The following is a 143,552-nucleotide window of genomic DNA, read 5'->3' as shown; positions in this document are numbered from 1 at the left end:
TTTCTGCACCTTCCTTGCCTTTTTCTGCAGCTCACTTTCTTCTTTCTGCACCTCTCTTGCCTCTTTCTGCACCTCTCTTGCCTCTTTCCTCTTTCTACACCTCTTGCTTCTTTCAGCACCCCTCTTGCCTCTTTTCTGCTTCTCTATTGCCTCTTTCTGTACCTCTCCTGCCTCTTTCTGCTCCTCGCTTGCTTTCTGCACATTTCTTCCTCTTTCCCAACCTCTCGTGTTTCTTTATGCTTGTTTCTTGCCCCTTTCTGTACCCTCCGTAACTCTTTCTGCGCCTCTCTAGCCTCTTTCTGTACACCTCAACTTTCTGTACCACTCTTGCCTCTTTCTGCACCTTCCTTGCCTTTTTCTGCAGCTCACTTTCTTCTTTCTGCACATCTCTTGCCTCTTTCTGCACTTCTCTTGCCTCTTTCTGCACCTCTCTTGCCTCTTTCTGTACCTCGCTCTTATTTCTGCACCTCTCTTTCTTGTTTCTGCACTGCTCACTTCTTTCTGCACATTTCTTCCTCTATGCACCTCTCTTGCCTCTTTCTGTACCCTCCTGCCTCTTTATGCATCCCTCCTGCCTCTCTACAGCTTCTCTCTTGCCTCTTTTTGCACCTCTTGCCCCTTTCTGCTCCTTTCTTGCCTCTTTCTGTATCTCTCGCCTCTTTCTGCACTTCTCTTGTTTGCTGCACCTCTCGCTTCTTTTTCACCTCTTTTGCCTTTCTGCACATCTTTTGCTTCTTATTGCACCCCTCATGCCTCTTTCTGCACCTCTCTTGCCTCTTTCTGCAGCTCAGTCTCTTATTTCTGCACCTCTCTTGCCTCTTTCTGTACCTCCCTTGATACTTTCTGCACCTCTCTTGCCTTTTTCTGCACCTCTCTTGCCTCTTTCTGAACTTCTCTTGCCTTTTCTGCACCTCTCGCCACTTTCTGTACCTCTGTTGCCTTTCTGAACTTTTCTTGCTTCTTTCTGCACCTCTTTTGCATTTCTGCACCTCTCTTGCCTCTTTCTGCAGCTCAATCTCTTCTTTCTGCACATCTCTTGCCTCTTTCAGCAGCTCACTCTTTTTTCTGCACCTCTTTCTTCTTTATGCACCTCTCGTGCCTCTTTCTGCACCTCTCTTGCCTCTTTCTGCACCTCTTGCCTCTTTCTGCTCCTTTCTTGCCTTTTTCTGCACTTCTTTAGCCTCTTTCTGTACCGCTCTTGCCTCTTTCTATACCTCTCTTGCCTCTTTCTATATCTCTCTTGCCTCTTTCTGCACCTCACTCTTCTTTCTGCACCTCTCTTGCTTCTTTTTGTACCTCTCTTGCCTCTTTATGCACCTCTCTTGCCTCTTTTTGAACTTCTATAGCCTTTTCTGTACCTCTCTTGCCTCTTACTGCACCTCTCCTGACTTTCTGCACCTCTCCTGCCTCTTTCTGTACCTCTCCTGCCTCTTTCTGTACTTCTCTTGCTTCTTTCTGCACCTCTTTTGCTTTGCCTTTCTGCACCTCTCTTGCCTCTTTCTGCAGCTCAATCTCTTCTTTCTGCACCCCTCTTGCCTCTTTCTGTATCTCCCTTGATACTTTCTGCACCTCTCTTGCCTTTTTCTGCACCTCTCTTGCCTCTTTCTGAACTTCTCTTGCCTTTTCTGCACCTTTCTTGCCACTTTCTGTACCTCTGTTGCCTTTCTGAACTTTTCTTGCTTCTTTCTGCACCTCTTTTCCATTTCTGCACCTCTGTTGCCTCTTTCTGCAGCTCAATCTCTTCTTTCTGCACATCTCTTGCCTCTTTCAGCAGCTTACTCTTCTTTCTGCACCTCTCGTGCCTCCTTCTGCACCACTCTTGCCTCTTTATGCACCTCTCTTGCCTCTTTCTGCTCCTCTCTTGCCTCTTTCTGTACCTCTCTTGCCTTTTTCTGTACCTCTTGCCTCTTTCTGCACCTCATTCTTCTTTCAGCACCTCTGTTGCTTCTTTCTGTACCTCTCTTGCCTCTTTATGCACCCATCTTGCCCTTCTGCACCCCACATGCCTTTCTGCAAGCCTCTTGCTTCTTTCTGCACCCCTCTTTCCTCTTTCTGCACCCCTCTTTTCCTCTTTCTGCACCTCTCTTGCCTCTTTCCGTACCTCTCTTGCCTCTTTCTGCTCTTTTGTTGTCTCTTTCTGCACCTCTCTTGCCTCTTTATGCACCTCTCTTGCCTCTTTCTGCACCTCTATTGTCTCTTTCTGCACCTTGAGCTCTTCTTTCTGCATCTCTCATGCTTCTTTTTGTACCTTTCTAGCTTATTTCTGCACTGCTCGCTTCTTTCTGCACATTTCTTCCTTTCTGCACCTCTCTTGCCTCTTTCTGCACCTCTCTTGCCTCTTTCTGCACCTCTCTTATATCTTTCTGCACCTCTCTGGCCTCTTTCTACACATCTCTTGCATCTTTCTGCTTCTCGCGTGCCTTTTTCTGCAACCTTCTTTACCGCTTTTGCTTCTTACTGCACCTCTTGCCTCTTTCTGCACCGCTTTCCTCTTTCTGCACCGCTCTGACCTCTATCTCTACCTCTCTTGCCTCTTTCTGCATATCTCTTGACTCTTTCTGTACCTCTTTCCTCTCTCTCTACTTCTATTGTTTCTTTCTGCACCCCTCTTGCCTGTATCTGCACCTCCCTTAATACTTTCTGCAGCTCTCTTGCCTCTTTCTGAACTTCTCTTGCCTTTTCTGTACCTCTCTTGCCCATTACTGCACCTCTCTTGACTTTCTGCACCTCTCTTACCTCTTTCTGTACCTCTCTTGCCTCTTTCTATACTTCTCTTGCTTCTTTCTGCATCTCTTCTGGCCTATTTCTGTACCTCTCTTGCCTCTGTCAGCCCCTCTCTTGCCTTTCTGCACCTCTCTTGCCTCTTTCTACACGTATCTTGCCTTTCTACACTGCTCTTGCTTCTTTCTGCACCTCTTTTGCCTCTTTTCACACCTCTTACTTTTTTCTGTACCTCTCTTACCTCTTTCTGCATGCCTCTTGCCTCTTTCTGCACATCTCTTGCCTCTTTCTGCATGCCCCTTGCCTTTTTCTGCATAACTCTTGCCTCGTTCTGCACCACTCTTGCCTCGTTCTGCACCACTCTTACCACACCTTTCTTGCTACTTTGTGTACCTCTCTTGCACCTTTCTACACCTATTGCCTCTTTCTGCATTTCTCTTGCCGATTCCTTCACCGCTTGCCTCTATCTGTACCTCTTGCCTCTTTCTGCACCTGTTTTGCCTCTTTCTGTACCTCTCTTGCCTCCTTCTGTACCTCTCGCCTCTTTCTGTTCCTTTCTTGCTTGTCTGCACCTTTCTTGCCTTTTTCTGTACCTCTCTTGCCTCTTTCTGCACCTCTCTTGCCGCTTTCCACACCTCTCTTGCCTCTTACCGCACCTCTCTCTTCTTTCTGCACCTCTCACTTATTTCTGCACATTTCTTCCTCTTTCTGTGCCTCTCTTGCCTCTTCCTGCACCTTTGTTGCCTCTTTCTGCACCTCTCTTGCCTCTTTCCTCACCTCTCGTCTCTTTCTGCACCTCCATTGCCTCTTTCTATACGTCTCTTGCCTCTTTCTTCACCTTTCTTTGTCTTTCTGCACATCTCTTGCTGCTTTCTGCACTTCTCTGGCTTCTTTCTGCACCTCTCTTTCCTCTTTCTGTACCTCTTGCCCCTTCCTGTAAATCTTTCTGCACCTCCCTTGCCTCTTTCTGCACCTCTCTTGCCTCTATTTGCCCCTCTCTTTCTTCTTTCTGAACCTCTCATGCCTCTTTCTGCACCTAATGCTTCTTTCTGCACCTCTCTTGCCTCTTTCTATACCTCTCTTGCCTCTTTCTGCACCTCTCTTGCTTCTTTTTGCACCTATCTTGCCTCTTTATGCACCCCTCTTGCCTCTTTATGCACCCTCTTGCCTCTTTATGCACCCCTCTTGCCTCTTTATGCACCCCTCTTGCCTCTTTATGCACCTCCGTTCCTCCTTCTGCACCACTTCTGCCTCTTTCTGCACGTCTCTTGCCTCTTTCTGCACTTCCCTTGCCTCTTTCTGCACCACTCTTGCCTTTTTCTGCACAACTCTTGCCTCGTTCTGCACCACTCTTGCCTCATTCTGCACCACTCTTACCGCACCTTTATTGCTACTTTGTATACCTCTCTTGCCCCTTTCTGCACCTTCCTTGCCTCTTTCTGCAGCTCACTCTTCTTTCTGCACCTCTTGCCTCTTTCGGCACCTCTCTTGCCTCTTTCTGCACATATCTTGCCTTTCTACACTTCTCTTGCTTCTTTCTGCACCTCTTCTGCCTCTTTTCACACCTCTTACTTTTTTCTGTCCCTCTCTTACCTCTTTCTGCATGCCTCTTGCCTCTTTCTGCACATCTCTTGCCTCTTTCTGCATGACCCTTGCCTTTTTCTGCACAACTCTTGCCTCGTTCTGCACCACTCTTGCCTCGTTCTGCACCACTCTTACCGCACCTTTCTTGCTACTTTGTGTACCTCTCTTGCACCTTTCTGCACCTACCTTGCCTCTTTCTGCAGCTCACTTGCCTCTTTCTACACAAATTGCCTCTTTCTGCATTTCTCTTGCCGATTCCTTTACCTCTTGCCTCTATCTGTACCTCTTGCCTCTTTCTGCACCTGTTTTGCCTCTTTCTGTACCTTTCTTGCCTCCTTCTGTACCTCTCTTGCCTCTTTCTGCTCCTTTCTTGCTTGTCTGCACCTTTCTTGCCTTTTTCTGTACCTCTCTTGCCGCTTTCTACACCTCTCTTGCCTCTTACCGCACCTCTCTCTTCTTTCTGCACCCCTTGCTTCTTTCTGCACCTCTCACTTATTTCTGCACATTTCTTCCTCTTTCTGTGCCTCTCTTGCCTCTTTCTGCACCTTTGTTGCCTCTTTCTGCACATCTCTTGCCTCTTTACGCACCTCTCGTCTCTTTCTGCACCTCCATTGCCTCTTTCTGTACGTCTCTTGCCTCTTTCTTCACCTTTCTTCCTCTTTCTGCACTTCTCTTGCTGCTTTCTGCACTTCTCTGGCTTCTTTCTGTACCTCTCTTTCCTCTTGCTGTACCTCTTGCCCCTTCCTGTAACTCTTTCTGCACCTCTCTTGCCTCTTTCTGTACCTCTCTTGCCTCTTTCTGTAGCTCGCAACTTTCTGCACCACTCTTGCCACTTTCTGCACCTTCCTTGCCTTTTTCTGCAGCTCACTCTCTTCTTTCTGCACCTCTGCTGCATCTTACTGAACCTCTGCTGCCTCTTTCTGCACCTCTCTTGCCTCTATTTGCCCCTCTCTTGCCTCTTTCTGAACCTCTCATGCCTCTTTCTGCACCTAATGCTTCTTTCTGCACCTCTCTTACCTCTTTCTATACCTCTCTTGCCTCTTTCTGCACCTCTCTTGCTCTTTTTGCACCTATCTTGCATCTTTATGCACCCCTCTTGCCTCTTTATGCACCCTCTTGCCTCTTTATGCACCCCTCTTGCCTCTTTATGCACCCCTCCTGCCTCTTTCTGCACCTCCGTTCCTCCTTCTGCACATTCCTTGCCTCTTTCTGCAGCTCACTCTTCTTTCTGCACCTCTTGCCTCTTTCTGTACCTCTCTTGCCTCTTTCTACACCTCTCTTGCCTCTTTCTACACCTATTGCCTCTTTCTGCATTTCTCTTGCAGACTCCTTCACCTCTTGCCTCGTTCTGTACCTCTTGCCTCTTTCTGCACCTGTTTTGCCTCTTTCTGTACCTCCCTTGCCTCCTTCTGTACCTCTTGCCTCTTTCTGCTCCTTTCTTGCTTTTCTGCACCTTTCTTGCCTTTTTCTGTACCTCTCTTGCCTCTTTCTGCACCTCTCTTGCCACTTTCCACACCTCTTGCCTCTTTCTGTGCCTCTCTTGCCTCTTTCTGCACCTTTTTTGCCTCTTTCTGCATCTCTTTTGCCTCTTTCTGCACCTCTCATCTTTTTTTGCACCTCTCGTCTCTTTCTGCACCTCTATTGCCTCTTTCTGTATGTATCGTGCCTCGTTCTTTACCTTTCTTCCTCTTTCTGCACATCTCTTGCTGCTTTCTGCACTTCTCTGGCTTCTTTCTGTACCTCTCTTTCCTCTTTCTGTACCTCTTGCCCCTTCCTGTACCTCCCGTAACTCTTTCTGCACCTCCCTTGCCTCTTGCTGTACCTCTATTGCCTCTTTCTGTACCTCTCAACTTTCTGCACCACTCTTGCCACTTTCTGCACCTTCCTTGCCCTTTTCTGCAGCTCACTCTCTTCTTTCCGCAACTCTGCTGCATCTTACTGAACCTCTGCTGCCTCTTTCTGCACCTCTCTTGCCTCTATTTGCCCCTCTCTTGCCTCTTTCTGAACCTCTCATGCCTCTTTCTGCACCTAATGCTTCTTTCTGCACCTCTCTTGCCTCTTTCTGCAGCTCACTCTTTTTTTTGCACCTCTTACCTCTTTTTGCACGTCTCTTGCCCCTTTGTTATGTTTTGTTATGTTATTAAAGCATTTGTAAAGCGCACTTTCACTGATTAGTTTCTTGGCGCTGCGATCAACAGTAACATAAACGGGGAGGAGGGGTAGCGAGTTTATTGAAATGCTTGTTTGAAGAGCCAGGTCTTCAAAGCTTTCCGGAAAGATAGGAGGTCTGAGGAGTTCCGGATCTCAAGAGGGAAGGTATTCCACAGGCCGGGGGCGAGTGTTGCAAACCTGCGTCCTCCAGAACGCTTGAGTTTAAACACAGGTATCTGGAGGAGGCCCTGGTGGAGTGAGCGGAGGTTGCGAGATGGTACATACCTGCTGATCAGTTGGTCGATAAATTTGGGGCTTTTACAGTGCAAAGATTTAAAGATCATGCATCCTGTTTTAAAGGCACAGCGTTGGCTGATAGGGAGCCAGTGCAATTCCCTAAGTAGGGGAGTGGCAGCCTGCCACCGTGGTTGATTCAAAATCAACCTCGCGGCATGGTTCTGTACCATCTGGAGGCGTTTAGATAGGTATTTGGGAAGACCTAAATAAATGGAATTTGCGTAATCCAAATGGGACAGAACCGTGGCGATCACAACCTGGGTGATTGCCTCCGGCGTGAGGAGATGCCGAACCTTTCGGATTTTTCTTACCTGAAAGAAGCATTTGGAAACCACCTGGCCCACTTGTACTTTTAATGATAAATCACAATCCACGGTTATCCCAAGTGTTTTGGCCGATGGTGAAGGTGAGGGAATTTGACCCAGGTCCGATGGCCAGTAGTGGGGGCCCCAGTACTTGGCACTGTGCCCAGTGAGAACCAGCTCGGTTTTTCCTGGGTTCAATTTCAACTGATTTTGGTCCATCCAGGATTTAATAAACCTCATGGTGGACTGGAAATGAAGGATGGAGTTTTATGTATTATCGATAGTGAAAAGTAGCTGTAAATCGTCAGCATAGTTGAAAACCCTTACCTGTTTGTCTCTGAGAGTTTGGATTAGAGGGAGTATATACAGATTGAATAGATGGGGTGACAGGGAGGAGCCCTGTGGTACTCCACATGAGATGGGCTGTTTGGCACCGACTAGGTTTCCAAGGTGCACTAATTGGGTGCGGTTCTCCAAGAAAGACCTCAACCAGCGGGCTGCCGAGTCCCGTATGCCGGCCTGTTCGACACGATCGACCAAGATGTTGTGGTCGACCGTGTCGAATGCAGCCGACAGGTCCAGAAGCACCAACGCCTGGGGAGAGCGTCTGTCGGCGCAGTCCCGCAGCGTATCCAAGACTGTGGTTACTACTGCCTCTGTTGAGTGTGCCGGCCGGAAACCAGCCTGATGGGGGTCAAAGCAGGAGGACTCTTCAAGGAAATTAGAGAGACATTTAGCCACGTGGGCCTCCATGACTCTTACCAAATAAGGCAATAAGGAAATGGGCCGGTAGTTGGCCTTACAAGCTGGGTCCTCCCCAGGTTTTTTCAGGAGCGGTAAGACCGTAGCACCTCTCGCCTTTTTCTGCTCCTCACTTGCTTTCTGCACACTTCCTCCTCTTTCCCAACCTCTCTTGCTTCTTTCTGCTTGTTTCTTGCCCCTTTCTGTACCTCCCGTAACTCTTTCTGCACCTCTCTAGCCTCTTTCTGTACACCTCAACTTTCTGTACCACTCTTGCCTCTTTCTGCACCTTCCTTGCCTTTTTCTGCAGCTCACTTTCTTCTTTCTGCACCTCTCTTGCCTCTTTCTGCACCTCTCTTGCCTCTTTCCTCTTTCTACACCTCTTGCTTCTTTCAGCACCCCTCTTGCCTCTTTTCTGCTTCTCTATTGCCTCTTTCTGTACCTCTCCTGCCTCTTTCTGCTCCTCACTTGCATTCTGCACATTTCTTCCTCTTTCCCAACCTCTCGTGTTTCTTTATGCTTGTTTCTTGCCCCTTTCTGTACCCTCCGTAACTCTTTCTGCACCTCTCAAGCCTCTTTCTGTACACCTCAACTTTCTGTACCACTCTTGCCTCTTTCTGCACCTTCCTTGCCTTTTTTTGCATCTCACTTTCTTCTTTCTGCACATCTCTTGCCTCTTTCTGCACTTCTCTTGCCTCTTTCTGCACCTCTCTTGCCTCTTTCTGTACCTCGCTCTTATTTCTGCGCCTCTCTTTCTTGTTTCTGCACTGCTCACTTCTTTCTGCACATTTCTTCCTCTATGCACCTCTCTTGCATCTTTCTGTACAGTCCTGCCTCTTTATGCACCCCTCTTGCCTCTCTACAGCTTCTCTCTTGCCTCTTTTTGCACCTCTTGCCCCTTTCTGCTCCTTTCTTGCCTCTTTCTGTATCTCTCGCCTCTTTCTGCACTTCTCTTGTTTGCTGCACCTCTCGCTTCTTTTTTACCTCTTTTGCCTTTCTGCACATCTTTTGCTTCTTAATGCACCCCTCATGCCTCTTTCTGCACCTCTCTTGCCTCTTTCTGCAGCTCAATCTCTTATTTCTGCACCTCTCTTGCCTCTTTCTGTACCTCCCTTGATACTTTCTGCACCTCTCTTGCCTTTTTCTGCACCTCTCTTGCCTCTTTCTGAACTTCTCTTGCCTTTTCTGCACCTCTCGCCACTTTCTGTACCTCTGTTGCCTTTCTGAACTTTTCTTGCTTCTTTCTGCACCTCTTTTGCATTTCTGCACCTCTCTTGCCTCTTTCTGCAGCTCAATCTCTTCCTTCTTTCTGCACATCTCTTGCCTCTTTCAGCAGCTCACTCTTTTTTCTGCACCTCTTTCTTCTTTATGCACCTCTCGTGCCTCTTTCTGCACCTCTCTTGCCTCTTTCTACACCTATTGCCTCTTTCTGCATTTCTCTTGCCGACTCCTTCACCTCTTGCCTCTTTCTGTACTTCTTGCCTCTTTCTGCACCTCTTTTGCCTCTTTCTGTACTTCTCTTGCCTCCTTCCGTACTTCTCTTGCCTCTTTCTGCTCCTTTCTTGCTTGTCTGCACCTTTCTTGCCTATTTCTGCACCTCTCTTGCCTCTTTCTGCACCTCTCATGCCGCTTTTTCCGCACTTCTCTTGCCTCTTACCGCACCTCACTCTCTTCTTTCTGCACCCCTTGCTTCTTTCTGCACCTCTCACTTATTTCTGCACATTTCTTCCTCTTTCTATGCCTCTCTTTCCTCTTTCAGTACAAAAGGGGGTGGTGATGGACGGAGCATCAGAACCAATCAAACACTCACACCCAGTCAAAAGATCTGGGTTTGATCCATCACCGTTCTTTAGCCCACTCTGCCACCCCAGTTCAGACATGGCTATATGCAAATCAGTCTGACCCTGTGCCTCATGGGAACAGTCCAGCCCGAACTGCCAAGCCATGCCTTCCCTGGACCGGAAACAAGCTTCCGAGGACCGGTTTCTGGCATTCCAGCCGTCTTCAGCCCGGCTTGCTTGAATCCAGTGGCAAAGTGAGCAAGGGACTCACGTCTGAGCATACCCTGCCACACTTATGGCGGCCAAAAGCAGTACAAATGGGGGTGGGGATGGACGGGGCATCAGAACCAATCAAACACTCACACCCAGTCAAAAGATCTGGGTTTGATCCATCACCGTTCTTTAGCCCACTCTGCCACCCCAGTTCAGACATGGCTATATGCAAATATTCCTCTTTCTGCACCTTTTTTTGCCTCTTTCTGCACCTCTCTTGCCTCTTTCTGCACCTCTCGTCTCTTTCTGAACCTCTCTTGCCTCTTTTTGCAGCTCTTCTTTCTGCACCCTTTGTGCCTCTTTCTGCACCTCCCTTGACAATTTCTGCACCCATCTTGCCTTTTTCTGCACCTCTCTTGCCTCTTTCTGAACTTCTCTTGCCTTTTCTGCACCTCTCTTGCCTCTTACTGCACCTCTCATGACATTCTGCATCTCTCTTGCCTCTTTCTGTACCTCTCTTGCCTTTCTGCACTTTCCTGCTTCTTTCTGCACCTCCTTTGCCTTTCTATACCTCTCTTGCCTCGTTCTGCAGCTCAATCTCCTTTCTGCACCTCTCTTGTTTCTTTCTGCACCTCTCTTGCCTCTTTATGCATCCCCTCTTGCATCTTTCTGCACACCTCTTCTTTCTGCACCCCCCGCCTTATTCTACACCCCTCTTGCCTTATTCTGCACCCCTCTTGCCTTATTCTGCACCCCTCTTGCCTTATTCTGCACCCCTCTTGCCTCTTTCTGCACCCCTCCTGACTCTTTCTGCACCTCTTGCATCTTTCTGTAATTCTCTTGCCTCTTTCTGCTCCTTTCTTGCCTTTCTGCACATCGCTTGCCTCTTACTGAACCTCTCTTGCCTCCTTCTGTACCTCACTCTTCTTTCTGCACCTCTCTTGCTTCTGTTTTCACCTCTCTTGCCTTTTTATGCACCCTGCTTCCCGCCTTCTGCATCTTCTTGTCTTTCTGCACATCTTTTGCCTCTTTATGCACCCCTCATGCCTCTTTCTGCACCTCTCTTGCCTCTTTATGCAGCTCAATCTCTTCTTTCTACACCGCTGCCTCTTTCTGCACCTCCCTTGACAGTTTCTGCACCCCTCTTGCCTTTTTCTGCACCTCTCTTGCCTCTTTCTGAACTTCTCTTGCCTTTTCTGCACCTCTGTTGCCTCTTTCTGTACCTCTCTTGCCTTTCTGCACCTTTCCTGCTTTTTTCTGCACCTCTTTTGCCTTTCTGTACATCTCTTGGCTCGTTCTGCAGCTCAATCTCCCTTCTACACCTCTCTTGCCTCTTTCTGCAGCTAAGTGTCTTTTCTGCACATCTCTTGCCTCTTTCAGCAGCTTACTCTTCTTTCTGCACCTCTCGTGCCTCCTTCTGCACCACTCTTGCCTCTTTATGCACCTCTCTTGCCTCTTTCTGCTCCTCTCTTGCCTCTTTCTGCACCTCTCTTGCCTTTTTCTGTACCTCTTGCCTCTTTCTGAACCTCATTCTTCTTTCAGCACCTCTGTTACTTCTTTCTGTACCTCTCTTGCCTCTTTATGCACCCATCTTGCCCTTCTGCACCCCTCATGCCTTTCTGCAATCCTCTTGCTTCTTTCTGCACCCCTCTTTCCTCTTTCTGTACCCCTCTTGCCTCTTTCTGCACCTGTTTTGCCTCTTTATGTACCTCTCTTGCCTCCTTCTGTACCTCTCTTGTCTCTTTCTGCTCCTTTCTTGCTTGTCTGCACCTTTCTTGCCTTTTTCTGTACCTCTCTTGCCTCTTTCTGCACCTCTCTTGCCACTTTCTACACCTCTCTTGCCTCTTACCGCACCTCTCTCTTCTTTCTGCACCCCTTGCTTCTTTCTACACCTCTCACTTATTTCTGCACATTTCTTCCTCTTTCTGTGCCTCTCTTGCCTCTTTCTGCACCTTTGTTGCCTCTTTCTGCACCTCTCTTGCCTCTTTACGCACCTCTCGTCTCTTTCTGCACCTCCATTGCCTCTTTCTGTACGTCTCTTGCCTCTTTCTTCACCTTTCTTCCTCTTTCTGCACTTCTCTTGCTGCTTTCTGCACTTCTCTGGCTTCTTTCTGCACCTCTCTTTCCTCTTGCTGTACCTCTTGCCCCTTCCTGTAACTCTTTCTGCACATCTCTTGCCTCTTTCTGTACCTCTCTTGCCTCTTTCTGTAGCTCGCAACTTTCTGCACCACTCTTGCCACTTTCTGCACCTTCCTTGCCTTTTTCTGCAGCTCACTCTCTTCTTTCTGCACCTCTGCTGCATCTTACTGAACCTCTGCTGCCTCTTTCTGTACCTCTCTTGCCTCTATTTCCCCCTCTCTTGCCTCTTTCTGAACCTCTCATGCCTCTTTCTGCATCTAATGCTTCTTTCTGCACCTCTCTTACCTCTTTCTATACCTCTCTTGCCTCTTTCTGCACCTCTCTTGCTTCTTTTTGCACCTATCTTGCATCTTTATGCACCCCTCTTGCCTCTTTATGCACCCTCTTGCCTCTTTATGCACCCCTCTTGCCTCTTTATGCACCCCTCTTGCCTCTTTATGCACCTCCGTTCCTCCTTCTGCACCACTTCTGCCTCTTTCTGCACGTCTCTTGCCTCTTTCTGCACTTCCCTTGCCTCTTTCTGCACCACTCTTACTGCACCTTTCTTGCTACTTTGTATACCTCTCTTGCCCCATTCTGCACCTTCCTTGCCTCTTTCTGCAGCTCACTCTTCTTTCTGCACCTTTTGCCTCTTTCTGCACCTCTCTTGTCTCTTTCTACACCTCTCTTGCCTCTTTCTACACCTATTGCCTCTTTCTGCATTTCTCTTGCCGACTCCTTCACCTCTTGCCTCTTTCTGTACCTCTTGCCTCTTTCTGCACCTGTTGTGCCTCTTTCTGTACCTCCCTTGCCTCCTTCTGTACCCCTTGCCTCTTTCTGCTCCTTTCTTGCTTTACTGCACCTTTCTTGCCTTTTTCTGTACCTCTCTTGCCTCTTTCTGCACCTCTCTTGCCACTTTCCACACCTCTTGCCTCTTACCGCACCTCTCTCTTCTTTCTGCACCCCTTGCTTCTTTCTGCACCTCTCACTTATTTCTGCACATTTCTTCCTCTTTCTGTGCCTCTCTTACCTCTTTCTGCACCTTTTTTGCCTCTTTCTGCACCTCTTTTGCCTCTTTCTGCACCTCTCGTCTCTTTTTGCACCTCTCGTCTCTTTCTGCACCTCTATTGCCTCTTTCTGTATGTATCGCGCCTCTTTCTTTACCTTTCTTCCTCTTTCTGCACATCTCTTGCTGCTTTCTGCACTTCTCTGGCTTCTTTCTGTACCTCTCTTTCCTCTTTCTGTACCTCTTGCCCCTTCCTGTACCTCCCGTAACTCTTTCTGCACCCCCCTTGCCTCTTGCTGTACCTCTCTTGCCTCTTTCTGTACCTCTCAACTTTCTGCACCACTCTTGCCACTTTCTGCACCTTCCTTGCCCTTTTCTGCAGCTCACTCTCTTCTTTCCGCAACTCTGCTGCATCTTACTGAACCTCTGCTGCCTCTTTCTGCACCTCTCTTGCCTCTATTTGCCCCCTCTTGCCTCTTTCTGAACCTCTCATGCCTCTTTCTGCACCTAATGCTTCTTTCTGCACCTCTCTTGCCTCTTTCTACAGCTCACTCTTCTTTTTGCACCTCTTACCTCTTTTTGCACGTCTCTTGCCCCTTTGTTATGTTATGTTATGTTATTAAAGCATTTGTAAAGCGCACTTTCACTGATTAGTTTCTTGGCGCTGCGATCAACAGTAACATAAACGGGGAGGAGGGGTAGCGAGTTTATTGAAATGCTTGTTTGAAGAGCCAGGTCTTCAAAGCTTTCCGGAAAGATAGGAGGTCTGAGGAGTTCCGTATCTCAAGAGGGAAGGTATTCCACAGGCCGGGGGCGAGTGTTGCAAACCTGCGGCCTCCAGAACGCTTGAGTTTAAACACAGGTATCTGGAGAAGGCCCTGGTGGAGTGAGCGGAGGTTGCGAGATGGTACATACCTGCTGATCAGTTGGTCGATAAATTTGGGGCTTTTACAGTGCAAAGATTTAAAGATCATGCATCCTGTTTTAAAGGCACAGCGTTGGCTGATAGGGAGCCAGTGCAATTCCCTAAGTAGGGGAGTGGCTGCCTGCCACCGTGGTTAATTCAAAATCAACCTCGCTGCATGGTTCTGTACCATCTGGAGGCGTTTAGATAGGTAGTTGGGAAGACCTAAATAAATGGAATTTGCGTAATCCAGATGGGACAGAACCGTGGTGATCACAACCTGGGTGATTGCCTCCGGCGTGAGGAGATGCCGAACCTTTCGGATTTTTCTTAACTGAAAGAAGCATTTGGAAACCACCTGGCCCACTTGTACTTTTAATGATAAATCACAATCCACGGTTATCCCAAGTGTTTTGGCCGATGGTGAAGGTGAGGGAATTTGACCCAGGTCCGATGGCCAGTAGTGGGGGCCACAGTACTTGGCACTGTGCCCAGTGAGAACCAGCTCGGTTTTTCCTGGGTTCAATTTCAACTGATTTTGGTCCATCCAGGATTTAATAAACCTCATGGTGGACTGGAAATGAAGGATGGAGTTTTCAGTATTATCGATAGTGAAAAGTAGCTGTAAATCGTCAGCATAGTTGAAAACCCTTACCTGTTTGTCTCTGAGAGTTTGGATTAGAGGGAGTATATACAGATTGAATAGATGGGGTGACAGGGAGGAGCCCTGTGGTACTCCACATGAGATGGGCTGTTTGGCACCGACTAGGTTTCCAAGGTGCACTAATTGGGTGCGGTTCTCCAAGAAAGACCTCAACCAGCGGGCTGCCGAGTCCCGTATGCCGGCCTGTTCGACACGATCGACCAAGATGTTGTGGTCGACCGTGTCGAATGCAGCCGACAGGTCCAGAAGCACCAACGCCTGGGGAGAGCGTCTGTCGGCGCAGTCCCGCAGCGTATCCAAGACTGTGGTTACTACTGCCTCTGTTGAGTGTGCCGGCCGGAAACCAGCCTGATGGGGGTCAAAGCAGGAGGACTCTTCAAGGAAATTAGAGAGACATTTAGCCACGTGGGCCTCCATGACTTTTGTCAAATAAGGCAATAAGGAAATGGGCCGGTAGTTGGCCTTACAAGCTGGGTCCGCCCCATGTTTTTTCAGGAGCGGTAAGACCGTAGCACCTCTCGCCTTTTTCTGCTCCTCACTTGCTTTCTGCACACTTCCTCCTCTTTCCCAACCTCTCTTGCTTCTTTCTGCTTGTTTCTTGCCCCTTTCTGTACCTCCCGTAACTCTTTCTGCACCTCTCTAGCCTCTTTCTGTACACCTCAGCTTTCTGTACCACTCTTGCCTCTTTCTGCACCTTCCTTGCCTTTTTCTGCAGCTCGCTTTCTTCTTTCTGCACCTCTCTTGCCTCTTTCTGCACCTCTCTTGCCTCTTTCCTCTTTCTACACCTCTTGCTTCTTTCAGCACCCCTCTTTCCTCTTTTCTGCTTCTCTATTGCCTCTTTCTGTACCTCTCCTGCCTCTTTCTGCTCCTCACTTGCTTTCTGCACATTTCTTCCTCTTTCCCAACCGCTTGTGTTTCTTTATGCTTGTTTCTTGCCCCTTTCTATACCCTCCGTAACTCTTTCTGCACCTCTCTAGCCTCTTTCTGTACACCTCAACTTTCTGTACCACTCTTGCCTCTTTCTGCACCTTCCTTGCCTTTTTCTGCAGCTCACTTTCTTCTTTCTGCACATCTCTTGCCTCTTTCTGCACTTCTCTTGCCTCTTTCTGCACCTCTCTTGCCTCTTTCTGAACTTCTCTTGCCTTTTCTGCACCTCTCTTGCCTCTTACTGCACCTCTCATGATATTCTGCATCTCTCTTGCCTCTTTCTGTACCTCTCTTGCCTTTCTGCACTTTCCTGCTTCTTTCTGCACCTCCTGTGCCTTTCTATACCTCTCTTGCCTCGTTCTGCAGCTCAATCTCCTTTCTGCACCTCTCTTGTTTCTTTCTGCACCTCTCTTGCCTCTTTATGCATCCCCTCTTGCATCTTTCTGCACACCTCTTCTTTCTGCACCCCCCGCCTTATTCTACACCCCTCTTGCCTTATTCTGCACCCCTCTTGCCTTATTCTGCACCCCTCTTGCCTTATTCTGCACCCCTCTTGCCTCTTTCTGCACCCCTCCTGACTCTTTCTGCACCTCTTGCATCTTTCTGTAATTCTCTTGCCTCTTTCTGCTCCTTTCTTGCCTTTCTGCACATCGCTTGCCTCTTACTGAACCTCTCTTGCCTCCTTCTGTACCTCACTCTTCTTTCTGCACCTCTCTTGCTTCTGTTTTCACCTCTCTTGCCTTTTTATGCACCCTGCTTCCCGCCTTCTGCATCTTCTTGTCTTTCTGCACATCTTTTGCCTCTTTATGCACCCCTCATGCCTCTTTCTGCACCTCTCTTGCCTCTTTATGCAGCTCAATCTCTTCTTTCTACACCGCTTTTGCCTCTTTCTGCACCTCCCTTGACAGTTTCTGCACCCCTCTTGCCTTTTTCTGCACCTCTCTTGCCTCTTTCTGAACTTCTCTTGCCTTTTCTGCACCTCTGTTGCCTCTTTCTGTACCTCTCTTGCCTTTCTGCACCTTTCCTGCTTTTTTCTGCACCTCTTTTGCCTTTCTGTACATCTCTTGGCTCGTTCTGCAGCTCAATCTCCCTTCTACACCTCCCTTGCCTCTTTCTGCAGCTAAGTGTCTTTTCTGCACATCTCTTGCCTCTTTCAGCAGCTTACTCTTCTTTCTGCACCTCTCGTGCCTCCTTCTGCACCACTCCTGCCTCTTTATGCACCTCTCTTGCCTCTTTCTGCTCCTCTCTTGCCTCTTTCTGCACCTCTCTTGCCTTTTTCTGTACCTCTTGCCTCTTTCTGCACCTCATTCTTCTTTCAGCACCTCTGTTACTTCTTTCTGTACCTCTCTTGCCTCTTTATGCACCCATCTTGCCCTTCTGCACCCCTCATGCCTTTCTGCAATCCTCTTGCTTCTTTCTGCACCCCTCTTTCCTCTTTCTGTACCCCTCTTGCCTCTTTCTGCACCTGTTTTGCCTCTTTATGTACCTCTCTTGCCTCCTTCTGTACCTCTCTTGTCTCTTTCTGCTCCTTTCTTGCTTGTCTGCACCTTTCTTGCCTTTTTCTGTACCTCTCTTGCCTCTTTCTGCACCTCTCTTGCCACTTTCTACACCTCTCTTGCCTCTTACCGCACCTCTCTCTTCTTTCTGCACCCCTTGCTTCTTTCTGCACCTGTCACTTATTTCTGCACATTTCTTCCTCTTTCTGTGCCTCTCTTGCCTCTTTCTGCACCTTTGTTGCCTCTTTCTGCACCTCTCTTGCCTCTTTACGCACCTCTCATCTCTTTCTGCACCTCCATTGCCTCTTTCTGTACGTCTCTTGCCTCTTTCTTCACCTTTCTTCCTCTTTCTGCACTTCTCTTGCTGCTTTCTGCACTTCTCTGGCTTCTTTCTGCACCTCTCTTTCCTCTTGCTGTACCTCTTGCCCCTTCCTGTAACTCTTTCTGCACATCTCTTGCCTCTTTCTGTACCTCTCTTGCCTCTTTCTGTAGCTCGCAACTTTCTGCACCACTCTTGCCACTTTCTGCACCTTCCTTGCCTTTTTCTGCAGCTCACTCTCTTCTTTCTGCACCTCTGCTGCATCTTACTGAACCTCTGCTGCCTCTTTCTGTACCTCTCTTGCCTCTATTTTCCCCTCTCTTGCCTCTTTCTGAACCTCTCATGCCTCTTTCTGCATCTAATGCTTCTTTCTGCACCTCTCTTACCTCTTTCTATACCTCTCTTGCCTCTTTCTGCACCTCTCTTGCTTCTTTTTGCACCTATCTTGCATCTTTATGCACCCCTCTTGCCTCTTTATGCACCCTCTTGCCTCTTTATGCACCCCTCTTGCCTCTTTATGCACCCCTCTTGCCTCTTTATGCACCTCCGTTCCTCCTTCTGCACCACTTCTGCCTCTTTCTGCACGTCTCTTGCCTCTTTCTGCACTTCCCTTGCCTCTTTCTGCACCACTCTTACTGCACCTTTCTTGCTACTTTGTATACCTCTCTTGCCCCTTTCTGCACCTTCCCTGCCTCTTTCTGCAGCTCACTCTTCTTTCTGCACCTTTTGCCTCTTTCTGCACCTCTCTTGTCTCTTTCTACACCTCTCTTGCCTCTTTCTACACCTATTGCCTCTTTCTGCATTTCTCTTGCCGACTCCTTCACCTCTTGCCTCTTTCTGTACCTCTTGCCTCTTTCTGCACCTGTTGTGCCTCTTTCTGTACCTCCCTTGCCTCCTTCTGTACCCCTTGCCTCTTTCTGCTCCTTTCTTGCTTTTCTGCACCTTTCTTGCCTTTTTCTGTACCTCTCTTGCCTCTTTCTGCACCTCTCTTGCCACTTTCCACACCTCTTGCCTCTTACCGCACCTCTCTCTTCTTTCTGCACCCCTTGCTTCTTTCTGCACCTCTCACTTATTTCTGCACATTTCTTCCTCTTTCTGTGCCTCTCTTACCTCTTTCTGCACCTTTTTTGCCTCTTTCTGCACCTCTTTTGCCTCTTTCTGCACCTCTCGTCTCTTTTTGCACCTCTCGTCTCTTTCTGCACCTCTATTGCCTCTTTCTGTATGTATCGTGCCTCTTTCTTTACCTTTCTTCCTCTTTCTGCACATCTCTTGCTGCTTTCTGCACTTCTCTGGCTTCTTTCTGTACCTCTCTTTCCTCTTTCTGTACCTCTTGCCCCTTCCTGTACCTCCCGTAACTCTTTCTGCACCCCCCTTGCCTCTTGCTGTACCTCTCTTGCCTCTTTCTGTACCTCTCAACTTTCTGCACCACTCTTGCCACTTTCTGCACCTTCCTTGCCTTTTTCTGCAGCTCACTCTCTTCTTTCCGCAACTCTGCTGCATCTTACTGAACCTCTGCTGCCTCTTTCTGCACCTCTCTTGCCTCTATTTGCCCCTCTCTTGCCTCTTTCTGAACCTCTCATGCCTCTTTCTGCACCTAATGCTTCTTTCTGCACCTCTCTTGCCTCTTTCTACAGCTCACTCTTCTTTTTGCACCTCTTACCTCTTTTTGCACGTCTCTTGCCCCTTTGTTATGTTATGTTATGTTATTAAAGCATTTGTAAAGCGCACTTTCACTGATTAGTTTCTTGGCGCTGCGATCAACAGTAACATAAACGGGGAGGAGGGGTAGCGAGTTTATTGAAATGCTTGTTTGAAGAGCCAGGTCTTCAAAGCTTTCCGGAAAGATAGGAGGTCTGAGGAGTTCCGTATCTCAAGAGGGAAGGTATTCCACAGGCCGGGGGCGAGTGTTGCAAACCTGCGGCCTCCAGAACGCTTGAGTTTAAACACAGGTATCTGGAGAAGGCCCTGGTGGAGTGAGCGGAGGTTGCGAGATGGTACATACCTGCTGATCAGTTGGTCGATAAATTTGGGGCTTTTACAGTGCAAAGATTTAAAGATCATGCATCCTGTTTTAAAGGCACAGCGTTGGCTGATAGGGAGCCAGTGCAATTCCCTAAGTAGGGGAGTGGCTGCCTGCCACCGTGGTTGATTCAAAATCAACCTCGCTGCATGGTTCTGTACCATCTGGAGGCGTTTAGATAGGTAGTTGGGAAGACCTAAATAAATGGAATTCGCGTAATCCAGATGGGACAGAACCGTGGTGATCACAACCTGGGTGATTGCCTCCGGCGTGAGGAGATGCCGAACCTTTCGGATTTTTCTTAACTGAAAGAAGCATTTGGAAACCACCTGGCCCACTTGTACTTTTAATGATAAATCACAATCCACGGTTATCCCAAGTGTTTTGGCCGATGGTGAAGGTGAGGGAATTTGACCCAGGTCCGATGGCCAGTAGTGGGGGCCACAGTACTTGGCACTGTGCCCAGTGAGAACCAGCTCGGTTTTTCCTGGGTTCAATTTCAACTGATTTTGGTCCATCCAGGATTTAATAAACCTCATGGTGGACTGGAAATGAAGGATGGAGTTTTCAGTATTATCGATAGTGAAAAGTAGCTGTAAATCGTCAGCATAGTTGAAAACCCTTACCTGTTTGTCTCTGAGAGTTTGGATTAGAGGGAGTATATACAGATTGAATAGATGGGGTGACAGGGAGGAGCCCTGTGGTACTCCACATGAGATGGGCTGTTTTGGCACCGACTAGGTTTCCAAGGTGCACTAATTGGGTGCGGTTCTCCAAGAAAGACCTCAACCAGCGGGCTGCCGAGTCCCGTATGCCGGCCTGTTCGACACGATCGACCAAGATGTTGTGGTCGACCGTGTCGAATGCAGCCGACAGGTCCAGAAGCACCAACGCCTGGGGAGAGCGTCTGTCGGCGCAGTCCCGCAGCGTATCCAAGACTGTGGTTACTACTGCCTCTATTGAGTGTGCCGGCCGGAAACCAGCCTGATGGGGGTCAAAGCAGGAGGACTCTTCAAGGAAATTAGAGAGACATTTAGCCACGTGGGCCTCCATGACTTTTGTCAAATAAGGCAATAAGGAAATGGGCCGGTAGTTGGCCTTACAAGCTGGGTCCGCCCCATGTTTTTTCAGGAGCGGTAAGACCGTAGCACCTCTCGCCTTTTTCTGCTCCTCACTTGCTTTCTGCACACTTCCTCCTCTTTCCCAACCTCTCTTGCTTCTTTCTGCTTGTTTCTTGCCCCTTTCTGTACCTCCCGTAACTCTTTCTGCACCTCTCTAGCCTCTTTCTGTACACCTCAACTTTCTGTACCACTCTTGCCTCTTTCTGCACCTTCCTTGCCTTTTTCTGCAGCTCACTTTCTTCTTTCTGCACATCTCTTTCTGCACCTTCCTTGCCTTTTTCTGCAGCTCACTTTCTTCTTTCTGCTTCTCTATTGCCTCTTTCTGTACCTCTCCTGCCTCTTTCTGCTCCTCACTTGCTTTCTGCACATTTCTTCCTCTTTCCAACCGCTTGTGTTTCTTTATGCTTGTTTCTTGCCCCTTTCTATACCCTCCGTAACTCTTTCTGCACCTCTCTAGCCTCTTTCTGTACACCTCAACTTTCTGTACCACTCTTGCCTCTTTCTGCACCTTCCTTGCCTTTTTCTGCAGCTCACTTTCTTCTTTCTGCACATCTCTTGCCTCTTTCTGCACTTCTCTTGCCTCTTTCTGCACCTCTCTTGCCTCTTTCTGTACCTCGCACTTATTTCTGCACCTCTCTTTCTTGTTTCTGCACTGCTCACTTCTTTCTGCACATTTCTTCCTCTATGCACCTCTCTTGCCTCTTTCTGTACAGTCCTGCATCTTTATGTACCCCTCTTGCCTCTCTACAGCTTCTCTCTTGCCTCTTTTTGCACCTCTTGCCCCTTTCTGCTCCTTTCTTGCCTCTTTCTGTATCTCTCACCTCTTTCTGCACTTCTCTTGTTTGCTGCACTTCTCGCTTCTTTTTCACCTCTTTTGCCTTTCTGCACATCTTTTGCTTCTTATTGCACCCCTCATGCCTCTTTCTGCACCTCTCTTGCCTCTTTCTGCAGCTCAGTCTCTTATTTCTGCACCTCTCTTGCCTCTTTCTGTACCTCCCTTGATACTTTCTGCACCTCTCTTGCCTTTTTCTGCACCTCTCTTGCCTCTTTCTGAACTTCTCTTGCCTTTTCTGCACCTCTCGCCACTTTCTGTACCTCTGTTGCCTTTCTGAACCTTTCTTGCTTCTTTCTGCACCTCTTTTGCATTTCTGCACCTCTCTTGCCTCTTTCTGCAGCTCAATCTCTTCTTTCTGCACATCTCTTGCCTCTTTCAGCAGCTCACTCTTTTTTCTGCACCTATTTCTTCTTTATGCACCTCTCGTGCCTCTTTCTGCACCTCTCTTGCCTCTTTCTGCACCTCTTGCCTCTTTCTGCTCCTTTCTTGCCTCTTTCTGTACTTCTTTAGCCTCTTTCTGTATCTCTCTTGCCTCTTTCTATACCTCTATTGCCTCTTTCTATATCTCGCTTGCCTCTTTCTGCACCTCACTCTTCTTTCTGCACCTCTCTTGCTTCTTTTTGTACCTCTCTTGCCTCTTTATGCACCTCTCTTGCCTCTTTCTGAACTTCTCTAGCCTTTTCTGTACCTCTCTTGCCTCTTACTGCACCTCTCCTGACTTTCTGCACCTCGCCTGCCTCTTTCTGTACCTCTCCTGCCTCTTTCTGTACTTCTCTTGCTTCTTTCTGCACCTCTATTGCTTTGCCTTTCTGCACCTCTCTTGCCTCTTTCTGCAGCTCAATCTCTTCTTTCTGCACCCCTCTTGCCTCTTTCTGTATCTCCCTTGATACTTTCTGCACCTCTCTTGCCTTTTCTGTACCTCTATTGCCTCTTTCTGAACTTCTCTTGCCTTTTCTGCAACTCTCTTGCCACTTTCTGTACCTCTGTTGCCTTTCTGAACTTTTCTTGCTTCTTTCTGCACCTCTTTTCCATTTCTGCACCTCTCTTGCCTCTTTCTGCAGCTCAATCTCTTCTTTCTGCACATCTTTTGCCTCTTTCAGCAGCTTACTCTTTTTTCTGCACCTCTTTCTTCTTTATGCACCTCTCGTGCCTCTTTCTGCACCTCACTCTTGCCTCTTTCTGCACCTCTTGCCTCTATCTGCTCCTTTCTTGCCTCTTTCTGCACTTCTTTAGCCTCTTTCTGTACCTCTCTTGCCTCTTTCTATACCTCTCTTGCCTCTTTCTATATCTCGCTTGCCTCTTTCTGCACCTCACTCTTCTTTCTGCACCTCTCTTGCTTCTTTTTTTACCTCTCTTGCCTCTTTATGCACCTCTCTTGCCTCTTTCTGAACTCCTCTAGCCTTTTCTGTACCTCTCTTGCCTCTTACTGCACCTCTCCTGACTTTCTGCACCTCTCCTGCCTCTTTCTATACCTCTCCTGCCTCTTTCTGTACTTCTCTTGCTTCTTTCTGCACCTCTTTTGCTTTGACTTTCTGCACCTCTCTTGCCTCTTTCTGCAGCTCAATCTCTTCTTTCTGCACCCCTCTTGCCTCTTTCTATACCCCTTAACACTTTCTGTACATCTCTTGCCTTGTTCTGTACCTCTCCTGCCTCTTTCTGAACTTCTCTTGCCTTTTCTGCACCTCTCTTGCTTCTTACTGCACCTCTGACATTCTGCACCTCTCTTGTCTCTTTCAGTACCTCGTTTGCCTTTCTGCACTTTTCTTGCTTCTTTCTGCACCTCTTTTGCATTTCTGCACCTCTTGCTTCTTTCTGCTCCTCTCTTGCCTCTTTCTGAACTTCTTTAGCGTCTTTACCTCTCTTGCCTCTTTCTATATCTCTCTTGCCTCTTTCTGCACCCTCTTGCCTCTTTCTGCACCTCTCTTGCCTCTGTATGCACCCCACTTGCTTCTTTCTGCACCTCCGTGCCGCTTTCTACACCACTCTTGCCTCTTTCTACAGCTCTCTTGCCTCTTTCTGCACCTCTCTTGCCTCTTTCTGCTCTTTTGTTGCCTCTTTCTGCACCTTTCTGCACTTCTCTTGCCTCTTTTTGCACCTCTATTGCCTCTTTCTGCACCTTGCTCTCTTCTTTCTGCATCTCTCTTCCTTCTTTTTTGCACATTTCTAGCTTTTCTGCACTGCTCGCTTCTTTCTGCATATTTCTTCTTCTTTCTGTGCCTCTTTCTGCACCCCTCTTGCCTCTTTCTGCACCCCTCTTGTCTCTATCTGCACGCCTTGCCTCTCTGCTTCCCTCTTGCCTCTTTCTGCACGTCTCTTGCATTTTGCTGCTCCGCACTTGCCTCTTTCTTCACCTTTCTTCTTCTTTCTTTACCTCGTTTGCCTCTTACTGCACCTCTTGCTTCTTTCGACACCTCTTTCCTCTTTCTGCACCGCTCTTGCCTCTAGCTCCACCTCTCTTGCCTCTTTCTCCACCTCTCTTGCCTCTTTCTCTACTTCTATTGGTTCTTGCTGCACCTCTCTTGCCTCTTTCTGTACCTCTTGCCTGTTTATGGACCTCCCTTAACACTTTCTGTACCTATCTTGCCTTGTTCTGTACCTCTCTTGCTTCTTTCTGAACTTCTCTTGCTTTTTTGTACCTCTCTTGCCTCTTACTGCACCTCTCTTGACTTTCGGCATCTCTCTTGCCTCTTTCTGTACCTCACCTGCCAAATTCTGCACTTCGCTTGCTTCTTTTTGCACCTCTATTGCCTCTTTCTGCACCTTGCTCTCTTCTTTCTGCATCTCTCTTCCTTCTTTTTTGCACATTTCTAGCTTTTCTGCACTGCTCGCTTCTTTCTGCATATTTCTTCTTCTTTCTGTGCCTCTTTCTGCACCCCTCTTGCCTCTTTCTGCACCCCTCTTGTCTCTATCTGCACGCCTTGCCTCTCTGCTTCCCTCTTGCCTCTTTCTGCACGTCTCTTGCATTTTGCTGCTCCGCACTTGCCTCTTTCTTCACCTTTCTTCTTCTTTCTTTACCTCGTTTGCCTCTTACTGCACCTCTTGCTTCTTTCGACACCTCTTTCCTCTTTCTGCACCGCTCTTGCCTCTAGCTCCACCTCTCTTGCCTCTTTCTCCACCTCTCTTGCCTCTTTCTCTACTTCTATTGGTTCTTGCTGCACCTCTCTTGCCTCTTTCTGTACCTCTTGCCTGTTTATGGACCTCCCTTAACACTTTCTGTACCTATCTTGCCTTGTTCTGTACCTCTCTTGCTTCTTTCTGAACTTCTCTTGCTTTTTTGTACCTCTCTTGCCTCTTACTGCACCTCTCTTGACTTTCGGCATCTCTCTTGCCTCTTTCTGTACCTCACCTGCCAAATTCTGCACTTCGCTTGCTTCTTTCTGCACCTCTTTTGATTTGCCTTTCTGCACCTCTCTTGCCTCTTTCTGCAGCTCAATCTCTTCTTTCTGCACCCCTCCTGCCTCTTTCTGTACCCCCTTAACACTTTCTGTACCTCTCCTGCCTTGTTCTGCACCTCTCTTGCCTCTTTCTGAACTTCTCTTGCCTCTTTCTGCACCTCTCTTGCCTCCTTCTACTCCTTTCTGCACTTCTTTAGCCTCTTTCTGTACCTCTCTTACCTCTTTCTATACCTCTCTTGTCTCTTTCTGCACCTCACTCTTCTTTTTGCACCTATCTTGCCTCTTTATGCACCCCTTTTGCCTCTTTATGCACCCTCTTGCCTCTTTATGCAACCCTCTTGCCTCTTAATGCACCCCTCTTGCCTCTTTATGCACCTCCGTTCCTACTTCTGCACCTCTCCTGCCTCTTTTTGCACCTCTCTTGCCTGTTTCTGCTCTTTTGTTGCCTCTTTCTGCACCTCTCGTGCCTCTTTCTGCACCACTCTTGCCTTTTTCTGAACATCTGTTTCCTCTTTCTGCACATCTGTTTCCTCTTTCTGCACCTTGCTCTTCTTTCTACATCTCTCTTGCTTCTTTTTGCACCTTTCTAGCTTCTTTCTGCACTGCTCGCTTCTCTCTGCACATTTCTTTTTCTTTCTGCGCCTCTCTTCCCTCTTTCTGCACCTCTCTTGCCTCTTTCTGTACCTCTCTGGCTTCTTTCTGCACCTCTTTAAGTACCTCACTTTTTTCTGCACCTCTTTCTGCAGGTCTCTTCCCTCTTTCTGCACCTCTGGTGCCTAAATCTGCATCATACTTGCCTTTCTACACCTCTCTTGCCTCTTTTTGTACCTGTCTTGCCTCTTTCTGCACCTCTCTTGCCTCTTTCTGAACCTTCCTTGCCTTTCTGCAGCTCACGCTCTTCTTTCTGCACCTCTCTGGCCTCTTTCTGCACCTCTCTTGCCTCTTTCTGTTCTTTTGTTGTCTCTTTCTGCACCTCTCTAGCCTCTTTATGCACCTCTCTTGCCTCTTTATGCACTTCTCTTGGCTCTTTCTGCACCTCTATTGTCTCTTTCTGCACCTTGAGCTCTTCTTTCTGCATCTCTCATGCTTCTTTTTGTACCTTTCTAGCTTATTTCTGCACTGCTCGCTTCTTTCTGTACATTTCTTCCTTTCTGCACCTCTCTTGCCTCTTTCTGCACCTCTCTTATATCTTTCTGCACCTCTCTGGCCTCTTTCTACACATCTCTTGCATCTTTCTGCTTCTCGCGTGCCTTTTTCTGCAACCTTCTTTACCTCTTTTGCTTCTTACTGCACATCTTGTCTCTTTCTGCACCTCTTTCCTCTTTCTGCACCGCTCTGACCTCTATCTCTACCTCTCTTGCCTCTTTCTGCATATCTCTTGACTCTTTCTGTACCTCGTTCCTCTCTCTCTACTTCTATTGTTTCTTTCTGCACCCCTCTTGCCTGTATCTGCACCTTCCTTAATACTTTCTGCAGCTCTCTTGCCTCTTTATGAACTTCTCTTGCCTTTTCTGTACCTCTCTTGCCCATTACTGCACCTCTCTTGACTTTCTGCACCTCTCTTACCTCTTTCTGTACCTCTCTTGCCTCTTTCTACACATATCTTGCCCTTCTACACTTCTCTTGCTTCTTTCTGCACCTCCTTTGCCTCTTTTCACACCTCTTACTTTTTTCTGTACCTCTCTTACCTCTTTCTGCATGCCTCCTGCCTCTTTCTGCACATCTCTTGCCTCTTTCTGCATGCCCCTTGCCTTTTTCTGCACAACTCTTGCCTCGTTCTGCACCACTCTTGCCTCGTTCTGCACTACTCTTACCGCACCTTTCTTGCTACTTTGTGTACCTCTCTTGCACCTTTCTGCGCCTTCCTTGCCTCTTTCTGGAGCTCACTTGCCTCTTTCTACACCTATTGCCTCTTTCTGCATTTCTCTTGCCGATTCCTTCACCTCTTGCCTCTATCTGTACCTCTTGCCTCTTTCTGCACCTGTTTTGCCTCTTTCTGTACCTCCCATGCCTCCTTCTGTACCTCTCGCCTCTTTCTGTTCCTTTCTTGCTTGTGTGCACCTTTCTTGCCTTTTTCTGTACCTCTCTTGCCTCTTTCTGCACCTCTCTTGCCGCATTCCACACCTCTCTTGCCTCTTACCGCACCTCTCTCTTCTTTCTGCACCTCTCACTTATTTCTGCACATTTCTTCCTCTATCTGTGCCTCTCTTGCCTCTTTCTGCACCTTTCTTGCCTCTTTATGCACCATCTTGCCTCTTTCCTCACCTCTCGTCTCTTTCTGCACCTCCATTGCCTCTTTCTGTACGTCTCTTGCCTCTTTCTTCACCTTTCTTCCTCTTTCTGCACATCTCTTGCTGCTTTCTGCACTTCTCTGGCTTCTTTCTGCACCTCTCTTTCCTCTTTCTGTACCTCTTGCCCCTTCCTGTAAATCTTTCTGCACCTCCCTTGCCTCTTTCTGTACCTCTCTTGCCTCTTTCTGTACCTCGCAACTTTCTGCACCACTCTTGCCACTTTCTGCACCTTCCTTGCCTTTTTCTGCAGCTCACTCTCTTCTTTCTGCACCTCGGCTGCATCTTACTGAACCTCTGCTACCTCTTTCTGCACCTCTCTTGCCTCTATTTGCCTCTCTCTTGCCTCTTTCTGAACCTCTCATGCCTCTTTCTGCACCTAATGCTTCTTTCTGTACCTCTATTGCCTCTTTCTATACCTCTCTTGCCTCTTTCTGCACCTCTCTTGCTTCTTTTTGCACCCCTCTTGCCTCTTTATGCACCCTCTTGCCTCTTTATGCACCCCTCTTGCCTCTTTATGTACCCCTCTTGCCCCTTTCTGTCCCTCCGTTTCTCCTTCTGCACCACTCCTGCCTCTTTCTGCACATCTCTTGCCTCTTTCTGCACGTCCCTTGCCTCTTTCTGCACAACTCTTGCCTTTTTCTGCACAACTCTTGCCTCGTTCTGCACCACTCTTGCCTCGTTCTGCAACACTCTTACCGCACCTTTCTTGCTACTTTGTATACCTCTCTTTCCCCTTTCTGCACCTTCCTTGCCTCTTTCTGCAGCTCACTCTTCTTTCTGCACCTCTTGCCTCTTTCTGCACCTCTCTTGCCTCTTTCTACACATATCTTGCCTTTCTACACTTCTCTTGCTTCTTTCTGCACCTCTTCTGCCTCTTTCCACACCTCTTACTTTTTTCTGTCCCTCTCTTACCTCTTTCTGCATGCCTCTTGCCTCTTTCTGCACATCTCTTGCCTCTTTCTGCATGCCCCTTGCCTTTTTCTGCACAACTCTTGCCTCGTTCTGCATCACTCTTGCCTCGTTCTACACCACTATTACTGCACCTTTCTTGCTACTTTGTGTACCTCTCTTGCACCTTTCTGCACCTTCCCTGCCTCTTTCTGCAGCTCACTTGCCTCTTTCTACACCTATTGCCTCTTTCTGCATTTCTCTTGCCGATTCCTTCACCTCTTGCCTCTATCTGTACCTCTTGCCTCTTTCTGCACCTGTTTTGCCTCTTTCTGTACCTCTCTTGCCTCCTTCTGTACCTCTCTTGCCTCCTTCTGTACCTCTCTTGCCTCTTTCTGCTCCTTTCCTGCTTGTCTGCACCTTTCTTGCCTTTTTCAGTACCTCTCTTGCCTCTTTCTGCACCTCTCTTGCCGCTTTCTATACCTCTCTTGCCTCTTACCACACCTCTCTCTTCTTTCTGCACCCCTTGCTTCTTTCTGTACCTCTCACTTATTTCTGCACATTTCTTCCTCTTTCTGTGCCTCTCTTGCCTCTTTCTGCACCTTTGTTGCCTCTTTCTGCACCTCTCTTGCCTCGTTACGCACCTCTTGTCTCTTTCTGTACCTCCATTGCCTCTTTCTGTACGTCTCTTGCCTCTTTCTTCACCTTTCTTCCTCTTTCTGCACTTCTCTTGCTGCTTTCTGCACTTCTCTGGCTTCTTTCTGCACCTCTCTTTCCTCTTGCTGTACCTCTTGCCCCTTCCTGTAACTCTTTCTGCACCTCTCTTGCCTCTTTCTGTACCTCTCTTGCCTCTTTCTGTAGCTCAATCTCTTCTTTCTGCACATCTCTTGCCTCTTTCAGCAGCTTACTCTTTTTTCTGCCCCTCTTTCTTCTTTATGCACCTCTCGTGCCTCTTTCTGTACTTCTCTTGCCTCTTTCTGCACCTCTTGCCTCTTTCTGCTCCTTTCTTGCCTCTTTCTGCACTTCTTTAGCCTCTTTCTCTACCTCTCTTGCCTCTTTCTATACCTCTCTTGCCTCTTTCTATATCTCGCTTGCCTCTTTCTGCACCTCACTCTTCTTTATGCACCTCTCTTGCTTCTTTCTGAACTTCTCTAGCCTTTTCTGTACCTCTCTTGTCTCTTACTGCACCTCTCCTGACTTTCTGCACCTCTCCTGCCTCTTTCTGTACCTCTCCTGCCTCTTTCTGTACTTCTCTTGCTTCTTTCTGCACCTCTTTTGCTTTGACTTTCTGCACCTCTCTTGCCTCTTTCTGCAGCTCAATCTCTTCTTTCTGCACCCCTCTTGCCTCTTTCTATACCCCCTTAACACTTTCTGTACATCTCTTGCCTTGTTCTGTACCTCTCCTGCCTCTTTCTGAACTTCTCTTGCCTTTTCTGCACCTCTCTTGCTTCTTACTGCACCTCTGACATTCTGCAACTCTCTTGTCTCTTTCAGTACCTCGTTTGCCTTTCTGCACTTTTCTTGCTTCTTTCTGCACCTCTTTTGCATTTCTGCACCTCTTGCTTCTTTCTGCTCCTTTCTTGCCTCTTTCTGCACTTCATTAGCGTCTTTATCTCTCTTGCCTCTTTCTATATCCCTCTTGCCTCTTTCTGCACCCTCTTGCCTCTTTCTGCACCTCTCTTGCCTCTTTATGCACCCCACTTGCTTCTTTCTGCACCTCCGTGCTGCTTTCTACACCACTCTTGCCTCTTTCTACAGCTCTCTTGCCTCTTTCTGCACCTCTCTTGCCTCTTTCTGCTCTTTTGTTGCCTCTTTCTGCACCTTTTTGCACTTCTCTTGCCTCTTTCTGCACCTCTATTGCCTCTTTCTGCACCTTGCTCTCTTCTTTCTGCATCTCTCTTCCTTCTTTTTGCACATTTCTAGCTTTTCTGCACTGCTCGCTTCTTTCTGCATATTTCTTCCTCTTTCTGTGCCTCTTTCTGCAACTCTCTTGCCTCTTTCTGCACCCCTCTTGTCTCTTTCTGTACCCCTTGCCTCTCTGCTTCCCTCTTGCCTCTTTCTGCACCTCTCTTGCGTTTTGCTGCTCCGCACTTGCCTCTTTCTTCACCTTTCTTCTTCTTTCTTTACCTCTTTTGCCTCTTACTGCACCTCTTGCTTCTTTCGACACCTCTTTCCTCTTTCTGCACCGCTCTTGCCTCTATCTCCACCTCTCTTGCCTCTTTCTCCACCTCTCTTGCCTCTTTCTCTACTTCTATTGGTTCCTGCTGCACCTCTCTTGCCTCTTTCTGTACCTCTTGCCTGTTTCTGGACCTCCCTTAACACTTTCTGTACCTCTCTTGCCTTGTTCTGCACCTCTCTTGCTTCTTTCTGAACTTCTCTTGCTTTTTTGTACCTCTCTTGCCTCTTACTGCACCTCTCTTGACTTTCTGCACCTCTCTTGCCTCTTTCTGAACCTCTCCTGCCAAATTCTGCACTTCGCTTGCTTCTTTCTGCACCTCTTTTGATTTGCCTTTCTGCACCTCTCTTGCCTCTTTCTGCAGCTCAATCTCTCTTCTTTCTGCACCCCTCCTGCCTCTTTCTGTACCCCCTTAACACTTTCTGTACCTCTCCTGCCTTGTTCTGCACCTCTCTTGCCTCTTTCTGAACTTCTCTTGCCTCTTTCTGCACCTCTCTTGCCTCTTTCTGCTCCTTTCTGCACTTCTTTAGCCTCTTTCTGTACCTCTCTTGCCTCTTTCTATACCTCTCTTGTCTCTTTCTGCACCTCACTCTTCTTTTTGCACCTAGCTTGCCTCTTTATGCACCCCTCTTGCCTCTTTATGCACCCTCTTGCCTCTTTATGCAACCCTCTTGCCTCTTAATGCACCCCTCTTGCCTCTTTATGCACCTCCGTTCCTCCTTCTGCACCTCTCCTGCCTCTTTTTGCACCTCTCTTGCCTGTTTCTGCTCTTTTGTTGCCTCTTTCTGCACCTCTCTTGCCTCTTTCTGCACCACTCTTGCCTTTTTCTGCACATCTGTTTCCTCTTTCTGCACATCTGTTTCCTCTTTCTGCACCTTGCTCTTCTTTCTACAACTCTCTTGCTTCTTTTTGCACCTTTCTAGCTTCTTTCTGCACTGCTCGCTTCTCTCTGCACATTTCTTTTTCTTTGTGCGCTTCTCTTCCCTTCCTGCACCTCTCTTGCGTCTTTCTGTACCCCTCTTGCTTCTTTCTGCACCTCTTTAAGTACCTCAATTTTTTCTCCACCTCTTTCTGCAGGTCTCTTCCCTCTTTCTACACATCTGGTGCCTACTTCTGCATCATTCTTGCCTTTTCTACACCTCTCTTGCCTCTTTCTGTACCTGTCTTGCCTCTTTCTGCACCTCTCTTGCCTCTTTCTGTACCTCCCTTGCCTTTCTGCAGCTCACTCTCTTCTTTCTGCACCTCTCTGGCCTCTTTCTGCACCTCTCTTGCCTCTTTCTGCTCTTTTGTGGTCTCTTTCTGCACCTCTCTTGCCTCTTTATGCACCTCTCTTGCCTCTTTCTGCACTTCTCTTGGCTCTTTCTGTACCTCTATTGTCTCTTTCTGCACCTTGAGCTCTTCTTTCTGCATCTCTCATGCTTCTTTTTTTACCTTTCTAGCTTATTTCTGCACTGCTCGCTTCATTCTGCACATTTCTTCCTTTCTGCACCTCTCTTGCCTCTTTCTGCACCTCTCTTGCCTCTTTCTGCACCTCTCTTATATCTTTCTGCACCTCTCTTGCTTCTTTCTGAACTTCTCTTGCCTTTTTTGTACCTCTCTTGCCTCTTACTGCACCTCTCTTGACTTTCTGCACCTCTCTTGCCTCTTTCTGTACCTCTCCTGCCAAATTCTGCACTTCGCTTGCTTCTTTCTGCACCTCTTTTTATTTGCCTTTCTGCACCCCTCCTGCCTCTTTCTGTACCCCTTAACACTTTCTGTACCTCTCCTGCCTTGTTGTGCACCTCTCTTGCCTCTTTCTGAACTTCTCTTGCCTCTTTCTGCACCTCTCTTGCATCTTTCTGCTCCTTTCTGCACTTCTTTAGCCTCTTTCTGTACCTCTCTTGCCTCTTTCTATACCTCTCTTGTCTCTTTCTGCACCTCACTCTTCTTTTTGCACCTATCTTGCCTCTTTATGCACCCCTCTTGCCTCTTTATGCACCCTCTTGCCTCTTTATGCAACCCTCTTGCCTCTTTATGCACCTCCGTTCCTCCTTCTGCACCTCTCCTGCCTCTTTTTGCACCTCTCTAACCTGTTTCTGCTCTTTTGTTGCCTCTTTCTGCACCTCTCTTGCCTCTTTCTGCACCACTCTTGCCTTTTTCTGCACATCTGTTTCCTCTTTCTGCACATCTGTTCCTCTTTCTGCACCTTGCTCTTCTTTCTACAACTCTCTTGCTTCTTTTTGTACCTTTCTAGCTTATTTCTGCACTGCTCGCTTCTTATTTCTTCCTTTCTGCACCTCTCCTGCCTCTTTCTGCACCTCTCTTGCCTCTTTCTGCACCTCTCTTATATCTTTCTGCACCTCTCTGGTCTCTTTCTACACATCTCTTGCATCTTTCTGCTTCTCTCGTGCCTTTTTCTGCAACCTTCTTTACCTCTTTTGCTTCTTACTGCACATCTTGCCTCTTTCTGCACCTCTTTCCTCTTTCTGCACCGCTCTGACCTCTATCTCTACCTCTCTTGCCTCTTTCTGCATATCTCTTGACTCTTTCTGTACCTCTTTCCTCTCTCTCTACTTCTATTGTTTCTTTCTGCACCCCTCTTGCCTGTATCTGCACCTCCCTTAATACTTTCTGCAGCTCTCTTGCCTCTTTCTGAACTTCTCTTGCCTTTTCTGTACCTCTCTTGCCCATTACTGCACCTCTCTTGACTTTCTGCACCTCTCTTACCTCTTTCTGTACCTCTCTTGCCTCTTTCTATACTTCTCTTGCTTCTTTCTGCACCTCGTCTGGCCTATTTGTGTACCTCTCTTGCCTCTGTCAGCCCCTCTCTTGCCTTTCTGCACCTCTCTTGCCTCTTTCTACACATATCTTGCCCTTCTACACTTCTCTTGCTACTTTCTGCACCTCTTTTGCCTCTTTTCACACCTCTTACTTTTTTCTGTACCCCTCTTACCTCTTTCTGCATGCCTCTTGCCTCTTTTTGCACATCTCTTGCCTCTTTCTGCATGCCCCTTGCCTTTTTCTGCACAACTCTTGCCTCGTTCTGCACCACTCTTGCCTCGTTCTGCACCACTCTTACCGCACCTTTCTTGCTACTTTGTGTACCTCTCTTGTACCTTTCTGCACCTTCCTTGCCTCTTTCTAGAGCTCACTTGCCTCTTTCTACAGCTATTGCCTCTTTCTGCATTTCTCTTGCTGATTCCTTCATCTCTTGCCTCTATCTGTACCTCTTGCCTCTTTCTGCACCTGTTTTGCCTCTTTCTGTACCTCTCTTGCCTCCTTCTGTACCTCTCTTGCCTCCTTCTGTACCTCTCTTGCCTCTTTCTGCTCCTTTCTTGCTTGTCTGCACCTTTCTTGCCTTTTTCTGTACCTCTCTTGCCTCTTTCTGCACCTCTCTTGCCGCTTTCTACACCTCTCTTGCCTCTTACCGCACCTCTCTCTTCTTTCTGCACCCCTTGCTTCTTTCTGCACCTCTCACTTATTTCTGCACATTTCTTCCTCTTTCTGTGCCTCTCTTGCCTCTTTCTGCACCTTTGTTGCCTCTTTCTGCACCTCTCTTGCCTCTTTACGCACCTCTCGTCTCTTTCTGCACCTCCATTGCCTCTTTCTGTACGTGTCTTGCCTCTTTCTTCACCTTTCTTCCTCTTTCTGCACTTCTCTTGCTGCTTTCTGCACTTCTCTGGCTTCTTTCTGCACCTCTCTTTCCTCTTGCTGTACCTCTTGCCCCTTCCTGTAACTCTTTCTGCACCTCTCTTGCCTCTTTCTGTACCTCTCTTGCCTCTTTCTGTAGCTCGCAACTTTCTGCACCACTCTTGCCACTTTCTGCACCGTCCTTGCCTTTTTCTGCAGCTCACTCTCTTGTTTCTGCACCTCTGCTGCATCTTACTGAACCTCTGCTGCCTCTTTCTGCACCTCTCTTGCCTCTATTTGCCCTTCTCTTGCCTCTTTCTGAACCTCTCATGCCTATTTCTGCACCTAATGCTTCTTTCTGCACCTCTCTTACCTCTTTCTATACCTCTCTTGCCTCTTTCTGCACCTCTCTTGCTTCTTTTTGCACCTATCTTGCATCTTTATGCACCCCTCTTGCCTCTTTATGCACCCTCTTGCCTCTTTATGCACCCCTCTTGCCTCTTTATGCACCCCTCCTGCCTCTTTCTGCACCTCCGTTCCTCTTTCTGCACCACTCCTGCCTCTTTCTGCACGTCTCTTGCCTCTTTCTGCATCTCCATTGCCTCTTTCTGCACCACTCTTGCCTTTTTCTGCACAACTCTTGCCTCGTTCTGCACCACTCTTGCCTCGTTCTGCACCACTCTTACCGTACCTTTCTTGCTACTTTGTATACCTCTCTTGCCCCTTTCTGCACCTTCCTTGCCTCTTTCTGCAGCTCACTCTTCTTTCTGCACCTCTTGCCTCTTTCTGCACCTCTCTTGCCTCTTTCTACACCTCTCTTGCCTCTTTCTACACCTATTGCTTCTTTCTGCATTTCTCTTGCCGACTCCTTCACCTCTTGCCTCTTTCTGTACCTCTTGCCTCTTTCTGCACCTGTTTTGCCTCTTTCTGTACCTCCCTTGCCTCCTTCTGTACCCCTTGCCTCTTTCTGCTCCTTTCTTGCTTTTCTGCACCTTTCTTGCCTTTTTCTGTACCTCTCTTGCCTCTTTCTGCACCTCTCTTGAAACTTTCCACACCTCTTGCCTCTTACCGCACCTCTCTCTTATTTCTGCACCCCTTCCTTCTTTCTGCACCTCTCACTTATTTCTGCACATTTCTTCCTCTTTCTGTGCCTCTCTTGCCTCTTTCTGCACCTTTTTTTGCCTCTTTCTGCACCTCTTTTGCCTCTTTCTGCACCTCTCGTCTCTTTTTGCACCTCTCGTCTCTCTCTGCACCTCTATTGCCTCTTGCTGTATGTATCGTGCCTCTTTCTTTACCTTTCTTCCTCTTTCTGCACATCTCTTGCTGCTTTCTGCACTTCTCTGGCTTCTTTCTGTACCTCTCTTTCCTCTTTCTGTACCTCTTGCCCCTTCCTGTACCTCCCGTAACTCTTTCTGCACCTCCCTTGCCTCTTGCTGTACCTCTCTTGCCTCTTTCTGTACCTCTCAACTTTCTGCACCACTCTTGCCACTTTCTGCACCTTCCTTGCTCTTTTCTGCAGATCACTCTCTTCTTTCTGCAACTCTGCTGCATCTTACTGAACCTCTGCTGCCTCTTTCTGCACCTCTCTTGCCTCTATTTGCCCCTCTCTTGCCTCTTTCTGAACCTCTCATGCCTCTTTCTGCACCTAATGCTTCTTTCTGCACCTCTCTTGCCTCTTTCTGCAGCTCACTCTTCGTTTTGCACCTCTTACCTTTTTTTGCACGTTTCTTGCCCCTTTGTTATGTTATGTTATGTTATTAAAGCATTTGTAAAGTGCACTTTCACTGATTAGTTTCTTGGCGCTGCGATCAACAGTAACATAAACGGGGAGGAGGGGTAGCGAGTTTATTGAAATGCTTGTTTGAAGAGCCAGGTCTTCAAAGCTTTCTGGAAAGATAGGAGGTCTGAGGAGTTCCGGATCTCAAGAGGGAAGGTATTCCACAGGCCGGGGGCGAGTGTTGCAAACCTGCGGCCTCCAGAACGCTTGAGTTTAAACACAGGTATCTGGAGGAGGCCCTGGTGGAGTGAGCGGAGGTTGCGATATGGTACATACCTGCTGATCAGTTGGTCGATAAATTTGGGGCTTTTACAGTGCAAAGATTTAAAGATCATGCATCCTGTTTTAAAGGCACAGCGTTGGCTGATAGGGAGCCAGTGCAATTCCCTAAGTAGGGGAGTGGCTGCCTGCCACCGTGGTTGATTCAAAATCAACCTCGCGGCATGGTTCTGTACCATCTGGAGGCGTTTAGATAGGTAGTTGGGAAGACCTAAATAAATGGAATTCGCGTAATCCAGATGGGACAGAACCGTGGCGATCACAACCTGGGTGATTGCCTCCGGTGTGAGGTGACGCCGAACCTTTCGGATTTTTCTTAACTGAAAGAAGCATTTGGAAACCACCTGGCCCACTTGTACTTTTAATGATAAATCACAATCCACGGTGATCCCAAGTGTTTTGGCCGATGGTGAAGGTGAGGGAATTTGACCCAGGTCCGATGGCCAGTAGTGGGGGCCCCAGCACTTGGCACTGTCCCCAGTGAGAACCAGCTCGGTTTTTCCTGGGTACAATTTCAACTGATTTTGGTCCATCCAGGATTTAATAAACCTCATGGTGGACTGGAAATGAAGGATGGAGTTTTCAGTATTATCGATAGTGAAAAGTAGCTGTAAATCGTCAGCATAGTTGAAAACCCTTACCTGTTTGTCTCTGAGAGTTTGGATTAGAGGGAGTATATACAGATTGAATAGATGGGGTGACATGGAGGAGCCCTGTGGTACTCCACATGAGATGGGCTGTTTGGCACCGACTAGGGCCCAGATGTAGGTAAATCTGATTTACCGATTCGGTATTCTAGATTCGGTAAATCAGATGTAGGTAAAAAAAACGGTAATTTTTACCGAATCTGTATGAATCGGTAATTACCGAATCGGTATTTACCGATTCGGTAATTGACATTGATTCCTATGGACCTACAGGCCCATTGGAATCAATGTCAATTACCGAATCGGTAAATACCGATTCGGTAAAATTACTGATTTTGCAAGGGAAACAGAGTGTCACTTTGACACCCTGTTGTACCCCTGATTTTGGCTTGTGTGCCATATGACACACATACATGCCCTTAGGGCATGTATGTGTGCCACATGGCACAGGTGTACATGCACAGATGTGCATGTACACTGGAATTCGTTATTTACCATGCAATTGTATTACATGGTAAATAACTAATCGGTAATGGCCTGTGGCACTGTTTGCAGGGCCACCTACATCTGGATTTACCGATTTGGTATTTTACAGAATCTGTAAATTTACCGAATTGGTAAATATACCGATTCTGTAAAATAAAATGCCCCCTACATCTCCATTTGCAAATACTGGTCGGTAACGGCCGAAATCGGTCGTTACCGACTGGTATTTGCCGACCTACATCTGGCCCTAGGTTTCCAAGGTGCACTACTTGGGTGCGGTTCTCCAAGAAAGACCTCAACCAGCAGGCTGCCGAGTCCGGTATGCCGGCCTGTTCGACACGATCGACCAAGATGTTGTGGTCGACCGTGTCGAATGCAGCCGACAGGTCCAGAAGCACCAACGCCTGGGGAGAGCGTCTGTCGGCGCAGTCCCGCAGCGTATCCAAGACTGTGGTTACTACTGCCTCTGTTGAGTGTGCCGGCCGGAAACCAGCCTGATGGGGGTCAAAGCAGGAGGACTCTTCAAGGAAATTAGAGAGACATTTAGCCACGTGGGCCTCCATGACTTTTGCCAAATAAGGCAATAAGGAAATGGGCCAGTAGTTGGCCTTACAAGCTGGGTCCGCCCCAGGTTTTTTCAGGAGCGGTAAGACCGTAGCACCTCTCGCCTTTTTCTACTCCTCACTTGCTTTCTCTACACTTCTTCCTCTTTCCCAACCTCTCTTGCTTCTTTTTGCTTGTTTCTTGCCCCTTTATGTACCTCCCGTAACTCTTTCTGCACCTCTTTAGCCTCTTTCTGTACACCTCAACTTTCTGTACCACTCTTGCCTCTTTCTGCACCTTCCTTGCCTTTTTCTGCAGCTCACTTTCTTCTTTCTGCACCTCTCTTGCCTCTTTCTGCACCTCTCTTGCCCCTTTCCTCTTTCTACACCTCTTGCTTCTTTCAGCACCCCTCTTGCCTCTTTTCTGCTTCTCTATTGCCTCTTTCTGTACCTCTCCTGCCTCTTTCTGCTCCTCACTTGCTTTCTGCACATTTCTTCCTCTTTCCCAACCTCTCGTGTTTCTTTATGCTTGTTTCTTGCCCCTTTCTGTACCCTCCGTAACTCTTTCTGCACCTCTCTAGCCTCTTTCTGTACACCTCAACTTTCTGTACCACTCTTGCCTCTTTCTGCACCTTCCTTGCCTTTTTCTGCAGCTCACTTTCTTCTTTCTGCACATCTCTTGCCTCTTTCTGCACTTCTCTTGCCTCTTTCTGCACCTCTCTTGCCTCTTTCTGTACCTCGCTCTTATTTCTGCACCTCTCTTTCTTGTTTCTGCACTGCTCACTTCTTTCTGCACATTTCTTCCTCTATGCACCTCTCTTGCCTCTTTTTGTACCCTCCTGCCTCTTTATGCATCCCTCCTGCCTCTCTACAGCTTCTCTCTTGCCTCTTTTTGCACCTCTTGCCCCTTTCTGCTCCTTTCTTGCCTCTTTCTGTATCTCTCGCCTCTTTCTGCACTTCTCTTGTTTGCTGCACCTCTCGCTTCTTTTTCACCTCTTTTGCCTTTCTGCACATCTTTTGCTTCTTATTGCACCCCTCATGCCTCTTTCTGCACCTCTCTTGCCTCTTTCTGCAGCTCAGTCTCTTATTTCTGCACCTCTCTTGCCTCTTTCTGTACCTCCCTTGATACTTTCTGCACCTCTCTTGCCTTTTTCTGCACCTCTCTTGCCTCTTTCAGAACTTCTCTTGCCTTTTCTGCACCTCTCGCCACTTTCTGTACCTCTGTTGCCTTTCTGAACTTTTCTTGCTTCTTTCTGCACCTCTTTTGCATTTCTGCACCTCTCTTGCCTCTTTCTGCAGCTCAATCTCTTCTTTCTGCACATCTCTTGCCTCTTTCAGCAGCTCACTCTTTTTTCTGCACCTCTTTCTTCTTTCTGCACCTCTCTTGCCTCTTTCTGCACCTCTTGCCTCTTTCTGCTCCTTTCTTGCCTTTTTCTGCACTTCTTTAGCCTCTTTCTGTACCTCTCTTGCCTCTTTCTATACCTCTCTTGCCTCTTTCTATATCTCGCTTGCCTCTTTCTGCACCTCACTCTTCTTTCTGCACCTCTCTTGCTTCTTTTTGTACCTCTCTTGCCTCTTTATGCACCTCTCTTGCCTCTTTTTGAACTTCTATAGCCTTTTCTGTACCTCTCTTGCCTCTTACTGCACCTCTCCTGACTTTCTGCACCTCTCCTGCCTCTTTCTGTACCTCTCCTGCCTCTTTCTGTACTTCTCTTGCTTCTTTCTGCACCTCTTTTGCTTTGCCTTTCTGCACCTCTCTTGCCTCTTTCTGCAGCTCAATCTCTTCTTTCTGCACCCCTCTTGCCTCTTTCTGTATCTCCCTTGATACTTTCTGTACCTCTCTTGCCTTTTTCTGCACCTCTCTTGCCTCTTTCTGAACTTCTCTTGCTTTTTCTGCACCTCTCTTGCCACTCTCTGTACCTCTGTTGCCTTTCTGAACTTTTCTTGCCTCTTTCTGCACCTCTTTTCCATTTCTGCACCTCTCTTGCCTCTTTCTGCAGCTCAATCTCTTCTTTCTGCACATCCCTTGCCTCTTTCAGCAGCTCACTCTTTTTTCTGCACCTCTTTCTTCTTTATGCACCTCTCGTGCCTCTTTCTGCACCTCTCTTGCCTCTTTCTGTACCTCTTGCCTCTTTCTGCTCCTTTCTTGCCTCTTTCTGCACTTCTTTAGCCTCTTTCTGTACCTCTCTTGCCTCTTTCTATACCTCTCTTGCCTCTTTCTATATCTCGCTTGCTTCTTTCTGCACCTCACTCTTCTTTCTGCACCTCTCTTGCTTCTTTTTGTACCTCTCTTGCCTCTTTATGCACCTCTCTTGCCTTTTTCTGAACTCCTATAGCCTTTTCTGTACCTCTCTTGCCTCTTACTGCACCTCTCCTGCCTCTTTCTGTACCTCTCCTGCCTCTTACTGTATTTCTCTTGCTTCTTTCTGCACATCTTTTGCTTTGACTTTCTGCACCTCTCTTGCCTCTTTCTGCAGCTCAATCTCTTCTTTCTGCACCCCTCTTGCCTCTTTCTATACCCCCTTAACACTTTCTGTACATCTCTTGCCTTGTTCTGTACCTCTCCTGCCTCTTTCTGAACTTCTCTTGCCTTTTCTGCACTTTTCTTGCTTCTTTCTGCACCTCTTGCTTCTTTCTGCTCCTTTCTTGCCTCTTTCTGCACTTCTTTAGCGTCTTTACCTCTCTTGCCTCTTTCTATATCCCTCTTGCCTCTTTCTGTACCCTCTTGCCTCTTTCTGCACCTCTCTTGCCTCTTTATGCACCCCACTTGCTTCTTTCTGCACCTCCGTGCCGCTTTCTACACCACTCTTGCCTCTTTCTACAGCTCTCTTGCCTCTTTCTGCACCTCTCTTGCCTCTTTCTGCTCTTTTGTTGCCTCTTTCTGCACCTTTCTGCACTTTTCTTGCCTCTTTCTGCACCTCTATTGCCTCTTTCTGCACCCCTCTTGTCTCTTTCTGCACCCCTTGCCTCTCTGCTTCCCTCTTGCCTCTTTCTGCACCTCTCTTGCGTTTTGCTGCTCCGCACTTGCCTCTTTCTTCACCTTTCTTCTTCTTTCTTTCCTCTTTTGCCTCTTACTGCACCTCTTGCTTCTTTCGACACCTCTTTCCTCTTTCTGCACCGCTCTTGCCTCTATCTCCACCTCTCTTGCCTCTTTCTCCACCTCTCTTGCCTCTTTCTCTACTTCTATTGGTTCTTGCTGCACCTCTCTTGCCTCTTTCTGTACCTCTTGCCTGTTTCTGGACCTCCCTTAACACTTTCTGCACCTCTCTTGCCTTGTTCTGCACCTCTCTTGCTTCTTTCTGAACTTCTCTTGCCTTTTTTATACCTCTCTTGCCTCTTACTGCACCTCTCTTGACTTTCTGCACCTCTCTTGCCTCTTTCTGTACCTCTCCTGCCAAATTCTGCACTTCGCTTGCTTCTTTCTGCACCTCTTTTGATTTGCCTTTCTGCACCTCTCTTGCCTCTTTGTGCAGCTCAATCTCTTCTTTCTGCACCCCTCCTGCCTCTTTCTGTATCCCCTTAACACTTTCTGTACCTCTCCTGCCTTGTTGTGCACCTCTCTTGCCTCTTTCTGAACTTCTCTTGCCTCTTTCTGCACCTCTCTTGCCTCTTTCTGCTCCTCTCATGCCTCTTTCTATACCTCTCTTGTCTCTTTCTGCACCTCACTCTTCTTTTTGCACCTATCTTGCCTCTTTATGCACCCCTCTTGCCTCTTTATGCACCCTCTTGCCTCTTAATGCACCCCTCTTGCCTCTTTATGCACCTCCGTTCCTCCTTCTGCACCACTCCTGCCTCTTTCTGTACCTCTCTTGCCTGTTTCTGCTCTTTTGTTGCCTCTTTCTGCACCTCTTGCCTCTTTCTGCACCACTCTTGCCTTTTTCTGCACATCTGTTTCCTCTTTCTGCACATCGGTTTCCTCTTTCTGCACCTTGCTCTTCTTTCTACATCTCTTTTGCTTCTTTTTGCACCTTTCTAGCTTTTCTGCACTGCTCGCTTCTCTGCACATTTCTTTTTCTTTCTGCGCCTCTCTTCCCTCTTTCTGCACCTCTCTTGCCTCTTTCTGTACCTCTCTTGCTTCTTTCTGCACCTCTTTAAGTACCTCACTTTTTTCTGCACCTCTTTCTGCAGGTCTCTTCCCTCTTTCTGCACCTCTGGTGCCTACTTCTGCATCATTCTTGCCTTTCTACACCTCTCTTGCCTCTTTCTGTACCTGTCTTGCCTCTTTCTGCACCTCTCTTGCCTCTTTCTGCACCTTCCTTGCCTTTCTGCAGCTCACTTGTCTCTTTCTGCACCCCTTGCCTCTCTGCTTCCCTCTTGCCTCTTTCTGCACCTCTCTTGCCTCTTTTTGCACCTCACTTGCCTCTATCTGCCCCTCTCTTGCCTTTCTGCACCTCTCTTGCCTCTTTCTGCACTTCTCTTGCTTCTTTCTGCACCTCTTTTGCCTCTTTTTGCAGCTCTCTTTTCTGCACCTCTCTTGCCTCTTTCCTCACCTCTTACCTCTTTCTGCACGTATCTTGCCTCTTTCTGTACTTTTTGCCTCTTTCTGTAGCTCACTCTTCTTTCTGCACCTCTCTCACTTCTTCCTGCACCTCTTACCTCTTCCTGCACGTCTCTAATCCTCTTTCTGCATGTCTCCAATCCTCTTTTTGCATGTCTCTTGCTTCTTTCTGCACCTTTTGCCTCTTTCTGCAGCTCACTCTTCTTTCTGCACCTCTCTTACTTCTTCCTGCACGTCTCATCTCTTTCTGCACATCTCTTACCTCTTTTTGCACGTCTCTGGCCTCTTTCTGTACCACTCTTGCCTCTTTCTGCACCACTCTTGCCTCTTTCTGCACCACTCTTGCCTTTCTGCACCTTACATTTCTTTACCTCTCTAGCCTCTTTCGGCACCTTCCTTGCCTCTTTCTGCAGCTCACTCTTCTTTCTGCACCTCTCTTGCCTCTTTCTGTACCTCTTGCCTCTTTCTGCACCTGTTGCTTCTTTTGGCACCTCTCCTGTCGGTTTTTGTACCTCACTCTTCTTTCTGCAACTCCCTTGCCTCTTTCTGCACCTCCCTGGCCTATTGTGCACCTCTCTTGCCCCTTTCTGCACATCTCTTGCCTCTTTCTATATATCTCTTGCCTCTTTCTGCACCTGTTGCCTCTTTCGGCACCTCTTCTGCCTCTTTCTGTACCTCTACGCCTCTTTCTGTACCTCTCCTGCCTCTTTCTGTACCTCGCTCTTCTTTCTGGACCTGTCTGGCCTATTTTTGTACCTCTCGACTCTTTCTGCACCCCTCTTGCCTCTTTCTGTACCTTTCTTGCCTCTTTCTGCAGCTCACTCTTCTTTCTGCAGCTCACTCTTCTTTCTGCAACTCTCGCCTCTTTCTGCACCACTCTGGCCTATTGTCGTAACTCTCTTGTCTCTATCTTCCCCTCTCCTGCCTTTCTGCACCTCTTTTGCCTCTTTCTGCACATCTCTAGCCTCTTTCTGCACTTCTCTTGCTTCTTTCTGCACTTCTCTTGCTTCTTTCTGCACCTCTTTTCACACCTCTTACTGCACCTCTCTTGCTTCTTTTTGAACCACTTTTGCCTTTCTGCAGCTCGCTCTTTTCTTTCTGCATTTCTCTTACCTTTCTGCACGTCCCTTGCCTCTTTCTGTACTACTCTTGCCTTTTTCTGCACCTCTTGCCTCGTTCTGCACCACTCTTACCTCGTTCTGCACCACTCTTGTCACTTTGTGCACCTCTCTTGTCCCTTCTGCACCTCGCTTGCCTCCTTCTGCCGCTCACTCTTCTTTCTGCACCTCTCTTGCCTGTCTACACCTATTGCCTCTTTCTGCGCATTTCTCTTGCCGATTCCTGCACCTCTCTTGCCTCTTTCTGTACCTCTTGCCCCTTTCTGCACAACCTTTGCCTCTTTCTGTACCTCTCTTGCCTCTTTCTGTACCTCTCTTGCCTCCTTCTGCACCTCTCTTGCCGCTTTCTGCTCCTTTCTTGCCTTTTTCTGCACCTCTCTTGCCTTTCTGCACCTGTTGCCTCTTTCCGCACCTCTTGCCTATTTCCGCACCTCACTCTTCTTTCTGCACCTCTCGCTTCTTTCTGCACATTTCTTCCTCTTTCTGCACCTCTCTTGCCTCTTTCTGCATCTTTCTTGCCTCTTTCTGCACCTCTCTTGCCTCTTTCTGCACATGCCTTGCCTCTTTCTGTAGCTCACTCTTCTTTGTGCACCTCTCTTGCCTCTTTCTGCACCTCTCGCCTTTTTCTGCCCCTCTCTTGCCTTGCTTCTTTCTGCACTTCTCTTGCTTCTTTCTGCACTTCCCTTGCTTCGTTCAGTGCCTTTCTTTCTCTCTCTGCACGTCTTACCTCTCTAGATGTAGTTAGAAATTAGCATTTAAAAAACCTTAGAAATTCACTGAAAAAAACCTCAGGTTTCAGGGACGTTATAGTTCGAAATTAGTATTTAAAAAAACCTTAGATATTCACTGAAAAAAACACAGGTTTCAGGGACGTTATAGTTAGGCTGACATTTCTCTCGTACAAAACCAGAGAAATTCAGCCATTATAGTTACCTGAGCTAACTATAACTCATGCCCCTATACTGCACTACTGATGATGTCACATATTACATCACTCATGACATGGTCAGTGACATCACAAATCACATCAGGATATTAGTTACACAAGCATTTGGGCAACTGACTCTTGACTATTTCCATCAGAACCCCAGATCTGCTGTTCTCTGATACTAAGTCCTAAATGAGAGCGCTGTTGTAATCCAGGTTAACAAGTGATAAAAGAATCATGCAGAGCCAGTTGTAAGTTTCTACACTGGCTACAGGCACAAGCCCATCAATAACTGTTCCACACCAAACACGTATGTACACACAATTGTATGTATTATATTGGTATATATGTGTGTATATATTTCCAGCCCATTATTTATAATGCTGCTTCATATGTATTGCCACCTTTTTTGCAAATATGAAATATTAAGAGAAGAGCTATCATTACAATATTTATAGAATGGCACCACTGACTTTAAGGCTGGAGTATATATTTCTCACATGGGGCGCCATTGACATGGGACAAAAACTCTTAACTTGCATCACCACTGCCCCAACTTTAGATCACAGACACAGCGAGATGTAAAAACAAACGTTTCTTGCAAATTTGAGAAAAAAACAAAACTTGGAAATGTATCTGCAGGATCTGCTGATGTGCACTTAATCCACAAACCCCTCCGTTTTTTCTTTCTGCAAAAGTTCATTGTTGCTGCCTTGTTTTCCGATTAGCACCGGTACCAAAACGTATGCTTCCGACATGCCTCGACACGAACTGGCAGAAGAGAGTGCATCAAACACACCCAGTGCACCCAGTAAATATGAAGGTAAGCACTACAGAGATTCTCATAAAGTGTTAGGCACACCATAGAGCACTCACCCTATAAGTTACAGCAGAATTCAATTAAAAAAAATCAAAGATAACAGCTGGCAGGTGTGAGATGAGAGACATCACCAACGCCTCATCCTGCTTGCAGAGCATTTCACTTCACCATAAGGACTTGGTGGCCGAGTACCCCATTATCACTGCATAAGGATGAGTTGAATCAAGGCTTTTACAACCTCAGATCTTTTAACTTGATTGTTTAACTCCATCTCAGATGCTTTATCCATGCACTCCTCACTGGCAAACTCCCATCAAGGTAAGCGGACATTACCAGCACTCATGTTTATAGCACACAGATTTTCATATTTTCTTTTGGCAATTTATTATTTTCTCTTCTTGCACACGCTTCTTCTTTTAACAAGTCTCCACAGTAGTAATCCAGGTTACCAAGTGATACAAGAATCAGGCAGAGGCACGTGTAGGTTTCTACAATTTACTTCGTGTATCAGGTACCAGGCCAGGTGATGGTCTCCTAGTAGATTGGCCCTTGTAAATTTAGTAGATTGAAGTGGGTAAAGGTCCATTACAACAATATTTTTTTTTGTTGGTTACAGGCAAAAGCACACCAGGGGCTAGATGCAACTTGCTCAGCCTGTAGGTATACTCTGCTAGGACTGACAGTTACTGCTGGAACGTAAGACTGACATCACACTGTCCGCGTAGTAGCCCCTTAATGCAGGAAATTAGGAGCAGGGTTGGTAGCTGGAATAAAAATGCCACTCCTTTGTCCCCAGACCACATCCCTACTTATTCAGTTACCAGAGTAAGCAGTCATGATAAAATCTGTACACTTGATTTTTATTTTCATGTAGAAAAAAATGACAGTACAGAGAAGCAAACATCTTACATACAGTACAATACAGTATTAAAATATTACAGGATCCTCGGTAGGCTCTTGTGCTACATTTTAACATGTTCGACAAAGCAACAGTAATACTGAGAAATGGAGGGACAGGGATATGAAACACCCAGTGTCTGTCTTGCACTCACAAGGTGAAGTGATTCGCCACTTACAGTCTGCCTTAGTGAATTTTTGTTGCCAATTATCATGGTTGTTTGTGGGATGAAAATGCCTCCCTACATAGGCTGAGTTCACCCTGTACAACAGCCTTTGTGCTTGGAGTTTGATCTACCTCTCATTCTAACTAGAAGGGTAAGGGCTGCTTTGATTCTAGACAGCCTGGTGAAAGTATGGAGTAGACAAGTGCACAATGATCCAGGATGGATTAACTGTGTTTATGTACAGTTGTGTCTCTATGCACCATGGGCTTCAGAGTGGCGAAGCTGAACAGACTTTAAACAAAACTGTGGTTGTCTGGACGCAACACTGGGTAACATGAATATGAAAAAAAATTTGAGGAGCTAATACTAGATGGCAACAGCATGTGCAAAATATTTCAACTTTGTACACCCAAAACTACATGACAGCAGTATGCATAGCGTTTCATTCTGTAACAGACAAGAGAGGCAAATAGAGGGGTTTACAAGAGAAAAAGAGCACATCTTCATGGAACTATGGAGTGTTGTAGCTGGTGGGCAGGTACATAGCACAGGCTGCATAAATGACTTCAGCCAAGAAAGACCGAAGTAAGGAAACTGATGTGACTAACAGTTTAATTTCCTCAGACATGCATTGTAAGAGCTCGAGGGTCCTGAGTCGCAATGCTGGTACACACAACCTGCATATGACCAACAATGAAGGATAAAAGGCCAGGAAACTTTCAGTTTGGGCTTTTATGTTTTTACTGATTTTCTTACTCTTAAAAATGGCCACTTAAAGCAACAATTTCAGACTTTGCCGTAACATACAGCAACTCAATAATTGTATGCATGTACCTCAATAATGTGGAACTCCAACTTCCAGAGTGTATCTCCTTAAAAATAAAAACCCTAAAAACTCATATTCCAGATGCAAGAATTACAATGGTCACAGATCATGGACATCACTGTCCTATGGACCGTGGCACTATTCTACCAGCTAACACCCACCCCACCCTTGTTACCTCGATGTGTGCTTGTACAGCTCTCGGTTCATGATAAACCAGACTCTGAAATTAAGATTACTATGAGAAAAGTCATGCTGGTAAGCATGCAGGGGCACTGGTGATTGCTGTACATAGGACAAGCAACAAGGTCTTCATTTGGTCGAGTTGTAGAATGCTTGTGCCAAAAAATGCCATTGATAGAAAAGATCTAAAGCGATCTAGAACAGTTTATTTTGTTAAAGTAGACCATAGTTGTCATTTCCTTTCAACTATTTGCATTTCAAGTCATAAAGCAGGTGGTTCTCACCTGCTTGCCACCATCAAGACAAGCACCATATTGGAGGTCATGAGTGATGTCCCGAGATACAAGAGTTCTGAGCCTTCGGTGGCTCTGGTCAGATTAAACAAAAAGCACACACCTTGCTGCCCCCCACACTTCACTGTTCAAATTTCATGCAGTCCCGGGACTGATACCATAGGTTATATGACAATAACACAAAATGTACAGGAGTAATCCTCAAACGATCAGATGAACACTACATGTCAGGAGAGTGCACAGGAGGTGATTTACACCACAATCCGAAAATCTTTCATATAGCACGCTGGCTTCTACGTAGGTCCTCCAACACTCATTGGGAGAAAGATAAGAGGCAAAAAGTCTGTTTCTAAAATAAAATAATCCTAGGTGGAAATAAGCGTTGACCAGTTATATATGGATTGTAATGGATCAATTTGGTATCATGTGGATTTTCGGAAATATTTCAATCTGCTGTGAAGAAGCTTCAAGCTGCACATTGAAAGTGGTTTCAGTAAGTACATTTTTTAACCTCAATAATTTCTCGTTTCCAACTCCTTGTTCTTCATGGTCATCCCATACAAAACCATATTTTCTTCATGGTCATCCCATACAAAACCATATTTTCTACCAAGTGTTTGAATGCACAAGTGCACATAGCTGTATGAATCAACTTGTGATCCTTACAGCATCTTTCAATGCCCTGAATGTTTCAACTGGTAAAATGCATTATTCAAAATACAAATTATTGATCTTCTATATGGACATAGAGGTGCCACTGCCCCAGGCAGTGCATGTTTCACCGACACTCTGGTACGTAATTTAGGTCATAATGTCGACGATTGCAGGTATAACTGCCCATCTCCCTCCTCCTATCAGTAGATGCTCCTACGGTTCGGAAGAACACCACCTATATCAACCTCAAGAGGCTACCAGGCAATGGGTTGGATAGCTGTCTGGCATAGATGACCAACAGCTGACAAATTGCCTTTCAGCCAAAGAGGGGTTGCTGCAACGTGTTTCTGCTAAAGATTCCAAGCTAATGTATATCAGTGTGGTACTAATACAAAGTGGACAGTCAGTATGCAACACTAACCAAGATTCTGGGAAAAGTAGGCAGACAAGGAAGTACCGGCATCCAGTGGCTGGCCAAAGGATGGGACAGAGATGCAGTGATACCTAGCCGTGATACCTAGCAGTAGCGTAGGGCCAAAAATCTTCCAGTCACCTATAGAGTGCAGCTGCTGTATGTCCTAATAATGCAGGAAGATGAAATGAACTATAAAGTCGAGTGGGACCAGGACAGCTGATCACCAAAAGCGGACAGCTTCAAATTCCCAACCACAATGATCAATCACTACAAACTTGCTCGCAGAGCACACCTACCAGTCAGAGGGAAACCTATGTCTCCGAGAATGGACACAAACTCCTCCCTACACCAAAAATAGGTTGGAAAATGTCATGCATAGGAAACCGTGTTAGATAAATTCCTCAGCCACCAATCGCATGGAATTTAATTGATCACAAATCATGCCCCTCCATAGTGGTTTGTGCCACCGGTTCATTGCCTGAAAGTCTGGGGCCCTTTGTGCAGTTTTGTGACAAGCGAGTTGTAGGAAAGGAGGTACAAGGTGTCATGCAGAGCAAGCTGGCCTCCATCAACAAGTATGTGCCACTGGATACAGGTATAGCTCAGGCTGGCTGGCCCAGTCCTACGCTCGAGATGCCAGGTACCACAGTGGAGGCTACTTGGTCAGAGCTTCTCTTGGAGCATATCCTCGATCTCCTTCTCCCAGGCTTCGTTCACCTTCCCGCCGTCCTCCAGGGTCCCAAACTCCTGGAGTTCCCGTTGCAGTTCCTTCTCCCACTCAGGCAAATCCTCTGTAGACAGACATCAAAATGAGAAAAAAGGATTTCACTCCTAGTGCAAGAAAACACAAACCCACCATAGGCCCTGCACGATTTTGTTTGTGCGTTTGCTTACTCTGGTGACAGCAGCCCTCCTCTCACGACTGAAGGAGCCAGCGTCATGGACTGCAGGACCCCCTTCTTAAACACACAGAGCACAATGCTCACATATAGTACCTGAAAATAGAGCCACTGAACCCTGCATGCCAGGGGATGGCCAACAGGGCTACTCTACACCTGTCAAAGCATAACAGTTTGATTTTATATAACATTTAACACTAAACATTGCCCATTTAAAGTTCTGCATTTAATAGTTGTTCCCATTACCAATTTAATCTAGAGAACTAAATGTTCCCTTGGCATTGTCAATATTTGAACTCCTAAACGACAACTCATAATAGAAGTCAGCAGTGCGCAATCAGGTCAATGAGTCACCTCTCAGGAAATATGGCTCCAGCAGAACTAATATTGTAGTTCCCAGCAAGTGCAAGGGCAAAATCCCTTTACATGCTAGATATTTTGCAAGCAATAGGATCTTTAAACATGCAAGGCCTAATATGCACCCTTTTAAGCACTTGCAGAGGAGCAACAGGACCTCACCCCCTGCCTGCAGCCACTGTTCACTGTTGCTTTCGATTTCAACGTCATATGCTTTCTGCAGAACTTTTAGATTTTAGCTCCATACTATTCACACAATTATCTCTCTGTCTCTCCTTCCCAGTCACCAAACCATCCTCTATCCTCCTGTTAAAAGCACCTCACTGGTTCTCCGTTACCACTTCATGCTAGTAGCGCTCCAATCCTCCCCCTTTTTCAGCACCCTAATTGTTGTCCATAGCTCCCTGTAGAGTTAGTCTCTCAGTGGTCACCTTTTGTTTTTCAGCTACAGGTCGGCTTTGTATGGCTGTTCATACATGTACTCAGGATCCGTGTACCTGCTAACTTCTCCAGCCTTGTTGAAAGCAATGCTCATGCTCACTTGCTTTGTCTTACATTGCAAATGCTTGCAGGTGCCCCACCCCCTATTCTTTTTCCATTAGTGGATACACAGTTTGAAACATCTTCCCATCCAATGACTATTTTGCTCTACACCCTGCGCCTTCAAGATCATTACCCCCTAAACCACCTCCTTCACTAGCCCCCACTCCCATTTCTTTCCCTCTGTCTCGTGATAGGTCTATTCACATATGTACATTTGCTAAGTACAGATCTTTGATTAACATGCTGCACCACTAGGAGTAATAGTCAGGTGCTGCATCCCTCACTCTCACTCTGGTGTCAGCAGCGAAGATTCTAGGAGACTGGGCCACTGTCACATGAAGCTTACCCGTGACAATCACCCAAAAACAGAGTTGGGTATATTTTGTGTCTGCGTTGCCGACGTATCGCCAGAGATTGTTTTCTTACCTACAATGTGACCGACCAGGTGTGGACCCTCTGCAACCTGGACAGATATAAACACTCTGGTTTAGTAGCCGTGTCTTCACTACACTAAGCTGAACCAGTAAGCTCAGGGCCTAATATGAAAGGGAGTCACAGATGTTAGGTTATCCGTCTCCTTTATGTGCGATCAGCAACATAAACAATAAGTGTCACAGGGATAACCTCTTGCTTGGCTCTAAGATATTATAATAACAAATATTTGGCAACCCCTCAGTGGGATTTTAAATCGGATGATCACTCCTAATCAAGGTTGGGGGCAATTTTTCTTTTAAAACCATTTTCTTTTCTATGATTGAAGTGTCACTGCCTCCTTCCCCATTTTAATCCAACGTCTCCAAGCTTTATTTTGCTTCATCGAGCAAAGCATCCCTTGCTCCTTTTGCCCAATTTTGTTTTTTTAATAAATCAATCATTGACCCTCCTTACTGTCAGAACGTAGCCTTACACTACCAAGGAACACACTTTCTCTGGTGATTTTTCTAAGCTTCTTTGCCCAGCAGAGCTACATGGATTTTTTTTTGTTTGGTTCTTGCTTTTGAGTACTAGGTCAGTCCTTTCCAAACTTTTTAGAACCACGACCCACGTTTTAGAACAACAAACTTTTGTGATCCTCCTAGCATTAACAGATATATGCCGGGAGATTTTTTTTGTAACTAAAGCATCATGTGGTAACGCACTGTCATTTACAAACAGCACATTTTCCATTGAAATGGGCACTAAGTTTACACCAAATATACTGCATTCAAATGATAATGTGTGGAAATCGGGATTCAGTGGCCATTTATCATTTGTGCACCAAGTAAAGTATATTGATTTTTTTTTATCCTATTGAAATCTTGGTTTCCATTAGACTTCAGAATTGCACAAACATATGCTTAATTTCTTTTTGTTTTCCTAACTACTGAATGTGTATGTTTCATTTAGATTATGTTAGGCGTTTCTAAACTGACATCCTACAGCGTATAATTCACTTTACTTTTCTTTCTCTGACTGCAAAGTGAGAAGAATTTTTAAGTGCCAATCTCCATGTTAAAAAAATAAGGAGCAATTTGTCAGAAGACATAGCCTGACATTTGACCTATGTCTTTCAAGAGCAGCAAATGTTAAAAGAAAAATACAGAATTTAAAGGCATCTTTATGTATTGGTTCTACTTTCACGACTCACCAAAAATTCGTAGCGACCCAACAAGGTAATACGATAGTGCATGGGCCCGATATTACCCTCACAGCCTTCAAGTAAAACTGTGGCTGTTCAATACTGAATTAAGATTAACTTGCATAAAGAAGAGAGAAGGCCAGGTGCAGGCCAAGCGTGCATCCTCCTCCTACAAAATTCTTGTTGGCTTTTAACAGAAGACACTTTCAAGTCTGGCATGGTCAGTATTCCTGCTACCACCGTCTCCATAGTAAGGTCACTTCCTGTCGAGGCAATGCCCATAGGAAGCACTAGCGAGTTGTAGCTACCGGATATTTTTCCACCCCTTCAGGCCCTGGTGGAGTTGTTGCTCCATGTAGCCACCTTTACCAGCCCACTTACTTTGCACTGCTTACACCAAGTCTATGTTTGGTCTTTATAAATCAATCAAGGCTCTGCAATTGCACCCTATGGTACTCTATACCCCTTCTCGGATACCCACCGTCCTCCGAAAAGGCAGCATCGTCCAGCCTGCCCATACCCAGCTGCTCCATGCCCTGGGAGATGTCCTCGCTGCTTAGGGATGATAGGATATAGGCATCACTCACAAACTCACTGACAGGGGGGCTGGCAGAATCATCCTGCAAAAAGAAAATAGGGAATTCAAAATGGAGTTTGTTCTCTATAACCGGTGACCTGTGGCCATTTATCTAAGTTGAATTGCCCCACGGTTTCTGTTATCATGGATTTAGGGCACATCTCACCAAGATGTCCAATAACTAAAGACTTGGGGTTCAAGTGGACCCCCATATGGGATCAGCACTGCCTCCAAGAGTCAGGAATACCCTAACAGGGAGGGAGTGCTGCCCAAGTTAGAAATTCTAGTGATTAAGATACCAATGCTTGGCAATGCTTATTGAACAGGCAATCCAGCACACCTGACTTAGCTGCCAGTGTAAGCCTGCTGGCATGAAGTTCATTTTATTGACTGTCAGTATTCTCATAGCATTGAATTAACATACCACCCCACATCTGTAAGTGTGCATACCTTTTAGTGAACATCCTGAATAGCCTGCGATTGGCTACTCGGTAATTAGACCACACATATTAAACTGGAAGCAGGTGCCAAGCGACTGGCAACACTCACAGTTGCTCAGTTGAACTCATATCCAGAGCTTCACCTTGCTTTCACACTTGATACTTCCAAGCGCAAACATAGTCTTGTTGATATAAGACAGCCCAGGCTACTGCATCTTTGCATAGAGAAGGTAAGAGGCCTCACCTCTAATGCACTGTCACGACTTTCAATTGGAATCGGCGTTGTCCTTGAAGAACACGAACCTAAAACGAGGCAAGTGACAGGGTAAGAAATTTCACCTCAGCCCAGGTCTTGAATGAAAGAAATAAGTTAACTGTGTATTTAGTTTGTTGTGATTGATGCGTTTTGGAGTTTGTGATCTTGAAAACGTGTGTGTGTGTGGAGTAAGGGGAAGTGAGGGTTGTGGGTTGTGGTGGCATGTATATCTACTTACAAGCAGTCATTAACAACTCTATTGCATGCTTTTTATCTGCATATGAAACTGAGGCTGTGCATTTGCAAGTGGTCTTAAGGTTGTGTGAGTACTAATAAAATTAATCCAATAATAAAGCTCCTCTTCTCTTAACAAGTCCATTTACAAAAGGTGCAAGCTAATATCAAGAAGCAAAACCTACATGCATTTGGCCACTGGCAAAACCATTATTCACATTTTGGAGAACTATTAGATGTCTTGACCTATTCTTTACTTTTCCCTATAAATCACTTAAACTTGTATTGTCCCAGAGTCTAGTCATCTTGACAACTACTTACAGGCTGAAATGGGAGTGGGCAGACAGGTGGAGGAGGTATACATATATATATATTCTTTTACAAAGCTACATGTACTTAACATAATCTATGGCAGAACCTCCACCCTGAGCCCCCTGCCCTTCTCCCCGTCCTGTCTCCTCTTGCTGGGAGCATGCAGCCAAACTTCCCCTGCGCTGCCGGACCAAAACAGAATACATTGCTCCATTTTATTTTTTATTAGTCTTCCGAGGCACCTGTGTAAGGAAGGTATATTCTCCTTATGTCGCAAAAACTGGGATATGTATTAAAATGAATTAAAATGAAGAAATATGTCAGGACAGTGAACCAAAAACCAGGTTGTTTGGTCACCCAGCCTATGAAGTTGAGTAATACGAACATCAGGGAAATGCTGCTTCTTTACAAACACCTTTCAATTCAGAAAAGCAAGATTACAAGATGGTAAAGAAGGGAAACTGTGGGTTAAAAAGCGAATCTGGGGCATTGAGTCCGACAGTGGTGACTGAGGATTAAAGTACATTCAGGACGATGAGAAAGCAAACGCCCGCAAATTACCTATTCTCGTTATGAAAAATTTTCAGAGGAGAACAGGCCACAAAACCTCTGTGCCTCATCGTATTTTTGTAGAATATCTCAGAGACATGTTAAAATCACACAAATGCCCCATAAAACACCTTATTATAATGTACAGCTACTCTGTGTTGCTTTCCATGCCATAGAGCTTGGTCCATTTCTTTATCCGATGGAGGTATGACTTTATGGTGATTTGGAAGGAATTAAAGAGTACTCCCACTGATGCCCCAATTGAAAGAGGGATCTTTTGCTACTTAGGCGCGGACTGTGGCAAGTTACATGCCTGTTTTCTTGTACCTGATGTGTGGCTCACAGGTCTGATCTGACTGAACGTGCTCAGAAGCCAAACACACGTGTTATCTTCGGTTTCAGGTGACCTAAGGGTTAGAGATTGAGTGAGTCCGTGTCCTGATTTATATCTCCTCTCCAGTGCCTGTAGCTCAGTCTTTACCGATAGAAATGAGGAAAAACATTTGTAATTTATAAAAGGTTGTCACAAACAAATTGCAGGACTATGTAGGTTTTTGTTCGATTGATGTGGAAAAGAAACATGATGTGCTTGACCTGATGAGACTGCGCTATCCGTTTGAGTGCCAGTGTTTGTGAGGCTCCCGGACATTCAATCTTTACACTTGAAAAGGAAACCATAGCTCTGTTTGTCCTCTTTCTGACCAACACGCACACCCAAAAACATTTGCAAAGCCCCAGGTTTCACATTTGCGAGAGTTTAAGCTATTGGCATTTACAATGTCAATAGCTCAAACTCTTGTAAATGCAAGACATATGGCATTGCAGAGAACCGCCATTGTCCCGGCTGCTTGTAAAGTGAAAGCCAGCATGGCGCGATGAATGTAAGGAAAGCACGTCTTGCCTGCAGTAGGGCAAAACCCAGTAATGAAAATAGTGCTTACAGACGAAATAAAACATACCATGCGGCAACAGAGGTAATAGGGACAGTCACCATGGGAGGTTTCAAATGAAGACAAGGCGGTACTAAGGGAGGACTCACAAGTCAATTAAGGAATCAGAAGCCAGCATTTACAAAGGACGACGACACAAGCCAATGAAAAATATGGACGGAGAGTAGGACGGAGCTTCAAATCTCTAAGTTAATACTGCACGCCTCGCAGAGCAGCACATGCCCTGCCCAGACTCGACCTAAAAATTCCACCACAGTTAGAGCTGTTCTTCCTGTGGTACTAGACCAATTTTTAACCCCTTCAGTGCTGATGACAAAGCCAGCTCGTCATGGGCGTTACCTGCGCTACGCGGATGACGAGCTGGCTTTGTCACAAACCGCGCATTTTTGAAATTCCAGCGCACAGCGGGAAAACGCGGTAGCGGTTAATGATGAGGTGCCAGGCAGTAGGTTGTGCGTGCTAACACCGTAGAACGCTTGAGTTTAATAAATTAGTGTGAACAAAAGAATCAAAGCACTTGCAACAGTGAGAGTGGGAGTGGAGTTTTATAAAACTGGGGTAATCCCTGCATTTTAAAGCACTTATTCCTAATGTAGTGGTAAGTCATAAACATACAGTATGGTATCCTCAGGATTTCTTTATAGTGAGCACATCATCCATCTGAATTTTGTTGTGCTTGAAAAAGGGCACCAAAAAAAGCCAGTGGGAAGTCAACTCAGATTCTTAGGTGGGAGGACTTGCATGGATCAGTTTGAAAGTTACACCCAGAAACTTATATTAATGCAATAACAAGACTAATAGGGATTCTAACAAATATGTCCTATGCAGTGAATAACCTATTGATAATAAGTGGGCCAATTTTTCTTTCCACAACATTAGTTCCATCTTTTTAAACTGAAATAATGAAGAATCATTAATTTTGCCATTTCCCGTTTGGTAAGCACCGCAAAAATAGAATGAAATCGGTTTGCTTCAAGCTGTATACTGGTGCAGGTTATTATGGACCAATACATCATTGACTACTATGCTGGCAACAACATTGGTGTGAACAAACTCGGCCTGTCCTGTTTGCGCCCCAGTGTATCAATTCTACATGAATTTCCATAAATGTATCTAAAAGTCAAAATTTTGATAGAACAAAGCAAGAATTATTTCTCCAGCTATAAAAATGTTATAATCTTGTTGAAAACAAATTGTGCCCAGGTGGAAAGGTAGGTTCAGATTAATGTCATACCCAAACTCATTCAGAAGTAGCAGTAGGAAACACCCAAACTCACACAGTTCAGTTGTATAATATTTGTATCGAAGGGTTTTCGCTTTAATTTTACTCGACTAAATATTAGATATAATGGATATAGTTTTTTTAGATTCTAAAAGTAAGCACTGTACGCCTGAAAACTAGCAATAGCAACTTAGTTTGCTGAACCCACATAAGCTGTACAGAGACCCTTTTTTGGCAGTGTGCACTATGCAAATGTTGCCAGATGAGTGAGTCCTTATGCCATGTTGCAGAGCATACTATACCCCTCACAGAGAGAAAGATGAATACTACAAATGAAAGTCTTCAATAAATTAGCAAGAATTAACATGATAAACAGCTCGTGGCAGTAACACCTTTCAACAACATGTGTTCTCACAAAATTGAATCACCTCTGCATTTGCAGTGTTGATAGCTGCAAACAAATATGGCGTATTTAGAAAACAGACAATGATATACAAGTATCATATAGCCTTGGATTACATTACAGAAGGTAAAAGTACACTTCAGCATTGAGAGATTAGGGGCCTCCTTTGCACTTACAACTCTGCTTAAATGTTCTGAAATATTTTTAAATGTCGAAAGGTAGCAACACCTTTTTAAGTTGCACCTGCCAGGTGGCACAAACTGTCTTGCTGAAAAAGACAAGTTATGCTTACCAAGAACATACCGGGACTTTTCAGAACGCCCATTGTTTACCAATGGTTGGCTTTAGTATCGTTCTTATTTGCTTGATCTCGAAGGGATGGCTTTCCTTGTTTCAGCCTGTTCATCTTGTGTTTGTCTCTCTCCTGGAGCACAGAGTCTTTAACATCTCTTTGGCTGACTTCTATGCTCCCTCTGCTTGCTTTAACTAATATTCTTTTCATTTAAGCAGAGCACGTGTTTTTCAGCTGTCCCCCCTTATGTGTCATTTCTGTCCTTGGCTGCTCTCTCTCTTTTGCCAATGTGCTTCTCTTTCTCCACTTGCAGTCCTGCTGCTCTCTCTGGCCCTTGTGCTTCTTCTCCTCCTTGTGTATACACTTTGCTCTCTTTTGACTGTGTTCTTTCTCTTGTGTTACTTCTCCCCCACCCCTGCCCTCCATTTTGCTCCCCCCAGCGCCTTTTGTGTTGCTTTGGCATTGCTGGAAGCGAGGTGTGTAATGTTCAGGGGCAGCTCCTCTGTTTTATCGGAGGAGAGTCGTCCCACTAAATTGCCCCAGAGACGAAAAACAAAATGGTAATGAATTCATTACCATTTTATTTTCCGTCAATCCATCCTGGACAGAGTGTCAAGGCCTGTTGAGTGGCAACAGTGGTGGGCTGCCTGACTGCACTACTTTATAGTGCGCATGTCCCTTTGGCCGGCCGTCTTGCGGTGGCCAGCCTCACATGCGCATTATAAACATCTCAACACGGCTGGCCTAGAAAGCCGGGCTGAGAACCTACACAGGCCTCCACTGGCCTCGGGAGAAGCAGAGAAAGCCGCTCCCTCAAATACTCTGCTCTCATGCAGCACCAGGATTGGTTAAGCCCAGCTGGACGTGATGTGAATTCAGGAGAAGACGACGACCGGAGTGAGGTGGACGTGTGTCTGGAAAAAGGTAGGTACCTTTCAATTTCATTAATGTTTTTAATTGTGTACTTTTTTCTTTCATGTATTAAATAATTTCCGCCTCCACCTTCTAATCGGCGGATTTTCCAGCCACGACTGGTAATGTTCGGATCCTGTGTGATAAACTATTGCTGCAGACACTGGAAGTGAGGCTTCCCTGCCCCTTCCATTTAAAGTGGAATGGGAATCCTCGTGATAGGACCCCACTCTGGCGTCTGTACAGCTTGGTGAATAGACTGACATTTAGGCACATGAGCACAGTTAAGTAGGGCCGCAGAGCCTGGGTTGTGGAGAGTAGCATTACCATTTTGTTGCCTTGTTACTGTAAAAACACGAGACTGCGATTCCTGATAACTCAGCTCCAATATCCCTGTTGCCCACTCCCAGTCCAGTTGACCTTCACTACCAGGAGCCATATGGATATACTGTTGCAGATGCCAATCCATGCTAATGCCAGCCTCTGGGCTACAACTACCCTTCACCACCACCACACTTCTCTGAAATGTTTATCACTGATGAGCTTAATTTCTGTTTTGACAAATCGAATAGGCCTTCTAATTACAACGTTCAATGGTATACATTTAAAGAGCTTTAACTAACCCATCCTCTTTTTCGATGACCCAATACCTACACATCCTGATGTTGCCTGGTTCAGATTGACAACATTGCTAAATATATTGCCTTATAACACAGCAAGATACTTTTTGATTATTGTTTTAAAAATGTACCAGTTATTTTGAAATATGCTCACACAGTACACTTTCTGATATATATTTTGAACAAACTTCTGAATTGTGCACATAAAACTAGTGAGAATACCGCACAACAAAGCGGCCATCGTTAGCTGAAATAGAGCCTTGGGCATGCTTGTTCCAGGACAGCACAGTGTTTTATCTATAAGTTGCGCATCACTCTCCTGTTGGAGAGTTCGAACCCCATCTTTGTCGCTTGGACATTTCTGCTCATTTTAACATGTTTTTTTAAAGCCCCACCTTAGCCTTTGCCATGCCGGTGCTGTTTAATAATCATGAAAAGAGAAAACTGGAAAACATTAACTGAGTGCGATTGAGTAGCGTGTGAGCATCCAAAATTGTGGAAGAAACAACATGAAGCGGACACTGTTGCCATAATGCATCCCACGCCTCCTTCATCATTTCTTTGATTTGCCTGGGTTTCTCATGACTTCAGACCTGCATAAAATGTTGATCCATTGTGTTGTTGTAACAGAATTTAGATACATAAAACGGGACCAATTCTGTTAAACTTGTGGTTTGCTATTTCCAAGCATTCATCTAGTCAGGTCGACAGCCAACAATAGGTCAACAGTACAGCTCTCATCTTTAGCACTTGCCCGTATATAGGTTTGAGCCCCTCTTTTGGTGTTAATTAATATGCAGCGAGATGGCAAAGACAAGCACCAAACATTCAAATTGCCAGACGCATTTCGGGTTCGTCATAACCCTTAATCATTGGCATAGCCTGTAGCAGAAGACAGGATTGCGCAGCTTTAGATTTCATACATACCGCCCCATGGGCGTAGCCACTCGCATGGCCTTGTGGTGCTTGAAGTTGCCAATTATCTTGCTCCAGTGAGCCTGTCCTCTGATGCGGTGATTTCAGTTCATATTATTACCACAGTGGGGTGATGCGTAGTTTTCTTTACACACGTTGCAGTCTCATTCCTTCGTGATGTGACTACCTCCCTTATCACAGAAAACAACTAATGGTGTCTTCACGGGAACGCTGCACTGGCGGCGGGGCTTTTTCGTGGCTGGGTATAGCCGCTCAAATCCAAATCACAAAGTTTTACCCCCAATGGAAGAGCCGCAACCAGGTAGGTGATTCACAACTTTTAATCACGAAGGCTGCAGCGAGATAGCAAAGATATATATATATATATATATATATATATATATATATATATATATATTCCCAACAAGGCGATCCTTCAGCATGCAGAGCGCTCCACAGTGTGTGCCAGCCCCAAGGCTGGATCAAAGCCCAATTTTAATTATATTACAAAAACGGGCAGCACAACCGGATACTTTTTTAAGAAGCTTTATTGCTTATCACACAGCACCCCACCAACGCGTTTCAGCCGTGAGAAAAGCCGTGAGGCTGAAACGCGTTGGTGGGGTGCTGTGTGATAAGCAATAAAGCTTCTTAAAAAAGTATCCGGTTGTGCTGCCCGTTTTTGTAATATAATATATATATATATATATATATATATATATATATATATATATATATATTCACTGAAAAAACCATAGGTTATAGACCATATATAGTTAGGGATTAGCATTTAAAAAACCTTATTTTACTCACACAAAACCATTGAAATTCCATATATAGTTAGTTGTACTAACTATATATCACGCACCCGCAATCCACTGCTGATGATGTCACATATTACATCATTCATGACATGGTCAGTGACATCACTGATGACATCACTGATGACATCTCAAATGACATCACTGATGACATCACTGATGACATCATCCAGTGACTGTGTGTTTCTGTAAAGTTTAAATATGTTTTACATATTGAAGAATGAGTAGATGTAGAAGTGTCTGGATGAAGGATTTAGTAGGTGCGTGACTGACTGTATGAGTGAGTGATTAAATGTGTCTCACTGAGTGCATGGGTTAGTGACTAAACTGTCTTAATTTGTGCATCATTATGTCTGTTGTTCTGTAAACTGCTGCATGTGTTGATCAGTAGCTATATGAGTAACTATATAGGTTATTGATTGGTTGCCCAAGCATTTGTATGGGAGACTGAGTGTGTGTGTGAGTGGCTGGGAAGTGTATGACTCTGTGCATAGATGTATGGGTTCAAAAGTGCATGTTGGAAACAGCTGTATGGGCGGTTGACTGTGTGCATGACTGTATTGGTGAGTGAATAGATATCTCAGTGCTACATGTCAAATTAAGTACATATGTAAAATACAGTACATGTGAGAGTTGACATATATAAATAACTGTGCATAAGAGCCAGTGAATGTGTGAGTGGCTGTATGGATCATTGTGAACTTGTATCCAGGATCGTATAAGTGAGTAAATATGTTTTAGTATTTGTTTGAATAAGTAAGTAAGGTGTGTTTAACTGTATAGTTAAGGAAATGGAGGTGTGATTGATTGTTTGCATGACTGTCTAGGTGTGTGTGTAACTTCATGGATGAGTGACAATCTGTGAGTCTGTGTTTACACTGAGTGTATCTAAGGTTATATTAGAGTCTGAAGAGGTTCATCGTATTATCACAACAGTGATGTCATCAGTAATGTCATTTGAGATGTCATCAGTGATGTCATCAGTGATGTCATTTGAGATGTCATCAGTGATGTCATCAGTGATGTCATTTGAGATGTCATCAGTGATGTCATCAGTGATGTCACTGACCATGTCATGAATGATGTAATATGTGACATCATCAGCAGTGGATTGCGGGTGCGTGATATATAGTTAGTACAACTAACTATATATGGAATTTCAATGGTTTTGTGTGAGTAAAATAAGGTTTTTTAAATGCTAATCCCTAACTATATATGGTCTATAACCTATGGTTTTTTCAGTGAATTTTTAAGGTTTTGTAAATGCTAATTCCTAACTATATATGGTCTATAACCTATGGTTTTTTCAGTGAATTTCATTGGTTTTTTAATAGCTAATATCAAAACCTTTACAATGTATTATTCTTTAAAAAGAAAAATATTTTTTACATGTTTTTTATACAATTTTTTTTGTATTTTTTTTGTTTCGCTCCCAGTACGCGTACCGGTTAGCTTCCCGTTAGCTCAATCCGGAGGCGCGACCCGGTACGCGAACTGGTAAACGTTCCTTTAGCGCACCTCTCGCGTTACAAAACAACATCGCGACGCTTCGCGTCAGCATGACGTTTCGCGTTCTCGCGTAATACGTCATATTACGTGCTACGTTCGCGTACCCGGAAGCGCAGCGGTACGCGAACCGGAAGCGATCCGCGGCGCGGCGCCGACCGCGTAATGTAAACATAGCAGGTCATGTGACTCGATAATAACACTTTTCATTGGTTCATTTCACTTTTGGTTTCCTAATGATGTAATACAAGGTCATGTGATCTAAAATGGACACTTTTCATTGGTTTAGAACTTTTGTTTTTCCCAAATGATGAAAACCCCTCCTTCTTTCATCACTCTGACTTTCATCTTGGTGAGAGAAAGACCCTTTATTGAGACTTTGTGATGGCTTCATTAGTAGCTTCAGCTGGTGCTAGCCCACCACCTCCACCAAATCCAAGAAAGAGAGGACCACCTGCAGAAGTAATTCTGCAAGAAGAGGAAGAACAGGAAGAGGAGGAAGAGGAGGAAGAGCATGAGTTTTTGCCAGAGGAGCCCAGGAGGTACAATCGACAGGAGAATTATATCTGGCAATTCTACAGAATTCCTGAGGGGCAAAAGAAAGTGAATGCTCGTTACGTGTTTTGCCGCATATGCGGTGACAGATTGTCAAGGGGCACTGATAAAAAATATAGTTATGGCAATCATACTATGCATCGGCATATGAGTAGGTGGCACCCAAATAATTATAGTGCTGCCCAGCTACGTGACCAACAACAAAATCCCCTCCAAATGGCAAGAAGATCGGTGGTTCCAGAGGTGTCGGGACCAGAGGCGAGGGAGGTGATTGCAAACATCCAAATGTTGTTTGGGCACGTAAAACAAGTGTGCGTGGAATGTGGCGCTTTCATCTGCTACAGAGAAAGTAGCATCACTTTGATTTTGCGAGCAATTCAAAATCATATTAATGTTTGCACAAGACGCACCAAAAAATAAATTCTTTTTTTTTTTTTGCTCCTGTTGAGCCCTTTATAATGGATCGTTTTTGTTTCCCCCCCCCCAAAAAAACCAAAAAAATTTTAAAAACGTTCAGAAAATACAAAAAAAGTAAAAAAATGTTCAAAAAATACTAAAAAAAATATAAAACAACAAAAACATAAAAAAAAAAGTTCTTTTCAGAACTAACTCCCCATTATAAAAAAATTGGTAGAATATTTGGAACTCTGCCAACCTGTATTTCTCTTAGTTCGCTCCCGGAGCGCTACCCGGTACGCGTACCGGAAGCTAACCAAAAAAATATTTTTTAAAAAAGAACAGTAACTATAAGGGAAGGAAATACACAGTTATGTTAAAAGAAAGACAGCTCTAGGGAGTAAACTAAGGATACTGTTACCTACAATCCACTGTTGATGATGTCACATATTACATCATTCATGACATGGTCAGTAACATCAACAGCAGTGGATTGTAGGTAACAGTATCGTTAGTTTACTCCCTATAGCTGTCTTTCTTTTAACATAACTGTCTATTTCCTTCCCTTATAGTTACTGTTCTTTTTTAAAAAACATTTTTTTGATCAGTCATAAACAGTGACATTAATAGAAACAGAGAGAGTGAACAAGAGTGAAGAACTATGGTCCTCCTCAGCCACCCTCAGAAAACCAAGGGGGTCAAGATACATCTACCGTGCCCCCTTCTACCTATTCTGAACATTATTTGCCCTCCATCTTGTATCTTGATTCGAACGAAACACAAAATGGTGGACTGCCATAACGCTGCTGGTTTGCGAACCGGGCAACTTCCCAGGAAGCGGTCCCAAAAAAAAAAAAGTTGGGAAAGTAATTCACAGACACTAAGAGTAATAGAGATGGAGTGAGTGAACAAGACTGAGGAACTATGAGAACAGAGGGACTGAGAAAAAGAGTGGAAGGAGTTGAGTAAATAGGTAATAGAGAAAGGAATGAGGAAAGTAGCAAAGGCAGGAAACTGAGGATTAAAGAAGTGAAGCAGTGGATCTAATAGTAGGTGAATGTGATAGAAATGTAACGAAAAGAGTACAACTATTTACCTTGTAATTGCCGTTAAATTAATCACATTTTATTTCTATACTTTCAATCTGTGAAAGAGAGAACCAACATTTGAAAAAAATTAAAATATGTATTTAAAAATTACAAAAGACAAGGGAAAATATTGAAGGACAAATAGTTTTTCAACAACTTTGACACTGACAGAAGCTTCTGCTTCTCCAGGTCCTCTACACAATGCTAAAGATATACATTTTAAACTAACAGTATCTTGATGCAGATGAAGTGAGGCCTATCTTAAAACATGGTGCATCTTTTGCATTGCTCTTGTTTCAGAAAAGTGTCGCTTCAGTATGCCAATAACATGTCTCCTATCCAGAGATTTGTTTGAGGTGAGGCCTACTCAGAGTTCAAGATGAGATTTACACTTGTTGAAGTGTACAGAGGAGATAATATCTGTGAAAGTCTACTAATGAAGTGAGTCATGTCCACTGCACTCTTCAACAAAGTAGAAACCTCCTATGTTTCCCTGGACAGACCTAAACTTGATCTGCACAATGTGATTCGTAATGATAGGAAACTCAGGTGATGTAATTGAAATATGTGCAATTTATTTTGCTCATTTCACAATCACATCACTTGTGTTTCCTTTGCTTAGGTATCTCATTGTGCAGATGTAGTCCAGCATATGAAAGAATACGTAGAAGTGCAGCACTGCATACAATAAATTTAACACTTACAGAAAACTCACCTTCTCCATGCCTCCTACACAGTTCTACATATACATCATAAATGCAAACAGTACAGAATTAATTATACATGTTAAATGGTTTATTTTTGCTGTTCTCAGAATGTATCAAAATTCACTAAAAACAGTGACTTGAAGGTATTCATCATGTAACAGCGGGGGAAAAAAAACACAATCAAAATGATTGTGTTTAAAAAACCCATACAACATCAGAAAATAAAATTCAGAACTCCTTAAAGTTAACTTACTTTCCATGACGTCCAAGGATGTCCTATGAACAGCTTACACTCTTTTGTGCTGTTATTACTTTCAGCCCGCCACTTTCTGAAAGAAAACCTCCATCGTTTTTAAAAACACGTTACATGCAATAAATGACTTCTTGCTCTCTACCACTATTTTCCACAAGGCCAAATCTAGTCAGAGATATTTATAACTCTTGGATTTCTTGTAAGCCAATCCCATCATTTGGCATTTCCGCAACTTTCAGAATTAAAATGTTGAAGATCATTTTCACAATCCTGGAATAGTAATATCTTCCCCTTCTTGGTCAGTCATGTTCTACATTTCCTATGACACTGATACTGCTTAATATGAAGCAGACTTACACTACCTCTATGAGTACTACAATTATTTAATTCTCTACATCACTTTTAATCACAAAGCAATGTAAAACAGTAGACAGCATTGCAGACTTACATTCCCTCTACTCCATGTTTTGATTGGCTGCTTCAATTAGCTTATGAAAAGAAACAGTTTTTCTGAACTCATTTAAAGTGCACATACATCTCCATGATGTCCAATCCTTTGATTAGAAGTTATGTCTCTGAACTACACTTATCCTCAAGGCCAAATTGTGTAGGAGCCATTAGAACTTCTTGAAATTCCACAGATCATATCCCGAGATTATTTTCCTAAAATTTTGGTTTTAAAAACACCAGGTAAGAGTTTTTAAGGTCATACGGCAATTTTTTTTTGAAAATTAAAACAGAATCATTGCAGAATGACCAGCCATTTCTAGACTTTAAATAAGCTGTGTAATGTCCTGATGATATTGAAGGGCCGTCATGATATATAATTGCTGTAGTTACAAAAGTCCTTCCTGATATTGACAACTGCGAAGCTACAAAATTTTTTATTAAAGTTGTCAATTTTGTTCCATCAGGCCTACATCGTTGGAACATTAAAATGACGTACTGGCCATATGTTCGTATAAATAATGTGGACATCATTTCAGATTTACATTGGCTACACTCCATGCTGTGATTAGCAGCTTTTACTAGCTTATTAAAGGAGACTGATTTACTGTCTGGCAAAGTTAAATATATAAATCTTTCTGAGTCTACACTAGTAGTACTTGATACCATACAGTTCTCGCAGTCATGCTGCCATTGATAAGAAAGCCCAAACAGCTGATCTACATCTACACCTTCAGCATGTAATACATCAAGCATATACATTAAAAACTCCTGACAATCTTGCTGAATATTTTGAGAGAATTGTGTTTGCCCTGAACATCTGTCTAACAGATTTCGAATTTCAGACACACTTTCTATTTTTGTTCTATCTGTGCTACATTTCTCTAACACAGAATTCAACAAACTGCAAAATCTTTGATCAGAATTGACCACAATCTCTTCTTTTACATTTTTTAGAGAAAACAAAACATTAATTACTACATTAGCATAGCAGTTGACACCAGAACTGTTTTCAAACTGAAAACCAACAACATCTTCAACAGAATCCTCTTTGTTTCTGCTTGTAATTTTAGGTTCATTCACTTTTTGTCTTTTTGCTACAACCTCCCCAGTATTGTTCTCATTTCTTCGTTTCCGGCCTACCAGACGTTTCTCAAACAAAGGAAACTGAGGCAAATGTGGCGCATACTCTCTTCTTAACCTATTGTATTCCTTAACACAATCTAGATCTGCACAAATGTTTCTGACATCACACTCAATCAAGTACAATCCCGATAAAGTTCTAACTCGTGACAATGCCACATATGCCATACCCTCCTTGAACACAGAACTGCCAATATTCACCAATGCAGTGTCTACACTTAAACCTTGCGATTTATGAATTGTCACCGCATATGCCAAGCAAACAGGGAACTGCTTACGGCGAACATATAAGTCTTTTACAAGCAAAAATCTAGCAGAACAACGAGCAATTAGCTGTACTTCCTCAATGCCATCAAATTTAATTTTTAAAAATTCAATTCCATCTCTATTTCTGTATTTCACAAAATCAACAACATTACCCATTGATCCATTTACCAGACCTCTTTCAACATGTAAATTCCTTCTTAAAATTATACGGCAGTTCAAGCACACATTCAGAGTCTTTTCAAAACCTGCAGTTTTAGATATAGTCTTCTCTAATGAATCCAATTTTGATTTCAGATTCTCAGACAAAATAATTGTTGATCCCATATGCTCTACTCTATCAATAGCTTCCACTTTCACAATCTCTTGCTTTTCTAAATGCAACATTTTGTTGTTAAATTTGGCACATTCTGCAAGAGTTGGCATCAAACATATTCCAGATTTCTTATCAGTAATTTTCTGAAAAATATTCTCAGGCACAACATCTTGTTCTGGATATAAATTTGACAGTAATCGTGCATGTAAAGCTTCTTTCCCATGCTCGGTCACTTTTCCAATTCTAACATCTTGTAGAATAGTCTTGTAAACTTCATCCTTTGCCTGACGCATATTTTCATGCAGTTCAGCATAATTGAAGTTTAACCATATATTGACGTTGCCAATGCTGCCTAGGCACTTCCTGGTATCTTCATGCGTGAGCATTTTGAACACAGGTTGCCCTTTCACTGGTGTCAGCTGCAGAAGATCTCCGAAAACAATGATGTGTTTGCCACCAAATAACACATCATACTCTGTTTTGAGAACTTCTTGCATCCTCAAATGCACAAAGGCAAGCATGACATTGGAAACCATGCTTACTTCGTCAATGATAAGAAGTTTCATTTTCCTCAAGATTCTTGAAACTTCAAAACAAGCATCTCCAGATAGCTTGTGATATTCTAATTTGTTGTCATGCTCCACTGGCAGCATCAGTAAACGATGTAAAGTAATCCCTTTAATATTATGTGCTGCCAGTCCAGTTGGAGCAGTGACAACACAAGACAGCGATGACTCTGTCCTTTCCTGCAAATAGCATGAAATTGCTTTAATGAGGAAACTTTTTCCAGTTCCCGCTTCTCCACTCACGTACAGTCGGACAGGCTTCAACGACGTACATGAGCACTCTTTCTTATCATGACTTAATCCATGATCAATTTGCATGGTAACTTCGTCATATATTTTCCTCTGCTCAACGTTGAGTTGCCTTTCCAACTCTTCTAAGTTAACCGCATCCTCTTGAGCATGTGCCATGGCTCTTTCCACCTCATTCATAGCAGTGGCAGCTTCATTTTCAATAAGAGGTCCTCCTAGTGGATCCTGACTCAATGAAGCAGAACTCTGACTGTCCTGAGAACTGTCTCTGGCAATCTCGGCTGCAATCGTTGCTTCCTGCTCAATTTCCGCATTCAACATTTCTACATATTTGGGAAAAGCAGGACATTCTATGGTCTCCTTGGCGGCATTGAAAGATTCTTCATAACAGAGGAAATCTCCAAGCAGTTCCTCTTCTGCACGCCAAGGCTTGAAAAGTTGCAAAAGTGCTAAATAGAAAAACTCCTTTTTTTCAGGAGATTCGCCACTCAATTTTCGATGGTTTATCAAGTGGCATTTTCTTTGCTTGACCAGACATCCCTCACTTCCTATTACAGCATACACTCCTTTCTCAGTATCTTCTTTGATGTTCCTCTTGAACATGTAATTTTGCAGAACCTCATACAGACAAACATTCTCTAGGTGACTGCTTCGATTTGGATAATATGTATCCAACATGTTTGTCTTCAAAATGTCGGTACTGTTTGGCTCCTTTTCCGCCAAATACTCAATTTCCCGCACAGGTTTGAGAACTCGATTACGCGTTGCAGCAAGACCAAGACTCGCCCAAACGATACTCCTGGACTTGGCATAGAGACTTGCTGAAGACAACCGGTCAGAACATTCGTACGCTCCGATTTCTCGATGCGACAACATCTTCAGACTGAAACTGTACAACTTCTTGCTGAGGCTCTTTTCATGGGAAATGTCCTCCCACATATCCTTCAATTCTGTCTTCTCTTTTTTGGTGATGTAAGACGTCACATACCGAGCCACAGCCATACAGTTATCAGCCACAAACTGTATATCCATGTTAGCATTCCACATGGACAAAATCACCGGGTTGTAGTCGTTGATGTACTTGGACTCTTCGTTCCTCTTCAAATTGTAAGTGTTTTTAGGTGATTTCTTCATCACATTATGTCGCAGCGAAGACATCAAACTGTTTACTCTTCCTTTAGAAATCACCGGTCGTGGAAAGCCGAAACGACATTTGGTGTAGAACTTGTCTTTCTTTCGGAATTTACGACGGCAGTACTTTCCACATCGATGGCTTTGGAAACGCAGAACTTTTTCTCTTAGGCTTTTCTTCTCCTTTGCGTTTGGAACAGCACACGTAGAATACTGTTGGATGAAACTCATCACTGAGTCTTCTGGATCCGTTCCAAATTTAGGTGCATCCTTGATCCACAGCAACATATGTATATGAGGAGCACCTCTTGCTTGGTACTCCTTTCTCCAGAAGAAATCCAACACCTCTCCAAGAGGTGGATTCTTCTTATTCATGATGAAAGACATCATAGCTTCAAATCTATGATTGAAGTACCTACATACATTGACTGGATCCAAAGAGCACAGTTCTCCGGGTGTCTTGAATTCGATGTTTTCTACGTTAGCATTTGCCTCTCGTAGAAATTCAAGTAAGTCTTCCCAGCCATACTCGGCACAGCTCAGAGTGAGGAACCATGTGGGAGTACCTAAGTTCCTCAGCATACATTTTAAATCACCATGACGACGGTACCAGTACTCATTAGTACCACGCTGACACGCCATGAGATTAATCAGGTGAGAATCCAAAATACTATCTTGGACATTCACTTTATCCATAAAATCACTTGCCGAGATGTTTTGCATGTGTATACCACTTTTCAAGATGTGGTTCACTGCATATGACAGTCCAGACAGATCGCTTTCAAACAGGAGATGAAACAAATAAGGAATGCATTGTCGAAACCTAGCATCTCCTGCATACAATCGCAAAGTCCGGTATTCAGAAGCAGGAATTTGATGAGGTCGCTCATCATATCTTCCTCCCTGACCTGTTGGAAAAAGCTGTGGGAAACACCGAGCTTCCAAACTTTCCTCCCAAACACTAATGGGACTCCCTTTGGCTTGTTTCATTTGAAACAACTCAATAGCATTCCCCATGACTTCCTTTGAATGCAAAGGATGAACACTATAATGTTCATATATTTCCTCACTAGTAGAGGGTTCTACTTTCTCAATTTGACCAGCACACAAATCGCTATCCTCTTCCTCACTTACTTCCTCTTCTGCAACATATACATTCTTATAGTATTTATTATTTTTTTTCAAATACAATGTTGCCTTTTTAACTTTCCTAACATCTACTAAATCTTGCCATATTTTCTTATTCTTTGTCGGAACCCCATTAACTAAGATAACCAGAGGTTCCTCTTCCACTTTTTCTACTCCAATTGTGTTAATGTTTTTCTTCAAATCTAGAGGCAAATAAACAACTCTTCCCTTTAATCCTCTCTGTAAATCTGATGGAGGCAATTTCCCTGTCTTTGGCTCCATTCTTACAATAGCCTGAAAGGGATGGATACTTTGAATCAAAATAGATTCATAAGTATTTAAATCCTTCAATTCAGAAGGAATCTCAACCAATTCCAGATTATTATGAACTGCTCTAGCAGGCATCTGGTTTTGTTTTAATTTGTTACAACAATAAGTACACACACGTTGATCCAATCCCAAATCAAAACAATTTTCTACCATCAAGTATGTTGCAAAATCCTTCCATTCACTATTATTTTCCCTTTCACTTTTTGCATATAAATCCACTAACTTAGTCTGATTCTTATAATAAGTGCGTCGACAACACACACAAGTGAAATTAGGCCTCTCACTTGATTTCATGTCAAACGTCGCAATTTCCCTCTGGAAATTATCTGTACTGGAAACATGTACAGTATCTTCCAAATGACCCTCTATTTCTTGCTCAATTTCAACATTCTCCTCTTTACTTCCAAAGTAACAAAACTCAATTTCTTCACATATATTCCTCACATCTATTTCAGAACCATGCAAAAGAGCAGCGCATAATTGTTTCAGCATAATTGCTGGACTCTTAGCATAATACAACAGTCTAACTAACTTCCTCACTTTGTTATGATGCACTGCTAGCATCCTGAAATGATGAAAAACACTCTGGCATACTCTCCTGGAAAGACAAGCCAGTGAATGACCATGCAAACCTGTCACTTCTCTCACTCTGCAAGGATCTAATTCTTGCAACAACCTCATTTTCTGCTTCAAACTTTTCTTGTTAAATGACCGTACAAAATCACAAAGCAAATTGATGGAATCCTGTCGCACACTGCAAATACTACTACTCTTCCAGGTGTACACAGGACCCTTAGCACGTCTTCCTAAAACCTCATTACCTAACAACTCTTCTGCCTCTGTTGTCACAAGTTTTTCTTTTTCAACTGGACAACCATCTTTCACTTCATAAGCACGACCACTGATGTCAACTGCATGCACCAAATCATTATCCTGGAAATAACTCTCTTCATTAAAAAATGCCTCACAGCTTGAACTATGTATCCATTCTCCAGAAAAAACTTCACAAAAATTACTACGATTAACTATTCTCTTCCATCTACTATTTCTTTTGAAATCAAAAATTGCCTTGTTTAGCTTCCTAATTCTATTGATTATCAAAATAAATAACTTACGTTTAATTTCAAAAGCCTGATCAATAACTTTCTCAACTTTTTTTTTTCTCCTATAAAAAACTAATTTCTGTTGACCTTTCTTAATATTTTTTAACAAATTGCCAATTATCCTGTTACGGAACATTCGTTTACGAATCTCCGTAAACTGTTGTTTCCTTCTACTATCATGCACAGATTTATCTCTTGCTCTAGCAGTAACATTTTCATTTGTCCTTTTCTTTCCATTTGATTTACTTGTGTTGTTATGGATTGAAACATTTTCTGTACTAATATTTTTTTTATTAGAAATATTTCTTATGAAATATTTAGAGCTCTTACCCGGTGCTTTCTTCATCGCTTGAGAAATCTTTTTGTTAGAGGACTGCTGCATTTTTTTTTTCTCCTGCTGTCTTTGACGTTTTGCAGCCTTCATCTCTCTTATTTTTGTAGGCATAGTTGAATCTGAGGAAAAATATAATAAAAATGTTATTAAACATTATTATCAAACAGTAAATCAGTAATAGTGATCAAAAACATAACACACTACTTGACATTTTAAATAGAAGATTTTTTAGTCCTTGCAAATTTACAATACAGAAATAGCAGAAAAGAAATGAGATTTATATTTATGTTACCTATGCTATTTTATATGTGAATCTGATCTAATTTTATGAGCATATTTTAATATTTTATTGAAGACACTACACATAACCTGTTTTTGAAGGTGTCTTTATTTTTAAATTAAACGGTTTACCTTTTTACTTTTTATTGATTATAAATTTTAAAAATAAATGTTTATAATTCCAAAGGCTCAAGCAGGTCAGCTTCCCATCCTATATCATATAATTCGGACAAATCTGCATCCTCATCACGCTCTTCTTCATCCTCAGGATTTAAATCATCCAATGGATCAACATCCACTGATGTTTCAATTACAAGTTCAATGATGAGGTCAAAATCAACTGATTGCAGATTGTCGCTCATGTTGAGGTTGTCTTTATCTTTAAAGAAAGACAACAACAATGAGATGTTGCAGAGTAAGAGACAAATCTCACAGATTATAATAGTAAAATTATTTAACAAGAGTAACATTTTGCAGCTATTATTTAGCCATGTCCAGCGATGCTGAGCAGGTGAAGCCTATGTCTAATTTTTCACTGAACAGGACTCATCTGTTCTTAACCTTGGATAAGCCTCAACGACTCTGTGTCCCCTGCACATACTCAAATGTTAAAGTGCAGATTTATATTAAATGGCACATCCCCAGGCATGCACCAGTTAATGTGCACCACTGCTTTACCACCCATGGTGTGCCGCATTTACAATCAGATAGGAGAAAGCTGCTTCAAAACCCTGCGCCTGCTTGAAGCTGGCATAGGTCTTGACGCAGCATTGTATAGATGGGGCACCCCTGATCCTTGCTGGAGCTGCATCGCACTTACGATACAACTCCAGCAATGCGCCACCTTTACAGCACAGATGCGTCACGCATCTGTGCCTTTTTTGCCCCATGCTGCGCCGCATTGTAAATGCAGCACACCATGGGTGGCGGAACAGTGGCGCAGGATGACTGTCACATCCCTGGGGATGCGCCACTCATCATAAATCTATCCCTAAGCTTCTTATCTTGTTACAGATGAACTGCCATATGTATCATCAAAATATTTTACATATTATAAATAGCAAATTTTAAGGAATAAATAGCGATTCTTTACTATTCCTAATTTGCAATGAGCAAATTGCTAATTGCAAATTACCCATTCATTTCCATAGGCTAGGAGGCTCATAGGAATTAATGTTGCAAGTTGTGATTAGCAATTAGCTCATCACAAAATAGGATTTTTTTCAAGCGTGCAGGGGTATCTCAAGAACACCCTGCTGCACCCCTGAAAAAGAAATTTGGGAGCACATGGCACACCTACATGCCCTAATGGCATGTATGGGCGTCATATGGGACCTTTTTTTTTTTTAAAAAAAAATGCTTTTTGAAAAGAATTCGCAAATTACCACAAACTACAAGTTGGTGGTAGTTTCCAAATCCTTAATATCATTTTTTACATATTTTTTTCTGATACATTGCATTTAAGGAATCACAAATTTTGAATTATTGACATTTTAAGTAATTTCCACATGTGCACTGTTTTCTAAATATAATTTGAAAATCGTTTTTGGGGAAAAGTAATGGTTTGCAAATTTATGACAAGGACATAATGGTGTATGCTTCTCTATAAGGCATTTCAGTATCTCTAATGTCATTTTTCCCATATTACATTATAAGACCTTTCCCCATGAAGCACATTCCTTGTAAATATGCTCCCACCAGTGCATTGCAAATTTAGATTTTGACTGTTTCAGACACATAGCCATGTTGAAAGTGACCCAAAAAAATTGCAAACGTTTTAAAAAAAAACATTCATGTGTCTTAATGACATTTTAAGTCATTTCCCCATGGACAATGTTTTCTAAGTGGCACAAAAGAGGTATACACCTATCATAAATCTGTCCCTAGAATTATAAATGATTAAATCAGGATGACAATAAGATGTGGCCTATCCAGAGGTTTGTTTAAGGTGAGGCCTACTCAGGATTGCAGATTAAAGTTATGCTTGATGAAGAATACAGAGGAGATAATTTATTGTAAAGGCCTACCAATGAAGTAAGTGATTTCTACTTCATTGCACCAGTCATCATAAATGTATCCATAAGCTTCTTATCTTGTTAGACATCAACCGCCATATGTATCATATAACTATTTTGCATTTCCAAAAAAGCGAATTTTAAGGAATAAATAGCGATTCTTTACCATTCCAAATTTGCGATGAGAAAATTGCTAATTGCAAATTACCCATTCATTTCCATGGGCTAGGAGGCTCATATAAATGAAGGTGCAATTTGCGATTAACAATTTGCTCATCACAAATTAGGAATTTATTCCAAAAGTGCAGGGGTGTCTCAAGAACACCCTGCTGCAACCCTGAAAAAGAAATTTGGGGGCATATGGCGAACATAAATTTTAACAACATTCCTTTACCTCAAAAACGATTTTCAAATCATAACTTCAAAACACTACACATGGGAAAATTACTTAAATTGTCCTTAAGACACATAAAAGCGTATTTTGATTGGCTTTCCTGCATGGTAGGGTCACTTTTAACATGGCTATGTAACATAAACATTCAAAATCAAAATTTTCAATGTACAGGTGGGAGCATATTTACAAGCAATTTGCGCCACAAAGAAAGGTCTGACATTAAAATGGGAAAAATAACATCAGGGACAGTCAATTGCCTTATAAAGAACCATACACCATTATGTCCTTCTCATGAATTTAAAAACAATTCCTTTTTCCCAAAAACGATTTTCAGATCATAATTTCAAAAAACTGCACATGAGAAAATGACTTAAAATGTCATTGAAACACATGAAAGCGTTTTTTTATTGGCTTTCCTGCATGGTTGGTTCACTTTTATCATGGCTATGTAACACAAACATTGATAATTAAAATTTTCATGCACATGTAAGAGCATATTTACAAGCAATTTGCGCCACAGAGAAAGGTCTTACACTAAAATGAGAAAAATAACATCAAGGACAGTCAATTGCCTTATAAATAACCATACACCATTATATCCTTGTCATGAATTTAAAAACAATTCCTTTTCCACAAAAACGATTTTCAAATCATAATTTCTAAACACTGCACATCAGAAAATGACTTAAAATGTCATTAAAACACATGAAAGCATTTTTTGATTGGCTTTCCAGCATGGTTGCGTCACTTTTAACATGGCTATATAACAAAAACATTCAAAATCAAAAATTTCCATGCACATGTGAGAGCATATTTACTAGCAAATTGCGCCACATAAATCATAATTTTCTCCTTAAAGCACACTATTCTCTATCTAAAGTAAAGAAATATTTTCTCACCTTAGCAAATACTTTGAGTTTGAAAACAGTCTAAGAAACACACCAATTTGTCTTCAGCAGAGCAAAAGGTATGCACTCCAGAGTCTGCAGCTATCAAAAGCACAGAAATGGTGTAATTCTTCACACATATTTCTCATGTCACCCAATCAAAACTCTTCCCTCACTTTTTTTCAAATGAAAACCCTTCCCCCTCTGCCCTTTCTGCCTATTTTCCATAGCAACCACCTCTTGGAGAAACTCTGGTGTTTGCAAATTCACACAACAATGTTGCAATTGAACTCTGAACTCTCAGTGCACCTGCATATCCAGTGCTTTCTTTCATTTAATGATTTTTTATTGACCACTCAAAATACATCTTTCAAACAACACATCTGTACACCCTAACTTTCTGTTTTCATCAATTAAAATCCACCAATCACTGTTACTACTTCATGAACACAGAAACTCCACAGTTTTTTTCATTTCAAACTCACATTTTTTCAACTGCCATTTCATTGCCACACTTCATCTGACTGCAGGAGAACCTTCTCTCACCATGTTTTCTGTCTGGATTGTTGGTCATAGTTATATTCACTGGGCTCAAAGGTACGTTGAAAGCAGGAATTTACCTAACCTCAATTTACAAGATGTGGAAATTAAGTGGTTTGGCCACAGAGAATTAAAATGTCACCAATTGATACCATTGGTGAAAACCTTTATGCATTTGCCAAAACCTGACCTGTTAATTGTGCACTGTGGAGGTAATGACTTGGGCACTTTGACTGGTGTAGGTCTGGAAATGCTTTTAAAGGACACCTTTGAGCAATTGATGGCACTTTTTCCTCAGACTGCCTTGGTATATTCAAATATATGCCAAAGACAGAAATGGAGGTGGTCAAACCAATTTTGTCCACAAATTGAGAAGTCGAGGAAGCATGTAAACAAATCTGTTTCAGCTTACATGAGAGACCATGGAATGGGCTCCCTGTACAACAATAACTTGCGTTATTACATGCAAGATATCTACAGAGGAGATGGAGTTCACTTCTCAGATGAGGGCAACAGAGTTTTCACTCTGAATTTAAAAATGTGCATTGGTACCTACTTATAAGTACCAAAATGTACTATAAACCCAAAAGCTCTTCTCAGAGCTACCCTACATCTAATTACTCACAATTATTATTTTACTCTAACTTTTTTCACTAATTTTCAACAAAGTACACTCCCTGGTGCGCTACCCGGTACGCGTACCGGGAGCTAACCTCGCGAAATTTTTTTAAAAAATGTTTTTTTTTTCGCACATATGGGCCTCCTCAGCCACCCTCACAAAACCTAGGGGGTCAAGATAAGTCTACCGTGCCCCCTTCTACCCATTCTGAACATTATTTGCCCTCCATCTTGTATCATAATTCGACCGAAACACAAAATGGTGGACTCCCGTTACGCTTAAGGTTCGCGTACCAGGGCGCTCACCGGTTCGCGTACCGGGTCGCTTCCTGGGAAGCGCACCATCAAAAAAGGTGGGAAAGTAGTTCACAGAAAAGCCACTGGAGACAATTTCACCAAATATAGAATAGCTCATACTACATACCAATCCCTACCATTTTCACAAATTTGATTGGAATTCCATTTAGCCATTTAGCCTGTAGTCCTCTCTAAATACCGTGAGGTAAATTACTTCACAAAACACATCTGAAGTGTTGGAATTGACAACCAATTAAAATGTTACTTTCATTTTCTACTTTTTTTACCTGACATTTGATTGGTTATGTACCCGAATATATATAAAGGAAGAGAAGGAAACACAGCCATTTTGACTACTACTTCCTGGTGTACATTTCATTTGGATTTTCATTAATAACTTCAACTTCTTTTTAAAGGTAAGTTGTTATTTTTAAAACTGAAGTATATTGTGCACTTTAAGTTAATATGGCAAACTTGTTCTGTTAGTTATATACTATCCCTCTGTAGTACTTATAAATTTAGATACACTTTTTTATATTCCTACTTCCACTCTGATACTATACACTGCCCAAAGATAAATTCTCTGATAAAAACTGCCTATCTAAAATTAATCCCAACAGTGCCCTACCTCTACTAATATATATTTTTTTTATGCAAATTTCAGGAAAAATGGAAAGTGAACAAAACATTTCATTTGAAATTGTCCTTCCAGAGTCCAACACAGAAATCATTGATCCAAATGAGATTGAATTTATGGATGAAACATGGGACCAAGAACTACTGCAATGTGTGCAAGCAGTAGATAACCTCCTTGCAAATGAGGACATTTTACAACCTCAGAGACTACAATCTATATTCCATGATTATGAAATTTCTGACAATGAAATGTTAGAAAGTTTAATAAATTATGAAACACAATAAAAAAAGTTTAAAAAAAAAAAAAAATAATCAACAAAACCAACAATCAATTAACATACAGCATTTGAAAAGTCTATCATTCATTTTTTATTGTGATACGCTCCCCAGTACGCTTCCCGGTTCGCGTACCGGGCGCTAACCACGAAAAAAAACAAAAAAAAATTTATTTTTTTTTGCTTAGCGGGGCCCCTTTAAAGCCTCCACATCAAACCTAGGGGGTCAGGGAGTATCTACTATGCCCCCTTAAGGTCATTTGCCCCTTCGCTTTTGACCTCCTCTTGTCTCTCGATCCTACCGAGAGACAAGATGGCGGCCGCTCCGGACTGTTTAGAATGTTGACAGACACCGGAGAGCCAATCAACTTCGCTACGCGAAGTTCCGTTACGCGTCAAGTACGCGTACCGGGGCGCTGCCTGGTCCGCGCTTACAGATATATATCTTTTTTTGAACGTTATTTTCTCAAAATCCACTGCAGCACATATATTGAGACCTACAAAAGGCACATCGGGCTACCAGTCCCTACAATTTTGCCAAGTTTCGTGCAAATCCATTCAGCCGTTCGGGCTAAAAGTGAGGCTAACCGCCCTATGGAAAACTCAATGTTAAAAACACGTTTTGGGACCCCCCTTTTTTCTCGGCCCCCCCTGGACCAACTCCCCCCAAATTTCCAGTGGCTGCTCAGAAACAAAATGTTCCATTTTCCAGAAAATTTCAGCCAATTCCGTCCACAAACGCCAAAGTTATTAGACATAGAATTTTCAAAAATCCCATAGGGAAAAAATCCTAACTATATATACCTACTGGCGACCGCCAGTAGGTAATATATATATATATATATATATATATATATATATATATATATATATATATATTCGGCCATTTGCGAATGCAAAATGGCCTTTCCTCATGTATGAAAGGCTTTTGGATTCGCAATTTTGGTCATCACAATATTTTGCGATTACCTAAATTGCGAAGGCAAATACGGATTTGCAATTTGCGGATCCCTAATGCACATGTAAGAAGCCTCTCCTAAATGCGAACTGTGCATTCAGCAAACGCTAATTAGCATCAAAACTTCAGGTTCATGGTAACCATGTGCAATCTTTGAAAAATGCATTTTTGTGCATTTTTCAAAGTGCCATGTAAAGCACACATGCCCCTGGGGAATGTTGGTGCTTTACATATGCACACTTTCTCTTTTTGGGGTGCTTCAGGAGGGCATTAGGCCTCCGGGCACCCTTGGCTTTGCATTAGCTAATTTGCGATTACCAATTAGGTAATCGCAAATTAGCTAATGCGAAACCATTCGCACCTATGGTCCTGTAGGCCCAAAGGAATGAATGGAGTCATATTAACTAATAGCGATTCACTATTGGGCAATATTACGGAATTGCAAACATTTTACCGATTCCTACATGCATTGCATTTTGCAATTCTCACATAGGAATTCGGCAAGTATCGCTATTTGGGAATCGCAAAATGCTTTTTAATACATCTGGCCCTTTGTCCCTTTCTAGCTCGGCGTGGATGGCACTGTGATAATCCTATGCTCAAAACTTTGAAAGAAAAACAGACATTTGAGGTAAGCGGATTCAGAGTGTGGCTGATGTTCTTGGTGCTCTATACAGGAGCTGTTCTCCACTTAAACTTCGGAACTACCCAGAGTTCTCCGTTTCTTTTTTGCATAATTTATGAGGCACTCTATGCCTTAAAGGGTATGGTTTTGATTTATACTAGGTGCACTCTTGTGTCTGGACAAAGCTACACCTCTCTGAAGAGCTATAATGATAGCAAAACATGTGTCACAGTTTGCTTTTATTCGTTCCAGGTTGGCTTGGATGGTATTTTACCAATCCAAAGCTGTAATAATGTGCAGGGAGTGGTGAAAGGCTATTGTCATTTTACAGATCGGAGCGGATGGTGCTGTGCTAATCCTAAAATCAAATACTTTGCTGTTGAAATGGCAAAAGACGTTGTTCCTTTCTAGCTCGGCATGAATGGCACTGTATTAATCCTAAGCTAAAAAACTTTGAGGTGAGCACATTCAGAGTGTTTCTGGTGTTGTAGGGTGCTCTATACAGGAGCTGCCCTCCACCTAAACTTGGGAACTACCCAAAGTTCTCTACTTCTTTTTTGGACACAGACACACATACACACACCCCTCTACCTACCTACCTACCTACCTACTGGCCGTCGCCCGCACCCTGGGGACCGCCACTTCCCAGTATATTCTTTGCTTACATCATTATACTTGGCCGCCATGGTGCATATGAGTGCATGCATGTTCTCACCCCCCTTTTTTTATTTGTTATTTACACTGCTACTACACATCAGTATTAAAAACATTTCAGTTTGCCAGGTGGCACAAAATCTTTAAAAAATACATTTTCCAGAAAATTTCTTTCTCTGCTGGCTCTCATCAAGCAGGTTACTAAGGTTTTGTGTGAAATAAATATTCCAGTTCTTAAAATGTGTGTGATTATTTTTATGCTCCAAGATGAAAGGTTGGTATATGCTGTCCGATAACAGACACATTAATTTGCCACTGCTACTAAACACTTCTGATCTTACATGCAATGGAGCATGGGCCATCTGACTGCAATGCAACGGAGCATACTGTTAGATAATCTGCACGACCTGCTGCTACCACAACAAACAAAAAGCTATTTTCTCCTATGCCGACAATACCCAGATCATTTTCTCCCTCTCACCGACGCAGGGACACGTGCCCTCCGATCTTAGTTTGGGCTTGAGCAGGATCTCTCTCTGGTTGCAGAATAATCTGCTCCAGCTCAACTGGGACAAAACTGAAGTTATGATTCTAGGCAAAACGAGGCCCTGATCTCTGGTGACCGCATCGCTGGCCCGCTGAACTGGGAGTTCCTCCTACCCCTTCAAGTAGTGTTAAGAATCTGGGGTTCATTGTGGATGTGTCACTATCCATGAAACAACAAGTGGCCATGGTGACTGCCACCTGTTTTGCAGTTCTTATGTGTTTAAAAAATATCATGTGGCTGATTCCCTTCTCAGCACAGAGGACAGTGATCCAGGCCCTTGTTGTTTCTAGACCGTATTATGGCAATGTGCTGTACCTGGGAGCCGATAAATTTCCTATCCATGAACTGCAACATGTGCAGAATGCAGCCGCCAGGCTTTTCTATCACCTACCCAAGTTTACTTCGGTTTCTAGCCTTCTTCGTGAACTACACTGGCTTACTGTGTCGAACCATATTAAGTTCAAAGCACTTTGCCATGTGTTCAGGATCAAATCTCGTCTTCCCCTAAATATCTCCTGGACTTAATCCACCTATACCATCCCTCCCGACCCTTGAGAGTCTCTTTGTAGACTCGGTTTGTTGTACCTAAAACCCAGCTGGCTCGTTTGAAAGGCCGATCTTTTTCCTACTTAGAGCCACTACTGTGGAATTCCCTGCCAGCTTCCTTGAGACATTCTACGCCCTTTCTGACTTTCCGTAGGTGTCTAAAGACCTGGCGTTTCTAACTCGTTATGCAGATCACCTTTTTTACCCTCCCCTACTCCCGCCCTGCACCGGGAAACCCCTCGGGGTAGCTGCACACATTATATGTTTTGTAATAATAATACAAGACTCTAGTGGTGCTGATAGGAATGATTTTGTTCACGGTCTTATCAAGAAATTATCTTTGCACACAACATACCACTGTAATTGCCATTGTCCATTCCTAAAATATTACCTTGTTGACAGGGACACTATGAGCAAAATTCAGACTAGGTTACATGCTGGGTTTTATGGGCAGGACGAGTGTGTTCCACATGGGCAATGTCAATGGCTGACACGTTGATAGGGTCAGGACCACAGTTTTTTTGCCAAGTACAATGCAGTGAGGGTCTACGAGACAACATTTTTTTATTTTCCACTTGATAGTTGGTCTGGGCTTTTATTTGATGCTACGCTGGCTAAGGGTGCCCATTTCTTTCCAAATAGGTGTTTTTATGCCTGTTTCGGTGAGCACAGTTGACAAAGCAGGATTCTCGTCCAAGCACAGCCTTGCTTTGGTCTCCCCACTTGCAGCCACCAATAAAAGCATTCTAAGAGTTCAGCCTTTGGTGTTTGTCAGCACAAAGACTTGTATATTTAGTTCACTCAATCAGACCAAAGAGTGGGCTAGAGACATTATAGTTTCTAAGCATTCTCAAATTTTGACATTCAAAACTGAAGGCGCCTGAGTTGAGGTAACCAGCTGCACCACCAGGAGCACAGGGAGACCTACATTTATTTTGTGACACCTGACAGGTAAATGGATTGGGGATGGTAAAGCTGCATTGTTGTGCAAGTATAGCACTGATTAACTGTTCCTTTTCTCTGTTCAATCTGTGTGTTTGGCTTCACGTCCCCTCCCATTACCCCTGCTCGAACTCGTTCTTGAGAGTTTTCTGTAATTAGAGGCAAAATCAAATTTAGTTTATCCATGGAGTCCATGATTCTGCTCTTCGGTCTACAAAGACGCAGAGCCAAGCAGACCATATTCATCCTATCCAATATCCCATTCATGTTAGTTAGTACTTTAAAGTGACCAGGTCACCAATTTAGTTAACAGGTTTCTATAGAAGTGATATTAGAGCACTTTACTGGGTCCCTTGTTTCGAAGTATGAATACAGGTTTCACAAATTGATTACAGTTTCTTATGGTTTCCAATAAATGATTTATATTACGGTCTATAACCCCCATCTCCACTTTTTACCGATGTGCCTCTCATTTAGGGCGGCACGAGCGCATGCTCACCTGCATTGTCTAGGTCGTCATCCATGGCTTCCCGTTCGCTTTGGTTGCCTTCTGCTTGAAGACGTGCCAGCTGGGCAGACTGCTTTATCAGCGAGACACGGTAAAAATAATTCCTCCAAAAGTCTTCCTCTTTTATGCTGCAGGTATGGAGGAAGCAGAAGCAATGCTGGTAAGATGTGGAAGCCCCTCTTGTTATGGCCATCACTGGCCAGTCTCAAATTCATGTAGCATACTATGTGTTTTTAGGCAGCAATAACACATCACAACGTGCACACTAATGCAATGCCAATTCGTGGTGACAGCCTAGTGAACCTGGGAAGTGCAGTTTAATCTTTTTTCTATGTCTGACAAAATGCTCTGTTGGGAAAAACGGAAGTTTGGTTTTCAAAAACATTTGCAGAACAGTGATTTAAAATAATTCTATGAGTTTGAGATTTTATTTGGAATCTGGGAAGCTAAAGAACTGGTGTTTTTAAGGATTAGCAGATATGTAGGTTCTGTTAGTACCTTTGAATAAATACCTAAAATAAGGACGAATAAGGAAGGAGGCGATATCATGGAGAAATATTTGTAGTAGAGGCAGGTTATAGAAAAAAAATATTTTAAATTACAAAGCCTGATAAAGAAATTATGGAATTACTATAAATTCTCTGAATTCTGCAGCATCAAGAGTGCTGGGAGAGAGGTGAGTAAGGAGGATGGAAAGGAAGGACCAGGAGAGGAAAAAGCTCAAGTGAGGGAATCTGGAAAGAACCTTCTGAATAGCATGAACCTCTTAAGTAATGCTCGCACCAAGCCAACTGGTAGAGTGAGAGTGTATTGTGGGAAGAAGAGGCACTGCAGTGTACAGGATACAAGGAGTAAAGGAAGAAGGACTGGGGGACAGCAGTGGGAATCGTGCTTGCTGGACAATGAGACATCGAAGTAGGTTTCAGGAGAGAAGGGGGCCTAAATTGGGGTCCTCGCTGACTGTGGGTGGATATAGGAACACCTGTTGAGGTAGACCTCATGGTCCCGGAGAGATTCCGGGTCGAGCAGGAAGAGAGAGAGGGAGAGAGAAACACAATTGCCGTCAGCCTTTCTTTAAACTGTTTCTACCGACATTTCTGGGCAATAGAACAGTCACAAACGCATCTTTCTAGTGATCAGTGTCCAGGAAAGCATGACTTTGTGAAAGCAAATGTTTTCGGCCAGCAGTCAACTGATTTTTCACACTGCTCAACTTCTACTGCCTGCGTACAATACTAGCACCCTTGCCAGCAACTCCTCACCAGTCCCTGCACACCCAAGCCATAGGTACCCAATTTATACACCCTTGCCCTCCAATACGGCCAACACGATAAACATTGCCCAGAGTCTCGTGCTCTTCCTCACCGTTTAGGGACCAGCTCATAACGCATCCTGTTGAGGATTAGGTCCTCGCGCAGCATCACCATGGCAGCCGGAGCCGCCTTCTCGAAATCAAAGGGGAAGTGAACACCAGGAGGGGGGTCCCGCAGGAGGTTCCGGCGGTCCTGAAACATGAACACACTTATCTACTGCAGCCGTTAACATTTATAACATCAATGTAAATAAAGGCTATTTGCTATATTAATCCCCATCTACAATTTACCATTTGCATTGAGCATAACAAAGAAAATACAAACACTATTTTAACTCCATGATACCATTTTATCAGTCCAGAAAGTTAAAAGACACAACCAGTCCAGTGGGATTGAAATGCGTGACTTTCAGGTTACACACAAACCTTTGAAGCACGTGGTTCACACAGCTGCCATGTCCTCCTTGATATTTTTTTGTAGCGCAATGTGCCACTAGGCCCCACAGTATTGGTCCACATGCCCCAGATCCTAAGCCAGTCAGAGTTGTTGGGAACATCATTGTTAATTCTAGTCTCTTCCACAGTCCATCCAAGCATCCCTCACCCAGTCCGAGTATCAGCCTGTGTGCCTTCAGCTCCTTCCAATGCTGCTTTGTTCGTACCCAGCTCCTTACTCAGTCAGTGCACGTACCCTCTGCTCTTCACACTCCATCCTTCTTCTGCTGACACTACATGATGCACTTTCCTGGGCATCATCTGCCTGACGCCTACCCCTTACCAGTTAAGTAATCTGGCACTGCATTCAAATTAAATCATTTTAAGTGCTCAGACAACCACTGTTAATGACTGTCTCTCCCCATAAAAACCTCTTGGGTAAATACATTTCTCATTTCCGCTAACACCCCTGGATCACCGCATGTCTAATGTCTTAACTAAACAAACCAGGGTGGTTGAGAACCCCAACTTTTACCTAATGCCAAATCACTCAGATTCATCCTTGACACCGACTTCACCACCAAGCAATATACTGCCAAGAAAACCAAGATGCTCTCTACAGAAGAAGGTGAAACCATTTCTCCCCAATAGCAAGTTCAGAAATGCCATCCAAGCACTCATTTTCTCGAATGAGGATGGTGGCAAAGCCCTGCTATATACTCTTCCAGACTCCACAATGCTCCTTCATTAGCATCCTAAATGCTGCAGCATACCTCATCATGGGCCTGGGGAAATATGAACACATCACCCCCCCCCTTGTGGAATTCCACTGACTTCCCTTACCAACCCATACCATCTTTAAAACCATTTGCATCATTCATAAAGTCATCATGCCGGGCGCTACTATCTGGCTTCAAAGCACGCCACCTCTGGTGGCACTCTGTACTCCAGCAGTTAGGACACCAACAGAATGGTGCTGACAAAGTGCAAAGAAGAAAACAAATACAACACAACAGGTCGTTTCCATTTATGCACCCAGGATCTGGAACAACATTCCTGTATCCATCAGGACCACGCAAACACAAGGAGATGACGGACGGAACGCTGAAACTTTTCAGACACACACCCCCAGTCACAGATCTGGGTTGTATCCATCATCATTCTTTATCTCACTTCGCCACTTCAGTTCAGAGGATTGCTTGAATCCAGTGGCAATCCATCAGGACCACTCCAAATGTTTGTCTAGGTTGAGCTATACAAACACTACATGGATAAGGGAATACCACCAATCACACCAGTTTCTTGACATCAAACAATGGATTTTAGAGCAGCTGATTAGAATATGAAAGTCTTTTGGGTAGAAGATCTTCTAACAAAAGCAATGTGATTCCACGTATTGCATGATCAGGAGACCACAAATCGCAGCGAGATGGTCACCTCTCAGAGGTGATTCATAAAGAAAAGTGAACAGGACAAAAACGGTACTTGGAGGCCCAACACAATTCTGTTATGACATAGCTCATGTGGCAATAATGTGTTGTGCCCACTGAAGCAGAATGAGGGCTCACCATTTAAGTTTCTTCAACTTTCGATAATCTATCAATTAGTGCTTTTGCAAGTTTTTAACAAAGTAGCAAAGTCCTCAGGTGAAGCAGGCAAGTTAAAGAAACAATGAGGTTATTTTGTCCGGTATCTGGTTTAAGGAAATGAGTGGGGCGCTCCATCAAGAAAAGGGTAATCTCCATGATCAGCCTCCAACGGGTTCTTTTAAGCCCCGATTCTCTTCATGCCACCATACTCACACACTGAGCCGGAAGGAAAGAAGAAAGATACACACACACACTTATCACCTCTCATTTCCTTTTAAAGGATCTGCAAGTACAGACCCTCCAGCATGGCTTCTGAACCTACCGAAGATAGTGCTAGAATCTGCTGCTTCATCAACTCCTCTTCACAGTATCCAACCCAGGGGGGCTCTGTCCTGTCTGCAGAGAACCAAAAATCCTCATCAATACAATGTGTTTGTTAGGTATTACATAACACTTGCAGGCACTCTTATGGCTACTTCAGAGCACGCAAAGTAAGTAAGCATAGATATCAAAATAAAGCCCTATGCAGTCACAGTGAACAATGAGACCATTCTGCACCAAAGGTATGCAAAGGGGTGCACTAATCTTTCTCGGTTGCCTCAGAAGCTCCACTGCAAATGCAATTTTACAAGGTAAACCTCCGGAAGCATTGTATACACGGAGGTTTCTCACATCTTCATGGTAATGGATTACCACTACTTGAAAAATAGAATGATCTGAAAGAACATTGTCCTTGTTTAGCGCAAGATGTGTAATGGTTTTGCCGGTCCATAAAAAAAACACACAGTTTCACTTTTAGAGCAGCATGTTAAAACAATTGATAAAAACGCCTGTGTTGCACTACTGTTTATTTTATCATCACCTTTGATAAAAGATCCCTAAATATTTTTCGATTTTTGAATCAAATTTTAGATCTCTGTTAGTGGGTGCTGTTATTGGCTTCATTGTGGCTGTTCATAAATAAATATGTGGCTGTTAAATTATCGTTTGTAAGTGTACTGCACTGTATAAAGGTTTTGTCTACCACCTTGCACAGCTTACATCAAAATTACATACATTTCTGAATCATTATCAGATAAGAGCAGGATCCAGCACCAGTGCTGTTTTTCAGAATTTAGATATGTCAGCAGAGTTGTGTGTGCCTGTCTCAGAACTGTAACAACAGGTTGCATTGGCAGATCAATGTGTGAATGTGCGATACCACACATCTAGTAAATGAATGCTGGAGAGCTAGTAAAGGTATATTGGCAGAGAGTTATGTATTAGTGGCATAACTGATAAAAGGTGTGATGCAAGAATGGATTGATTACACTGGCACAGCTATGAGCTTTCTCAAATCTGAAATATTGGGACAATGTAAGGCAGGACTCAATTACACTGACAGTCATTTGTAGCTCTCATGCTAGAACATGAGGGTGCTTATGTTCATAAAGCCCCGCTATAACGTTATGATGGTCCTAAAGTTGAAATAGCAGGAGGCAGCAGCTTTGGGTATTCACGCTACATACAATTAGTCATCACGGTCTAATGTGTATGCGTTACATTTATTGTGAGTATCACATTCTGGTTTCTCGGTGCTAGAAGCAATATTAGCAACATGTATTGTATGACCTCTAGATCACGTTTTAAACAACAGGTGGAAGATTTGTTGTAAGGAAGATGCTACATCAACATCAGCAGATGCCACTTACCGGATTTCTTGGACTTCTTCTCCTTCACAAACTTGTCTTGCTCTTTCTTGAAATCGCCCAGTATTGTCTAAAAGAGATAGAAGTCCCTGAGAAGAGAGAGCAGTCACACAGCTTCTTCCCCATATATGATCAGCCATGACTCTAGCTTCACTCTCTTCACACACATAGCAGAACCCACCTCCTACTGGACACACTTTCTGTAGAAGGGTATGGTTGGAGCAACGCTCTCTGGCGCTATTCACTACACTTGTGCTAACCAGCAGATGCACTAAAGGGCCCTAGTAAAGTTTGGGAGCTAGGTGAGTTACAAGGCTTTGGTACACCTCCCTATCTGTTCATATTTAGTCATCAGTTGAGTCATTTAGTGTGTATTACATCGAATTCAAATCTAATGGTTTGAAGGCTAATTAGTATTTGCATTAAAATAGACTGTGATTTGAATCATCTAAAACATGACTACATTAAGCTGGCTGTCTTGCTGGTTAAAACAGGGGTACCCTCGTGTGCTCATTCTTTCACACACTCCTGTTTGTTCATCGTGCACATCCGCCTCCTGCTTCGCATCTTCTCTTCCAAAGGCAGTATGAGGCGCTTGCCACCATTACTCCTTAAGCACAGTCTACACCAACCCTTGCTTCATAATATACATCTTACCTTTCCTGTCCACTTCCGGTTTTTCACTGTCCACATTATGACCAACTGGTTTTTATTTATTTTAATTTCGTTCCAATCATGTGTAACGTGAAGTTCTTTCTATAATTTGTCACGTGCTTAAAATGCACACAGTCCTGCCCCTGAATCTGATAATGGCGTGCACCGTGAGTGGGTGGAGGTAACATGGCTATGTGTGTGCTATATGACCTTTCTAATTGCATACTTTATGGTGGCTGTTACTACAATATCTGTTTTAATATGGCTACGGGAAAGTTTGTGTTTTGCTCACGCTTTACCTGAACATTCAACTGCTGCTCATTCATGTGACATCATTGTATGTGGTATTTCCTCTGAGGTTAGTTCCTGAACTACTGGCCCCAAAGCAGTTTGCAAGATCCTGTCAAATTCTCCTTAACTAACAGAGGTAAGAGAAGTGAGACATAAGTACTGCACAGAGAGGCAATAGCCCCAGGGTTGAAAATGACCCCAGTTGATTCCTCTCTTACTTGCTGTGGAGGGACTCCACTCATTAACCTGCTACCCTCCAAACCTGGCGAGGAAAAGAGCCCTGCTGTTTAACTCGATGTGCTTCATTTGGATTAAATCCACCCCATAAGATTCAAATGGTTCTACTGTCCCACTTCCCACCAACCAGACGTTCGTCTACCTTGTCCAGAACCTTATCGATGAGGTGAGACTTCTTGATGCTCTGGGTTGTGACCCGCACAGACTCCGCCATTCTCTTCGAGGCAGATGTGGCAACGGTAAATAAATAATCTGCATATTGAGAACAGAAAGTGTTTAAAAAGTGTTGACTCTTTTTCTCACAATTACAGATAATAAAGGACATCTTAAGCATGCATGAACAATCTCTGTTCTATTCCCAAATCAGAGGAATCTTGCCTAATCTTAAGAGAGATTTTTGGGGAAATTGTGCACATATTTTTTTAGAACACATTTTATTAATTTTTGTTTGAATTTTGACAACAACATACACAAGACCTCTGGGTCAAGGCCACAGAGCCACTATAAAACATTAGTAAATGTGCAAAAGAAATGTAGTTACACGTCGCAATAAACAAAACAAATATCGCTGTAGCAATAGTAGGTAAATAGTATGAATCAGAAAATATTGCCGGTCTCAAGCAATGTACCTCATGGCCCTAGTCCAGACCCCCATAATGTGTCGTATTTCTGGGGGACCCTCCTCACCTGGTTCACCAGCTGTTCCAGCACCATGCAAGAGTACATGCCGCCGGCCCACTCATGTATGGATGGGGTTTGTACATCTTTCAGGTGCCTGGCGAGGTCTCTCTTGGCCACCATATGTGCTGTTGCGATCAAAGATCGGTCTGCTCTGGAGTCCCCCACTGATTCCATAATACCCAGCAAGACTATCTTGGTATCGCGCACTAAGGGAAATCCTACAACCCGCCTGACGTACCTATTAATGGCCATCCAGTACGTGCCTGTGCCTCTGCACAGGTCCAAACAGTGTGGTCAAGAGTGCCCAGTGAAAACCCATACCACAAACATGCCGAGTCGCGGGCCTACCCCATTCGTCACTGTCGCACGGGGGAGCAATACATCCTATGAAAGTAGCAGAACTAAATCAAGACACATGAACCCTCAAGGTCCCCAGAGGGTCGGTGTATTGATAACCAGAGGCCTGTAAAGTCGAGAAATGTCTACCCATCCAACTCGTCGATCTCCAGTTTACATTCAATGGGAGAGTCGTCAGTCTGTCCACACTGGAAGTCAGAGCATGCCACAGCTGAAGGTAGTGGTAGAGCTGGGAGGTGTGAAGGCTGAATTGCTCCGCTAGTTCCTGAAATGAAAGGATATGCCTATCCCTCCAGACGTCTTCCAATGTAGAGAGACCAATCCAATCTCACATCTGGAATTTAACCAACCTCGCAGTCTCAGCCAACTGTCCTGTGCCAGAGAAGGGTGGCTCCTCTGAGAGTGCTGTACCATTTAGTGCGGCGTAAGGCCGAGTACCAACAGCGGATAGGGACCTGTGTAACCGGTGGGAGGGAACGCAAAGGCTCACGGCCATAAAGTAAAGAGAGCAGACTGAAGGGGTGATGGAGAGCCAGCTCCAACCGGAAGGCCAGGTCTCCCCAATCGCTCGGAAACCAGTTGTCAATGTTGACCAGGTGCTTGCACATATGTTATTAGCAAAAACTAAAATAATTGCGTAGGATTGTTGGGATTGGGGAGAGGGCCTGGCTCTGCTAAGTATAGGAAGGAGGTAGCTGGAGGCAAAAAGGGTGCTTGATTGGTTTGGGGTAGGATTGTCACATAAATGTCCCATTTGAAAACAGCCCGCAAAGACATAGCTTTGCAAAAAAAGATATTATAAAAATCTTTCCCACACATTTGGATCGTCTGAGAGAAATTTCAAAATGTATTTAAAGTCCTAAACCCAGTTACACTCACTTCACACATGTTTGAAGACAATGCTATTTTAACTTTAGTAATACCAAATTAGAGGATCAACTCTTGGATTAGATGCAAGACTGAAATGTCTCCACGGAGGTATTACTATAGATTCATACTTTAATAGTCTGTGTTTATAAATTTATGTTTTAGCAGTTTTTGGTTTTCAAATGCTACCTTTTAAAATACTGTAGTGCTTATCTATCTATGGTAATCAGGTCTTCTGGATGAAGCTTTTGATACATGCCTCCCTGGGGCCCTGTACGGCCTCAGCCCAGTCATTAACCTCCAACGGACCAAGATCTCTTTCCCATGATATTTTCAATGTCACCATAGGTCTGGAGAGTTATTCACCAGTTTTCTATAAATGGTTGAAATTGACTTGTCTGTCAGGGTGTCCGTTATTAGGCGGTCCTCAAGTGGGGCCGCCTCGCATGTCCAATCTGCAAGTATTGGTAACACTCTGTCTCATTCAACATTCTCAAGCAGGAATACGAATTGGGGGAGGCAAACGTCTGTCCCCTCCACACATCACCCAACCGCTGGGTCAATTACCTACCATTTTGTGAAGTTCTCAGTCCCGCCATCCTCCGAAAGGAGATCACGGTCCCAAAATGGAGTCAGCTACGTTAGTTTACCCTCCCAGCCAAGGTATTTGGAGGCCTCCCTCCACTCCCTAACCACTGTCTGTGTGTGGACAGGCAGGTCTTGTTCCATCATTTACTGATACAGGAGAGGGGGGTCACCCATGGTCATTCTGTCTCCCCCGTAGGCAGGTTCCTCTCAGTCCCCAAACATCCAATGGTTCACTGATACCAATTTAGCGGCCCAATGATATTGCTTAATATCTGGTACTGCCAGTCCTCCCTCATACACTCCTCTTTGTAGTTTATGCAGAGCTAACCGGGAAGTGCCACTGTTCCGTAACAGGTGTCTCAGTTCTGAATTTATCTTTTGGACAAAATGTGGTGGGCGTATTTTGCAGGATATACAGGAGGAACTGGAAAGTCATCATCTTAAAAATGGCCACTCGACCCATCAATGACAGTGGGAGCGTTTGCCAGTGTTGGGCATCCTTGCGGAACCGCTCAGGCTGCATGAGAAGGTTCTTAGTGTAGAAGACCTGTGCCACCCTAGTCTCACACACTCCCAGATATCTGAAACCATGTAGCTCCACTGCAACCCTACATCTCGATGACAACTTTGCCCCCCCGCCCACCAACGGGAACATTAGGGACTTCCCCCAGTTGATTCGGTACCCAGAGTAATCCCCAACTAATGAAAAGTGGTATAATGCTTGGGTATATTGGTGCCACCCAGGAGAATAACACATGTATTTATACAAAAAAAACACTTATTTGGAAGACGGTGCTGTAAGGTGAGGAGAACCACCAACCTCTCCAAAATAGCGGCCTAAGACAACAAAATATACAAAGAAATCCTCAGCACACATCATAGGTGTATCAACAATTTGTTAAGTGAACGATATAAGCACAAATTATACACAGGTTATTTCAATTCTTATTTTCTTTCTTGATTCCTTTGGTCTTGCTTCAGACAGCCAACATGTGTTTTGTCGCTTACAAAGGGAAATCGTCCCACAAGTTTCTCAAGGCTATGTCCTTTTTTATATAGACCTTTCTTTTGTGGTGATAATTCCAACCCACAAAGGGATTCAGTATCTAGGTGTTCTCGTACTCGAGCTACGCGGATAGCGACGTTTAAAACAAGCCCGTCAGACTAACGAGCTCAAGATTTGGGGACAGAATAGGATCCCTCAGATACATGGACTGCCTTACTGACGTGGTGCAAGATACTGAATCCATTTGTGGGTTGGAATTATCACCACAAAAGAAAGGTCTAAATCAACAAGCATTTGCAATGCAACAGGTCTCGTATTAGGTAGGTTAGTGCTATTAGTGTTTTAATTACAATGTTGCTTTTGGTGCTGTTTGAGTGAAGTGTGTGTAATTTACAAGGAAGTACTGGTATGTAGTGTGTAGTAAGTATGTGTATTTATTTTTATGTTGCATGTTGTGCTGGTGGTAGAGCAGTAAGTAGCTTAAGTGTGTAGTGTTTCAGTGTTAATGATTAGTTTCTGTGTTTTAAAGCCTTTGTAGCATGAGCATGGATGGTTAGTATGTGAATTACAATTGTGTTAGAGTATTAGTTGTAGTTTTGTGTAGTTGTGTAATAAGTAGTTATGTGTAGCAGTATATAGTGTTGTGTATGTTTTGTGCATTGTATGCATGAAGTATTCAGGGGGCAAGCTAGAGGACAATGGGCTCTAAATCTGTAAGCAGCATAGCGTGTACGTTTTCGCAAGTATGCAATATTTACAGACGAGATGCTGTTTAATACATAGGACATGTGAATGAGGGAAACGTAATGAGCAAAACATTAAAGACTTGTTGAATCTCTGCGATTTATTTTTTGTTGGGTGGTAGTAGAAGAGAGAGTGCAGGGTTATAGTTATAAATTAGATAGGTGCAAGGGGGTGTCTACAGGGCATATATATGGAAAGTGGTAGCACAGTTGGAGCAGAGGGTGAATGGGAGAAACGAATAGTAGCAGGCGAGGGAGGAAGGGGGTAAAGGAGGAATCATGAGTTGTGGAAATATTGTGTAAGATTTAAGAAGCATGAAGGGGAAGTTTTATAAAAGACATGAAGCAAGGCAATATATGTATAAGAGCAACAAAATAGAAAGTAAAGGAGCAGAGATGCTTGTATTCAACATGTAGGCAGTAGAAAAAGGAGAGTACGCAGGTGGCCTTCCAGCGCAGCAACTGGAGTGCATGGGGTGGCAAGATTTTATTAGGGGCTACATTCATGTATTGGACGATGCACGTTGCAGCATATGTATGCAGGTTACAGCATGTAAAGGCCTATTGTAAAGCCTATATGTTAGCACTGTAGCCCGGTATGCCGTGGTGCAGGTAGTATTAGATTATGTGGACAGACACAGAAATCGCTGCAACGATGTGGATACTTTTTTATAAATTCCAGTTGAAGTGGCGCGCATGTGAAAGTGGGATGCAGCAATGAGCAAAAATGGTAAATATCCTTGTTTAAACATCAGAGATGTGTTTCCTATATAAAGATGTGTATTTTACATATAGGCGCTACAAGATGAGAAAGCATGTATGCTGGGTTAAATAAATAAGTGTGCCATGCGCATGTTCTGCTGAAACGTTATCAAAGAGAGAGCGAGAAAACAATGCAAAAGAAAGTGGAAGCGGATCATAATGGGATACTCATATCGTTGTACAGGTATATGAAGCAGAAATGAAAACTTTGTAATATGGGCCGCGTGTACCAAGGCCTAAAACACTGCATCACAGAGTCGCATTACATAGTACATGAAAAGCATAGTAGTTCTGTTTCCAACAGTACCATAACAAACATAGCATATAAGACAACACAGTAGCACGCAATCTCCTTTAAGCAAAAATAATGGTGCAATGACTTGCATAGCTTTGCGGGAAGCTGGGGAATTGGCCTTCAGGCATGGCGTCGATGCACCATGCACGCACACGTTAGAGGGTTCTGTGCACCTTAGTAATATCTGTGGTGTTGGTTGTTGGTAATATACACATAGCAGTGGCAACAGGCAGAGACCAGAGACACATGAATTTAGTGTATTTCTTTTAAAAGTGATTGGGCATATTTTCGAATGTAGCTCTATCCTACCAGTATCTGGGCGTTAACTCTTATACACACAGAGACATTCCATGTCATACAGTATCAAAAGTCTTCTTTTAAAAACTTATCTAAAATAGTACTGCAAGTGTTCCTTAGACCTATTTAATCACTGCTACCTATAAATAAGAAGTAACATTTGGACAGCCAATGCAACATAAACAGCAAACGGCACTGGTACGGCAAGCTTTAAAACTGAGGGACCGCAGTGTACGTGCTTTTAAAGATACATTCCGGTGGACACAACAGCGAGGAGTTTTTGCCTGCTGATACTGTATGGCATACAGCAAAGTGTGCGCTACTGCTAGACACAATGGGACACAGTATTTTGTATACAGCGGGTAGGGCATAGCTTCATGGACACTACGTTTCTAACAAGTAATAAATATGAGGTTTCCGGTGCTCCACCTAGAACCCAAGTGTGTTCTTAATTGTCTTGTAAAATAATGCACATTTTCATATGACTTACTGGTGTGATGTACAGCAATACAAATATATGCTCCTGCGCTTGTTCGGACGTCATGCCACGTGAGCTATTAACATTTATTATTCTGGTGATGCAAGAACGAATACAAAATGCTTCTAGAAACAATATTCTCCTTTAGAACCATACACTGAAGCGTGCAGTGGTGCTGCTCTGGACTCGAATAAAACGTTTAAAAAGGGGTTTCTGACAGAGCAACGGTTTTTGTTTTTTTTAGAGGAATTAGCATCTCCAACTTGGAAACATGCATTAAAAATACCCAAAAGACACGTTTTTAATGAAACTGTGTGTCCATTTCCCTTTCAGAAATAACATGTTTAAATAATGTTGGCATTGCGTCTGCCCTCGTATGTTCAGTACTCGAAGAGTTGGCCATCTTCCACCGCTGGCTTGTGTCGTTACTTTCAGTTTCCACACAGGGGAATGTTGTCAGTCTAAGCTGAACCCGTACAGTAGAGCCTGTGATGAACCTGGCGGTATTTTTGCACATGTGGCTGACGTCTAGATGCTCACTGCTTACACATCTGGATGTTATCACTTCCATACACACTGGAGGGAGGTTTTCTGCCTGAGGAACAAAGCACATCTTACTTGGGGATTTCAGGAACACTGTGATACCAACAGGATTAGCTCAGGAGACACTTTAAACCAGTGGTGCGTGCGCACCACAGAGGAGCGGGGAAGGGAGCGCAGCAGCGAGGCGAACGCGAGCTGCTGTGCTTGCTGGCCACCGACGGGAATGGGCGTTGCCTTTGCCCAATCGCGTACTTTTTTTTTTTTTAACACGCTAAAGCCAATGACGGGCGACGAAAGCCTGCTCACACGCACAAGCCTGTGAGCAGCTTTCAGAACCTCCTTACAATAGGTCTCGCGTTACACGAGTAGTGCTGTGCACTGCAACGCTACGTGCAAGACCTAAAAAGGACATAGCCTTGAGAAAGTTGCGGGATGATTTCCCTTTGTAAGCAACGAAACACATGTTGGCTGTCTGAAGCAAGACCACAAGAATAAAGAAAGAAAATAAGAATTTAAATAACTTGTGTATAATTTGTGCTTATATAGTGCACTTAACAACTTGTTGATACACCTATGATGTGTGCTGAGGGTTTCTTTGCAGAGAGTAATCCCCAAATGTGTGAAAAATTTATGAATCCTACTGATTGAAAACAGTGGTTTTGTGACATACAACAGACACCAGCCGCATAAATCGAGATTCTTTCGTACAACTCCCTGTGCACCGGAATTCCCCATATAAGGGGATCCTGACTAACCCAAGCCACAAGAGGCTTCAGTGCCAACACAAAGAGCATTGGGGACAAAGGACAGCCCTGCCTCGTACACTTCTGAAAAGCAAAGACCCGAGACACCAAATTATTGGCACAGGCCCGCGCAAGAGGGCCCGCATACAGGAGCCTGAACCAACAGATAAATTTAGGCCCAAATCCCAGACGTGACAGCACAGCAAACAAATAGTTACATTCCACGCTTTCAAATGCCATTATTGCGTCCAGTGACAGAAGTGCCGCCTTGCTCATGAATGGAGGCCCCAGCCACATGAAAGATCCCATATAGACATCTGAGGTTTAGACTCATCCCTCTATGTGGCATAAATCAGGATTGGTGCAGATGAACTACCGACGTGATTACTGTTCGCAAGCGAAGCGCTAGGGTCTTGGCTAGTACCTTAGCTTCAAAATTAAGCAACAAAATGGGCCTTTACAACCCACAGTCCCTCAGCGACTTTCCCTCTGCAGGGATTACGACAATGACAGCCGTTCTTTGGTCCTACAACCCACAGTCCCTCAGCGACTTGCCCTCTGCAGGGATTACGACAATGACAGACGTTCTTTGGTCGTAAGGTAAAGGACCCTCACTCAAAGCTGTCTGGAACATATTCAAGAGGTGTTCCCAAAAAGCAAGCACGGATCCCACCTATCATCTTGCAGAACCAGTCGCCGCATGAGGATTTTGTGGAACTACTGGAGCAACAGTGTACTTCCAGTTCTACCATCAAGCCCTGACAGAACCACGCTAAAAATCTTGCTCACAATAACTCAGGGTTACAAGAGCATAACTAAGGTGCTAACAGAGCAGCAACTCGAATAACATACGTTCTCAAGGACTAGTGGAAGCCCAGCATTTTGTAATCCTTGGACTTCATGGGACAAATCTCGTGACCTGTTGGTTTTGGGAGTTCCAGTGAAGAACGTTAGCAACTGTTTTGCCAGCAGATAAGAACAAGAAGTTCTCATTGTTCATCCCAACCCAATACGCAAACCATGAAGGGAAGTCATAAGATGCTACAGTTACACTGTTGCCTCAGAAGCATCTAATGAAAGAATGTGTCCTGTCATGTGCTACAACCGTTAGCTCTTAGGCACACTTCTACTTTCAGAAACAAATTATGCATACCCTATGGAGAGCATACCTCGAAACAATGCACTCACAATGCATCAGTGTCTTGTGCAAACTACATTGGAAATAACCCTGGGGCAGTGAAAGATATATGTGAAAAATTCTATGAAGCATAAAGTATCCCAAGCCAAACTTCAACAAGTGAGCAAATCAGAGCAGGCATGGATGACAAGACCTATGCAGATGTTGCATGACCTAAACAAACCAATCCGTCAACACAGGTGACTCCTGCTTCCTTTTGTGGAATGAGCAGTGCCATGAACTGGCAGGAACTAATTGTTAAAATTAAAAAAGTTGTTGCGGAAGTTGACATTCACGTTGCAGTGGGAAAAATCATGGTCATTGTTTTCCATGGTGAGGAGATTAATCGTCATGGCAGCCACGACTAAACACAATTCTGTCTTGTCTGATAATGTGGAATGATCACAGAAATCATAACAAAAGTGTTAAACTCTTGCACTTGATGGAACCCAAGGATGTGATGTAGCACTTGCCTCGAAGACCCATCTCAAAGAAAGCAAGAAACTTAGGCCTGAATCACAAAGGTAAGCTTACATGTTTGTATAAGTTTACGTTTTTTCACTATTCACAAAACTGCATTTTAATAGTAGGTTTACAAATGCAGAGACTCTGCAGTTGGTGCAAAGAACTCTGCACATAAAAAGATAGGACAGGCCTATCTTTTTATGTGTGGAGTTCTCTGCCCTGACTGTAGAGTCTCAGCACTCGTAAACGTACTATTAAAATGCAGGTTTGTAAATACTAAAAAAGCGTAAAGTGCCGACCCCCAGGGATGTAGTGGTCCATCTTCACCCACCCATCATGCTTCTATTTATCAGTCGCCATCTTGAGCCAGTAATTGAACCTGAGGGTTGCACGGGGCAGGCTGGGGACAGAGGGAAGGGGGGTTGGGATTTATGGCAAAACACACAAGGTTATGGACGTAAAGTTGCAAATTGGCAAAACATTTACCCCCCAGTCACAGATCTGGGTTTAATCCATCGTTATTTTGCTCACCACGCCTCCCCAGTTCAGACATGGCCATATGCAAATCAGTCTTGACCCTGTGCCTCATGGGAACAGTCCAGCCCGAACTACCAAGCCATGTCTTCCCTGGACCGGAATCAAGCATCCTAGGACCAGTTTCTGGCTATCAGCCGTCATCAGCCAGGATAGCTTGACTCCAGTGGCGTAGTGAGCACAGGACCCACGTCTGGGCACACCCTTCCCACATAGGGCGAACAGCAAAACACACAAGGTGATGGACGGAATGTTGCACATTGGCAAAACATTCACCCCCAGTCACAGATCTGGGTTTAATCCATTGGTATTTTGCTCACCACACCACCCCAGTTCAGACATGGCCATATGCAAATCAGTCTTGACCCTGTGCCTCATGTGAACAGTCCAGCCCGAACTGCCAAGTCATGTCTTCCCTGGACCGGAATCAAGCATCCTGGAGCGGTTTCTGGCTATCAGCCAGGATATCTTGACTCCAGTGGCGTAGTGAGCACGGGACCCACATCAGTGGGATTTATGCCCTGACAATCACTGTATGAGCCTGCGGGCATCACCCCCACCATATGTTACGGTTGAAGATACTACCCGCTAAAAGGCAAATGGTCTGTCATCTAAGAAATGCAAAACTAGATTAGATTGGACTGCAAGTATTATCCTGTAGTTGAGAAAAATATAGTGTACAATGAATGTCAGAAACACACAACATGTTTAAGTATGTTGAAAATGTGTTCTGACTGCAAGGCTCCAATCAGGGAAGAATGGTTTGCAATACCAGTGCGTTACAAGAAAATACAACTCATTTAAAATTATATTCATTAAAGATACTAGGAATTAATGAACTGCCATGCCACACCTGAGTTATGTGCATATTCCAAGATCGCTTCTTTTTCATACAATCTGCGGCATTTCAAAATATATCATTATAAAAGAACCCATAGAGCAGCAGGAATATCTGTGTATACATATATGCACACACACACATATATACACATACAAAAGCCGTTTTGCATTTTAAAGTACAAAAATGTATTGTAAAAATGAATGTGTTGTATTACTTGTGTAATAAAGTACCACTGTGCTAAACGCATGAGGGATAACTAATGATATTCTAAAGAAGCAACCCTCCAAGTCACCTCAAGACATACCAATTGGGTTGGAGTGCTACAACTTGGAAAAGTGCCTGCATCTTGCTCAGTGTCAATGGTCTTGTTGACTTTATGGCCCCCTCACATCTGGGAATCATATTGGAAGAGGCTTTTTGTAGGCAAAAATATTTTCTGTTTTGCCTCTAGAAAGTTGCCTCCTCCTACTTAGCATAAAAAATAGACCAAATAATCTGCATATCTATATTATTGACTCCAAACCTGGATTTAGCTTCAGCTCCCTCCATTCAAAACACAGTTATATGGATATGAAGGGGCACTTACTTCCCAAGCCCCTGGCCTGACCCTGGGGAGGCTCCTCCTCCTCTCTAGCCTCCTCATCATCATCCTCCTCGTCCTCCTCCTCTTCGTCCTCCTCTTGGGCTCTGCTGTAGGCAGGTCTTCCATCTCCCCCCAGCCAACTGCCCAGGGACAGGGACCTGAACATGGCTATAGGGTCCGTGCACCACCGCAGGTAAACACACGTCAAAGCCCAGTGGGCATGCGCGGCGGCAAAGCATCCTGGGGGCTGTTGTCCTAGCAGCTTGGAATAAGTATAGAAAGAGAAGAGAAACTCGGACTGTAGAGAACAGTCTCAATCCTTGAAATATTCAGTGGCCGTCTTAGAAGCTTGCATTACAACAGTTACAGTGGCTAAAGAAGAGCACGGGCAAATGTTGCCTAGGCAATGACATTTATGTATAGACATGTTAATATAAACAAATCAAAATATTTGTATTAAATATAATGTAGATGTTAAATAAATACTCCTCAATCTGCCGTTTTATTTGACTTTGACGTGTTTGAACATGTCTATTTAAAAATGTACTTTAAAAAATGCTTGCTATTATTAATTGAACTGGTTGGTTTACATTTGAGTACACGAGACTTTACGCCATTTAAACATGTCTGGCGCTTCTACGTTCTTACTGCGGTCATACTATTCCACTACCACTAATGGACACCGATATACACAAAAAACTTTGCGTATTTGACTGCAAAATAGATTTATCGTATTATTCATTACACTTTGAACAACCAGTATTGTGATAGGATTGGCCAAAACAGGGAAACCGAACAGTGAAAAGAAAGACTTCTAGGCCAAGGAGAAAAATCTTTTTCATTGGCAGCATCCGCAGCTCAACGGACCAATGGGTGAATGTTGAGGCGGGTTTGTGGGAGGCTACGCCTTTATAAGACCCTAGCAGCCTTTCTAATTTCTTTCCGTCTGCAATCTTGGAGCAGAAGAGTGCTCTCTGGCTCTCTCTGAAGGTAACGCGCCTTTAGTTTTGCTTGATAGATTGTGCGTTCGATTGCGTGAGTAGAAAAACATTTTAATTGTGTTTAAAGTACGGAACGTGTACTGAAGTTATCGTTGCTCTCACTGGGAAGGCGTTGCAGTTTTTACAATTAGTATTAAATATTTCTAAATATTTAACATTTTAGTCTATTATCATAAGTGATTTAATTTACAGCTACGTTTTCGAGTTACATTTGTTGTGACGTGGTGCTTGTTGGTGGAGTGGTTTGCGCTTGGTTCGAGGGCCACGTGGCTTGGCGACAATGGCGTCTTCTGGAATGTGTTGGTCACAGTTAACTCGTATCTTTTACGTGCTCTCGCCTGAGGACTTTGTACTCAGTCTGCGCTGTTCATGGGCGTACTTGATTAAATGTGGTGTCAAATACTGATGTTTTAAGGGTCCGATTCACTAATAATTCTGACATTTACGCATCCTCCGTGTCAAGTGGGCTAAGTAATTGCTAATAAACGATGTGTGAAAAATATTGTTTGTTAGCAATTGTTCCATTGTGCTCTTTATAAAGAGAACGCAGCTGCTGCGTGTTTTTTTTACCGAGTGGGTTTCTGACGCTACGGGCTAGTTTACGCTCTTTTAGCCTATTCGACTTCACAAGCTAAATTCAGTTTGTGATTTCCTGATTCCACGCAGCCGAGTTATTATAACTAGGATGTTTAGTCGCGTTTTTACTCTTAAAACACCGTTAAATGTACATGCAATGCAGCATACAGTATTGGTTGGTCCGAATAGGGAGTTGCAAGCCAGACCATGGTCTCCAACTAATTTTAAATGTCATGATTACTCATTTTATACAAGTTATCACGTTAGCATGTTTTTTCATCAAGGCCCTGATCGAAGCCATGCTAGCATTAAGTGGCTGGTGTGGTCAAACAGGTGCCAAAAGCAAATGTTTCTTTTGACGGTCGCTAGTTTCCATTTGTTGTATAGTGGACTGGCAACATTGCAGGGAAACACAAACTTTCTAATAGCTGTGTATGTTAACTGAGGATGCACCAGGGTTGGACATATGACCCATGTTGCATGCCGTATATGTTCTAGCACTGGCCTCTTCCCAATTGGGTTGCTTGTTAGGTCAGTCTAGTATTAATATGAATGACTGCATCTGGTACTTCATTGACGGTACTTTTGACTTTTATTTGTAGACTTTACATTTCGAAAGAAGCATATGCAGCGTGGCCTGGAGATGAACGGGACCCAAAGTAATAGGTAAGTTCTTTATCAGGGCGGCTTTGTTGGATTTTCAGGCCTTAAACAAGCCCCATGATTGGGGAGGGATTACATTGGTATTAGGCGAGTCACTTGTGCGTAGATCAAACTGTAATCTGGAACTTGTAAACGCAAAGTATGGTGGAATGGCACCACACTCCCACGTTTACTTTGAATCTTGTTGATGCCAACTGGTTTTGTAAAATATTGATTTTTGAATTTCAATTGTCTGATAATTGAATAACCAGATTAGTATTCTATTTAAATAAGCTTTCAGCTGCTCCGCCCACACTAATGTGGGTATAATACGGGATTTTAGGAGCCTCCGATGTACACTAGGTGTCGGTGTATCGCTAAAGCGTTCCTTTAAGATGCAGACCAGTAGGCATTCTTTAGCTGTGCTTTCTGTAGCTAACCCAACTGGCTGCTTCCAGTTATTCCCCCCCCCCCCCAGTCCTTAATGCACTATTGCCTTTGTGCCTCCACTCCGAATAGCACTTTGACTAACGTGTTCTGCCGTTAAGTTCCTGGCTCGTCCAGGTGCAGAGTAAAACAATGCTTTCCATCCTTTGTGTACTGAAGCACTCCCCTCTGCCTTCCTACAGCCCCATGGTCATGAAATCTTATTGAATAATGCACCTCTAAGCTACGTTAAGGGGTTTAATGTTGTGGCTTTTATCCAAGCCATGTAGACTTGCTGTGGTTTATGTGGATAGAATTAAGCCTAGAGAGTCGCCTTTTCTTGACGGTCGCTGCTCAGTGTGATGGTTACTGAGGAGCAACATTTCAGGGAAGTACAACACTTGTGGTGTGGGGGTCAGATCACGTTTAAGGTGGCTAGGGCTAGTTTTATGATGTACTTTTTTTCTTCTTCTAGGAAGATGTCTGAACACCATGCCAAAAGGAGCTGGGGGCCTTCTATCCAGATGGATTGGGTAAGGCTTGAGTTGTGTATTGCATAGGAAATGTATCATCGGCATAACTTTTCACGTTGAGTGTGCGGTCCTATTGCCGTGGACTGGTTCTATGCGGTGGTAGAGTTTTTAACATAATTATAGACTTGAAATCTGCAAAGGGAAGCGCCATGTTACCACGCTGTGGAGGCTATTTGTAAAAGAGTCCTTTGTTTGTCGCTACATTTGGGATTTTTAACGGGTACTGAGGTGCAAAATGTGCCGCATAATTTACCCGACCCTGCCGCTGTAAACTCTGGCTCCCCTGTCCATTCCACTGGCAATGCCCATTGCTTTAAATTGGAATTTGGTGCCTGCTGTTTTGTGAAGTAGCACCGTTGGGGCGGATCTGCATGATAACCGAGGAATTTAGCTTTGCGGTAGCTGAAGGACCTCCAACGTCATGCAAGAGTAAGGTGGATGGTCTTTGGCAGTTCAGATCTGTATTTGAAGCAGTCACTCAACTGTCCTACAACTGCAGTGAATTAATAACGAGAAGTATTGCTTAAACCTTCCTATTGCCGCCTACTGTTTCCCTTGTGTGGAACATATGTACCTCTTCTACGATTCCTACTAGTCAGTTGTGTGGATAATTAATTGCATTTGGGTGGTTAACATGAGACTTTCCATCCGATTTTGATAAATTCGTTATCCATATTTCTCCCATAGGTATTGGACACCACGTGGTGAGCCAGACCCCCACAATGCCTCCTGGCTGACAAATGAAGGTGAGTTGATGCCTTGGTACTAACGAAATGTGCTCTGCGTGTAAAACAAGCCAGCATACCCCCATTCAGGTCTGTACAGTGATGTTAATAGTTGGTGATGTTGCTGGCCCTGTATATTGCATGTTATCTTGTCATGGGGTTTGGTGTCTTATGATGACGAGTTCATGCACCACACAGAATATTCTGTTGATTATGAAACTCTGAAGACCAACAATTCAATCTTGGTGTGTAGGCGAGGTTTATGTAGCCTACATTGTCGTGCTTTAGTAGGTTTCTAGTGACCTATCAATTTAGCTATGGTGACCGTGAACCGTGGGGGGACTCAACGTCAATTTGCCCCAGGTTTCAACTAGTGTTTTTTTTTGTTGTTTTTTTTTCTTCAGGTGAACACATGTAGGCTGTGAGCTTGGCCCTGCTAGTCCAGGTAAAGCATGCTGTTTAGATTACTAATCTCATTTTAAGATAATGGTGTTAATGATGATACCACTTAACACAGCTGGAATTACCGGCAGATTGTTTGTGGTGAGACTGTTTTTCTGAACACTGTCTAGCACGGTGAATTGTGGTGTTATGTACTGACTGCACATTTTGACGGAACATTTTTTGTTTTTAGCCCCGCTGGCGACGCAGCGATTCTGAAAGCCGCGTTGCATCACCTGGTAAGTGTTAACGTGCAGTTAGGTAGTATTGTTGTAGGCCACTTAATTTTAAGCATGAACGTGTAAAGCGGTGAAGTATATCCACTTATGCAGACCCTTTAAATCAATTCTGTAACTGCCCGACTGAACCATTATTGTATCTCCAGTGATTTGGAACCCAGTGATACGCGCTTTCAATGGTTTGAACTTCAAAATGTTACCCAAAATTGGGAAACAAGCGATAATCAAAAATACATCTTATGAAACGATTTATTCACAGACCAATTAAAACAAATTTAATTGGATGTAGCTTTTCTAAATCCAGTTAAGGCCACGCCTATACTATTCTGATTCACTTGCACTGCTCCCCCTTCAGAAAACCAATCTCAAGATACGACCTTGGGCATTTTATCAAGGCTAGGCGATTAACTTGTCACCACTGTAACGTCCGTTTTCCGGGGTAAAGCAGCGATAACTTCATCACTTAACCAAGGACACGCTAGCGTGTGTTTTGCTGACTCAGTCCCAGTTTCCAGCACGCATAACTTTGCTTTGCTAATGAGATTCAAAGAGGCGTGGCTGTGAAACCAAACAGAAAATATCGGGAAGGCAGCTTCACGATATTTTCAAGGAAGCGTTGCGGTATTTGAAATGTGTTAAGTGCCTTAACGCAGGAATTTAACAGATGTTAAATTCATGACTAAGGCGTACCACGTGGGAGGTGGATTGTGTCTACGATCAGGTCCTATCATCAAAGATATCATTGTTTTCCATGGAACATTGCTGGAAAACAGCACTATTGCTAGGATAATTATCGCCATTGCGCTAAGCGTTAATACAGCGCTAGCATGGCAATAATCTGCGATATCCAGCATTAAACGATTTAACGCTAAGAGCAGCCAGCGATTAAGTATCACTGGCTGTTATGCCCCTTTTTAGTCTCCGATTTGAAATCCCTGCAGTATTGTTTTTTGCTGCTTTTGATACACTATTATACAGTCATGGTCTCCCCAGAGGTAGGCTTTGTAGACAACTGTTTAAGAACAACTTTTGTAGAACATTGTATGTTTAAAGTATATTGAAGATATGGAATTTTGCTTGCATTAAAAAAATGAAGACTGTTTCTTTAGATTAGGTTCTCGCCTTAAAGTGGTTATTAAATAGTCATGGGTTTTGTGGTCCCTAAATGATTTGAAATCCCTGCAGTATTGTTTTTTGCTGCTTTTGATACACTATTATACAGTCATGGTCTCCCCAGAGGTAGGCTTTGTAGACAACTGTTTAAGAACAACTTCTGTAGAACATTGTATGTTTAAAGTATATTGAAGATATGGAATTTTGCTTGCATTAAAAAAATGAAGACTGTTTCTTTAGATTAGGTTCTCGCCTTAAAGTGGTTATTAAATAGTCATGGGTTTTGTGGTCCCTAAATGTTGTCGTTTTGTGTGCCACTTTAATTTTGCCACCAACATTAAACCCCACACAGTTAGTGGCTTTGGGAGATGTTTCCATGATGCAAACCAACTTTAATTGTGCCATCAACATTAAACCATGTTTACTTTACCTTTAGCCACACAGTTAGTGGCTTTTGGAGATGTTTCCATGATGAAAACCAAACTGAAATAGCTGGAATTACCGGCTGATTGCCAGTGATTAGAAGGTTTTTCTGAGTCCATCGTAAATATCTAAATCGTAGCTTGTATAGTTCTAAAATGTCACTCGCTAACTCATTTTCCTTTTTCCTTTACAGGGCTCAATTTAAGCTTCTGGTGAGTTGGCTTTTCTTAGTCTTCTGGTTTCAATTTCCTCTGCAGAATGATGACCTGGAAAAGCCGTCAGATGCGATAACTGACGAGTTTTCTATTTCTGACTTTTCATAGTTTAACTACCATAACTTGTTCTGTTCGGATAAAATCTAATGCCCGGTCTCTGCCTTCCTACAGGAAGTAACGTGGGTGATAAACATGGCTTCCCTGGGTCACACGAGTCTCGCTTGCAGTGTGGTAAGTAGGCCCTCTTGCTTATGACGCTGTCTTTAATAGCTCCTGCATCAACGTGATGAATCCTAAGGATATAGGAAAAGCCGACAGATGCGATAACTGACGATTTTGTACCTTCTGACTTGATGCTGTTAATGGGGAAGGCATTCTTTGTGCCTGTCATGGTTCCTTCAAGTTTTGTTTGTAATTGTAGGACTGTTGGTGGTGAAGCCTTGATCTGGGAACAGTGGACCACGCCGTCGACTGCTGCACTCCATGTAAGTAGCAGCATTGACAAGTTATTAATGCAGACTCTCTTTATCGGAGTCCAGCTGCACCCTGGGTGAACTGCTGGCTTCAACTTGCTCGCCCCTAACAGCGGCTAGGATCTTGTTTGAGTTTTTGGGACTAACTACATTCACGGGGAGCCTTGTATACTGGCATTACCGATTATAACCTAAGCAGCTCTTTGTAATGTTAGGCCAGCCTATGCTTAATCTCAAATCTTGAGGATTCAGCCTTTTAGGGAAGGGTGGTAAATTAATCACGTCCCAGAGGCCTGTTGGTGGGGCTCAAACTATCTTAATCTGAGGTGGGGGTACGTAATTCGCGTCTGGTCCATGATGACACCGTTTCAACTTGCTGACTCACTGGATGAGGCTTGCGGATATGGGACTGAGACCAGCCTGTTAGATAGATAAGACTTTGTGCTAGTCTTGATTTTATGCCACCTAATGTATTTTTTTTCTCCTTTTCAGGTCTACTTGACATGCTAACATGTTTTGGATTGCTAGTGCTGAATGCCAATTTGTATTTTGCTTGATGTGGTCCTGCGTGTCTGCGCCTGGTGTTCTGGAAAAGAATACAGCAGACGTTTTTGTTTTCAACAATGGAATGTTGGTTGATCTAATTTGTATTGGTTAGCCCCATCTTGTCTAATGTTTTGTACATTTAAAATGTGTAGATAGGCGCTTTACTTGGACCTCATTTATGTACTACACTTGTCTGCACTTAATAAAATGCACCAATTGACCCATTTACAAACTTCTGTAGTGTTCTGTGGGCACAAGGTTTATACCTTGCATGGTATGCGGGAAGGCAAGTGACTTTACGAAGGTGACTCCATTGTGGCTGGCTTTCTGATAACAGTGGTCCCCGACTTTACCCCTGTACTTTCCCACTCCCCTAATAAGTGCAGCTTTTTCGAACTTTTAACTGTCCAATTTGGGAGTGGCAATTGACAAGCCTTTTACTCTCTTGCATGTTAGTGGGGGTACTAATTGGGAGGTGCTGCAATGAATGGTTAGTAGTAGATGCAGGAAAAAAAGCTCAGGCCAACTGGTGTATCACCCATTGCCTGCTTAGTGCCAGTGTAAATTGGAACAACATTCTCGGTATAAATTACTCTTTAGTGTTTTGGGATCCCATGGAAGTAAATTCATATTGAACCCTGTTAGACTTGGCATGGTTCCCCAGACTAACTTTTTGGGTTGGCTTTAGGACAGCACTCTACCACTGCTGAAATTATCTGAAATGTGATGGCAATTGGTTTATCCATCCATTATCCATGCTTGTGCCACCCATACAGTCTTTCAAACTGGACTCCGTCCTGCCGCTGCAGGGTCTCTGGACTCATTTTACTGCCACCTCAACTTGGTATTTCCAACTACTTGCCAAGCCTTAAACTCTTATTTCATATTAGTCGCTACTTGGTAGCCCTCAGGCCAGGATACTGTGTAGAAATTTAACATTACGTTTTATATTTCCTGGTAGTGACAACCACCCACGTTTTTCACTACGAGTCTACTCGTAGGTTTATATGGGGAAATTTAGTTGCCCTGGAAGTGTAACTCGTTATTGCAGAGTAGCTGCTTTGTTTATATCATTAGATCATGACAAATCATCTTGGATCTGGTATTATTAGATCATGACAAATCATCTTGGATCTGGTATTGGTTATCTAGAAACGCCACTTCAAGAAAGTGGCCATTTCTCTGCTCTTGGGAGCTCTTGTGTCTTACAGCCTGTCCCAATATAATTTCTGGGTTGCCAGCTTTGAACAGCCCAAAGTGCAGGACACTCTGCATACTGATTAGCTGTACTGGGCAATATTGGGGTAGAGGACCTGTACACCTGAATGGGTAGTGGCCTAGCCTCACAAAGCACCCCTATAGATAGGCTGGCAGAGCTGGGCTGGAATGAGACTTGTACCAGAAAGGCTTTGCAGTCCAACACTGAGGACACTGGTTTGCCTCCTGCCTCGGATCTGGGTAGTGCAGATGACAGGTTTCGTGCAATATAAGTAACTACGGGCTTTTTGGCTTTTCCCTTTTAAAGGCAATGGTAGAGCCTAGCATCGGTAGTCTGTGCGATTTAATCTTTGAAGGAGAAGCTAATTTGCTCTTAACCGGTTGCTGGGCCCGCCGTGTTGATAACCAGTTTGAGCAACCACACATCAGCAAGGTGTGCCCATCAAGAACCAGTGTCTGCCTGCTCTAGTTCAGACATGTTTTCGAGCTTTGCTAAAGTCTCAGCCTGAAGGTAGTCTGGCACACTGCATGCATCATTAAAAGATGGGTGTCTACCATGACTTCATTCGGCACATAGTGTCCACCATGGGGAGAATCCAGAAAAGCAGGTCCGAGCCTGTGACTGCACCGCTGCAATCCGTGAGGTACATACTCTGCACTCTGACATACAAGGTCCCTATTCCCCACCCTAGTGGGCAGCCAATAACAGCAAGTAGATCAGTCTCCCACACTTGACATTGCATTTCAAAATAACTTTGAAAGCATTGTTCTGCTGACCGGGGAAGTCTGCTCCCAATCCATGCTGTGGATTGCTATCCTTGCTCGATCATAACCAAAGAGCCTACTGAAGGCGCAAGGGCTCTTGGCATTGTACAATCCTAAAGTAATCCTAGCTTGATGCTTTAATTGGATTCTTATTTTGAGGGGTAAAATAATATTTTTATACTGAGTTGTGGAGTTTTCACTCTTACTGTCAATGTATGAACAATTTCTTTACACACTGCCTCCTGGGTTTACTCATTGCTCCATGCCAGCGTCATGTGCTGATAAGTCACTACCTGGACAGGGTGCACACCTCTGCCAACTAGAGTACTGATTCTTATACCCTGTAGTTTCTGGCAGCATGTACAGAATGTGTATTGGTGAACTCCAGAGAATTCTGATCCTATTCTGAGAAGCTGTTAATGTGTTGTACCTGGTCCGTGTCAAGCTTGTTTATGGAGTTTAATGTGGTTTTCCTACCATAATTGCATGCAAAACTGATTGCTAAAAATACCTCTGCTCTTAGGAGTTAATTATCTAATTCTGTAGCTTTTGCACATCAAAGGCTTAAAGCGGATTATTCAAATCCCAGTGTACCAGAGATGCACATTTGGGGACTTGTTTTGGGTCTCTGAATGACAGGTATGCACCCTGCCGAAGTTGCTCTCCGTAAATCAACCTGTACTCACCCTTGGGTAGCTTTGCGCAGAGCAGACAGGCGTAATATAGGCGGCAATGTTTAAAGTATTTAAAATCCTTCAAACACCGTAAAAATTGAGTTCCAACATGTTTTAAAAAGACTAATTTTAGGACTGCCCAAAAGGACCATTCAAATAAATGGAAGTCAAACTGAAAATTAAAACTTTTGCAGTACTTAACCCCAGGTGGCACTAGGTTTTTATCTGCTTGTGGTGGACTGGGACAGCCAAAAGTTCAGGCGCCCACAATGGAGTGCTGTTCAGATCCAGGGGCCAGCCTTGGCCTGCTGAAAAGTATCTTTAATGCACCGACATTAAGGGCGAGGCGTGGAGGGAAGCACGCTGTCCATTGCTATTAATCCCGCTGGTGTTATCTATTCAAAGCTGTGCGAAGTCAAAGATGCGATGGACACTGGGCTGATGCATTGAACCTCTGGGCTGTAGGTTGAGTGGCAGAACATTGGCGCTGAGCTGCACAAAGTTGGGAGAACGCAGAATTGACATGTGGTGCACTGTCAGTGATGCCGTCTGCTGTTCAGGCAAGCAGTGACGGAGTTGTCAGTGAATAGATTTTGTAGGTCACAGCACTTAGTACACTCCTCCAAGGGCCCTGGATTGGTTGGCACTAACTGGCAGAGCAGGAGTCCCTCAACAGCCATCAAGCCCTTGGAGTCACTTTTATTCTAAAGATGGAGCGATGCACTGTTCCTCACTCCCAGTTAAGGAGGGAAACTGGACAGGCACAGGGAAGCAGGAATCCAGCAGTAACAGCGTTTTTGGCAGTGTGACAGTCCTTCATCCTGGCCGAATGTCCTCTGGTCCAGAAGTGCACAGAGTATTTGGTACCCAGTTGTGCCTTTGAATTGAGGTGGACTTCTGAGGCCGTCTCCTACCATGGCTCCAGATTCACTATAGGGGTAGGCAGCTGTTTATCTGGAGACAGGCACCGCTTTTTCAGTTGTTTGTTCCTACCTACTATCTTGCCCAGGATGTTTGCCCATCAGGCACGCCTAAGCCCCCTTCTATGTGGCTGGAGCAAATGCAGAAAGTCATCTGCCGCCACAGAATGGGTAAAGTAAGAAAATGACAACCATCTAAAAGTGAAACTATGGACCAAGCTTCACAATGTCAAACATTCACCTCCGTATAGAGATCATAACTTAAATCCATAGTTTTTTGCTCCCCAGTTTGGTCCCAGGCATATACAAATTCCGTCTTGACCCTGTTCCCCAAGGAACAGTTTAAACCGGACTGCCAGGCCAGGTCCTCCCTGGACTGGAAACGAGCTTCCTGGGACCAGTTTCAGGGCATCAGCCAGACTACCTTGACTTCAGTGGCATGGGGGAGCATGGGACCCACATCTGGGCATACCTGTCCCACTCTGGGTCAAATGCAAAACTTTATAGGTGGCATTTTCAGATTCGTGACTTAAAATCAAACCTTACCATAAGTTGTGCTCTTTAAAAAAAAAAACTAAACTTGTGAGCCCATACACAACTTGATGTATATTTTTCCACAATTGGAAATTACACAAATTGTAATTCCAATGTGCACCTATGAGAGAGATGGGCCTTGCAGTGGTGAACAATTTATTCACTACCTGGACATGTCAAACTTAAGTAAATCAACTCTTTTTAATACAATGAAACCTGCCCTAGTTGCTGTCGGGCCTACCTTAGGAGTAACTTATCGGTATTTAAAAAGGAATGTCCAGGCCGGTATTGTAACAACTTGACAGGGGTCCCCGGAAAATGGCATGGATGGGACCTACCACTTTTGCTAAGGGGGCCCCCTTGAGCTTTGCTGCCACCTGCACTGCGGAGACTTGTTATGCCTCTGGTTCAGGCCTGGCAAGAGGGTTAACTTGTCAGGTCAACATCTATTCAAAACTGCAGACAGGCTTTGCAATGGCAGGCCTGAGACCTGTTCAGGGGGCTATTTAAGTGGGTGGTAAAATCTGTGCTGCAGGCCCACTAGTAGCATTTAATTTACAGGCCTTGCGCACATGTAGTGCACTTAAGTAGGAACTTGTAGATTCCAATTTTGGATAAGCCATCGCCGGGTGCCCGATGCAAACTGATGGGCAATCTCAAACTGGGAAAAATGCTGCAGGCTCAGGCCAGGAGGCGGTCCATAGAAACTTGCAGCTGTGCAGGTAAGGTGGGATGTGCTGGAGCCTCGGAACACTGTCAGTAGAATTATCCAAGGCCCAGAGGCTCCGGGTGCAGGTGTGTGCTTTGGCATTTGAAGTGTGCTTACCAGGGTGGGGGGGGGGTGGGTTGTCTTGCAGAGGCTGCAGGTGTCGACTATGTGGAGTTTGGCAGGGGTCAAACCACAAACTTTTCTGGATCGGTGGGCCTCGTACTCTGGGCATGGGGTGCAGAGCTGGTTTACTTTGCAGTTCCACTGGCAGAGCTTTGGTGGTCTTCAAACTTGATTTTCTTCTGGACAGGTCTGCTGTCCATTGGAGATCAGGAGTCTTTTTAGAAGGCAGTCAAACCCACAATTCTAGAGGTCGCTGGCCTGCTTGTTGAGTTCCTCTCCTGTAGCAGGGTCTTTAAAGGCTGTAGACAGGCCAGTAGAGCTGGGGGAAAGCTTCAGTCCTTGCTGTTGCACGGCTCTTTTGTTGTCCTCTTTGCAGGTTTTTGGTAATCTGAGGATTAAGGTTCAGGGGTGCCCCTAAATACTAATTTTAGGAGCATTACAGGGGCCAGAAGGAGGTAGCCAATGAACTACTTACCTTTAGGGCACCTACACCCTTTGTATGTGCTCTCCTTCTAGGGAGGGGGCATATCCCTACCCTTATTGGTTAGAATCTTCCAAACAATATGGAGGATTTTCAAAGGTGGGAGTCACTTCAGCTCAGGGCACCTTTGGAGTGGTCCAGGCGGAGAGGGGACACAGCTTGTTTACTAATTTTCCTTCTGACATGCCTGCCAAAATTGGGGCTTGGTTAGGGGGTTGCGCCTCTCCACTAGCTGGAGAGGCCCTGGTCAGCATAACAAACGGGAAGCCTTTGAGGCTATCAGTCTTTCAATGCTGTTCCTGCTTGGGGGTCGCACCTCCACCCAGAGCACGCTTTTTTCTGACCCACAATAGCAAAAGGCTCCCACCTCAGGGTGTAAGAAACCTATCTAAAGGTGGCAGGCTGATGCAGACCAGTCAAGCACACACTAGTGGGTTGGTAGATTGTCTAAGGTGCCCTCTGAGGTCATTTATTAATGAAGCCGACACTGGCATCAGTGTGGACTCCTTAAACTGTTATGTTTGCTTCACTGAATTACAAGACATTTGCTGGCACATGCATCAACTTTGGAGTTTGCGATTCATTTCATAAATCTTTATTTCGGTAATTTATCACCTAAAAGATATTGAAGAAACATTTCATTAAAAATTATTAAAACGTTATAACATTGCAACATCCAGCGGAGTCCATAAGAGTATTTCATTGGTACTACGGTAAAGTTCAGAGACCGGCCTTGAGGCATTGTCTTCTCCGAGACCACATTGAACCTAGGTATTTAGCCACGGCAAAAACAATGTGGTCCATCAGGTCAGTTTTAAGCAATCTGAATGCGGCCAGACACTCCACAGACCCCAAATTCCTGCATACAGGAACAATCCATTTCTTACCAGTCGTGCTATAAGCCGGGCAGAAAAAAATTATGTGCAGCTCAGATTCATTGGCCACTCTGCAAGCCGGGCATAAGCTAACGGCGGGTTCGCTTCACTTGCTAGTAAGGGCTCGAAGTGGGAGAGTCCTGTGCCTCCATTGCAAGTAGAGTTTCCTAAGTAAGGCAGGGTATAATTTGTCCAAGGCTGGTTCAAAGCTGTAGATGTCCTTGATACGTAAAAAATGACTCCGTGAGTGTCCCAAGGGTTGGTCGACGACAGAGTGCCGCTATGTTGCTGTCGTAGTAAACCTTTGCCAGCCTCTTTTTAGGTCTCGGCCTATTCCCATTCTGCAGGAATGGAATAGGACGAGTCTATAGCAGTGAAACCAAGACTTAAACTAAGGTCTACCAAAAAGAGGTTTTCCACGAGTGCATGTGCACATGCCCGAGCCTTCTGCCTGCCTCCTAGGCAATCTGCTTCTCCGCCCCCCTGGTGTTTCTGGCTTGCTCTTCAAAGGCTCCCCATACCATTTGCTCCTGCCTCCCCGCCCACTGCTTCACACTTCAAGGCCGTGAGCTCGCATTTCTGCCCAGCAGCTTCAAAGGGATCTTCTTTCCCTCCCACTGCTTCACACTTCACGGCCTGGTGGCCGTGACTCGCATTTCTCCTCCCCCTCCCCACAGCAATGCCAAGAGCTTGTTTTACAGGTTCCTAGAGGCCTTTCAGATTCCCTATCATTCAGCAGCTTGACTTCAGAGGGATTTCATTTCGCGGCCGTGTTTTTTCTGCCCCTGTTGGGCTCGTTTTTTTTGTGCCTTTGCCATCTTCTTTCATCACATATTCACCATCCTGACAAAATGCATCCACAGGCACAGACATTAATGGGTCACCCTCTTTTCGAACCTTTTATCTCCCTCTTAAAACTGTCCATTTGCTTTCAGCTTAAAGGGATCTCTCTTATACTCATGACTAACCCCCCTCCTCTCCCCCCCCTCATCGGAAAGTCAACGGATTGTCAACTATGCTGATTGGTGGAGGAAGAGCTCATATTATACTGGCGTGTTTCTATTGCATGCTTTTCACTGTATTTCTTTCAACAAGTGTCCTGCCCATCCGCAAGCAGCAGACATCCGCAAGCATCAGACATCCGCAGGCGTCAGACATCCGCAAGCGTCAGACATCCGCAAGCGTCAGGCATCCGCAAGCGTCAGGCATCCGCAAGCGTCAGACATCCGCAAGCATCAAACATCCGCAAGCGTCAGACATCCGCAAGCGTCAGACATCCGCAAGCGTCAGGCATCCGCAAGCATCGGGCATCCGCAAGCGTCGGACATCCGCAAGCGTCGGACATCCGCAAGCGTCGGACATCCGCAAGCGTCGGACATCCACAAGCGTCAGGCATCCACAAGCGTCAGGCATGCACAAGCGTCAGGCATGCACAAGCGTCAGGCATGCACAAGCGTCAGGCATGCACAAGCGTCAGGCATGCACAAGCGTCAGGCATGCACAAGCGTCAGGCATGCACAAGCGTCAGGCATGCACAAGCGTCAGGCATGCACAAGCGTCAGGCATGCACAAGCGTCAGGCATGCACAAGCGTCAGGCATGCACAAGCGTCAGGCATGCACAAGCGTCAGGCATCCACAAGCGTCAGGCATCCACAAGCATCAAGCATCAAACATCCACATGCATCAAACATCCACAAGCAACAGACATCCACAAACGTCAGGCATCAGACATCCACAAACGTCAGGCATCAGGCATCCGCAAGCGTCAGACATCCGCAAGCGTCAGGCATCCACAAGCGTCAGACATCCGCAAGCGTCAGACATCCGCAAGCGTCAAACATCCGCAAGCGTCAGACATCCGCAAGCGTCAGACATCCGCAAGCGTCAGACATCCGCAAGCGTCGGGCATCCGCAAGCGTCGGGCATCCGCAAGCGTCGGGCATCCGCAAGCGTCGGGCATCCGCAAGCGTCGGGCATCCGCAAGCGTCGGACATCCACAAGCGTCGGACATCCACAAGCGTCGGACATCCACAAGCGTCGGGCATCCACAAGCGTCGGGCATCCACAAGCGTCGGGCATGCACAAGCGTCAGACATCCACAAGTGTCAGACATCCAAAAGCGTCAAACATCCACAAGCAACAGACATCCACAAGCGTCAGGCATCCGCAAACATGAGACATCCGCAAGCGTCAGGCATCCGCAAGCGTCAGGCATCCACAAGCGTCAGGCATGCACAAGCGTCAGGCATGCACAAGCGTCAGGCATGCACAAGCGTCAGGCATCCACAAGCGTCAGGCATCCACAAGCATCAAGCATCAAACATCCACAAGCAACAGACATCCACAAACATCAGGCATCAGACATCCACAAACGTCAGGCATCCGCAAGCGTCAGGCATCCGCAAGCGTCAGGCATCCGCAAGCGTCGGGCATCCGCAGGCGTCGGACATCCGCAGGCGTCAGACATCCGCAGGCGTCAGACATCCGCAGGCGTCAGACATCCGCAAGCATCAGGCTTCAGACATCCACAAGCGTCAGGCTTCAGGCATCCACAAGCGTCAGGCATCAGGCATCCACAAGCGTCAGGCATCCACAAGCGTCAGGCATCCACAAGCGTCAGGCATCCACAAGCGTCAGGCATCCACAAGTGTCAGACATCCACAAACATCAGGCATCAGACTTTTATTTAAATATTAATTATTTAAAAAATTTAAAAACCATTGTTATTACATGTAAGTCACGTAAATACAACACATATTGCATTACAAATGCTATAGGTGTCACATTTGCGAAAGTTATAACTATTGGCATGGTAAATGACAAAGCTATTAATTTCGCTATTTTCAAAAACAAAACCTAAATAAAAAAATTGTCATTTACAATACCAATAGCTCAAACTTTCCTAATACGAGACCTATTGCATTGCAAATGCTTGTTGGGAATTAATGGACAGGTGGATAAGGGGTCAGACCAGAGGGTCAGTAGGCCTAGACCCTCCAACTCAGTTTTAATGAATTTAAGCAGTTTGATTTTCCCTGCATTAGCCATAGCAAGCACCTCCTGGAGCCCCTGCCTATAACTAATCAGTTCTGGAACCGCCCACAACCTACGCCAATAAACCAAGGGACGCAGTGCCAGATCTTCATAGAGGTCTCATCCCCAAATCTAACCTTAATGGGACAAGAGCCGTGCTGGGGGGAAGTGCTACCACCCGCCCGATGAACTTGTTCTCTTTCACCAGGTCTGGAGAAACTGCATGGCCCCAGAGCTCACTACCGTACATGGCAGCCCCCCTTGCCTGTGCCCTGTAGATCTGGAGAGGTGGACCAACGGGTTGGATGGATGACCTATTTTTCCCCACGAGCTTCATAATCCCACCCGAGTACTGTACCAATTTGAGTAGTGCTTTCTCTTGGTGTGGGCACCAGGACATTTTCTTGTTTAACGTGACTCCAAGGTACTCGAAGGTTCGCACCCTTTCGAGTCTACTTGGCCCAATGTGGGGGCTAGAGCGGAATTTTGGTGGGGGATTGAAGACCATAAATTTGGTCTTTAGAGTGTTAATTGCTAGACCATGTTCCCTGCAAAAATCCACAAAACCATTAAGAACACGCTGGATCCCCATCGGAGACTTTGAAAGCAGCAGGGTGTCGTCAGCGAACATAATCGCCGGCACCCTGCTGCCTGCCAGCTTAGGAGCGTCAGAGTTATCAACCCCATTCAGGTGGGAGATCACCCCGTTGACGTAGAGGCAGAACAGGGTCGGTGCAAGCACACAGCCCTGCCTTACCCCCCTGTCAACGGGGAACCTGTTCGATAGGGCCCCCTCCTTACCACACCTTACCTGTGCAAATTTGGCAGTGTGGAGACGGATAATCATCTCCAGCAAGCCCTTAGGGACCCCCAATTTGGCCAACACCTCCCAGAGTTTTCTGCGTGGAACCAGGTTGAAGGCTGCCCTTAGGTCCACGAATACAGTGTAGAGGCTGCCACCCTCCAACTGTACCGTTTTCCAAAAAATAAGGGCCAGCCGAAAGACCTGGTCTATGGAGGAGACCTTCCTTCTGAACCCTGCTTGATATGGGCTCAGAATGTCATATTCCGTCATCCAATCCGACACGATCCAGAATTAGCCTAGTAAAAAGCTTCTGGGAAACGTCTATCAGGCTTATTGGCCTGTAGTTGGCTGGGAGCAGAGGCGAGCCCTTCTTGAATATGGGCACTATCTCTGCCCCCAGCCAAGTTGGGGGGATCGTCATGCCATTCAAGATCGCATTGAACAACACCCTAAGATACGGGGCCCAGATCTTAACTTCGTGCATGAAGAGGTCACCGGGGAGCTTGTCTAAGCCTGGCGCCTTTTCAGCAGCAAGGCCCATAATCGCCATAATGAGCTCCTCCAGAGTAAACCCATCCATAGGGGATATACGTTCAGTGGGTTGGACCATTGCTACTTCGGGTAGGTTCCCCAGTTGGTCCAAATCGGCCGCGCTGTACAGGGTTTTAAAGTGGTCCTCCCACACAGCAGATGCAATATTTGCGTCTACTGCCGCAATAGGTTCAGCAGAACCATGCTTGACGATCTGCCAAAATTTCCGGGCATCTCGTAGTGCGAGGGCAGCCGTAATTTCAGACCAGTTGTCATGGTCCCATTCCATTTTGGCATTGCGAAGGAGAAGCTTGTAGGCCAACCGCTTTTCCCTGATCATACTGGGGGTTTCCCGAATTTTGAGGGACTCCAAAAGATCGGCCTTTGCTCTCCTGCAAGAAGCATTGAACCATGAGGCTCTTCTCCCCTTGGCCTTTTTCGTCCTAGCCACAGGGTTCAGTACTTCTGCTAGGTTAGAACAGAGCTCAGAGTGAATGTCCCCAAGCACAGTAAGCTCAACAGGGGTGGATAACTGGGGGATGAGATCCACAACTTTTTCAAGGGCAGGCACCACAATCGCATATAACCTCTGGATATCATTGGGATTCTCCAGGAGTTTTGGCCATCTGATTCTACGTCTGTTGCTAGTTGCGACTAACCCAGCAGGAAATGCTAGATTTTCTTCTTGGGTGCTAGTGGGCATTCCCTGGACCACGAACCTCAGCGATAATACATTGTGGTCACTGTCAGTCCTTGTGACTATCCCAAAGTCCCTCACTTTAGCCCAATCCTTTGTTGAAACCAGGATATAATCTATCCGTGACTCCTGACCTACTCTATTAAAGGTGGGCTTAGGTGGAATATCTCCCTTGAACCGCCCATTACAGGCCCTCAGTGAGTGGGATAAGGTAAAAGATGTTATTTGGGTGACTAGAGGTGACCATGACTTTACAGGGGGGCCCGGCAGGGTAGGTATCTCCCAAAGGTCATCCTCTTCGCTAGTTACCCCTTCCAGAAAATCCGGGAGGGGCTCGTACTGGGTATTAAAGTCCCCCCCAACTACAAGTGAAGGACAGAGGGTGGCAGAGTCGAGGAACAAAGCTAGATCCTCAATTGTCCCCGAAGTACCTGTTATCCCAGCCGGTCTTGAGTATACATTTATCAATGCCACACTCGCACCAGATGCCCACTCCAAAACAACGCACCGAAAGTCCGCTGAGTTGGTTTCAAGGTTTTTCGCCCTGCAACCGAGGTGGGAACCTACCCAGATCAACAGGCCACCAGACGGTCGTCCCTTCCCACCCCATTTGGCCGGAATGTTAAAAGAAGCGTACCCTGTGCGGCACTGTTTTTCCCTGGCCCACGTTTCCTGGAACAAGCATATGTCATGTTCCTCAATGAGTTCCGCCCACTCCGGGGAATCTAATTTGTTGGCCAGCCCGGCAACGTTCCAAGAAAGTATGGACACTACGCCGAGAGCCCCCGCCTTATCATTGGTATTAGATACAGAGATGCACCTGCTTGCCCTGCACTGGCTGTACTTAGGGCAGGGCAAACCCTCTGTTGGCAGCGAGCATATTACATACGGCGCCTTAGGAAGGGGGTTATCCTTAGTGTTTTGACCACCTGGATCTAGGTGGGTAATTTTATCAATTATTGGCTCAGGGAGTGTACCACCTGCACGATATTCAACAACATCCCCCTCTGTGTGCCTAGTCTCTCCTGTAGTTGGATTGCAGTTTCCAGGGAGACATTGTAATGGTCGAGAGGCAGAGCGCGGTGAAGGGCAAGACAAAGAACAGTATGAATCTGCTAAGGACGGTGTGTCAAAAGCCCTATGGGAAAGTCAATCCACATCCTCAAGGCACCCAAATCTATTATAAGTGGGTGCCCCATTCCACCCGCCATGTATATCTTGCCAGTAGTTGGATAGCCCACCCTGTACACAGTTTCTCACCGGAATCCAGTTCCAGTTTCCCCCCGTATTAGGGTGTGAACGCGGGGGATAAAAATAAGTTAGGGGTCTAGGTGTTATGGGCGAATTTACTCCATGATTGTTCCATGAATGAATATGGTGTGCAGTATTGGGGTCTTCAAAAGAAACAATAACGCAATCACCTGTGATAGATTTGTGCGAGGTACCTATCCAAGGGACCCGTCGCACCATAAGAATTTTGCTTGTCAGGTGATTGGGTAGCGGCCTATTTACATTAAACCAATGAATTACCTTATTTTTTAATGACCCAAAGTCTTCCTGCTGTTGGTATGGAATTTCCGGCACCCCCGTTAACACAACTACATAGGGTCTTACATCTGGGGGAAGATCAACATAGCCCCTATAATGATTTTTATTAGATTTTATTCTCTGTGGACTGGAGTGGTAAGTATTATGGTCTTTGGCCCTCGGGACTGCCATGGCTTTCGGGGCTGGTGCAGCTTGAGCCGGCAGCTGATTTGCACCCTCCACTACTCTATTAACGGAAGTGCTTGTAATGACCTTATGCCGAGGTTTCGGAATGGGTTTAATCACCGGACCTGCTGGTGGAATGACAGCAGGTACTGATGGAATAAGAGTAGCGACTAGTGAACTAGTCGGTTTACTTTCGGGTATGCTCAGGGTAGCTAAAGTTAGAATGCTTTTTTCTGTCTCAAGCAGCTGGTTTTCTATTCGTGAGTCTAACTTCCAAGGGGGTTGAGTTTTTTTAACGTTTCCCAAACAATCGTCAAAAATTCCACATCCTTCCCTTCTATCGTGCAGAGTGGTACCCCACCATTCTCACTTTCTATTGCAAGATTGTCATATTCCCCCACCGATTTTGCTAAACTAAATTCTAATGCAGAGGGGCAATTATTTCCCATAGGAAGGGATGCGTGGGATACATGAGGTAGTGCATGAAAGGGTAACTGGGGAGGGGAGCAACCCTCCCCCTTAACATTAAGCTTTGTCCCCGTAAAGAGCTGAGCCTTTGCAACCTTAGCCTTTTTCCTAGAGTAGGCAGATGTGTTATTACGCTTTCGTTTATGGATGGCGCCCTTTTGGGGGGTAAGGGAAATCCTCCCGCTCATTACCTTACACTTAACAATAGGTACCGTCTCCGGAGGGTCCCCCTCAACCCTAGCCACCCCACCCAATGATGGACTAAGGATGGGGGGGGATGAACGTGGAGACCCCACCATCGATGCTGGGGCTGGAAAAGATGCTGCTGCTGGATAACTGCGTGCGTCAGAATAGGAGCTGGGCCCATTGAGCGTTCAGGTGTTTTGGCAAGAGCAAAATGACCTAAAGAGGACTTTTTGGCCATAGTCAGCTCCTGGGATAACCTTCTAGCTGCGTCGAGTTCGATGGAGACCCTATGCTGCATTTTATTAATCTCCATATCTATGGCGGAGTTAGTCCTGGTAATAAAATCATCAAGTGTCCCATTTTGCAACTTCCCTTTGGCTGCCCTACTTCTACACTCACGCGTGGACATAGCACCTTATGGTCTGCAAGCGCCTCAGACAGGTGAATTTACAATAACAAAGTAGAGGCCAAGGGGAGTAGCCCAGTCCAGTCACCACCGGCCTCAAACGGCCCGCTCTTTGCCTGTTCTTCGCCCCGCGGTGGAGCTTACGCCAGTGAAGTACCCGGAATCAGGGGGCGTGGCTGCCGGGGGAAGAGGCACCAGCTGTGCGGAATGGAGAATGCTGGGCCTCGCAGTCCCCCGGTAGGCTCCTTCCGCTATGCACACGCCAAAGTCCTCAACCTGGGCAATACCAGACTGGGAGCGAGTTGGTTGTCTGCCGACTGCGGAACCGCTCACACCAGCTGGCGTGCCTCAGGGAGCAAGCAGAGATAGCACGAAACAAATGCCCAAGAGCAATCCTCAATGGCAGGCAAAGTCAATCAGTGAGTGTTAGAAAGGCGAACCCGGGGGAGGCAGAAGGTGTCTGACTGACCACCCCTAGGTCTACCCCTCCTTCAGAGAAGGGACCGAGCGATGTCGAGAGGCCTCCGACGGGAGGGCCCTCTCCTAGAATCGTACAGCAGAGTAACCACACCACTACAAATATACACCACACGTAGATCGAGTTTTCAATCTTTATCTGGCAATAAGTATCGTTTCAATATATACAGCAGATCCCGAGATCTGGAAAGTCTCGGGGCAAGGTAGAGGGACAGTCTTATAGATGGTCGGTTGCAAGGAGACTCTACGCACAGCTCTCAATCCTCGAGCTTGGGGGTTCCGGAAGGTTGGGCCGCGGCAGCGCCAGCAGGCTCCAAGATGGTTCAGTGAGTGTGGACCGCGGCAGCGCCAGCGCCAGCAGGTTCCAAGATGATTCAGCGAGTGTGGACCGCGGCAGTGCCAGCAGGTTCCAAGATGGTTCAGCGAGTGTGGACCGCGGCAGCACCAGCAGGTTCCGAGATGGTTCAGCGAGTGTGGACCGCGGCAGCAGGTTCCAAGATGGTTCAGCGAGTGTGGACCGCGGCAGCGCCAGCAGGTTCCGAGATGGTTCAGCGAGTGTGGACCGCGGCAGCGCCAGCAGGCTCCAAGATGGTTACAGCAAAGATGGACCGCGGCAGCGCCAGCAGGCTCCAGGTAGAGCAGCAAGGGGAGTTCGTCTCAGGGTCAGCCGCGACAGCGTCAGCAGGGCTTCTCGACTCCGGGATACAACTGCCGTCCTACTCCGGGGCTGGCCCAGATATAGGTCTGGAGTCCTTTGATGTCCGGACCCTCTCGCCTGGGGGTCAGAGGGGCCGGGATGATGGTGTCCAGACACCCAGCAGGGGGTGGGGCCAGCGCTCAGGGAGGCCGGAGGCCGATCGAAACCAGGCATCCGGGGACGGTTGGAGAGCCATCGAAACTCCCCTCTCCTTGTCTCTGGTTGAGTGGCCACTCTACCACCCGGAGGGTTCTTGGTGCCTCGATGGCGGGCTCGCTGGGGCCGTGGCCGCGGCTGGTTCGGGACCACGTGTCTGTGACGTGATGGGCCCAAGATGGCGTCGGGCCTGGAATGAGGGTCCGGGGTGGGCACCGGACCGGTAATGCTGGGGCGGCCCGAGTGTGCCGTGTCAGTGGTTGTGGGCCGCCGGGTGGCGGATCTGGTGGTTTGGAGGGCGTGCAGAGGTGTGCCCGAGGCCGACCCGGGCTGGATGGAGGGCCGATGTCGTCTGGGGCCCGCCATGCGGGAGGGGTAGGACCACGCCACGAGGCCGGGTCCAACACACGTCCCCTCCAGCTGAAGGCAGGGGAGAGTCACCCATCTTCTTGGGGATTCTCCTCGCCAAGGCGGAAGAATCTGGAGAGGCCGTTGGCGTGGTCGTTGCCAGGGCGATGTTCCACGGTGAAGTTCATCCCTTGGAGGGAGATGGACCAACGTAGCAACTTCGGGTTCTCGCCCCGCATCTGCATCAACCACCGCAGGGGCCGGTGGTCGGTCTGTACTCGGAAGTGGGTGCCGAAAAGGTAGGGCCGGAGCTTCTTTAGGGCCCATACAACGGCGAATGCTTCCCTCTCGATGGTGCTCCATCGTTGTTCTCGGGCCAGCAGGCGCCGGCTGATGAAGGCCACAGGAAGGTCAACTCCGTCAGAGTTCATTTGGGACAGTACGGCCCCAATGCCGTGTTCCGAGGCGTCAGTTTGGACGATGAACTCTCGGCTGTAGTCGGGGGCCTGGAGCACCGGGGCGGTGCACATGGCAGTCTCAAAGGCTACTTGGCACTCGGGGGTCCAGTGCACCTTCGGGGGTAGTCTCTTGGAGGTTAGTTCTGTGAGGGGCCCCACAATGCCCCCATAGTCCTTTATGAACCGCCGATAGTATCCAGTGAGCCCCAGGAAGGCTCGGACGGCGGTCTGGGTGACTGGGGGGGTCCCAGGCCTGGATGGCGTCGATCTTGGGTTGAAGGGGAGCCACTTGGCCGCTCCCCACTTGGTGTCCCAGATAGGTCACGGACCCTTGACCGATCTGGCACTTGCTGGCTTTTGTTAGTCCGGCCCGTTGGAGGGCCGTCAGGACCTTCCAGAGGTGGGTCAGGTGCTCGTCCCAACAGAGGCTGTACACCGCAAAATCGTCCAGATAGGCGGCACTGAACTCTTCCAGCCCTGCCAGCACCCGATTCACTAGTCTCTGGAAGGTGGCCGGAGCATTCTTCATGCCGAAGGGCATCACGTTGAAGTGGAAGTGGCCATCGGGGGTCGAGAAAGCGGATCGTTCTTGTGCCCCTGGCGTGAGGCCGATTTGCCAGTATCCGGCCGTGAGGTCGAAGGTGCTGAGGTACCTGGCGGCTCCCAGGCGATCGATCAGTTCATCCGCTCGGGGAATGGGATGGGCGTCGGTCCTGGTGACGGCATTCAGTCCCCGGTAGTCGACACAGAACCGCAGCTCCAGGGGCCTTAGGGACCAGGACGACGGGACTGGCCCATGGACTGTCTGAGGGCTCGACTACCCCTAGGGCCAGCATCTTGGAAACTTCGGCTTGGATGTAGGCCCGGACTCGGTCGGGGACTCGGTAGGCTCGGTGCCGCACGGGCGGACTGTCCCCGGTGTCGACGTCGTGAACACACCACTGGGTGACTCCGGGGGTGAGGGAAAATAAGTTCGCAAATTGACCCAGCAGTTTCTGGCAGTCCTGGCGCTGTTTGGGTGTCAGCGCGAGAGAGAGGGAGACTCCCTCGACGGAGCCATCTTTCTCGGAGGTGCTCAGGAGGTCTGGTAGAGGCTCGGAGTCGTCCTCTGCTCTGTCATCGGTAGCCAACAACAGGCTCAGTTCGGTGCGGACAAAGTGGGGCTTGAGCCGATTGGCGTGTAGGATCCGGAGGGGGTTCCGGGGGGACTCCATGTCCACTAGGTAGGTGACGGGGCTCTTGCGCTCCACCACGTTGAAGGGCCCCATCCATTTGTCCTGGAGGGCGCCGGGGTCGACCAGGGACATGACCCAGACCTGCTGGCCCGGCTCGAATTCAATGGACGAGGCATTTTCATCATACCAGCGCTTCATCTCCTCTTGACTGGCCTTCAGGTTGGTTTCGGCCAGTTCCCGGAACTTCCGAGTCTGGTTGCGGAGAGTCAAGAGGTATCGGAAAACATCGGGCGGAGTATCGGAGGCGGCCAGCTCCCCGCCTTCCTTGACCAGGCTGAGGGGGCCTCGCACCGGGTGTCCATATAATAGTTCAAAGGGGCTGAACCCCAGGGACTTCTGGGGTACCTCCCGGTAGGCGAACAGGAGGCATGGCAGCAGAATGTCCCATTTGCGCCGGAGGGGCTCTTCTAGGCCCTTGATCATTCCTTTCAGGGTCCTATTAAATCGCTCCACTAGTCCATTCCCTTGAGGGTGATACGGGGTGGTGAACTTATACGCGACCCCGCACTGTTGCCACAGGGACCGCATATATTTCGATATAAAGTTTGTGCCCCGATCACTGACGACCTCTCGGGGGAAGCTGACTCTGGAGAAGTTCCCCATTAGCGCCCGACCCACTACGGGGGCTGTGATAGTCCGGAGGGGGATAGCTTCTGGGTAGCGGGTGGCATGGTCCACCAGGACGAGGATGAAGCGGTGCCCCTGAGAGGTTGGAGGATCCAGGGGCCCCACGATGTCGATCCCTACTCGCTCGAAGGGAGTGGTCACCACGGGAAACGGTTGGAGTGGGGCCTTGATTTTCCCCCCACTCTTTCCTCTGGCTTGGCAGGTCGGACAGGTTCGGCAGTGGTTGTACACATCGCGGCGCATCTTCGGCCAATATAAGTGGGTCACCAGGCGGCTGTAGGTTTTGTCCTGCCCCAGGTGCCCGGCGAGGGGCACATCATGTGCCAGGTTTAAGAGAAAGTCTCTGAAGTGGAGGGGGACGACTAGCACTCGGCCGGCCCCCAGCTCTGCGATCTTTTGTTCACTGTACAGGAGGTCCTGGTCCCAATAGATCCAGTTTGACCCCGAGGAGTCTCCTGTGGCTTGCGTGGCGGCTTGTTGTCGGAGTCCCTCAAGGGAAGGACATGTCTTTTGTTCCCGACGGAACTGCTCGCGGGTGGGGCCCCCTTCTTGGCGCCACTGGGCTAGGTCGGGAAGGGGCCCGAGCTCGGGAAGTTCTTCATGGCTGGGGCCCTGCGGCCCCAGTTCGGGTTCGGCCGTGGCAGTGGCGGGTGGCGGAGGTGCCGGCCATTCAGGTTCTTCGGGCAGATTGTCTTCGGTTGGGACGGCGTCCCGGGTGGACATGGATCGGGTCATTACGCAAACCCATTCAGAAAGGCCTAGCATCCCCAGATGCTCTCTTCGCTCGATCTGTGCCCAGGGGGAACTTTCCAGGTCGTTCACTAGGAGGCAGTCCACCGGGGCATCGCCTCGGACGGTGACTTTCAGCATGCCGGACACTCCTCCCCACTCGAAGGGGATGCGAGCCATCTGGCACAGGCTCTCGGAATTGTCCGCTGACCGGACAGGGCACAGAACGTGGGGCAAGATTTGTTCTGGGGTCACCAGATGACGACGGTTATGCTGGCCCCCGTGTCACGGAGAGCCTCGGCCCGGCGTCCGTTGATGGTGACCCACTGGCGGTACTTCTGGGTGTTGATCGGAATCTGGTCTCGGGGGATCATGTCTTTGTCGCCCAGGGAGGCGAGACACATGGCCGCGGACTCCCATTCTTCTGGTTCCATAGGGACCTCTTCTTCTTCATCCTTTTCTTCGCTCAGAGCAGCTGCAGTGATTTATCGACCGGGGGGCCCGGTGGTGCCGGGCCGCTGGTTCATGGGGCAGAGAGGATCATTGGCATAGTGACCCAGCCGCTGGCATCTGTGGCACGTAACGTTGGGGCGTGGCCCCGGTCGGGCTGGATGGGCCCCCCTCGGGCTGGAGGCTGGTGTAGAGGAGGCGGGCGAAGACCCCGGCGGGAGGTCTCGGCCTCGGCTGATGCCAGACCCGCCGCCTCGCGGCCGGTGGTTCCCCGGGGACCCTCATCCGTATTCTCCGGTGGTGTTCCGGTGGACGCGGTTGCTCGCCCACCGATCTGCTTCGACCGCAAGCTTTCGCGGCTCGGTCAACTTGCTGTCGAGGAGGTGCTGTCGTAGTTCAATGAAGCAGTTGTTGGAGAGGTGCTCCCATAACATAAGGTCGACCAACTGCTGGTAGGTAGTGACCCACCCCTCGAAGGCTCTGCTAAAAAAGTTCACATATTCTACCCAAGTGGTACCGGGGATTTTTTTACAGTCTCGGAACCTCTGCCGGTACATTTCGGGGGTGAGTCCGTAGCGCGTGAGTAGGGCCGTTTTCATGTGTTCATAGGAGGTCATTTTGGTGTCAGGGAGTTCCAGCAGGGCGTCCCTCCCTTCGTTGACGAACTTTCCCCACAGGCCGGCGCCCCAATCCTTCAGGGGCACCCGATGGGCGGTCATGGCCACCTCGTAGGCTTTGAACCATTGCTGGATATCATCGTTCTTGTAGTATTCTTTGACTACATCTTTCGGTAGGTGAACCTTGGTGTCCACGGGAGGGGCCGAGGTCTTGGCCCCGGCCGCGCTATCTTCGTTGATCTTGGCCTTGATTTCTAGTTCTCTCAGGCCTCGTTCGTGTTCATATGCTAGTCGTTTTTCTTCGAGGTCACGTTGTCTCCGTTTCTCTTCTAGATCCCCCTCCAGCCGTAGTTGCTCGAGGGCTATCTTTTTCTCCGCTAGCTGGAGTTCTCCGTCTAGCCGGAGTCGTGCAAGCTCCAATTCGTGTAGCCGGTTGCGCTCTCGTTCTCGAGCGTCTTCATAGATGAGGTCCGCGTTTAGTGTTGCGGTTCTTTCCCCCGTCGGGGGTGCGCTGGTTTCCTGTTGCCCGTTCGGGCCATTCTCCCCTTGGGGTGGTCTGTCTCGGGTTTCCGCCCAGGCTTGTAGGGCCGATTTGAAGTCCTCTTTTGTGCTCAGGCCAGTGGTAGCGATACCCATGTCTTTACAGAATTGTTTTAGTTCTTTGTGGCTGTATTCTTCTATCTTCTCTTTCTGGAATTCGGCAGGTAGGTTGGTTCCTTGGGTCGTCATGGTCTCTGTGTGTTTTTCCGTCGTAGCGGGTAGATCACTCTCTGTACGATTTTGCGTTGGCTCGGATCGCAGCGCCTGCCACCAATGTTAGAAAGGCGAACCCGGGGGAGGCAGAAGGTGTCTGACTGACCACCCCTAGGTCTACCCCTCCCTCAGAGAAGGGACCGAGCGATGTCGAGAGGCCTCCGACGGGAGGGCCCTCTCCTAGAATCGTACAGCAGAGTAACCACACCACTACAAATATACACCACACGTAGATAGAGTTTTCAATCTTTATCTGGCAATAAGTATCGTTTCAATATATACAGCAGATCCCGAGATCTAGAAAGTCTCGTGGCAAGGGGCAAGGTAGCGGGACAGTCTTATAGATGGTCGGTTGCAAGGAGACTCTACGCACAGCTCTCAATCCTCGAGCTGGGGGGTTCCGGAAGGTTGGGCCGCGGCAGCGCTGGCAGGCTCCAAGATGGTTCAGCGAGTGTGGACCGCGGCAGCGCCGGCAGGTTCCAAGATGGTTCAGCGAGTGTGGACCGCGGCAGCGCCAGCAGGTTCCAAGATGATTCAGCGAGTGTGGACCGCGGCAGCACCAGCAGGTTCCAAGATGGTTCAGCGAGTGTGGACCGCGGCAGCGCCAGCAGGTTCCGAGATGGTTCAGCGAGTGTGGACTGCGGCAGCGCCAGCAGGTTCCAAGATGGTTCAGCGAGTGTGGACCGCGGGAGCGCCAGCAGGCTCCAAGATGGTTACAGCAAAGATGGACCGCGGCAGCGCCAGCAGGCTCCAAGGTGGTTACAGCGAAGATGGACCGCGGCAGCGCCAGCAGGTTCCAGGTAGAGCAGCAAGGGGAGTTCGTCTCAGGGTCAGCCGCGACAGCGTCAGCAGGGCTTCTCGACTCCGGGATACAACTGCCGTCCTACTCTGGGGCTGGCCCAGATATAGGTCTGGAGTCCTTTGATGTCCGGACCCTCTCGCCTGGGGGTCAGAGGGGCCGGGATGATGGTGTCCAGACACCCAGCAGGGGGTGGGGCCAGCGCTCAGGGAGGCCGGAGGACGGTTGGAGAGCCATCGAAACTCCCCTCTCCTTGTCTCTGGTTGAGTGGCCACTCTACCACCCAGAGGGTTCTTGGTGCCTCGATGGCGGGCTCGCTGGGGCCGTGGCCGCGGCTGGTCCGGGACCATGTGTCTGTGACGTGATGGGCCCAAGATGGCGTCGGGCCTGGAATGAGGGTCCGGGGTGGGCACCGGACCGGTAATGCTGGGGCGGCCCGAGTGTGCCATGTCAGTGGTTGTGGGCCGCCGGGTGGCGGATCTGGTGGTTTGGAGGGCGTGCAGAGGTGTGCCCGAGGCCGACCCGGGCTGGATGGAGGGCCGATGTCGTCTGGGGCCCGCCATGCGGGAGGGGTAGGACCACGCCACGAGGCCGGGTCCAACAGTGAGCGGCACCCGCGAAGCGGGTGTCGCAAAAGGTAATGAAGACTGGGGTCGGGGGGGCGTGGCCGCCGGGCGAAGAGGCACCAGCTGTGCGGAATGGAGAATGCTGGGCCTCGCAGTCCCCCGGTAGGCTCCTTCTGCTATGCACACGCCAAAGTCCTCAACCTGGGCAATACCAGACTGGGAGCGAGTTGGTTGTCCGCTGACTGCGGAACCGCTCACACCAGCTGGCGTGCCTCAGGGAGCAAGCAGAGATAGCACGAATCAATCGCCCAAGAGCAATCCTCAATGGCAGGCAAAGTCAATCAGTGAGCGGCACCCGCGAAGCGGGTGTCGCGAAAGGTAATGAAGACTGGGGTCGGGGGCGTGGCCGCCGGGGGAAGAGGCACCAGCTGTGCGGAATGGAGAATGCTGGGCCTCGCAGTCCCCCGGTAGGCTCCTTCCGCTATGCACACGCCAAAGTCCTCAACCTGGGCAATACCAGACTGGGAGCGAGTTGGTTGTCCGCCGACTGCGTAACCGCTCACACCAGCTGGCGTGCCTCAGGGAGCAAGCAGAGATAGCACGAAACAAACGCCCAAGAGCAATCCTCAATGGCAGGCAAAGTCAATCAGTGCGATTCCTTAATTGCGAAAAATAAGGAATTGCAAACTGCAATGCATCAAGAAATCGCTAAATAAATTGCGATTTCTTAAAATTCCTTAATTGCGATTCTCAATTAAGGAATCCCTTCCCATTCATTCCTATGGGCATAGAGGCCCATAGGAATGAATGGGAAGACCTTCTCATTTTGCGAATCGCAATTAAGGAATTGCAAAATGAGCGTGCAATTTCAAGGGTGCAGGGGGGTCCAAAGGACACCCTGTTGCACCCCTGAAATTTGCCATTAAGTACATTTTTACACACATGCCCCAAGGGCATGTGTGTGTAAAATGGCACTTTGAAAAATGCACTTTTGTGATAACGATCATAGTCTGGCTTGAGCTGCAGATCAAAATGGGTTTGAGAGCGGCAACCACTGCCTCATAGTGTTGGTTATCTCATGTGTTGGGCAGGTGTTGGAACGTCTTGTATACTTCCTCTCCCCCAAAGTGGAGCAGTAGGGATCTTTTTACCAAGCCCTCCATCTCATTTGTGGCCCTGAATAAATTGCCATTGTCTGCCAACCCACATTTTCCGGCGTGGCTGTGGCAGGATCAATAAGCTCTCTAAATTAAGGCAAAGCCGCTACTGATGCATTGGTGGGTGGACCTACTGCAGGCAGTGCAGTGGCTTGGGAGGTCGGCCATTTGCATTACACTTGTGGCGGGTGCATGCTCATGCTGCGTGGCAGCACTCTGCCTCTGAAGACCGTGCAAAACAGGAAGCTTGGCGATGTGTAGTAGCCTTAGCTCATGTGCTCAGGAGAGTGTCTCTGGCAGGTCCTTAGGTGGAAATCAAAGTGCCCCTCACCCCCGCGTAGGCAGTATGAAAAGTTCCTGTGCCTATAGATAGTCTGAATACCCAGTTGAAAAGTCCCAGAGCTGCAGGTGTGGCACCCACAGCAGGCATGGTAGGTCCCTTTCTTGCCATTAGTGGTGGGGCCGGGGTGGCTGGCAGTACAGATGATGACTGCTGCAGGCATGAGGCTGAGGCCTGAGCAATAGGAGTGCGGTGGAGACGGTAGACCAACAGGAGGCACTTCAAGCGCCTTAATGCAAAAGTGGTCCGTCATGAGAGGCACTGCAGGGAGAAGGTCTTTCTGCATGCAGTTGGGTGGGCTCTGCCTTGTCACCAAAATGTTAGGTCTTGGCCTCACTGATTGCCCCCAATAGTGCAAGGGTACCTGTGTTACGGAAAGGATTATTTTTGTGCCAGAAGGGACACCTTCCTGCACAAAAATAATCCATAGACCTATTACTCTTTTTATTTGTTCTGCCAAATGCAGCACACATGGAACGATGAAGTAATGAGGAGGAATAGTTATATTTCTCGTTATGTCTCTTTTGGGTAGGCACACCATTTTGGACCAAGTCTTTGTAAATCTGGGTCTCCGTCAAAATACATGGGGGATGCATGTGAACGCACATGCTTTACCCATGTAATGCCTAACCAATGAAAAGTAACATTACTTTGTATTTTCTAAACCCTGCAAAGCCATGCTGTGCGCAGCTTAGTAAATACCAAATAGGGTTTTGTGGCAGGCTGTTCCACAAAAGTAATGCCACACTGACGCAAAACTATAGTAAATCCGGGCCTCTATACACACACCTATGGCTATGCAGTACACTTCTTGATTTTCAGCTCTCTACATTAGGCCAGTGTTCTTTTCCAGCAGTCTTAAAGTGCTCCTGGTTGGACTTCCAATCCTGGGTGCAAATAGTTACATCAAGCCAATGGGCAAGGACTCCACCCCAGTCAGAAAGTCTTAGGAGTGTTCTTCGTTTCATATGCTTTCACGAAGCAACTGTAAGTTGCTCTGTTCCATGCTCGGTATGACCTTCACCTGCCAATATCACTCATACTATCCATTGTTGAGAAGAAATCTGAGAACTAAGGATGTTCAGGCTCCACCCTGGGTATGCCATAGGTATTGCCTATGGTGACCTGATGCAGCCCTGTAAGGAATGCACATAATGTAGTAGTCTCAGCGGCCTTAGAAATCAGTATTACAGAACTGAGCTGGTTGAAGCCACTCCAAGTTCCAGTACACCATTCCCCTCCATTGTGATGTCCTGTACGGCACATTTGAAGACTTGTGGGCAGGCTTGTGGTTGGTAGCACTGCATCGTGATTTTACAGGGTCACGACCTACACCCGTCATCATTTATTTTTTATATATAAACATTTTTATTGTCATTTACCATTAAGTTACACATTCTGATAGATACATCTGCCGTGTGGATTCCTCACCTTGTGAATATCCCCTTGCGTCAGCAACATTCGGAAATTCTTTTTGTAGCTTCGCGCTGACGTGGATCCGGACGTCACAGAGGCACGGCACCGCTCGCGACTCCGCTGACGTCACCGACGCCTATAATAGGCCCACGCCGGCGTGATGACATCAGTTCCCTTTTTTCCGCGTCGTCGACGCTAACGGTTTTCTGGGATCGTACTGTAGCTTCACAGTAACTTTGTTACTATTATTCTATTACTGTGTCTATCTTTCATTTCTTCGAGATGTCGTCGAAGAAGACTGGTTTTAAGGCTTGCGGGGAATGTGGCAAGACAATGTCTATTACCGACCCACATGAGTGCTGCGTTTGGTGCCTGAGTTCCGACCATGACGTCGAAGATTGCCCTTGCTGCACGAAGATGACCCCAAAGGCTTTACGGGAGAGGGAGACGAAACTCCTCGTGGCAAAATTAAAGAATAAAAGAGTTAAGAAGTCTTCGAAGTCTCGATCTTGGCGGTCGAGGTCGAGGTCTCGTTCGAGGTCACGCTCGGAGTCGTCTTCGGCTCATGCTTCTAAGTCTTCGAAGAAGAAACACAAGAAGAGGAGCCATGAGTCACGTCATCACTCTGAAAAGGACTCTAGTTCAAGACCGAAGTCCCAGGTTAAACTTCTGAGTAAGGAAGTGGAAGTTTCGGAATCAGAGGATCACAACTCTGTTGGTGAGGCTTCGCATCCGGATTCGCCCGAGTCTCAGAAGCAAGTCCATTTTCCAGTTCTATCCAATCCTTCTGGTCAGGAGGATGAAGGTGAGGAGCAGGGGGCTGGTGAGGTCGAGGTTCCGGTACCTGCGGGTTCGTCGACCCCGGTTCCTGGACTCGATGAAGAGGTCGACGTCGTTTCAACTCCGCCTCCTCAGGATCAACCAAGAGGTCCATATCCGGATTTTCCGACTCCAGGTCAGGATCCATCACAGTTCCTGAACGCCATGTTTGGAGTTTATTCCAGGGCAATGTTCCCGTCTGGTGCACCTGTTGGTCCCACGGGCCCTATGGCTTTTAACTTGGGTGTTCCCCAAGCTTATGCCCCTGCGCCCTTCATGCCTTTTATGCCGGCTATACCACCTCATTGGCATTTTCCGACACCACCGGTGTCGTCGACGCCGAAGCGCACGACGTCGACGCCGGTCCCATCGACGCCGATACCTACGACTCCGAAGCAGGATTCTGTTCGACCTCGTATAAAAAGACCTCATCCGACTTCGGGTTCGACGCCGGCACCGACCCCGTCGGAGTCTATTCCGAATCCATTGGCTTCTATTGTGAAGGAAAGATCTCGGAGAGAGGCTCAGAGACTTCTGGAAGAGGAAAGATGTCAATATTCAGATACTGAAGAAGGGGAGTTACAGGATTCTGAGGATCCTTTTGAGGTCTTGGGTGAGGCCAGTGGGCTTGAACTGTCTCCTGAGTGGGACTTGACTTCAGTGTCAAATGTACCATCGAAGGATGTGGTGCCTTATCACACCGTTATAAAAAAAGCAGCGAGTTTATTGAATATTACTCTGCCCACTGCTGATTATAAACCAAATATTTTAACTGAGGTTCTTCATTCACCCTCGTCTGTTATTGAACCTATGTTACCCTTCAATGATGCCTTATCTGAGCCCATCTATGAGGTTTGGAAGAAACCTTTGTCTGCTCCGGCAGTTTCTAGAACAGTGGCGAGGAGATACAGAGTTGCACCTGGGGACCCTGAATTTTTATCAACACATCCCCTACCTGCTCGAAGAGATCTGCTGGTGCTTTTCCACAGGTTCCTGGGGATAAAGAATCCAGAAAAGCAGGATCAAACTGCCAAGAAGGTTTTCTCCTCAGCCAGTATGGCGTTAAAGTCAACCAACGCAACGTGTCTGATGGGAAGGTATATCCATGCCTTGATGGATTCTGTCAAACAGTTGAGTCCGAAAATCCCTGAGGATGACAGAAGGGATTTTCAGGAGGTGATATCGGACACTCAAGCAGCTGCGAGACAGGTGATTCAGAGTGGTCTGGACACTGCTGATTCGGTGGCGAGGGTCATGGGCTCTTCCGTTGCCACTAGGAGGGCTGCCTAGCTCAAATCATCGGAATTCTCTGCAGACGTTCAGTCTGTTTTGATGGACTTGCCTTTTGATGGCTCAGGATTGTTTGGCAAGAAGGCTGATGCTGCCTTGGAACGTTTTAAGGACAGTAGGGCCACTGCAAAATCTTTGGGTCTCCAGTCCAGAGGTACTACTGGAAGACGCTTCAGGGGGTTTGGAAGATCTTCCTTTCGTTCTTACAGACCATCTCAGCAGCAGCCACAACAGCAGCAGAATACGCTGTACAAGTCGTACAGGGGCAGGCAAAGATCCCGCCCTAGAGGGCGTCAAGCTTCCTCTTCCTCTTCCTCCTCCCCTTCCCAACCCCCGGCCAACGCAGCAAAGCAGCCCTAGATCCGCCATTCCAGATCATGTGGGCCCAGTGGGAGGTCGGCTTACACATTTTCTACAAGATTGGGAATTAATAACATCGGATCTTTGGGTTCTCAATCTTGTAGAGAATGGGTATGCACTTCCTTTCCAGGAATTCCCTCCCAATTACCCTCCTTGCCAGGGTTATTGTTCGGAGGACCACCTGCTTCTCCTGCAGGAAGAAGTCATGGCTTTGTTCTGAAAAGGTGCGATAGAGGTGGTTCCAGAGCAGGAAAGGGGTCAGGGGTGCTACTCCCGGTATTTCCTGATCCCCAAAAAAGATGGCAGGCTTCGGCCAATCATGGACCTCAGGATTTTGAACCTTTACCTAAAACAGGAAAATTTCAAGATGCTCACTCTTGCGCAGGTTCTTCAAGCGCTGCTAGAAGAAGACTGGATGGTGTCGATCGACTTGCAGGATGCGTATTTTCATATTCCCATCTTGAAGTCGCACAGAAAGTATCTCCGTTTTACGGTTGGGTCACAACACTACCAGTTTGTGGTCCTTCCGTTTGGTCTTACTACTGCGCCTCGAGTCTTCACCAAGGTGATGGCAGTGCTGGCAGCTCATCTCAGGAGAACGGGGATACATGTGTTTCCGTATCTAGACGACTGGCTGATGAAAGCGGAGTCGCCGGAGAAGGTGCTCCATCATCTGCAGGAGACAACTCAGTTGTTGCACAGGTTGGGTTTGTCGATAAATGTACCCAAGTCTCACCTGGTGCCCTCACAGCGCAACCTGTTCATAGGTGCGGTACTGGACACTACTGTGTGTCGTGCATTCCCTCCTCCTCAAAGGATTCGCGACATACAGGAGATGATTCCTTTGTTTTACAATGGAGCGGTCGTTCCAGTCCTGAAGGTCCTTCGCCTGCTCGGTCTGATGGCTTCATGCATTCTGTTGGTCAACCATGCACGCTGGCACATGAGGGCACACCAGTGGTGCCTCCGCAGGCAGTGGTATCAGCACGGCGGAGATCTCAGGGAGTCAGTGAGGATCTCGAGAGAAACTGCAGCGGATCTGTCTTGGTGGAGTGTGGAAGGCAATCTGTCTCAAGGGAAGCCTTTCCAGATTCCTCCATCGCTTGCCACAGTGATATCGGATGCGTCCACTCTCGGGTGGGGTGCTCATCTGGGGGACCTGGAAGTCAAGGGTCTTTGGTCTCCAGAGGAAAGGTTACTTCACATCAACCTTTTGGAATTGCGGGCGATACGTCTGGCGCTCAAGGCCTTCCTCCCTTCCCTTCGCGGTCAGTCGGTTCAGGTCCTGACGGACAATACGACCGCGATGTGGTACATCAACAAGCAGGGAGGAGTAGGGTCGCAGTGTCTCTGCAGAGAGGCTCTGCGTCTCTGGTCCTGGGTTCAGGACCATCGGATTTTTCTGATGGCAAATCATCTGGCCGGTGTTCAGAACGTTCGTGCGGACAGTCTCAGTCGGCAGTTCTCTGCCGATCACGAGTGGAGGCTCCATCCGGGGGTAGTTCACAACATCTTTCCGATGTGGGGGACTCCTCGGGTGGACCTGTTCGCCACTCGGAGAATGCTCACTGCCTGTCATTCTGCAGTCTCCAGTATCCGATGCAAGGAGCCTTGGGGGACGCGTTTCAGTTGAGTTGGAGCTCGCAACTCCTTTACGCGTTTCCTCCCATACCTTTGATTCCTCGGGTTCTGAGGAAAATTCGCCAAGACCGGGCCCAAGTCATATTGATCGCCCCGGATTGGCCAAGAAGGGTGTGGTATTCAGACCTTCTTCACCTCTCCTCTCACCCGCCGCTCTTTCTCCCTCACAGGGCAGATCTCCTCTCTCAGGTGGAGGGGCAGGTTCTACACCCCCACCTCCAGACCTTACACCTTCATGCTTGGAGATTGAACGGGGCAACCTGATTTCTTTTTCTCTCCCTCACGATGGGGTGGATGTCATTTTGTCAGCCAGGCGTGACTCCACTAAGTCCATCTATTCTTATAGGTGGTCTAAATTTTTTACTTGGTGCAGGGAGAAGTCTATAGATCCTTTGAGAGCCCATTTATCTGATGTTCTCCAGTTTGCCCTTTCTCTGGCACAGCAAGGGCTTGCTGTTGCCACGGTGAAGGGTTATCTTTCTGCGCTGTCGGCTTTTATCTGTTTGCCTGACGAGCCTTCTCTTTTTAAATCTCCTATAGTTTTAAGGTTTTTGAAGGGCCTCACGAATAAGTTCCCTCCTACCCCTTTTATTGTGCCTCAGTGGGATTTAAATCTTGTTTTGACATTTTTAATGGGTGCTCCTTTTGAGCCTCTTCACAAATGTCCTATGAGGCTTCTGACTTTCAAAACGGTTTTCCTCGTTGCAATAACCTCGGCAAGGAGGGTAAGTGAGCTTCAAGCTCTTAGTCACAAGCCCCCTTTCTTGTCCATTCATGCTGATCGAATGGTTCTTAGGACCAGGGCTGCTTTTCTGCCAAAGGTGGTGACTTCTTTCCACCTTGGTCAATCCATTACCCTTCCTACCTTTTATCCTCCCCCACACCCTTCCAAGGAGGAGGAGAGATTACACCGTCTTGACCCCAAGAGGGCGGTGTCTTTTTACCTGGACAGAACTAAAGACTGTCGGTTGGATGACCAGCTCTTCATTGGTTTTGCTGGCTGCAAGAAAGGAAGAGCGGTCCACAAGAGGACTTTGTCAAGATGGATCGTCCTCTGTATTAAGATCTGCTACTCTTTGGCCGGTAAGGAACCTCCAGAGGGTATAAGGGCTCATTCTACGAGGGCTAAATCATCAACCTCAGCGTTGGCTAGAGGTGTGCCTGTTGAGGATATTTGTAGGGCGGCAACTTGGTCTTCCCTCCACACTTTCGCGAAACATTACTGCTTGGATTCCGAGGTGAGGAGGGAAGGTCATTTTGCACGCTCTGTCCTTCAGGATTTCCTTGTCTAGAAGAGTGGACACCCTCCTCCGGGAGTGGGGACTGCTGTGGGACTCTATTCACAAGGTGAGGAATCCACACGGCAGATGTATCTATCAGAAGAACATGTTACTTACCTTCGGTAATGCTTTTTCTGGTAGATACTATATCTGCCTGTGGATTCCTCACTGACCCACCCGCCTCCCCGTTGTCCACTCTTCTATGCCAGAAGTTTCTATAATGTATTATTTTATTGTCAAGGGGTTGTTTATTTCAAATGTTTTATTGCATTTGCTTCACACTGTGTGTGTTACCTTGATTTCTATACTGCGTATACTGTGTATATGTCTACTGTCATCGGTCCGTCTGTGTGCCTCGAAGGCACGGAAAAAAGGGCGGAACTGATGTCATCACGCCGGCGTGGGACTATTATAGGCGTCGGTGACGTCAGCGGAGTCACGAGCGGTGCCGTGCCTCTGTGACGTCCGGATCCACGTCGGCGCGAAGCTACAAAAAGAATTTCCGAATGTTGCTGACGCAAGGGGATATTCACAAAGTGAGGAATCCACAGGCAGATATAGTATCTACCAGAAAAAGCGTTACCGAAGGTAAGTAACTTGTTCATTTGTATCACTATAAAAATTAAAGGCATGTACAAGTTACAGTGGTTGTTCATAAACCTGTCATAATTATTGAAACTTGGTTAGGTGAAACTTCAAATTCAGATTTAGATATTGCGATCCCACCAGGTTTCCCTGTTTCATGTAATTATAGATTGGGGATATGGGGTGGACGAGTGGCCATCATATTTAGAACCTCCCTAAATCTTTCCACACCTGCTGGCCATACCCGCTCTGCAAAATCATCATCTATAAGGCTACTTTTGCTGCCTTCCCTCACTTTGACTTGTGTTCTTACATACTGCCCTCCCATCACTGCTACTGAATGGATAGGGATAGACAAATTCTTGATCAACAGGAGAAGAGACCATTTCATCTTCCCACATTATAGCTTGGGAGACTTTCACGCCCAGGTTGCTAATAATATCAAAAACACTCTGGGACCTGTGCAATGCATCTATGATCATGGTCTTGTATACAGCAATGTCCTTGTTTTAATCTTTGCTTCTGTTCCCACCATCAGGACACCTTTGATCTTTCTCCGAAGCAGGTTGGATCACCGTCCTCTGTGTATTCGATGGGTTAGTTTACAGTGTAAGTAAGTACCTCTTTTGGCATGGTTATCCCTGACTTTTTGCCTGGTATCTGATGCAATTTTGATTGAAATGTACTGGTCCCTGCTAACCAGGACCCCAGTAACGGTGTTCTTTTCATAAACTACCGTTGTTCAACAATTGACGCCACTTTAGACTCCATGTAAGTCCCTAGTAAATGGTACCCTCTGGTACCTATGGCATTGCGACTAAAGTGGGTCCTTAAGAGCTGAAGCACAAATAGTGCCACCCTAAGCGTCCCCTCTCCAAGTTTATGCAAATCGGACATTGCAGCCTGCATGTCTGGGTACAGAGAAAAGTGAAGTCGTCTTGGCACACTTGCCTGTGTGCCATGCTTGCAAAACACTATATGTGGTATAGGTAAGTCACCCCTACACTAGGCCTTACAGCCAGGCAGAGTGCACTATACCCCTTGTGTGGACATATCTGCATGAATGGATGTGTCCCTGTGATATCTAAATACATTTTTAGATATCACAAGTGCCTAGGGAAGCCATAGTGAGTGCACAGGCTGGAAACTCATGAATACGAGTTCCTCAGCTACTTGAAGGCTTCGCTGTACCCCCAGATGTTCAGTACCAAACATCTCGTCTTAATAAACCCACACTGATGCCAGTGTTGTATTTATAGATAAATGCACCCAAAGAGTACTTTAGACGTGCCCCGTAAAACCCTACCGACTACTAGTGTGTTGACTGACTGGTATTGACTAGTCAGACACCACAGACAAGTTTCTGACCCACTGAGGTTAGGGCCTTCACTCTCGGTGGTCAGGAACAAAGCCTGCTCTCGGCGGAGGTGTTTACACATCCTCCACGCAGGATATGCATTCCAGGGTGGGGAGCTTTGAAGGCTCTGCTGCCTTTGAAATGCGACCCCAGCCTGTCCAGATAGTGGAGATGCGGCCCCATGACCAGAACCCACGTTTGGGGGCAAGACTGGTGGGAAAATTAGTAAGATTAGGAGGTGTGTCCCACATCAAGCCAGGACCATCCCTAAGGTGGACTAGCTAATTTGGAACCACCATTTCAGATTCTTCCATCTTGTGTTGAATGGAATTGGCTTTCTAGGGTCAAGGTTATGCCCACTTCCCACTCAAAGTGGTCATACAGAAGGTGTTGACATCCCAAAGGTAGGGAGCCCATTGGCTACTAGGAAGCCAATGCCACCTAAATACTCCATTTAGGGGTGTTGCGGGGAGTGAAAGGTACTCCCAGCAACACCCCTAAATGGAGTATTTAGGTGGCACCCCTGAACCCAAGAACTAAGATTTGACGGATCAAGAGAAGGATGAAGAGTCACTGCCTGGCAAGAACTGCTGAAGCACTGCAAATGTTTTGCGTGAAACCCTACCTGCACACAACTCTCTCGACAATCACAACATAGTGACTTGTCCTGCAAGCTGGAGAACTACCACAGCCATGGGTAGCGTGCCAGCACTTTGAAAATCGCCTACAGTCTCCCTTGGAGTAGAGGAGCTACTTCCCTGCAGTCCAAAGGCAACGACAAGCAGAGTACAGCTGTGCCCCCGTGCTCCAAGACCCCTTGCGACCCAAGAACCCGTTTGGGAGCTCTCTGACTTGTCCCCAAGTCTCCTTGTGCAGCGTCTTTTCAGTTAGCCTCCCTTCTCTGTAGCGCTTATAGCTACCAACCTCACCAGCACCCTGCTAAACCTGAGCAGTTCCCGAGAACTGCTGGTAGTACTTTGCACCATGGCCCACTACAACTCGAAACCCATAAGGTGAACCCCTGAAACTGACTGTACCTACCGTTATGTATATTGTATTGTATTGTAATTGCATTTATAGAGCCCTTACCACCCCTGACGAGGCGTCGAAGCGCTTTTTCAGTGGGTAGCACGCTACTCCGGGACCCATAGAGGATTAGTGTTGAATTAGTATAGTGAAACATGCACATACATTTTAAGTGGTGGATAGGTTAGTCAGTTATTTGGATTTGGAATGATAGCGGAAGGATAGTGGAGGAAAAAAGGTTTTCATTTATATAGCGCTTCTTATCCCTGATGGGGTGTTGAAACATGCTATTCAGGAAGCCCATAAAGGATTAGTGGTGAATTTACATGGTGAAATATGATTGCATTGTGCGTAAACGTAACAACTTTGAAAAATGTACTTACCTCTATAAATTGCTTACAAACACAGTACTTACTTTTGAATGAAGTTCTTGGTTTTACAAAATATATAAAAAGATATTTTCTTTTTCCAATTTGGTCTCAGATTTATTCTTTGAGTGTGTGTCTCATTTATTGCCTTTGTGAGTACAATAAATGCTTAGCACTATCCTCTGAGAAGCCTAACTGCTCGCTCATACTACCACAAAAGAGAGCATTAGTATTACCTATTTAGCTTCTGTAAACAAGTTGGGTACCCACTGGACCCTCTACTGCCTAAAAGCAGTAGCCAAATGGATGGAACTCTCGTGCCTCAAGCTCAATGGGGATAAGACTGAGCTAATGCTCCTCTGCAACTCTCCCTTCTTCAACCCTGCTCTCCTCTGGCCGGACTGACTCAGCCCTGCCCCAGATCCAAAAGACCAGATTAAGAGTCTGGGGATGTGGCTTGATATCGCTCTTAATTTCAACTTCCAGGCTACCAAGCTCTCGGCCACCTGTTATGGCTTATTGAGGTTGTTGCACAAGATCCTTCCCCTTCTTCCTCTTCAGGCGTGAAGGATCATGGTTCAAGCTCTTATTCTGTCTCGCCTGGATTATGGTAATGCCTTATATATAGGATTATGAATATGGCCTGGGATCGCTAGATCTCCAGGACTCCGGTGCGCACTACTTTTGCTTATTATAACAAATGAAACCAATGGTCCATGTTAAACTGTTGTTTTTACATCAAACAAGTTTTTAGTCAATGCGAATTCATTCATATCATTTTTTCATCAAAATAATTGCATCAGAATAATCCAAAATTCATTTACAATTGTAAAACACAAATCAGTAGATTGTAAAACACAAATCAATACAACACAATTACACTTGTAACCCAATGCATTTCGGGGTTGGCACCCCTTCGTCAGGGGTCTAAAGAAAAAAGAAAAAAGAAGGAAAAAGAAGAAGAAAAAGAAGAGAATAGGAAGCTCTTATTAGTATTGATGTTATTACAAAAAGAAATCTGTCAATTACATTTAGAGTGATGTATAAATCACCTTACCCTGGTAATTGGTTGTCTTTAGTGTGTAAGTGTTGTGGTTTAAAATTTTTGAATCTAGAGGATCAAGGAAACGAAAAAGTAAGAGTGTATGCTAAACCAGTATGTATCTATATGTTATGTTAAGATATAGGTCGCAGTAAATACCTGTATTTCCGGGTAGAACCAGATAATCTGTAAATGAGTCGAAAGCATATAAATAAGAGAAGGTTCCTCTTCATGCTTATTTTTTGAGTATTTACATAAAAACACTTGGCTCACCTGCTCGGTTTAAATCACGTAGCCAAAATGGTGGAATCTATTGGGTTTAAACGGGTGAAAGTGGTATCATGAACTATTTTGCGCATAGATAGTTTGCAATTGAATTATGCAATGTTAAGTAAACATTTACCTGCGAGTTCAGAGTTTTGTGTCTAATGACTCGCTGCCGTCTTTCTAATCCTTCTCACGCTAAAAGTGAAGTGAGATAATACATGTTTTAGCGGATTATCGTAGATTATTATTGTCAATCCCGTAAAGCGCGGGTTAACATTTAGGGCTTACCAAGCGGCGTTGTAATCAACTTCATGCTCATTCTGTGACCGGCGAGTTGTGGTGATAGCGCGTTGGCGCCCGTGGTCCTTTAGCTATGTCGAGCTTGCTTAATCGATATAGAAGAGAGACTAAGGGCGAAGAAGGAATTTTGGCGGCCATAGTGGAATGGTGTAGCTCGCGATTATAATAGAGGGAGGTTGTGATTAGTCTTAGTATTCATTGCTAATAATGCGTCTTATGAACTAAGTGAACGAAAAGATTAGAATGAATGGTTAAGGTTTGGGGTTTAGTGATATCCCACTTATAATGTATTAACTTATCGAGTTAATTCCTGGCATTATTAATTGGCAGTGTTCAAGTTATGTGTCTACATCGGAATTGAAAAACTGCATTTTGTGAACAGTCAGAAAAGCAGATTATGAGGAAAGATGAAAGTCAGAAAATATAGAGATAAAAAAAGGTAATGCTAATCTTCATGTTGAGCACATATGGAGTATTCATTTCGTGTCAACTTTTGATGCCCATAGAAATTCATATACTTATTATACATAATAATAAATTATAATATTGAAAAAATGTTCATGGTGCTCATTATCACGACCTGTGATTGTGTAACACTGTGTTAGTTTCTCCTTTGAAGATTGTAGCTATCATCGTTTATACATAGGATGAAGTATTGTTACTAACTACATTGTGGTGGCTCTATATTTGAGTTCATGTCTGGAACTTTGATTGTTAAGAGTCTTATTAAGACCATAGGTCATAAAAAACATATCATGTCCAATTTATCGTTGAGCCCATTCGGGGCCACAGTCTTAAGTTTGCGGATCCAGTAAATTTCCCTCCTAAGTAAAGCTTTAGCGTTGTCTAGTCCCAATCGTTGTGGTACCTGCTCGATTATCTGAAAGCGTATTTGAGCTATAGTGTGATTATTTTCGGCCCAATGCTTTGCAAGTGGAGATGTCATGTTTTTGTTGCGAATTCGGCTCTTATGCTCTGATAAACGGATTTTCAGTCTCCTGTCTGTTTTGCCAACGTATATTAGCCCACAGGGGCACTTAATTGAATATACAACATGTTCTGCATTGCAGTTTGCTGAATGCCTTAATTTGATTTTTTCTCCTGTCTGCGGATGTTGCAATGAGTTCCCTGTGATTACGTTATTGCAGTTTTTGCAATTAAAGCATTTCGTTGTGCCTTTGAAAGTTTCATGACAAGATTCGATTTTTTCTGATTTGTTGAGTAGTTCTTTTAAGTTTTGGGATCTCTTATAGGCAAACAATGGCTTTTGCTCATATAGTATTCCGAATATATAGGATCCCCTAATTTTACTATACAGAAGCTTCAGGTGATCCAGAACTGTGCGGCCCGCTTGCTCTCTCAGACCCACCCGCAGACAATCTGCAAAACCTGCTTTAAGGAACTTTCACTGGCTCCCTATTAGGGCAAGAATATAATTCAAAGCCAGGTGTTTGGCCCACAAGGCCTTCTGGAGGAAGGGTCCGGATA

At 45.6% G+C, this 143,552-nt stretch overlaps 1 protein-coding gene, 1 long non-coding RNA gene and 8 other non-coding genes across 10 annotated transcripts; 9 read left to right on the top strand and 1 right to left on the bottom strand.

Moving 5' to 3' along the window:
- Positions 1-45,498: 45,498 nt before the first annotated feature.
- Positions 45,499-99,638, bottom strand: LOC144823752 (synapse-associated protein 1-like). Its single transcript, XM_078682556.1, has 9 exons — positions 99,416-99,638; positions 88,595-88,704; positions 87,274-87,340; positions 85,905-85,978; positions 83,612-83,751; positions 82,238-82,374; positions 52,768-52,826; positions 51,988-52,126; positions 45,499-48,880 (listed from the first exon to the last, which is right to left on the bottom strand). The coding sequence occupies exons 1-9, from the start codon at positions 99,576-99,578 to the stop codon at positions 48,753-48,755; spliced, it is 1,017 nt and encodes a 338-aa protein (XP_078538682.1). The 5' UTR covers positions 99,579-99,638; the 3' UTR covers positions 45,499-48,752.
- Positions 99,639-100,351: 713 nt separating this feature from the next.
- On the top strand, positions 100,352-106,989 carry LOC144823751 (uncharacterized). The gene is made up of 10 exons (XR_013608834.1): positions 100,352-100,402; positions 101,592-101,655; positions 102,533-102,590; positions 103,278-103,336; positions 103,720-103,760; positions 103,950-103,995; positions 105,725-105,743; positions 105,918-105,977; positions 106,168-106,231; positions 106,712-106,989. It is a non-coding gene; the product is annotated as an uncharacterized LOC144823751 (long non-coding RNA).
- LOC144825816 (small nucleolar RNA SNORA16B/SNORA16A family) lies at positions 101,270-101,407 on the top strand. Its single transcript, XR_013609592.1, has one exon. It is a non-coding gene; the product is annotated as a small nucleolar RNA SNORA16B/SNORA16A family (small nucleolar RNA).
- LOC144825817 (small nucleolar RNA SNORA16B/SNORA16A family) lies at positions 102,323-102,457 on the top strand. Its single transcript, XR_013609593.1, has one exon. It is a non-coding gene; the product is annotated as a small nucleolar RNA SNORA16B/SNORA16A family (small nucleolar RNA).
- On the top strand, positions 102,958-103,085 carry LOC144825852 (small nucleolar RNA SNORA44). The gene has a single exon (XR_013609623.1). It is a non-coding gene; the product is annotated as a small nucleolar RNA SNORA44 (small nucleolar RNA).
- LOC144825880 (small nucleolar RNA SNORD65) lies at positions 103,809-103,878 on the top strand. The gene has a single exon (XR_013609645.1). It is a non-coding gene; the product is annotated as a small nucleolar RNA SNORD65 (small nucleolar RNA).
- Positions 105,575-105,646, top strand: LOC144825881 (small nucleolar RNA SNORD65). The gene has a single exon (XR_013609646.1). It is a non-coding gene; the product is annotated as a small nucleolar RNA SNORD65 (small nucleolar RNA).
- LOC144825827 (small nucleolar RNA SNORD49) lies at positions 105,786-105,846 on the top strand. The gene has a single exon (XR_013609601.1). It is a non-coding gene; the product is annotated as a small nucleolar RNA SNORD49 (small nucleolar RNA).
- On the top strand, positions 106,026-106,097 carry LOC144825825 (small nucleolar RNA SNORD49). The gene has a single exon (XR_013609600.1). It is a non-coding gene; the product is annotated as a small nucleolar RNA SNORD49 (small nucleolar RNA).
- LOC144825891 (small nucleolar RNA SNORD99) lies at positions 106,566-106,640 on the top strand. The gene has a single exon (XR_013609650.1). It is a non-coding gene; the product is annotated as a small nucleolar RNA SNORD99 (small nucleolar RNA).
- Positions 106,990-143,552: the final 36,563 nt, after the last annotated feature.

The sequence above is a fragment of the Lissotriton helveticus genome, chromosome 3_1 (assembly GCF_964261635.1).
Source record: "Lissotriton helveticus chromosome 3_1, aLisHel1.1, whole genome shotgun sequence".
NCBI classification, from domain to species: Eukaryota; Metazoa; Chordata; class Amphibia; order Caudata; family Salamandridae; genus Lissotriton; species Lissotriton helveticus.
The sequence above is the reverse complement of the archived record's forward strand: the minus strand, read 5'-3'. Positions and strand labels throughout refer to the sequence as shown.

Coding starts and splice junctions, on each gene's coding strand:
- LOC144823752 (XM_078682556.1), bottom strand. CDS start 99,578: ATGTTCAGGTCCCTGTCCCTGGGCAGTTGGCTGGGGGGAGATGGAAGA. Junction 83,752..85,904: donor AGATTCTAGCACTATCTTCG/GTAGGTTCAGAA, acceptor TTCATGTTTCAG/GACCGCCGGAACCTCCTGCG. Junction 52,827..82,237: donor TGACGACCTAGACAATGCAG/GTGAGCATGCGC, acceptor GCCTCGTTTTAG/GTTCGTGTTCTTCAAGGACA.